General features: G+C 44.6%; 2 protein-coding genes across 8 annotated transcripts; one reads left to right on the top strand and one right to left on the bottom strand.

The window, feature by feature from the left end:
* Nucleotides 1-14,041: 14,041 nt before the first annotated feature.
* ANGEL2 (angel homolog 2) lies at nt 14,042-30,803 on the top strand. 5 transcript variants are annotated; one of them, XM_036825463.1, is made up of 9 exons: nt 14,042-14,301; nt 16,471-16,796; nt 21,338-21,594; nt 22,839-22,908; nt 24,120-24,541; nt 25,433-25,559; nt 25,976-26,033; nt 28,143-28,306; nt 29,707-30,803. In XM_036825463.1, exons 1-9 carry the CDS (start codon nt 14,243-14,245, stop codon nt 29,856-29,858), a joined length of 1,635 nt encoding a protein of 544 aa, XP_036681358.1. In that variant the 5' UTR covers nt 14,042-14,242; the 3' UTR covers nt 29,859-30,803. The 5 variants fall into 5 exon arrangements, with proteins under 5 accessions (XP_036681358.1, XP_036681395.1, XP_036681374.1 ...); XM_036825479.1 differs by lacking the exon at nt 14,042-14,301 and adding an exon at nt 14,390-14,467; XM_036825473.1 differs by lacking the exon at nt 14,042-14,301 and adding an exon at nt 14,449-14,574.
* A 2,056-nt stretch (nt 30,804-32,859) lies between these two features.
* Nucleotides 32,860-68,742, bottom strand: VASH2 (vasohibin 2). 3 transcript variants are annotated; one of them, XM_036872005.1, is made up of 7 exons: nt 68,439-68,742; nt 60,777-60,865; nt 56,825-56,881; nt 56,239-56,313; nt 49,485-49,866; nt 48,140-48,255; nt 32,860-35,724 (listed from the first exon to the last, which is right to left on the bottom strand). In XM_036872005.1, exons 1-7 carry the CDS (start codon nt 68,712-68,714, stop codon nt 35,652-35,654), a joined length of 1,068 nt encoding a protein of 355 aa, XP_036727900.1. In that variant the 5' UTR covers nt 68,715-68,742; the 3' UTR covers nt 32,860-35,651. The 3 variants fall into 3 exon arrangements, with proteins under 3 accessions (XP_036727900.1, XP_036727917.1, XP_036727909.1); XM_036872022.1 differs by having other exon boundaries at nt 60,777-62,177; nt 68,439-68,574; XM_036872014.1 differs by lacking the exons at nt 56,239-56,313; nt 56,825-56,881.
* Nucleotides 68,743-105,897: the final 37,155 nt, after the last annotated feature.

Raw genomic sequence — 105,897 nt, forward strand, 5'->3', positions numbered from 1 at the left:
TCAATCTCCTTTATACTTTTTTTTTCAATTCTCTGGAATCTGTCAGGCTTAGATAACCTTATGGCCAGCTACAAACTTGCTAACTGATTTCCTAGTTAAACTCTGTGTTGCTTATTAATTTTCATCTAGAATAAGAACTTCTGTTCAGGATTGGAAAATTCTCTTGTAGAATTCCATTGAGTCTTTAGTTAAAGGAGACACAGATATGAAAGAACCATTAGAGTGTTTTTTGGTTGTTTCATCATGCTAAGTTTATAAAATTCTCATAATGTAATATAGATTTCTCAACAATATTAAATGAACGGTAATTCTTGCCTGTATTCTTTCCATGAATATAGAAAGAAAAAGGTATGCTTTTATTTTTAAAAGACAGTGTTGCCTTATGACTTTATGTTGTTTATATTGAGACATAATTTATATACAGCAAAATTCACCAATTTTAAGTGTATAGTTTGTTTAGTTTTGACAAATGTCTATAATTGTGTAACCACCACCACAGACATCACTGCAGGAGTTCCCTCATGCTCCTTAAAGGCAGGGGCTGTTCTTCCTTTGTATTGTATTTGTACCCGGGTATTTGTTGCAGTGGCTAGAAGATAAGAGCTTCAGAGTTAAGCTAGAAGATAAGAGCTTCTGAGTGCTTTAACTCCTGGGCTCTAAAGATTTTTTCCTGCCAATCCAATTAAATATATTAAGTTATAATTACTTATCTTCTTGCCAAAATCATCGACTTATACTGATCTGAGCATCTGACCAGAATGTAATAAGAAATGTACCCATAGGAGCACCTCAATACATAAGGCAAATGCTAACAGCCACGAAAGGAGAAATCGACAGTAACACAATAATAGTAGGGGACTTTAACACCCCACTTACACCAATGGACAGATCATCCAAACAGAAAATAAATAAGGAAACACAAGCTTTAAATGACACAATAGACCAGATAGATTTAATTGAGATTTATAGAACATTCCACCTAAAAGTGGCAGAATACACTTTCTTCTCAAGTGCCCATGGAACATTCTCCAGGATAGATCACATCTTGGGTCACAAATCAAGCCTCGGAAAATTTAAGAAAATTGAAATCATATCAAGCATCTTTTCTGACCAGAACGCTATGAGATTGGAAATCAATTACAGGAAAAAAAACTGTAAAAAACACAAATACATGGAGGCTAAACAGTGCACTACTAAATAACCAAGAGATCACTGAAGAAATCAAAGAAGAAATAAAAAATTACATAGAAACAAATGACTATGAGAACACGACGACCCAAAACCTATGGTATGCAGCAAAAGGAGTTCTAAGAGGGAGGTTTATAGCAATTCAATCTCACCTCAAGAAACAAGAAAAATCTCAAATAAACAATCTAACCTTACACTTAAAACAACCAGAGAGGGCTTCTCTGGTGGCACAGTGGTTAAGAATCTTCCTGCCAATGCAGGGGACATGGGTTCAAGCCCTGGTCCAGGAAGATCCCACACGCCACAGAGTAACTAAGCCCGTGTGCCACAACTACTGAGCCTGCGCTCTAGAGCCCACATGCTACAACTACTGAACCTTGCGTGCCTAGAGCCCATGTTCCGCAACAAGAGAAGCCACCACAATGAGAAGCCGGCACACCGCAAGGAAGAGTAGCCCCCGCTCACTGAAACTAGAGAAAGCCCGCATGCAGCAACGAAGACCCAATGCAGCCAAAAATAAATAAATTAAATAAATACATTTTAAAAAAAAGAAAAATCAACTAGAGAAAGAAGAACAAAGAAAACCAGAAGTCAGTAGTAGGAAAGAACTCATAAAGATCAGAGCAGAAATAAATGAAATAGAAACAAAGAAAACAGTAGCAAAGATCAATAAAACTAAAAGCTGGTTCTTTGAGAAGATAAACAAAATTGATAAACCCTTAGCCAGACTCACCAAGAAAAAAAGGGAGAGGATGCAAAACAATAAAATCAGAAATGAAAAAGCAGAAATCACAACTGACACTGCAGAAATACGAAGGATTATAAGAGACTACTATGAAAAACTATATGCTAATAAAATGGACAACCACGAAGAAATGGACAAATTCTTGGAAAGGTACAATTTTCCAAGCATGAACCAGGAAGAAGCAGAAAATATAAACAGACCAATCACAAGCACTGAAGTTGGAACTGTGATTAAAAATCTTCCAACAAACAAAAGCCCAGGACCAGATGGCTTCATAGGCGAATTCTGTCAAACATTTAGAGAAGAGCTAACACTTATCCTTCTCAAACTCTTCCAAAAAATTGCAGAGGGAGAAACACTCCCAAATTCATTCTACGAAGCCACCATCACCCTGATACCAAAACCAGAAATGGATAACACAAAAAAAGAAAATGACAGACCAATATCACTGATGAACATAGATGCAAAAACCCTGAACAAAATACTAGCAAACAGAATCCAACAGCACGCTAAAAGGCTCATACACCATGATCAAGTGGGATTCATATCAGGGATGCAAGGATTCCTCAATATATGCAAATCAATCAATGTGAGACACCACATAAACAAACTAAGGAATAAAAACCATATGATCATCTCAATAGATGCAGAAAAAGCTTTTGACAAAATTCAACACCCATTTATGATAAAAACTCTCCAGAAAGTGGTCATAGAGGGAACCTACCTCAACATAATAAAGGCCATATATGACAAACCCACAGCAAGCATCATACTCAATGGTGAAAAACTGAAAGCATTTCCTCTAAGATCAGGAACAAGACAAGGATGTCCACTCTTGCCACTCTTATTCAACATAGTTTTGGAAGTCCTAGCCATGGTAATCAGATAAGAAAAAGAAATAAAGGAATACAAATTGGAAAAGAAGAAGTCAAACTGTCACTGTTTGCAGATGACATGATACTATACATAGAAAATCCTAAAGATGCCACCAGAAAACTACTAGAACTAATCAATGAATTTGGTAAGGTTGCAGGATACAAAATTAATGCACAGAAATCGCTGGCATTCCTATACACCAACAATGAAAAATCAGAAAGAGAAATTAAGGAAACACTCGCATTTACCACTGCAACAAAAAGAATAAAATACCTAGGAATAAACCTACTTAAGGAGACAAAAGACCTGTATGCAGAAAACTATAAGACACTGATGAAAGAAATTAAAGATGATACCAACAGATGGAGAGATATACCATGTTCTTGGATTGGAAGAATCAACATTGTGAAAATGACTCTACTACCCAAAGCAATCTACAGATTCAGTGCAATCCCTATCAAATTACCAATGGCATTTTTCACAGAACTAGAACAAAAAAATTTACAATTTGTATGGAAACACAAAAGACCCCGAATAACCAAAGAAATCTTCAGAAAGAAAAACGGAGTTAGAGGAATCAGTCTCCCTGACTTCAAACTATACCACAAAGCTACAGTAATCAAGGCAGTATGGTTCTGGCACAAAAACAGAAATATAGATCAATGGTACCAGATAGAATGCCCAGAGATAAATCCACACATTTATGGGCACCTAATTCATGACAAAGGAGGCAAGAACATACAATGGAGAAAAGACAGCCTCTCCTATAAATGGTGCTGGGAAAACTGGACAGCTACACGTAAAGGAATGAAATTAGAACACTACCTAACACCATACACAAAAATAAACTCAAAATGGACTAAAGACTTAAATGTAAGACCAGACACTATAAAACTCTTAGAGGAAAACATAGGAGAAACACTCTTTGACATAAACCACAGCAAGATCTTTTTTGACCCACCTCCTAGAGTAACAGAAATAAAAACAAAAACAAATGGGACCTAATGAAATTTAAAAGATTTTGCACAGCAAAGGAAACCATAAATAAGACAAAAAGACAACCCTCAGAATGGGAGAAAATATTTGCAAATGAAACAACAGACAAAGGATTAATCTCCAAAATATACAAACAGCTCATGGAGCTCAATATAAAAAACAAACAAACAATCCAGTTAAAAAATGGGCAGAAGACCTAAATAAACATTTCACCAAGGAAGACATACAGATGGCCAAGAGGTACATGGAAAGATGCTCAACATCACTACTTATTAGAGAAATGCAAATCAAAACTACAATGAGTTATCACCTCACGCCAGTCAGAATGGCCATTATCAAAAAATCTAGAAGCAATAAATGCTGGAAAGGGTGTAGTGAAAAGGGAACCCTCCTGCACTGTTGGTGGGAATGTAAATGGATACAACCACTATGGAAAACAGTATGGAGGTTCCTTAAAAAACTAAAAATAGAACTACCATATGACCCAGCAATCCCACTACTGGGCTTATACCCTGAGAAAACCATAATTCAAAAAGAGACATGTACCACAATGTTCATTGCAGCACTATTTATAATAGCCAGGACATGGAACCAACCTAAATGGCCATTGACAGATGAATGGATAAAGAAGATGTGGCACATATATACAATGGAATATTACTCAGCCATAAAAAGAAATGAAACTGAGTTATTTGTAGTGAGGTGGATGGACCTAAAGTCTGTCATACAGAGTGAAGTAAGTCAGAAAGAGAAAAACAAATACCATATGCTAACGCATATATATGGAATCTAAAAAAAAAAAAAAAAAATGGTACTGATGAACCTAGTTGCAGGGCAGGAATAAAGACGTAGACAGAGAGAATGGACTTGAGGACACGGTGGGGGAGGGGGAAGCTGGGGAGAAGTGAGAGTAGCATCGACATATATACTCTACCGAATGTAAAAAAGATAGCTAGTGGGAAGCAGCAGCATAGCACAGGGAGATCACCCCAGTGCTTTGCGATGACATAGAGGGGTGGGATAGGGAGGATTGGAGGGAGGCTCAAGAGGGAGGGGATATGGGGACATGTGTATGCATATGGCTGATTCAGTTTTTTGTACAGCAGAAACTAACACTAACACTAAAAGAAACTTGACGTTTTGTCAAAGCTTTGCTACCTTGTAGACTTTTCTTCAGTTTCTATTAGATTTTTCAAAATATTGTAATAACTCAAAGATTCTCTTAAATATTTTTGACCTCTAGGATCCCAAACCTCCCAAGTTTAGATAACTATTTATGAACTAAAGATTAATTAAAGAGAATAATGTGAAACAACTTACACCTTGACGTTAGCCTTCATTAAAGGCACATACTGCTTTCAGCTAAATATCTAGTTTGGGCATGGCAGAGTCAAAATACTTGGCAAAATACCATAAAATATCCATGTATTTACTCATTATTTAGACAAACAAAAGACACGGTTTCTGTCCTCAAATGGGTATCAGACAACCACAAAGAGCATTTTTGCTTTTTCTTACATGTAGCTTCCTCATGCTGTCTTCTGCTGTTCCATTTCTCAGCCTCTTCCTTCTTCTCTGTGTCCAAGGAACCCCTGCTGAGATCCGTCCTTGCTCTTTCATAGCTTCCCAGAAAGATAGCTGTAGGAGCCCAAAAGCAGACCAAGCCAGGCAGCAAGGTCATCTGTCAGAGCTGAGTTCAGTTCCATAACATTCACAAGCATCTGCACTACAGGGACTCACAAACCTGCAAAGGCCTCATTCTGGGACTGAGGGATCAGAATAGGAAAGGGTTTGGGGGTCGAGGGAAAAGATGAGCTAACATGAGTTTTATATCCTGACTACCAAATTACTATCATTGTACCTCTGTTTTGAAAGCCTGAACATCAAGAGTTCTTAATTTAATCTGCCCATTTACAGGTTAGGAAAGAAATGAGAAGTTCTAGCAAGGGCTGAATGCTGTAAAGTTTTCATCAAGGACCACTGCAGAACATATCGTTATGGAGAATTCCATCAGCTTTCCAGTCCAACTTACTGGATATTGTGAGACCATTTGTGAAATCTGGCCTGCTCCAAATTAAATCTTTAATAAGCCACCACTCTGGCAGGTCAGATATAACTTAGGCTGGAAAAAATTAGAAACAGCATGAAAAAAAAGAAAGGTAAGATTTCATAACCATAAAGAGTTAGGAAGCCACTGTACCAGACTATAAGCTTCTGCAGGGGAGAGAATTATGTCACCATGACAACACGAGATATTTTTATTAAGAGAGTTGGTAGGCTATACTGAAACATGTTCCAGAATTTGGAGGTTGAGAGTGAAGTATAAGAACATGTGTGGGAGTTGAAAGACAAATTTTAACTTTATTTGGAATTTCATCTTTATTTTTTAGCTTTTCCTTGCAATCCACATATTGCCAAATCTTGTTTTTTAAGCACAAAAGGGCAAAAATAATTTTTGTACCCCATATTAATATATGTTATGTACATGTATGTATGACTATGTAACTTCACGAATTGGGAGGGGTATTTTTAACAAAGCATACAAGGTTTCTTGAAGAATTGGACACATTTATATCATCAATAGTTCAAAATAGGTTATTATACAAAATTTTTTATAATTAATTTATTTTTATTATTTATTTATTTATTTTTGGCTGTGTTGGGTCTTCATTGCTGTGCGCAGGCTTTCTCTAGTTGTGGAGAGTAGGGGCTACCCTTCTTTGTGGTGCGAGGGCTTCTCGTTGCAGTGGCTTCTCTTGTTGCAGAGCTCGGGTTCGAGGTGCGCGGGCTTCAGTAGTTGTGGCATGCGGGCGCAGTAGTTGTGGCACGTGGGCTCAGTAGTTGTGGCTCGCAGGCTCTAGAGCCCTGGCTCAGTAGTTGTGGTGCAAGGGCTTGGTTGCTCCATGGCATGTGGGATCTTCCCGGACCAGGGGTCGAACCCGTGTCCCCTGCATTGGCAGGTGGATTCTTAACCACTGCACCACCAGGGAAGTCCCAAAATAGGTTATTATACATTAGTATACCCATCCTTGTCTTAAAAAACCTGAGAGTATCAGGTGGATACCTTATGTATTGAATTTATACTATATTACTTTTCATTTGATTTTATAACAGTTTAATCTTCTGTGTTTAATTTCCTCTGTACTGTTTCCCAAACTGCCTGCATAAAGCTCTGTTACATGTGTATTATCTACTCAGTATATGTAGTTTATTTAACCAAGTTTATGTTCCAGTTTGTTTTGCATACAAAGTTGATGCAAAATAAACATTTCTGCCTGTGTCTTACAACACATACTTCACAGCTATCATTTTATTTAATCCTCACAATATTTCATAAGTATTATTATCCCCTTTTAGAGATGAGCTAACTGTAATCAAAGAGGTGATATATTTGCCCCACGCCACATCTGGAAGTGTCAGGTCTGTTAAATCCCAGGTTTATTTGACACTTACAAGTCTTTCCATTTCCTGTGCTACACTGATTACCAATGTCCTCATGATTCTGGAGGCATATACTTTGAGCTTATAAAGAAATTGTTTCTGATATTACATAAAACAATATGTTTGTACTTCCAGCTAAGATATAAGTTCTTGCATTGAAATGTCCTCTGCTCCAACACATAGCAATGAAAGATAAAATATAAAAACAGAAATTAACAAACAAAACAAAGCCAAGAAACAAACAAACTACCATGCTTGGAACCAATATAAACCTCTCTGAGGCCCAGAAACACCAAAGTTGAGGCCTGCAGCGTTCTCCATTTAAGAATTTTGCTCCTGCTTGTTAACATGGACCAAAAGTCCTCCCATGAAAGACAAGAGATGGATGCAGTCTCACTGCTGAAACTAGGGGCTTCTGCACCTATGAAAAAAAACATTGAAAAGCGCTGCAATGACTGCTTCCAGAGCCATGACAGTGGCTAGGAGGCAGGCAGGAGAAAGGTGACTGTTTCATATCCCGGACCTGGTCAAGTGGTCCACTAGCTCAAAGCCTGGATCTGCAGTGTTTCTTAATAGCATAGCTAGATAAGCTTAAACCACCAATGTAAGACCTGATTCTGGTCTGGGATTACTTGGGGGGAAATGGAGGCAAATAAAACACAGTTTGGTAACAAAGTGTCACTCACAGAGAAACCAAAATTGAAGATATTATCAGTGACACAAAAACAAAAAGATTTTATCACCCACAGACATTTGCTAAAAAGAGAAACAATGTTTAAAAAAAGACACAACGGGCCCAAAATGGATTCGCTTGTGTTAAGCCCCACATCAGCAAATCAAGACTTAATACCTAACCTAATTACAGTTTCAGCCTCTCCCAGGAATGTAAACTTTAACCAGTCAATCTGAAATTACCTGGTCAGCACTAGCAAGGTAGTCTGCTCAATAGAACCCTTCTGTCCCCCAAAGGCAGGTGACCTTGCCTGAAACAACCCACTTTTTGCCAGAAACTTCCTTTTCTCATTCCTTTCTGCCTCCAAAAGGCTTCCATTTCGTACAGCTCCTCAGAGCTCCTTTCTGTCTGTTTGATGGAATGCTGCCTGATTCATGAATCCTCGAATAAAGCCAGTTAGATCTTCAAATTTCCTCAGGTGAATTTTGATTTTGAACAATAACAAAGAGGCAAAGAAGTTGTTATAAATATGTTGGTGTTACTATTAAAAAACTAGTGTTGAGGGAACAAAAAAAAAATCAAGAAATATGGGCAGCAATGTTTAATGAAAAAGTTTGCTTAAGTTCTTGTCTTAATCATGAAAAGGATAGAGATAACAAAATTCTTATTAGAAATTTTGTTAGGAATACAAATGAAATTAGTATTTGGAGCAATAGAAATTTTTATACATGCCAAGTGAAAGTACAACCACTTTGGAGAGCAATTTGTCAATATGTAGTGAAGATGAGGATGTATTTCCTACCATCAGCACAATTCCACCCCTGGGAACATGTAAAGAAACATCACAGATGTGAACAGGGAGACATATAAGAACATTTATTAGTAATTATAGCATTAGTAATAATAGCAAAAACAGTAAACAGCATAAATGTATATCAACAGAATAAAAGATTAATAAATTGTGACTCGTAGTTGGAATAATGTACAGTATTGCAAAATGAATGAACCAGAATTAGAGGGATAAACATGGGTAAATCTTAAAATATAATGTTGAGTTTTAAAAGCAAGTTGCAGAAAGATACAGAGTGTGCCATTTAGATATAGTTTTAAAATATGTTACATAAAACATTATATAATGTTTGGAATACTTATTATACAGAAAAATATAACAGCATATATGGGAATGGAAATCAGGACAGTAGTTATATATGGGGAGATGAAGGACTTGTGGGTGAAGTGCCAAGAGGCTTCAACCACATTTTTAATGCTTTATTTCTTAAGCTGGGTGTTGGGATAAATGAAAAAACGAAAGAGTGAATGAACTTTAACTGCAAATGTCATTGGAGTCCACCTGGTATAGGGATATAACAATAATAATATCTGGAAAGATTATTTAAATTGGAACTTAACAAACTACAAGTGCTACACTCTTGTTATGGCGTTAACTTGAGGTATGATTAACAAATAAAAATTGTACATATTAAGGTGCGCAACATGTTTTGATATATATAAACATTTTGAAACGATTATCACAAGTTAATTAACATATCCTATCCATCTCCTCACTTAGTTACCATTCTGTGTGTGTGTAGGGTGAGAATACTTATCTTAGGAAATTTCAGGTATACATTTTTATTAACTATAGTCACTATGCTATACTTTACGCCTCAGAATTTATTCATCTTATAACCGAAAGTTTGTACCTTTTGACCAATATGGTATAAATTTCTGATTCCTCCTGTCCTCTAGTAACTAGTGAAGGTCTTCTCCAGATGTGTAATGTTTCTCTTTCAGTCTGTTCTGGATTTTTCTTCTCTCATAATCCTGGCTCTACCTTGTTTGCTGATCCAGTCTGGACATCCCAGACTAGACAGCTGAAACGGTCAAGCCCCTGCTCAGGGATTTGAAAACAATTTTCAGATAATTCTAAGTCTCTTTGCTATTGTTCAAAACTCATATTTTTAAAAACATTTTTATTAGCATATAGATTTACAATGTTGTGTTAGTTTCTGTACAGCAAAGTGAATCAGTTATATATATATCTCCACTCTTTTTCAGATTCTTCTCCCATATAGGTCATTACAGAGTATTGAATAGAGTTCCCTGTGCTATACAGTAGGGCCTTATTAGTTATCTATTTTATATATAGTAGTGTGTATATATCAATCCCAATCTCCCAATTTATCCCCTCCCCCCTGGTAACCATAAGATTGTTTTCTACAGCTCTGACTCTGTTTCTGTTTTGTAAATAAGTTCATTTGTACCATTTTTTTAGATTCCACACATAAGTGATATCATATGATATTTGTCTTTGTCTGACTTACTTCACTTAGTGTGACAATCTCTAGGTCCATCCATATTGCTGCAAATGGCATTACAAAATTCATATATTTGAGTATTATTTTATCTTCTGCCACATTTCCATAGCTCTAGTCATCTCTATGTCTAGTTGTAGAGCCCTTAATTCCTTAATGAGGTTCTCTGTACCTCTGTCACACTCTGAAAAGTGCCTCCACTAGTGACTTATTCCTTGAGAGGAGAGACAGTCTCTGACTTCATGCCACTGCACCTCTCCATCCTCCTCTCTGCTCCATAATCAGCCCTGGCAGCTCTATGGAAGGGAGAGGGAGTCTTACCTACTTTAGTTTTTGGCAGCAAGAACAAATTCCATGGTTCAAGAGTAAACACAGAAACACAGAAACTCACCCGTCCAGTTATTAAACAGCTGTTCTCCTTCCCAGTGGGCAATGAATTCTTGAGAGTCCTCATATCATAGAATGTGGACTCTGAAGCACTTCCCTTTTCTTTCAAACATCAGAGGCTCTGGGAGAGGTTTAACTCACACTTATTGCCTATTATCTACTCACACCTCTGCCCAACTGATTCAAGTTCCTAAGCTTTTAAGCAGTCCCCTTAGCAGCAGATGAATCTCTGTATGCTTGCCCGAAATATTCAGTTTCCCTTTAGTAGAGACCTTGAATGCTGAGGCATTCCTGACCATTCTTCTTCATTGCCTCAGCCCCTGGCTATCTATGCAATTATGATGGAATGGTATTTTGAGATATCAATCAGTGTCTCACCCCACCCATTTCTTACTACCATTAAACTATTTCAAAAAAGAAATCACCTGTTCACTAGAGATTGACCTTAATTATTTGAACTTGGATTCTTAAAACATTTCTGAGTTAGTTTCTGTAAGACTAATATATTTTTCTTTTAAGCATATCACATTAAAGTATTTCTATGTCTTTGTTTTCAGATAATTTTAGAAGCTAAATTTATATGTGTTTATTTACCTTTATAAACCAATCAGAACAGAGCTCCTTTAATAAACTTTATAATTTAATTTATTAGTACCATCCAGATGTAAGACATCTCATACTCACAAAATGAGAGGTAAAGTCCTTTGGAAATAACAGACACATAGACACACAGGCATATGGAGAGTTTATGGCTTTGATTTTACAATTTCGGCCATGGGTCAAGAGTAAACATAGAAACGTAAAACATAAAAATTCACTAGTCTAGATATCAAAAAGTTATTCTTCCCAGTAGACACAGAATTCTTGAACTGAAAATAGACAAATAGAAGAACAAACAAAACCAACAAACCAGATTCTCTGTTGTCTCTCACTCAACAGAAAATAGATCTCTATAAATCATTAATCCTTTTACAGAGCCCACCAATGGTCAGACCATACAACCAAATTCCTGATCCTTGCTGCCATGAAGGGGAAATAATTTATTGGCCACATATAAGTCCCCAAAAATTAGTGGAGGAGAAAATTTACGTGAGGAAAACAAAGACCTAAAGAATTCTATTGTGTTTCAGATTCACCTCTGGGAGCAAGAAAAGAAGAGAAGTACCTGGATTTAGCAATCCATGAGGTGTACTTCTCTGGTGGTGAAGTTCAACTGTTTGTCAGATGAATACATTGGGCATCTCAGTGGGAACTGCAAAACTGTTATAGGATAATTCTCAAAAAACAAAGTAAAATCATACTGTTACCCACCAGGGTTTTTCTAATCAATAGAAATTGATAAGAGGCCAGACAAGAAATTCAAGGCAAGGCTTTATTGGGGCTCCTGCTGCAGCACGAGGGAAAAACAAGCAAAACAAGCAAAAACAAGTAACAGGTTCCCTTGCTTGTTCCCTGAGTAGGGGGGGCAAGCTGGTTCCTTACACAGGGTAAGAGTAGGGGTGGGTCCAGGGCTCGGGCCGGAGGGGTGGCTTAGGTGGTCTGTCCACCCCCTTAGTGGTGGACAATCATTTGTCCACCATCAATATTTGCAGTGCTTTTGCAGTCATTCATGGACATGTGCAGAGTGGCAAAAAATTTGGTTGCCTAACGTGCATGTTCCCAGGAGAGGTCTAGGGAAGCAAAGTGCTGCCTTCTTGTTTCAGCTCTCACATCATAAACAAGTGTCCTCTTCACGGTCTATTTAGTGCCACACTTTTCACATTTTTGTGCCTTTTTTCTTAGAGATTTTCTTGTTTAAAATGGCCCCCAGGTAATTCCCTGGCGGTACAGTAGTTAGGACTCCACATTTTCACTGCCAGGGCCTGGGTTCAATCCCTGGTTCAGGAACTAAGATCCCACAGCTGTGGGGTGCAGCCAAGAAAATGAAATGAAATGAAATAAAATAAAAGAAATAAAATAAAATATTTTTTAAATGGCCCCCAAAGGTAGTGCTGAAATGCTGTCTATTGTTCCTAGAGTCCTTGATGTGCCTTATGGAGAAAATACATGCATTATATATGCTTCACTCAGGTATGAATTAGTGCTATTGGTCATGAATTCAATGTTACTGAATCAAAAATATATAGTAAATAAAGTGTCTTTAAACAAACACATATAAAACAAGGTTATGTATTGATTCAGTGACTAAAATGTTACCAGTGGCTTGGGGGAACCTAACTGTATTTACCTTAGGAGCAATGGTTCAGTAGTTATTAATTCAGTGTTGGCAGTAACTTTGAGACAGGCTGGGACCTGGGACACTTTGCTGCCGTGCTTGCACCTGGACAAACATCTCCTTGAGCAACAAAATACAAAGAAACTCTAAAGGACTAATAATAACTGCGTGCGTGCTTGAGCAGTTGGGGCAAATTATGGACATGATACAAAAAGACCGAAAAAACCCAACCACCACTTCTGAAGAACGGGGAGCAAAAAAGGTGTACTGCACATGCATGCTGCACTCAACACCACCAAAGGGGTGGGCAAACAACCTAAGCCCCTCCAGCCCGACCACTGCACAGACTCCTACCCTCACCCCACAAAAGGAATCAGGTCACCACCGACCTTGGGGAGCAAACAAGGGAAACTGTTACTTGTTTTCGCTCCCCCTTACTGCAGCAGGGGCCCCAATAAAGCCTTGCCTGAATTCCTTATCTGGCCTCTTATCAATTTCTATTGATTGGGGGAAGGCCAAGAAACCCTGGCTGGTATCAACCTTATAGAATATAACTACCACAAATAACGGAAATCAACTATATGTATACGGAGGGAAAAAGTGTTTTTCAAATGCATCTGATTTTCTTATTAACACAAGTGGGGGAAAAAAAAAGCCTTCCCAAGAAATCGCTCCACTACTCTCCCAAACAGCCTATAAAAGCGGTCATCAGGCTTTCCACTATTCCTTTCCCCCCTCCACTTTATTCTTCCTCAGTTCTCTCTCTCTCTCTGTGTCTCTTGAAGGGGCTCTCCACTTAAGTAATGTTTTCCAAGAATCTAGAGTCCTATAGTAAATTTGATAGCGATGGACACAGACGACGCACACGTACGTTCAAAAGTGAGCTCTTCGGCCGTGTTCCCACAAAATTAATTGAAAAAAAACCCGTGGTACCACAGTACTATCAGAACTCAGAGAAGGGCATTTCCCCACTTTGGGCATCCACCTTTGGAAATTCCCAAGGACATTATATAAATACACTAAATTTTTTTTTTCTTTTTAACAGTAACTGCAGTGAACCCTCCCACAAGCCTTTATAAAGCTGCTCAGCTCTTAGTTTATTTCCTCTGTTTCTTTAAGACGTAAGTCGGGTGTTTTGCCCTGTTCAGAAATGGCTGCCCCTGCTTCACACGCTCTGCGCATGCTTCTTGAACAGAATTTGGCGTAGAGGCAACTCAGTGACTTACGCGGCGCAAGATGGGGACTTGGCGGCCGGCAAGACTGAACCTCCCAGCATGCTTTGCAGCCCGGCCGAGAGGCCCGACGTCTAGTGATGGGGAACCTTTGGTGCTCTACGCCGCCAAATCGGCTGTAGCGGTTGAGGTTGAGCCCGGGGCCTGGGAATTGGACGCTCGCAGAGGGGGAAAATGGAAGCGTGGCGCTGTGTGAGGAGGGGCTACGGCCGCTGTGCGGTGGGGAGAGGCAGGTCAGTAGGGCTGGGTGGCGGGAGGGAGGAGGGAGGGGCGGGCGGCCTGGGGGCGGGCGGCCAGGGTTAACCGGGGCGGGGCGGGGTGGGGAGTGGGGGTTGGACGAGGAAGAGGGCCCGGGCCGCGGTACCGTCAGGACGGACCTCTGGAGACCCTGAGGGATAGGTAAACCCGGCGCGCAGCCGGAGGGCGCTCGGCCCACGGGGTCCGGGGTCCGGGGCCCGGGCGCGGAGCGCGTCGGCCATGGGCCGTGTTCGTGCTTTCCGGACCAGGTTGGCCTCAGAGTCCCGGCCCTTTTCCCCCAACCCAAATCTCCGAGCCAGCCTGAGCCTCCGGGTCCCCGGCCTCCTTCCCAAACCCTGCAGCCCTTTCCGGGAGCTGCCGGTCTGCAGGGAGGGGCTGGTTTGTTGCTGTGTTGGTGCCTGTCGAACTTTAGTCACTGGGATCCCAACCTTTACGATTATTACCAAATTCTCGTTCCACATCTATATTACTTACTGGATATTTTTCTTGAAATTGACTCACTTTTTAAAAAAGCACTCCAATAGGTGCTGCACACGTTACCGTCTCCCTAAGCAGTATCCGTGAGATCTTGGGTTTGGTATACTGATTTTTTTTCCTAATACATTTTGAAATGGATACTTAGATATAAAAAATTTTTAAGTTTAAATGTGTACCACGCGAAACCGACTGGTGTACCACACGTGGGAAACACAGCACTCTTGTTAGTTTTTACCTAAGTTGTGGGGATCTGGTTTTAACTCCTGTAGTCTTGGGACTTGACAGTTTAGTTCAACAGTGTTTCCTGAGTACCAGCTGTGTGTCAGGCACTGTGCTAGGCACTTGGGAAGAGACCCAGATTAAAATGAATAAGAAGGCTCTGGCCGTGAAGGAGCTCATCATTCTAAGAGGAAAAAAAAGTCTGCATAAGTAACTACAGATACAGAGAATGTTTTGTAGTACAAGTATTATATTTCAATACGGTAGCTTATTGGGATAGAAAATGTACGGGCAAGCCCCAAATCTCTATGGCTTTCAGAGTTGTCACAAAGCAGGATACACTACCCTTGTCATGCCTTTAAAGATTTACAATTACATTGAGTTTAGAGAACAGTTTGAAAATGTGTAAACTGCTCGATAAATTTATGTAACAGTTAAAAATTTAAATGCTGTTAAAATGAAACAAATGTAACATATAAAAGTCAAATAACAGTTAAATACAATTTAAGCAAAATTCTTTTGGTGATAAAAGTGGACATTATTGACACTATCTTGGAAATGTACCTTTAATGAATTCTGGAGGAAAGGATAGAAGTTTTTCTCAGAATCCTAGCATTTTGCCAGAATAGTGTAGTAGAAAGAAGGTGGTGCTTGAGTTGCGTTGTTTCTTAAGAGAGCCTGAGAGCGATATATCTATTCAAAATAATAATAACACTACTTTGGAGACATTTTTCACGCTATAACCTATCATATAATTGGTATCAGATAATTGATGCTGTTGGGTTTGGAGTGTTGGTGAATTTCTAGTAAGTAATTCTCTTTCATTTCCCTCAAGGAGAAGCGTGCTTTAAATTAAAAGAAAAAAAAAGGGAGTAGCATGGAACAATAAATTATCTATCTACTGATTAGCAAGAGAGGTACTTTTAGTGATAGGCTTTTGTTTTGTTAGCTATAAAGATGTTTGGAAAATATAACCTTGGTATAAAAAACATGTTTCTGAACATGTTTTTACTCTAAACCCAGGTTGGAGAGATTCACTTTAATTGTAGTCACCTTATGTGTTCTATATTTGATTTAAGTATTATGTTTGCTGTGGATTTTATTTGTCCATTGAGTTTTATTAGATGCTAGAAAGCTACTCTGAATACAGTTTGGTGATTGATTCAACACAGTTGAATTGTGTGGACTTTTAGAAGTGTATCTGGTGTTTTGGGAGGTTGGTGGATTCTATGTTAAGTGTTTAGAATACCATTCATAGTTGTTTAGGGAGAGTATTGAGATATTGCCACTAGTAGTTAAGTAATGGCTGCTTTTCCCCCCATCCTTCACAGATTTAGAAGTCAGATTTCAAATATTAGACATTGCCTTCCCTTGAGGAAACATTTAGATTTTGTGTTCTACAGCTGAACAAAAAGTGGTGCCTCAAGGAGTGTATTTATTTCTTTTAGATACCCCATGTTACCCTATCACCAGAAGAGTCTGGGCAGAGACTGGACTGCACCGTGGGAGAATCTGCAAAGGTGTTGCTGGAACAGACATATTTCTAGTTGTATGAGGTGGCCTGGACATTATTCTCGTGCTCCTTACCCATACTTCAGTAGTAGGCATTTTTCACTAAATTGGAGACCACCTTGTTTGTTTGAGTCTAGAACTCAGTTTCAGTACTGGAACTGGAGACCTGACAACCTGAGCCAGACATCTTTGATTCATCTCTCTAGTTACATCATGAACTCTGAGGGAGATGAGCCTTCATCAAAACGAAGAAAACACCAAGGTAAAGGTGACATTTATCCTGGTGCAGAAATAGACATAAGCCATAGAGTAATTGAAACTTTCATATTTAATCCTTAGAAAACCTGCAGGTTTTAGAGGTGTTGGTGTTTATTTTTAGCCTGTAGTTTTCTGTTATGAAAAAGGAAATTCTTTTTTAAAATTAAGACTTTTAAAAAGAAATCTTCAATTAATTGTGTATTTCTGGCAGTAAAAATAGAAGTGACTCTACATATAGACTAAAGTTGGAAAACAATGGAGGACTAGATTAAAACATTAAGTTTAATTTAAGAATAATTTTCATATTCAGTGTTTTTGAAACAAAGGTCCTTAGACTTCTTAGAAATTGGTGGATGTATGCTTGGGAGTCCACAGAGCTATTAAAAAAAAATCATGTTTTCATTTTAATGTTAGCTTTATTATATAAGACAAAAGAATTTCCTTAAATAGAAACAATCATAAATGAAAGCTATTTTCTTACAGAATCAGATTTTAGCTTATTAAATTTATATTTCTCATACTGGGGTCTGTAGACATCTCGAGAGTCTGTGGGAAGTTTTATCTTTTAACCACATCTTATTCAACTTTGAGACAATTTTTTCTAGATATCTTGATTATTTCTATTTTTCTCATATTCTTTTTACTCTAAACAATTCACTAGGCTCTCTGTGCTGCCAGCCCAGCCCTACCTCCAAAGTATACATGAGTTGTCTAAATAAATTTGGAATTGTCTTTCTTACTGAGCTGTGGTTTTCAGTGCAGATCATTCCTCTGAAGAAATGAAAATAGGCTGTGTGAGTGTTAATGTGTAGGAAGCTGACCTAAGTTTGTCAAAGGATGGCATTCACAGTGTCTCACCTGGAAGTCAGAGCTAGATTAGTTAGTGCTCTTTCAAGTTGAACTTCTACTACACATTTAAGTAGAAATTCTAAGCACTCAAAAGTGAAAATCTATTTGTATAGCAAAGACTGCCTATAATTGCACATGTGTTTATAAACAAAGCTTTGTTTGAATGATTAAAAGGTGTATTTAGAGACATTAAAATTAGGTTCCTAAGGACAACGCATACTTTATAAATCTAGGGCTGTATGATGACGAGATAGCTTCTCGTTCACGCATTCATTGTTCATCACGACGGCACACTCCTCTTCTGTTTAGCCTTTTGTGATAAAGCAGGTGTGCTCTCAAATGGAGCGGTGGTGTAGTGACACAAGCATGGGCTTAGGAACCGCTCCCTGCTCTCATTCTGCTGCACCACTAATTGTGTGGGTTTGGACAGGTCACTGAACCTCTCTGCTCCTTGGTTTCCTAGTGTAAAATAATGCCTACTTTGAAAGCCTGTGGAGGCATGAAGTGAGATATGTCAAAGTGCCTAACACACTGTTGGCTTCATAGTAGGTACTCAGAAAATCCTGGTTGTTGTTGTTTTCCCTTTAATGGATGGGGAATTACATTGACAGACTGATAAACTTTGCAACCTGACTCTTTATATGTCCGTTCTTCCTAGGTATTGTGACTAAGGAAAATGCTCTTCGTTAAGCCATATTTGTGACTTCTGATATTTCACTAATACTACTTTTCAATCAAGAGAACAGCATTGCTAACTTGCCTATCACTTTAAAGTGGTATTTGAAGGATTTGTGTGACACAATTATGACCTTTTAATTAGGCGCCCTAAAAACCCGATCAGGCCTATTGCTTACTTTCTTTGATTCATCTGTCTTCTCTGCTGTGATCACCTTGTTGCTCCTGACATGGAAGGTATATAAGCTTTTGTAGTGTGAATTTATGTTGTGAAGTATGTGAAGGCCAAAGACTATCCACTCTCTCAGTAGTTTTCAAATTGTCTTCCAGGGAGCCCTAGCATTCAAACACATTTCTGTATGTTTATTAAAAGCAAATGTGGTCAGGATAAAATGTGTTTACCCCATCATCCCAGCACCTGTCCCAACGTACCAGGGACTGATGGTCATGACATGAAAAGTAATGCCAAAGGGTTATACAAGCTGTAGAAGTCTGAAAGCCACTGTATTAATTTGATAATCTGATGGTCTCAGTTGTTTAAAAAATGGAATTGCAAAAAGGCTTGGTTACAAACTCTTAATTGCCAGGACTATACAAATCTTAATGCTTTTATATGCCTTTATATATATACGTATTCTACAAGAAAGTATGAATGATTTTTTTAGACTTTCATCTTTCATGTTTTAATGCAGTGGTGCCATCAGGGTAGTGCTGTAAGTTTGTGATGGTAGCTTACATTTTGTTTGTATGACTAGAGCCCTTTCCATCTCGTATACATATAAAGACTTAATGATTTGTGGCTAAAACCATAGACAGACCCAAGTTTATAAATGAATTGTGTTCTAGATAATCAGTTCTTAAGAATCAGTTCTGTTTTCCTCATATAAGCTATGTTATAAAATCTCAGGGTAGTTGTGTGGAGTCAGTATAATTTGCTTTAGTTCTGGCCTTTAGGTGTAGGATTCTCCATTTTCAGTGAAGGATAAGGAAGGGGATAGTTTCCTTCTCTTTCCTGGGCATAGGACAAGCTCTAGGCTAAATTATGTAATAGTTGAACGCTTTTGTTTAGTTTGGTTTTCTTTCCTTCCACCATTTTTCCTTAACCTTTCTCCTCAGGCTCCTAGTACCTTCATGGTATCATAATTCCAACTCCCCTGTTCCACCCAGACCTCACTATTCATAAAAATTACCTTCCTCTTCTGTCCTCTCGTCAAAATTCCTATTCCCTCAGTGCAGCAGATATCAGCATTTAGATTTTGAGGGAAGAAACCTGATTAAAGTCAGTTTACCAGAGTGTATTTTAAAATTTTTACTTCATTGGCATTTTTATAGAGTGTACTGACACTTTTTTTCTTCCAGTTTTATTGAGATATAATTGACATACCAGCCCTGTATAAGCTTAAGGTGTACAGCATAATGATTTGACTTACATACATCATGAAATGATTATCACAATAAGTTTTGTGAACATCTGTCATTACACAGAGGCACAAAAGTAAAGAAATATTCTTCCCTGTGATGAGGACGCTTAGGATTTACTCTCTTAACAGTTTTCCTATAGAACACACTGCAGTGCTCATACATTGATTATGTTGTACATCACATCCCTAGTATTTATTCATCTTATAACTGGAGGCTTGTACCTTTTGACTGCCCTCAACCAGTTCCCCCTCCCCACTAGAGTGTGTTGATATTCTGACTGTAAATATACCGTCATTGTAGAAGATTTGGAAAAATCTACCACAGTCCTTCCTCTCAGAGACAATTACTCTTAAAAACAGGGGTATGTTTCCCTTTAGTCTTTTTTCCCCCATATATAAAATATTTTTCTTCAATTTAATTTTTAATTGGTGAAATTTTAGGGATTGTCATCCAGTGAAGTGAAAACCTTCTTGCAGGAAAAGGGAGATATTCTAGGGCTCAGATTTTTTTCATATCATCTAATCATGCTCAAAAGTCCATCTTCAAATCTTTTTTGTTTCCCAAGTTCATCCCATTTCTTGTTTTCCCCTTCTTTTGAGCTTATAGATTCTCTAAAATGTTCCACATTTTTTTTTTCATGGCTTCCATGGCAGTAAGAGTATCCTCTTTAATGGTGGGGTGAGGAAGACAAGATCAAAGGGGGTGTGTGTGTGTCTCTGTATATATACATATATATAAACATATATACTTAGTGGTGTGTGTCTGTATCTATAGTGATACACATATATATATATTTATTTTTAGTCCTCATTTCTAAGTCAAAGACTGCCTATAATTGCAAAATCTCATGCTATTTGATCCTCTTCTTGTCACTTTATCAGGGTACTTGGTGTCTTTGCAGAATATAAACTATCACACATTCCTGGTTGCTGCATGCTAGGTTTGTCAGTCAGGCATTATCATTTACTAGCATTCTGTAGCTGTGTTACATTTAACTTTTGCTTTGGTGTGCATTAAAAATATTTCTTTTGCTTATTTTGTTTGCATTCTTCCAGTAAATACTGCTTCCATTTATTGTCATTATATACCCTTCATTCATGTCTAAACCAGATTTCTCAGATGAATTGTTTCTGGAACTTAGTTAAGCATTTGATGATCTTATCATCCTAATAGGTGATAAAATACAATGTGAAATCACCTTATTGAAAGGCCAGCTGTGACATACAAATATATTATCATGGTTATGAAGTTGCTGAGCATGTCTGTGGCAGAGCCACTTCGTAACCATGGGGAAGTGAGAAACCGTGACCCCAATATTGTCAGTTTTATTAACACACACTCTCAGCCTCCAAAATGACTTGCTAGACCCTTTTAAACTGTTTTGTACCTCTTGGTCAGTCAGTGTATCATTTTACTGCCTTTGTAATCAACTTGATGACAACTTCTAGTTATTAAGTACTACATTGCCATTGCCTAGGGGAAAACATTCTGTTCATTGCCTATAGGAATGTTTAAAAGGCAAGAAAATACTTATATACAGGAAAAATATGATCCCATTTTTTATTAATTCTTTGTATTTTATCTAATATATTTTAACAGGCACAATAAAACGGCATTGGGAAGACGTATGTAACCATAACAAAGAAGAAACGAAGATCCTAGGAGACAAAAATGATGACCCCATGTGTGAAGGCAGTGAGAACAAGTTTGACTTTTCAGTGATGTCCTATAATATACTTTCTCAAGATTTATTGGAAGACAATTCACACCTTTATAAACACTGCCGGCGGCCAGTATTACACTGGAGTTTTAGGTTTCCCAATATTCTGAAAGAAATTAAACACTTTGATGCAGACGTAAGTACAAAATATCATCAAAATTCTTCACATAAGGAAGAGTTGGATTCATTTCTGAACTAAATGGTTTTATCCCTTTTGTTTGTAGGGTAAGAAGGGAAGACATTAAATATAGTGATGAGGGAATACCCTGGCGGTCCAGTGGTTAGGACTCTGCACTTTCACTGCCGAGCGCCTGGTCGGGGAACTAAGATCCCACAAGCCACAGCGTGGCCCAAAAATAAATAAATAAATAATAAATAAATATAGTGATGGAACAGTTTTTAACAAGGTATCATAACTTTGGAGGAATAACTTGCTAATGGTTGTTGATATAAATAATTATATAATGTTTCAAATAAGATCCAAAAAGTTTTAAGTGTCGATCAGTTTTGAGACAGGGACTGGCACCATATTAAGTATTCAGTAAATATTTCCTTTGATTCAAAATTTAAATAATTCATGCAAAAATTTATTTAGATGATAGCGTTCAAAAAATTATCTCTTAAGAAAGTCCTAGGGGCTTCCCTGGTGGCGAATCTGCCTGCCAATGGATTAAGAATCTGCCTGCCAATGCAGGAGACACGGGTTCGAGCCCTGGTCCGGGAAGATCCCACATGCCGCGGAGCAACTTAAGTCCGTGGCCACAACTACTGAGCCTGTGCTCTAGAGCCCGTGCGCCACAACTGCTGAGCCTGCGCTCTAGAGCCTGCGAGCCACAACTACTGAGACCACATGCCACAACTACTGAGCCCATGTGCCACAACTACAGAAGCCTGCACACCTAGAGCCCATGCTCCACAACAAAAGAAGCCACAGCAATAAGCCCGTGCACCACAACGAAGAGTAGCCCCTACTCGCCACAATTAGAGAAAAGCCTGCATGCAGCAATGAAGACCCAGTGCAGCCAAAAATAAATAAAATGAAATAAATTTAAAAAAAAAAGGACTAGAAGGATTTAGTACTAATGAACATGTAAATTCAGGAAAAATATTCCAACATATAAATTATAAATATTTCCTTTGGTAAATACCAGTTTTCGATAATAAGAGGGCTTCATGTGATTAAAGGTCAGGGTTTTGGGGACTGATCAAATTTGGAGACATTAATTTGTTAGATCTATACATTACAAGAAAAACAACTTTTTTATTTCAGCTTTCATCAGGTTTTTAGAATTTTAGAAACCTATTTTTAAAGACAAAAGCACCAGAAAATTCATATTTGCATTTTTTTGTTTTAATTCAAGCCATTTTTTTTCTTTTAAGGTACTTTGTTTGCAAGAAGTGCAAGAAGATCATTATGGAACAGAGATCAGGCCAAGTTTGGAATCATTGGGTACAGTGTAACTTTTACTTTAGCCAGATTTACTTAATGGGTTGTTAAAGTATAACTTGCTAATAACAAAGATGTGTGGTGTATTTGGACCAAAAATCTTAATTTTGAAAAAACTAAATATGCATTTCAAAAGGTCAGGAAAAGATTGAGGTATATCAAATGGGACCTTTTGTGTTAATACATAATTTTAATTTGGATGGAAAGGTATGCAAGAATCTCTTAATAGCTTCGTTTCCAGGAGTTGCTTTGCCTACTACCAGAGCCCTAAGATTCTGAGTTCCGTGAGATCAGGGACCGTCGTGTCTAGTTCATCATCATATAATACCAGTGTCCACCGTGTGTAATGGATAGAAGCTGAAAATCTGTTTAGTGAGTGAATACCTCTAGAAACAGGTTGTCTGTTTGAGAAATGCTGCCTACTTTGCATTCATTCAAGCAGCAAATATTGATATTTTTTGAGTGCCTACTATACACCATGCACTGTTCTAGGCAGTGGGGATACAGCGGTGAGCAAAACAGGCAACAGTCTCTGCCCTTGGGGAGCATACATTCTAGTGTATATCTAGAATATCTCAAGAATAAACTGAACAAACAAGTAAATAGTGCCTTAGGTAATGGTAGTTTTCTGGAGAAAAGCAAATGGGTCAGGTTTCAGTTTTAAACAAAATGATCAGAGAAGGTAACGTTTGAGTAAAGATGAAGAAGATGAAGGAACAAGCCATGGCTAGAGCTTTCCAGGTAGTGGAGATAGCAAAGGAAAGGCTCTGAGGTTGGAGTGCCTTAAGGCAAGTAAAGCTGCTGTGTGTGGAGTGGAGCAAGCGGGGAAGAATTAGAGGCCAAAAGGTGAGAGATATGGGGTTGGGGGGTGAGGGGGCAGATTACTATAAGGCCTCACTGTCTTTGTCATGACTCTGACTTTTGTTAGGATGGAAATGAGAATGTGATAATGTACACGTATGTAACCCTGAAGTCTGCCAGTAAAAAAATCTATTTGACCCAGTCTCAGACTTTTTTGATTCTAACACTTATTAACATCCTACATTACTAATGTTTTGCAGAATACACTTTGGTAAACATTGTTCAAAAAATTAGGAGAACTGTGTTTTGCCATATATATAATTTTTTTTGTGTGTGGCAAAACACAGTTCTTCTAATACTTATATATATAAAAAACCAGCCATCTTCGTTTAAAAGTTTTTTCTTTCCTCTAGGTTATCACTGTGAATACAAGATGCGGACAGGAAGGAAACCTGATGGCTGTGCCATTTGCTTCAAACATTCCAAATTTTCCCTCTTATCAGTGAACCCAGTGGAATTCTACCGCCGTGATGTTCCTCTACTGGACAGAGACAATGTTGGATTAGTGTTACTCTTGCAGCCCAAAATCCCAAGTGCTGCCTCCCCTGCGATCTGTGTGGCTAACACACATCTGTTGTATAACCCAAGGCGAGGTGATATTAAACTGACCCAGTTGGCAATGCTTCTGGCAGAGATTTCCAGTGTTGCCCATCAGAAAGATGGCAGCTTCTGCCCCATTGTTATGTGTGGTGACTTTAATTCTGTTCCTGGTTCTCCACTCTATAGTTTTATAAAGGAAGGGAAATTGAATTATGAAGGACTTGCCATAGGAAAGGTACGTGCTCGCTTCCTCATTATTAGGAGGTGGACTTAGTCTCTCTCTTCATTGTAAAGGGAGGATAGTCATCACAGGGCTGTTTGAAAACCTTGATGAGTCAGTACCCTCACTTTACCAACCTGTGATGATGATCTACAGCTACAGATAAGTAGTTACTTGATTGAATTTCACCTTTTCCATCTATTTGTGGCAACATTCTGCTTGGAGGAATTGACAGGCAGTAAAAAATTCAGAATGGGGGAGGAGAAGAAAAATAAAAGCATTGACAGACATGAGTACTGCGTAAATAAGGAACTACTTTACAAGGTGGCAGAATAGAATTTTGAATGCTGGATGTGGGCAATATAGTTGGCAAAACAGTAATTTAGTATTTATTTATTATATAAGTTTCCCTTTACACAATGATAAATATTTTAATTCTTTAGCTGAGTGTAATTTAGCCCATGTTTTTATTTTCATTGTACTTTCTTTTGCTTACTTTAGATCATTTCATCTTTGGTATATTTAACCAAAATAAACTCTCCACCACTGAGTTTTGAATGATAGGTTAAAATTTTGTAAGAGTTGATCGATCTCAGTATTTTATGTAACAGGAAATATATTGCAGGTAGTAAAAAAGGAGGAGCAGTATTAGTCCAAAACTATAGATCGTTTAGATTTCCAAATTAGACAAAAACATACATAGGAAAAGATTGCCATTTACATGTAAATAATAAGTGCTTTCTGAACTGTATTTGAACAAGATTTTAAAAGCACAAATAATCAATGTAATGAATAAAGGGTAATATTTACCATTCTTGGATTCCCTTTTATCTAAGAAATAAACTTTTCAGTACACAAACTATTTAAAATCTATTCACCTAAGATACCTGTTGAAATTTTGTTTAGGTATCTGGCCAGGAACAATCTTCACGGGGACAAAGAATTTTATCTATTCCAATTTGGCCCCCAAACCTAGGTATCTCACAGAACTGTGTGTATGAGGTACAGCAGGTACCAAAAGTAGAAAAGACAGGTAAGTGTTTGCAATACATTTTGGCAGTCTTCTTGATAATAGTGTTCCATTTGAAGACATAGAACTAAATTTTTAAAGGGATAACATCTCAGGGATGAATATTCATATATAAAAGCATATAGTTGTTTGCTTATTCTTTTTTTTTTAAGAGCTCTAAATTTACCTTTTTAAAATTCAGCTTCCAGAATTATCTTTGCATGAATTACTTGCATGTTGCTTTGGAAATGTTTGTGTTTTATTTTTGCTAATTCTGGAGATCATCAAAACATAGATACCAGAATGAACCATTTAACTGGGCATCTATCTAAATTAGATATGTCTTAAATATTGTTCCTAGAGTAAAAGGACTATACTAAGGCAAGCTAGAACAAAACAATACATTGATAGTATTAATATATTTCTCTTTGTTCTTACAGACAGTGATCTGACACAAACACAGCTGGACAAAACAGAGGTCCTAGTAACAGCTGAAAAGTGAGTTTTGGAAAGCAACAATAGACATTTGCTGACTTTAGTTGAGTAAAGAAATCATGTCTCAAAAATCACTTGGATGAAAAATGAAGTTGATGATATTTTATGCTGGTGAAGAATGCTGGCTCTTAAGTCAAATAGACCTGAGTTCCAACCTTGACTTTGCTCCTTTTTAGCTGTGTGATTTTTGAGCAAGAAATTTAACATCTCTAAGGTTCAGTTTCTTTATCTATAATTTGGGTTGTTGTGAAGATTAGATGAGACAAAGCATGTAAAACTCAGTGTTTGACATATAGTAAGTGCTTAAGCAGTGCTGTTTATAGAAGCAGCTTGTCCATGGACCTGAACAGGCTAGTAAATTTATTATCTTTGAAATTTATTGCTATTACATATTTAAACAAAGGTCAAGATCACAGAAAAATATCTTTCAGATTTCAAGAGGACCTTTAGCCTCCTTTGACTTACTGGATCTTGAAACAAATCTATAGGAGAATTGATCCAAAAAAAGAATATGTCTGTAGAAAAGACAATTATTTATACGTAACTCTTAAACTACAGGAAAAGGTCATCAAAGGTAGCTGGGTGAAGATGCCTGGATTTCTTTTTATTAAAGAATCATGAATGTTTAGGGCTGTGGTTGAGAAACAGATGTATATTAATACAACAGGATGGAGACTTAAATCTTGTCTCTTGGGAGATTCTTGAAATGTCTTGATTGTTTCATATTGTGGCTCTTTTATAGCTTTGACTTTCGTTTAACATTTAAGTTTCGGGACCACCTCTCATTCTTTTTATCTGCTTTCTCCTCAGTCTTATTTTATTTTGTATATCTTGTTTTGGGAAAATATCTCATATATAAGAATTAGTAAGAAAGCAATTTTTTTGAATTTTTGAAACAGAATATATAAAAATCTGTGATTAAAACTTTCAGAGTAAAAACTTCCCTGAGTAAGATTAATAAAAAGGCTATTCTTACTAACAAATACTTAGTTTTGAGTAATTCTAAAATCTTTTTATAACAAAATGGGGTATAAGAAAAGATATTTTTAAGTATCTATATAAATACAGTGTGTTTATATGCATAGCTTATATCTGTAAACTGAAATGTTGGTAGTAAGATAACAATTTGCAGGAGACCTATTTTACATTTAAAAATATTGTAAATGTAAGTCTTTAGACATAAAAAGTTGCTAAAACTTGGAAGTAGAGCATCTTGAAGCAATTACCTTTGCTTATTGACATATGAGCTCTTTAAAAGCAGAGCAACATCTTTATTTGTGTATTCTCAGCACATAAGATGAGATAGTGCCTGGGACTTAGTACATGCTTGGTAAATGTTTGTTGGGTGAATTAAAAAAAAAGGTTTTTTAAAACTTTGTTTTCTTTTGTGACATAAAAGATCCTTAAAATTCATGATGTGTTAATAGGAAATGATTTTTAAACATTTTACCCATAACATTATGTGTATTTGTAGTGTGGGGTAAATGTAAACCATTATAGAAGCTGTTTTAAGATACAGAATGAGGTAATTGCCTTGCGGTCCAGTGGTTAGGACTCCACGCTCTCAGAGGGCCCAGGTTCAATCCCTGGTCAGGGAACTAAGATCCCACAAGCCGTGCAGTGCAGCCAAAAAAAAAAAAAAAAAACAGATGCAGTACAAAATTATCTCATATACCATACCAAGAACAGTCATGGTAAAATATAACCCCTCTGACATCAGAAGTCTGTTAGTTCTGAATAGCATTCCTAAAGGCCACTTTAATTTTCCTTCTTAAAAACAACAAAAAACTTATAAATTGTTTAAGAATATGTGTTCATTCACAAGTGAAGGCTCTCAAATATGTTATAATTAATTTTAAAAGTCACATTAGTCGGTTAAGTATTGAGCTCCCCACTCCCACCCCACCCCATGTATCACAGCTCTGTTAATGGGTTTTGGATATCACTGCATGAATAAAGGAATGCAAAATTGTGATATGGTCTATTTAAATAAAGATTGTCCTAATGTCTGGTTTTGTCTGGAAATTAAGTGAAAAAGTGGTTTAAATAGGAGGAATTATAAAAATCATGAAGAACTTGATGGATGCGAAATACTTTTTCTTTTCAATTTAGATTATCTTCAAAGTTACAGCACCATTTCAGCTTGTCATCTGTTTATTCACATTATTTTCCTGACACTGGAATTCCAGAAGTGACCACCTGTCATTCCCGAAGTGCCATAACTGTGGATTATATTTTCTATTCTGCTGAAAAGGAAGGCGTTGCTGGGCAGCCAGGTAAAGAATGCACGTAATCTTAAATTCTGCTTGAGAACACAGTAACTAAAACTTCAGGGCTGAAGTTGAGAAAGCTCGCTAAACATCTAGATGTTTAGATTTAGAAATTAGAAATATTTTTAAATTGGTAATATATTTGGCAGATTGGTGATATATCTGAGTAAATCAGTTTATCACCTGCAAAAGTTGGAGGCAGTGGAACACCTCAAAGCAAATTACTACCCAAGAATTACATCCTCAGCTCTACCCTCCCGTCCCAGTCAGCTTCTGAGGTAGAGCACAGATCTTTCATAGTGCCCTTTGGTTTTACTCTCCATACATTTATGTTCTTCTTGTGACAGCAACATCATACAGTTTTGTACTTAAATTTTACTGAAGTATGCTGCCTTCATTGTAGGGCCTTGCTTGTACTGCCAACAATTGACAGTTGTGTCCTGTTGAGCCTGGAATATTGGTTCTTCCTGGAAAGAGAAGTCTATAATACATGTGTTTTCAAAAAGCAAAGGTGATAACACACTCTTCCTTGTATGAGTCAATGAAAACAGGATTTTAAATGCTAATCAAAGGACTTAACATGGAGAAGAAAGTGCCATTTAAAGTAACTGGAAGTCAAAAATATATTCAGAAAACTGAAAATCCTAAATGTGGGCAGCTATTTTGTTTTTCCTGATTTTCCCCTTTTTTCTTTTCCTTTTTCTTTTTTCAGTGCTACTTTTCTTTTCCCATCTCTTTGTTTGTTTTCTCCTTCACAAGGATAACCTTACTAGTAACATTCAGGAGGTGGTTTACTCCTCTCTGCTAGATCAACTCTGCAAAATAAGCTTGCTTTGAATTTGTAATAAGGTTCTGGTAGTTGTCATACTGAAGAACACTCACTAGGTGGCGGAAGTGTGCCATGAACCAGCATCGCTAATGTTAACATTAAGAGCACATCCTCTTTTACTCTACTTCCATGGGTACTGAGTCTCTGGGACCAAACTATACTAATTTATTCTGCAGTCACCTCATAAACGTCCTACTCAGATGTGGCTTGGTCTGTCTGATTTTATACAACTACAGAAAGGTTGATGGGTGAATTTCTTAGGTAGTTGTCAATCTCAAATTATTCTTAACATCTTATGTGTTGCATTGATATTTTCTTCTAAAGATTATTTGCAGAAGTTGAAATAGAAAAAAAAAATCTGAAATAGAAAAAACAAGGATCTGAAACTTCTGTTTGTTAGAGAATTATAATTAGGTTATATCGCAATAAAAATTTAACCATATTCTAAAAACTGTTTCATATTAGACTTCCAGAAGGGTGTCAAGCTATATATCGTTGTTTTAAAGGAAAAAAAATATTTGTATGATTTACAGTAACCTGTTGTTTCACTAAATATGTATATGTTTCTTTAATGTAGGAGCCGAAGTTGCTTTGGTTGGTGGCTTGAAACTTCTAGCTAGACTGTCACTTCTTACAGAACAAGACTTATGGACTGTTAATGGACTTCCAAACGAAAATAACTCTTCGGATCATCTGCCTTTATTGGCTAAATTCAGACTTGAGCTCTGACTCTTCTTTGATTACATAAATACTGTGCTTTCCCATTTATGTTCTTTTTCAAAGAATGTAAAGTTGTACTTAAGAGTTTGCATGTTACTTATTTTTACGCTATGGAATTTCTGAAGAGGTTATGTTAAATGCTTGAAACAGGTAGCAGAAGAAACAAGTTTACAACAATTTTTTTTGATAATGAAAAAATATTTTCCTGACAAGTGAGATCTAAACGCTCTTTATTGTAAAAGAGTTGTAAATATTTATTCTAAATTCCAGTAAAATTGACAGTGATTTTTAAATATAGTGCAGTTTCTTTAGTCCTCTTAGTAAAGAATTTCATGTTTTTGGCAAGCTTTACAGTGGATCCAAAATATCTTTGAGTTCTTACAAACCACAACTCATTTCCCTTGCAGAGGCCCGATTTCATCATGAGGATCATGTTTGTTGAGTCCTAAGTAGTTCATCTCAGAAATCATCGGGTTCACAAGTGTCCAACCAACCCTTGTAGTTTGTTTTTGAGGGGGCTCAGTAATGCTTTTTAAAATTGTACAAATTGCTTAATCCATCTTATTACTATCCTGAGCCATGTAATATGCCTGCATTTTATTGGGGAAATATAGGTCACCATAACTAGTAGGATGAAGGGCTTTACACAAGCCCGCTTTCCATCCTGTCATAGACCATTGCAGGATACCTAGGTGAGGCAGAGATTGGGATTATGCCTTGTGTTTCCCTAGTAATTTTTTTTTTTCTATTCAGTTTCAAGAAAAGATCCCTGGATTGGGAAAGATATTTTATTTTACTTAACTAATCCTGTAGAAATTTATTTTATTAGGAAACTTATATTTGGAACAAAGTGGCAGCTATAAGGTTATTTTTATTTTGCCTTAGAAATAAGAGGAAGCCAGCAAAACTCTAGAGAGATATCAACTTGGAGACCTAATGCTTGTAAGTAGTAACTTTAACTGTTTTGTTTTGTTGTGGTTTAACTGTTGGGGTTTTGTTTCTAAAATGTTTTATCATGATGCAGCAGTGTGAGATGATGCTGATTTTTTTTATAAAGTGGTGAAGAGCAGGCCTAAAAAATCCTGTAGTTGGCTCTGTGTGTTTGAATCAAAAATTTTTAAATATAAGTGAAAATTTCCTCTTTTTTAGACATTGGGATCAAAGAATTATGTACATTTTTACTAAGTAGTAATTTTATATTATACTGAATTATACAAGTTTTTACAGTGGGTTTTCTTAATAGAATACTTCATCTTAAATTGGAAAGCAGCAGCTACTTTATAGTCTTGGACTTTAAATGTTTTCCTACTAAAGTATTTACTACAATTTTTAAGAAATAAACCAGATAAATACCCCCAAAAGGCATGTGGGTTACAAGGATTTGCCTAGTAAAAATTATAGCGATAAGCAAGTACTTTTAACTGTTTAATATCTCACTTTCTCTTACAGTATTAACTATAGTTCTAGGATTTTTCATTTCATAGTAACAGTTTTCAGAAAATTGTATGTTCTAATTAGCAGATATTGTCATCATTAAATAATAACAGCACATAGTATATTTATCCCCTTTTAGTATTGGGGAAAGAAAAATGAAGATTCATTGATTACTACTTTGTGTTGTGTGAATTTATTAGCTAACTTTATATATAGGTATTGTTGATAAACATCCCTGAAAACCTCTATGAAAACTTAATTTTTTGTATCCTGATTAATATATTGTGATTTTAGGCCCTTTTCATGCAATTCACTTCAATAGAGTTAATCCATAAAATTGCTTTCTACTTTAGCTTATAGAATGAAGTATTATTTTGTGTACAGGAGGCCAAAGGGTCCATGTAACATCATAGCTTTTTAAAGCTCCACTAGGGACTTCTCTGGTAGTGCAGTGGTTAAGAATCCACCTGCCAGTGCAGGGGACATGGGTTCAGTCCCTGGTCCGGGAAGATCCCACATGCCGCGGAGCACCTAAGCCCATGTGCCACAACTACTGAGCGTGCGAGCCACAACTACTGAAGCCTGTGCGCCTAGAGCCCGTGCTCCACAACGAGAAGCCACTGCAATGAGAAGCCTGCACACTGCAACGAAGAGTAGCCCCCACTTGCTGCAACTAGAGACAGCCTGTGCGCAGCAACGAAGACCCAGTGCAGCCAAAAATAAATTAAATTTATTAAAAAAAAAAAAAGCTCCACTAAAATTAACGTCCATTTGTCTTTACTTTTTTTGGTCAGAAGAGTTAATAACTCTGTTGGATCCTTGTATTTATCTGCCAAAATTAAATTAATTTAAATTTGGTTAACTGCTGAAACCAAATCTCCCAGTCTCAAGTGCTATGCTGTCCAAGTGTGTGTGTGTGTGTGTGTGTGGTTTTTTGTTTTTGTTTTTTTTTTTAGTTCCCTGACCAGGGATTGAACCCTGACTAGGGATTGAACCTGGGCCATGGCAGTGAAAGCACTGAGTCCTAACCCCTGGACCTCCAGGGAATTCCCTATGCTATTTAAGTTTTAAATAGAAAGGGATATTTTGTGGAGTAATGAAATTTTGGCTTTACTGTAGCTTTTGCTATCAGTATGTGTGTTTGAAGTCATCTTTTTTGGAATTTAGCAGCTGTCTGCTTTTAACCCTTTGCTTTCATAAAAAAACTAAGATCCAGAGTTCAAGGGGTTGGAGAAACATTCACGTCAAGTCATTTGCACTTTTTCCCTACGAGTTACCTAATAAATTATTGTACTAATACATCTGTGCCTGAAGATTTTGTGGTAGATGTACTAAGCTGTGTAACTGACTTGTTGCCTCTTCTAAACTGTTTCATTACCCTTTTCAGCCTTTATTACTTAGGGTGATACCAAAATATAAGTGAATTAAGATAACACCAAAATAGAGTGATGTTTAACACAGAGTCTGAAAATTGTGGACGACAACAAGGGTGAGAGAGTGATAAATTAGTTTACTAGGACAAGTATGTAATAAGAGGAATAAGAAAAAAAATCACAACACACCATTTATATTTTTAGAGGAAAACAATCCTTGAGTTTTCCAGGATGGTTTATATTAAGTCCCATGCTGTGTATAAACATACAAGTGATGAGAAAAACATTAACTTGAAACATGCACTTATCTGGCATTCTCTAAAATACCATTATACAAGTTTTCATTTACTTAGAAAAATACCCACTAAAACAATCACAGTTTCTTAAAAGATTTAAAAAAAATGTGTCGGCCAAACAAAGTCCAAAGAATAAACAAGATTCTGAATTGCATGTCAAAAAATCTGTACAAGGTTGTACATAAAACTATAGCTTACAAAAGCCTCGGGTATAGTAGAATACTGAATTAAGATTTCCAAAGTTCTATTACCAATATCTATTAATAAAATCCTTATGAAATAATTGACTTAGAAAAAAGTGAAATGCTCATGATTTCAGAGTGTATAGAAAATACTAAATTCACTTTCTGAAATAAAGTGTACTCAAAACAGCACAACATGTAGTCTAGAATCAAAATTTCTGTCATTCATTTAACTTTGCATGTATTGCCATAATGGCTTAAGCATAAAATTTCTCTTGCATTGATAACTTTAAAAACTAGATTTCAGAATCACTTCATAGTTTTGTTTTTTATCTTTGAATTATAGCCAGTTTTAAAATCAGTTCTAGGGGGTAAATCATGTCTTTTTTTTTTTCTTTGCCTTATCAATTAGATTACTTTCACTAGAATGTAGGAGTTGGTGCCTTTCTCATATCTTTTAGAAATCAACATACTCCTATAGGCAATAAAATAGAATAACAACCAAGAACATTTTATTTTCATGTTTCTGTGACTAACTCTTGCTTTGGGGAAATGAATCTTAAAATCAAGAAATGAGTGTGGAATAATCAGGTTACTAATTGAATCATCAAGCCAGTTGCAGTTTAAGGCTTATACATCAGCATATTAGAAACAGGTTGTATTCCTATTCCTTTCCCCTTTTCTGTGGGAAACAAGAGGCTATGCAACTACTGGCATTCCATATTTTAGATTGGACAGTACTTAATACTTGGAAAATCCTATTCCAAGCTCTTAGAATGATTGCAATGTTATAAGTAGTCTACTTATTGGATATAATATTTTCAGATTGATAAACAGATGATGGTATTTCATCTAGAGAGAGCTAAGTCAGTATTGTTTTAGAATGAGAATGAAATGATTCACTGGCGACTGCAAACATCTAAATACATGTGGCCATGAGGCTGCAAATGGGCTCATCTTGTGAAGATTAAAGATAACTCATTTAAAACTCTGCTAACTGATAGTACTATTCTTGAGGAAAGTGGTTAAGTTCCGAATGTTTAACTTATGCTGTATTTTAATCTAATTGAGATGTACACTTCAGTCAAAGAAAACCAGAGGGGGAAGCACTGAGACTGAAATAACACTTTTGTTGACTAGCAGACTTCACTTAAATATGCCTTTTGGTCTCATGAGTTGGCATGGTTGCTAAGATCAAACAAATGAAACGTAAGCTGTACTCTTGATAACATAGAGACTTGGTATGCTGTTAGAGTTATTCTGTGTGGTCTGCAGCCAGAAGTTACACTGTAACTACCATATGCAGGCCGGATATTCCTACTGTGCTCTGTGGACTAAATCACACTGTAAGGTGTAACACTGTACCTGAAGACTTTTCCATTAAAAAAAAGGTTCTGCTTCTCTAATTCATTGTATTTTCCAATACCAGTTCCTAAGCATCATGAAGTGGTACCTAAAAGCAAGGTACTGGAAAATAATCACATCGTGTTGTATTTGGTCTTAATATAAGACATCAGAACACATCTCTAACAACAGTGGGTCCTTCAGAATCGAGGCCTGACTTAGAGTTTCGAAATCAGGTGAAATGGGATCAGCAAGTTTAGCTGGTTCTCAAGACCTACTCATCTACTCCTGGCCTGTGTCTTTCTGAGTGTGTTACTGTCAGAGGTAATTGCAATACTGCTAAATTTGTGTAACAGTTCATGACCCTGTGTGCTTTTTGCTGGACTCTGCAAAGTTTAAATGTTAGTGACAGAACATAGACTAGCTTCTGAACGTGCTTTTCTTGTTTTGTTTTGAAAGAACAAAAACTGTTGTCAGTGAATGCTTTAAGAAAGATTTAAGAAAGAAGTAACTCCAAGGTCCTGAAAGTGGTTTCCCGTATTGCCAGAAGAATTTCAGTGCTTTTTTAGTAAAACACTTGCATATAATACCTTAAATTTCATCGCATGTGTGCACCAGGAAAAAAATTCCAAACCTTGTGGAGATCCCCATGGAAAATATTGGGGAAACAATACAAATAGAATATAAAAAAACAAAACACCATTAAATTTGCATATCTGATGTCAAGATGCTGAGGTAATATTGACTGCTTAAAAAAAAAACACCAATCTTTGCCGCTGTTATTGCTGAAAAAGATATTAATACTGATTGAGTTACCTTACTATATCAAAAGTGGGAGAGAGGGTTTCATGAACATTTACTACTGCTGTTTAAAACAAAAGAATGTAGGTAAATGGGAAAATATAAAACTACAGTTATGGTCTTATCCTTTCTATCTGGAGTGAGGGAGACAGTCTGACCCCAGTGGGGTTTATTACTTAGCCTTTTCGTGGTTGTCCCTTCGTGAATTTTTTTAAAGTAAATTGTTACCACCCACTCAGAGTCTATTCCAAGTGAACCCTTACAAATAAAATTCACAAGTTCTTAATAAATAGTTGCAGTTCCTCCTGAAGATGCTGGGTAAAGTGCAGACAGAAGCACCACAGAAGCCCTGTTGCCGGCTGTACGGCTGGCCTAAATTCGGATTTGATAGCCCACTTCATTCAGAGTGCTGAGATCAGCCACCTTCTTTTCAGGCAGTGCAGGCCTAAGGGTAAAAGACGGTAGGCGAGAGGGGAAGGGATACAGAAAGATCATTTAGTATTGTCAGGGACCTCTACCCTTTTGGTATTTGCCCCTCCCCCCTTACACGCACACACCAGCCTTCGCTCCCAACTCCACCTCTTGTTTCTGAAGTCCACCTTTATAGGTTTTAAGGAACCTTTTAATAGGCTTTCAATGTAGAGTTCAAAAAAAATTTACAGGTTGCTGAATGAGTTTGTTCAACTTTAAGCCTGAATTTGGTCACACTGTAACTTCTGAAACCTAGTTTCTGTAAACCCTGCAAGTGTCTAAAAAAGTTTGACTACAGTAGAACTGAACATCTGAACCAAATTCTCCTAGAAACCTTGGCCGCCTCGTGTCGGTGCCCTGGGGAAGCCCAGCACCTACAAGATGTCTCAGGTGACTCAGGTTCTTGTGGAGATTCTCAGTCACTATTCCAGGCTTGAGGGTATAAAATCAGGATGAATCTTTTAGAATTCATCTGTAAAAGCAGGTCAATGTGGAAAATCATTCAGTGGCAAATCACCTCTCTTCCCTAAATACATTTTCTCAAGCACTTTCCAATATGACAGTACACCCAAGCATTTATAGGAAGTTGTAAGAAAGTACTTCAAGGTGGGGAAAGAAATCATTCAGTAGCACATCATCTGTCTTCATTAAAGATACTTCCTAGGTGACGTCCCAGTATAAAATCATACCTAAGTGTTCTCATGATTTATCTCACAATTTTTTCCATTTTTAAAATGAGCCTCCTCCTCACCTTCTCTGGTAAGACATAACCCAGATTGTAAGCCAGTATGTCTGAGTTCTAATTGAAAAGTTTCACGTTTTTACAAGAAGGTCAAAGACATTTTTAGGTTACACTTGAACCTTGTCTTAAGTGTTAAAAAAAAGAAGAGAGAGACCAAAATGAAAATATAATTGTTAAAAAGTTTCTTGGTTTATACCTTTGAAAGATTTCCTAGCAGTAAATTTGTTTTTCCCCTGGCATGAATGTGGTCCAATTCATTCAGTGTTTCTAGAACGAGAAATCAACAGCTAGCTTCTACATAGGGTGCTGCTCGATAAAGGACACCAGGCTTAGTTTCGGCAACAAATTCTACCACCCCTCACATTCTCATTCTCATTCTCTCTCTCTTTGGCCCTCCTTCTCCCCTCTTCCTCCCTCTCTCCCTTCCTTTCTTGTTTTCAGAGATGTCCCATTTCTGAATAGTCATTAACAGTCTATGATCATCCCCTCTGAAACTAGATTATCCAAAGTGGTCCAGAAACCTTCCCTGACCTGCTACTTGGCACTACTAAAATAACTTGTAACCTTTCTTGTCTCGGTTTCACGGGGCTTACTTCTCAGCTGGACCACGTGCCCTGCTTTATTGGTCAGGAATCATGCCTCTCATTCCTTTGTGTATCTTCTTATGGTGCCCAGGATACACAGATGATGCTGATAAATATGGTCGACTGTGGGTAGAAATCCCAATACTTCCTTGCCTACACCCCTCATTGTATCAAAGAGCCTAAGGCTTCTGACCTTCAGGGCAATGGTGTCCTCCAGCGCATACATGCCCTAGAGATTAGCCATTCCCTATAAACAGAGCCACTGCCTCAGGCCTGGTAGAGTGGCTCCCAGGGACCACTGCAAGAGCCATTCTTGAGTTGACGGCTAAAGGGAGCACGCTTTTGCTTGAGGATTCAAACTTAAACTTATATTTCTGCCCTAGTCCTTGGCCAACTAATGTGGGGAGAACTAGGGTTTTTGCAGACAAGCCAGGTCCACAGTCCGTATGTATCAATATCTTGTTCATTTTGTCATAAAGCCTGAAAGAAGTTTGTTTTGTCTCCTTGCCTGGTGTGGTGCTGTCTTTACAAATAGCTAATATGGGACTTTCTCCCTCAAGTTGACTCCCCTTAAGTTAGCATCAGCCTAAGGCAAATGTGGTTAGAAAGGTAAATTACTCCCCCCTCCGCAGTGTGCCCCACTTTTAGAAAATTCAGTAGTCAGAAATCCACTGGCCGGGCTTCCCTGGTGGCGCAGTGGTTAAGAATCCGCCTGCGAATGCGGGGGACCACGGGTTCGAACCCTGGTCCGGGAAGATCCCGTATGCTGCGGAGCAGCTAAGCCCATGCGCCACAACTGCTGAGCCTGCGCTCTAGAGCCCACGAGCCACAACTACTGAGCCCACGTGCTGCAACTACTGAAGTCCACACGCCTAGAGCCCGTGCTCCGCAACAAGAGAAGCCAGTGCAGTGAGAAGCCTGCGCACTGCAATGAAGAGTAGCCCCCGCTCGCCGCAACTAGAGAAAAGCCCATGCGCAGCAACGAAGACCCAATGCAGCTAAAAATAAATAAAATAAATTTATTTTTTAAAAAAATCCACTGGCCAAAGGATAAGCTTGAAGTACCCATGTGCATTCCTTGCTTTAGAAAAGGATTCAATAGGGATCATTTCCTATAGCAATTGAAATAATTTTCCACCATGGCAGCTCTTTAGACCTCCCATTGCCTCTGAAAGTTTAGCAATCCCTTGTGCTTAACAAGAGAATCCCTTGCTCCATGGTCCTTGCAGCACCTACCAATTAGCTCACCCCAGTTTCCGAACCTTTCTCGCACATGCTTTCTTCCTGGCCTGGCATCTTCCTCAACACTAAGTCACACCTCTCCTCCTTCTAAGATTCTAAAGGTGCTGCCCTTCATATATGAGAATGATGCTAGTAAGACCCTAGCTTCGTATCATTTCTCAGGTGTTGGGATAAATCTGCACTGACCTATTTTCTCTCCCTCGGTCCCCTGACCAACAGCATCTGCTGGAAAGTCAGTGGCAGGACAGGTGACAGGGTAGGTCAAGGAGAGAACAAACCCCACCCACTCAGCCCTGTAACGAGGGCTTCCCTGGGGTCACTGCAGCGACAGGCCACAGGCACAAACCACACGCTTGCCACCTCCTCAGAAGCCACTTTTTGGCCACTCTCCTGGCTTCCTCGTTTTGGAGCCCCTCAGCCCTGAGGAACAGAATTTTCATATTTTTTGAACTTTCTGTGCCCTGAAAATTTCTCCCTTCACCTTTCCCATGTTCTGCTCTCAGCACCCTTGAAAACAGATGCACTTTAATGAGGGGCTCTTATGGGAATTCCCTGGCATCCCAGGGGTTAGGACTCAGCGCTCTCACTGCCAGGGGCCCGGGTTTGATCCCTGGTCAGGGAACTAAGATCCCATGAGCCGTGCGGTGTGACCAAAAATAAATAAATAAATAAATAATTTGGGGCTCTTTGGCCTCCTTTTTCTAAACCTTTCCTTATCACTTCCACCAGTTCCCCACACCTTCCAGGTGCTGAGAAATCACCGTTATAAATAGCTTTTATTTATTAGGCACTTACTCTGTGCCAGGCATTGTTCTAAGCAGTTTACATGGGTGAATTCATTCTCACCATAATGTTACGGCGCTGATACCCTTACGACCCATTTTACAAAGAAAGAAAGGGAGGCACTAAAAGTTAGGAAGCTTGCTCAAAGCAAAGTCGTGTGGTTAGCAAGTGGTGGAAACCAGAGTTCTTCCCCAGAATCTAGAGCCCATGCGCTTGACCAAGATGCAAAGTGGCCCCCATCCTCCCGCTCCCCACGCAAAGTATCCTCCCAAGCATCTGAAGATGACATCAGACCACTCCTGCATCTGCACCTTGGCTTTTGGAATGCCTCCCACATGTCTTCTTGTCATCCTTTCAAGAACCAACCCGGATGCCACTTCTCCCCTGCAGTATTTTCTGACTTCCTCTCCCCACAGCACACTGCTCCTTGCTCTGTATGTGCTGGTGTTTCCTTTTGTACATCTGCTAAAGAATCTCGAAGGTTCATAATCCTTGTGCCTGCCTCAGAGACTGCAAACAACTTCAGAGCGGGGATCAAGTAAATTCATCTGTAAATCCCCACTGTTGCGCACCTGTACCTCTCGATAAATTTTGGTCTAGTTCTGACTAACGTGTAAACGGCTGATAGGACTTCATTCTGTTACGTTTGTCATGGGATATTTTTATTTTAACAAAGTCCTAAGCCAGGAATTCAAGCCACCATGACACCATTTGAAGAATTAACAAGTAGGAAGAATTTTTTTTTTCTGTGTAAGAGAGGCTTTACCTTATCTCCGAAAGCTATTTGGGGAACCTGCCTACTTGTACAGCTGAATGTGGTTCTGCAACGACAGACAGCTTGGGGGCTTCCAATGGAAAGCGACTAAGCTGTCTCCTTCCTCTGTATCTCCACCCCTCCCACCTTCCCCCAAGAGCCCAGAACCCAGAAGAGGAAAAAAAAAAAAGGTTAACACTGGCAGAAAATGAGTTAAACTGAGATTCCTGGTGACCTATCCGTAAGGTGAAACCCTTTTCTTTCTCAGCAACAGTGGCTACAATTTCCTGGCCTGGCGAAGGGCAGAAGTGAGTTATCACAGCATGCCACCTGCCCGTGGACCTAGCCAGAAATACTGTTCAGTCCTTGCCAGCTCGTCTCAGGGCCAGAGCTGGGGGAGCTATTCTGTGTGGAGAGGCCTCTTCCAAGTGCTCCCCTGGCTATAATTAGAATATTGCAAGGGGGTTTATTTTTAAGAAACACAAGCACCAGGATGATGATTCAGCCGGGTCTGCACTTGCCCAGAACCTCGCATCAGATCCAGGGTTATTATTTTAGAACAATATATTTCTCCAAACCCCTCCCCAGTCCAAACAAGGAAAAGAAATCAAAGATTCTCCTTTGGAAAGCTCTCGGGCACCTTCTATTTTAGGGGAAGCGGGGTAGGGACTTCAGGTTTCCTTTGATGCACTTTGTGGATGGAAAAGGGGGCGCTCCTCTCCGAGCACAAATGGAAAATCCCAGCCTCACCTGTATCCAGGGTGAACCAGGGTGACGGCTGGATGGCCTGGTCCCAGGTCCACCCTCAGCCCCACCCTCAGGCCTGCATCCCAGGAGTCAGCCGCAGCGGAGCTATGCAGAGGGGGAGGTGGGCGGCGGAGGACAGGGCAACTGTTCCACGGAGAAGGTATTCTGCGAGACGTGCCACTGCTATTCACCACACCCCCTCGTGTTCGCTAACTACACCTTGACAGTTCGGGGAGAGTGAACCATCTCCAGGTGGCACATCGTGTCTTTCACAAACCCTGAGGCAGCCTCAGGGAGGAGGAAGAGCTCGGCTAGATTGGATGTTGAAGCCGCAAGAAGCATCAGAACCAGAAAGTGATGGCAGCATGCTGGGGACAGAAGCGGGGACAACATCATATCCTGGGGCTGAACAACGAGTTGGCGTGTAGTCTGTGTGACACTGGCTCTCGGGAAAGAGGCAGTAAGCGGAGGAAAAGCCTACAGGGTTTTCCCTAAAACCACGCAGTGCCCTTTCTGTCCCTCTGACTAAGGGCTGTGTCTGGGGCATCTCCTCTCCTCACGTCTCAACTCCCCAGCCCCCAAGCCGTCACTGGGCAGGATGGGTCAGAGGGCCTGAGTGGCAGCCGGACAGCAGGCCTCCTGAAACTTGCTTGCTACTTATTCATTCACAACAATTTATTAAGCAGCACTTTGTGCCAAGCACCTTGCAAGTCTCGGGGTTACCAAGACAAACGGCAGCTCAGTGGAGCCAGAATCCGTTCCCCTTTCTTCCAGTGGAAATTTACCTCTTGCTTCTCCCCTACGAGTGTGAGATACTGATTCAGGGACAGGGCCCAGCTCTGTCCAGTTCAGGGCCGCCTGATGGGGACGCACAGACCATCAGTCAGGCTGCTCACGCTTCTTGCTCCTGTTTCCCCTGAGGTCACAACCCCTCAGGGTGCGGGGTGCACGTGCCCGTGTTCACACGCACCGTCCCCACACACCACACACTCGCAAGGACCAGTTTAGCTGTGATCCTTGTGGTCTCTGGATTTGAGAAAGGGATATATGGTAAAGGAGCAATGTTAATCTCTCGGTCCTCAGTGCTAAGGGTGTGGAACGGACTAAATCAGGGATGGTGTTGGCCCAGCATTCACAAGTTCAGGGAGACCCCAGGCCCTCCTCTCTGGTCTAGTCTGGCAGCAGTCAGGTCAGGCCAGGCCCTGATTTAGGACTCACGGCCTATGTGGGTACGCCTCAGGGACGAACACTGGGATGGCGGGGTGGTTCCCTCCCACCTGTCACCTTCATTCAAAGCCAGTCCTGCGCCTCGCTCACATTCCTTACTTCCCAGGACCGCAGGCACCACTGCTAGCAGCTGACAGGGCAGACAGCTGAGGCTGCTATGTGAACAGACAGGCTTGAGCCAAAAGAGATGTGGCTCTGAAGAGATCCTCCAGCCTTTTGCCCTTTCTTTCAAGCCCTCCCCAGGCAGGAGCTCTGGCCAGAGACCAAGAGCCATGGGCCACTGAGATTCCAGGGCACAGCTTCCAGGCTCTGATCTCACCTCCCCTTTCCATGGCAGAGAAGCCCTGTAGGAACCCCAACCCGGCATGACTGTTTCAATCGTCAGCTCTGGAGGCTCTTGGCTCACTCTGCCAGAGGCAGTCTTTCCTGATAAGGCCCATCACTCCATCTTGGTTTCTTCAAGCATCCCCGGGGACCCTGGACCATATGAAATCCCCTGGGGAACGAAGCAGGGCGGGCCGCTGAGTTGGAGACTACCTTCTCTGGGCTCCTGGAAAGAAACCCCACATCATCGTGGAGGTTTTACTTCTCCCTCCATAACCTTCCTAGCTTTCTCTCCCTCTTTGTGCCCCTGCTACGTTCCATGTGAAGGCAATTTTCCCCTTTCCTCCCTTGGGGAGATTTTCTCATTTGGGGTCTATAGAGAATGACTTCTTGGGCCCCATTCAAAATATGTTCGATGTGATTAGATCATGGAACCAAACTGCTTCTCCTATGACTACATCATGACTTCATTTATTAATGACTTGAGGGTCTCGCTCAACCAGCTGCCTGGAGTCATCTTCATGAGCCTGGTGATGGAACGGCGCAGGAATTCCCTCAACCAGCTGCGGCCCAGCAGTGACAGGAGACCGCTCACCGGGCTGAGTAACCTCTGCGACCCTGAGGGTCTCCAGCAGGGTGAGTAAAGCCCACTGGAGGCACGAAGTACCCTCGAGATAGATGACAAAGAAGGGAAATCAAAGAGAAGGAAAAAAAAAAAAATCGTGAACAGCAAAGAAGAGAGCAGAGACAGAGGGGGAAAAAAGGAGGCAGACAGGGAGAGAAGACAAAGATGGTCTCGTGGGTCCCGAGGGACTCTCGCCCCAGTTCAGAAGAATGCTCCTCGGGGTCACTCCAGTTGGTAGGAGCTGCTTTCATGCGAACACAGGCAGCCCAGCCAGAAAACCACTGTCCACTCACCCCCACTCCCCCGGGTTCAGGCTACAGTCAGCAGGCCAAGAGCTGTGGACTGTCAGAGACGGAAAGGACCCCAGGGAGCATCTGGGGGTTCTCAGTGGAAGCATTTTAGGTGGAATGGTTCTTTACGGGGGAGGATGGTCGTCCATAGCTTTGCAGGGCATTTACCATCTTGGCTCCCAGGACTGTGATACGCAAAACCCTCCCCTCCCACTGCACTTCTAACCCTTCTCCCCCAGGGGGCGCCCTGGCTCCTGTTGAGAACCTCTGTGAACACCCCCCAGTGAACAGCTAAGCGGAGACTGAGGCCCAGAGTTGTAAAGGAGTTGGTTCAAGTTCGGTAAAGGCCTTTTACACCTAGATCTCAACCTCCATCTCCATGACTCTGTAAGAACTTCAGGAAACAGCCTGACTGTTCTGTGCGGACGGTTCTCTAAACACTCCTAGAGGAGCAGCGAGTACGAGAAAGGACTCGTGGGTGGAAGGGTGGAGTCCCTGTTTCTCTCTCGAAACTTTGTCTCAGCTGACACTAACGTAGTCACTGCTACTTGCCCTCCTCCCACTCAGCTGACTCTCCGGCAACCCAGTGACACCGATCCTCCTTCCTAGAAGGATTATTCAGACATGTGCAAAAATGGAGAGGAATGCAGGGCTGGAAGTAGCTCCAGCTGCAGGGAGGTGGTGGCTGGGGATATAAAGCCACTAAAATTATCCACACACAGACAAGGGCTGGGGCCCCACAGCTGATGGGCCTCTTGCCTGTTATGGTAATTTTCCACCCTTTGGGCCACTCCCCGGCTTCCCTGTGGCACCCAACACATTTAGAAATGACTTGATGGCCTTAGGTCATGCTGAAATAATAACACAGTGAGAATCACCAAACCCTTCCTAGTCCCGACCATGCCCAGAGTTTGATGGAGTTATTGGGTCATAGTCAAATCTGTCACTTTCTCGTTTCCTAGCCAAAGCAAGATTACTTGGAGGAAAGCCTGCTTGGTGAAGGCCATGGGTAGAAGCTGAGAAGCTGCTTTTCTCCAGACACACCTCTAGGAACCAGGCTGTCCTGGATTCTAGTCTGTTGCAATGGCGGAGGCTGGGAGCTGGAGAGGGATGGAGGGGCTTGGTGCTCAGTTCTTCCCGTGGTCCCCACCTCTCACAGCCTTCCTTTTACTCTCACCTCCTGCATCTCTCTTCCCTCTCTTCCTACGTGGTGGCCCCTGCCATCCCTCACCCAGCCCTGCAACCCAGAAGTCAGGGTTTAGGAGGAGCCGGGGAGAGACCCTTCCCTCCTTGTAACTCCTCCATCCACTGTGAAACTTCAGCCAAGATATTTGCCCTCTAGATTCCTCTCCTGACCTCCAGGCACTAGGAGAAAAGAAGCGGCAGGGGCTTCCACCACCAAGAATAACCGCGGTCTTACTGGATTTGCTCACATCAAATTGTCCATAAGCACCCACAAGCCACCTGGGTTCCCTTGATGGGCAAACAACCAAGGCCACCTGGCCCTAATTGTGAAAAAACAAATCCCCATATTCTGACCCTTGGGAGGAGTTTATGAAGGAAGACTCCTGGGAACCAGGGCTCTGCCCAGAAGAAGGGGCTGCGGAGAAGGGTCATGAGTCCAAGGGATTCAGAGGCTGGCTGCAGCCACTCTTCACCGTTTCGGAAAAGTTTACATTTTCACGGAACCATGAGCCGCCACCTGTGTGCTCCTGGGGCCTGCTCGGCTACAGCTGGGACCAATTCAGGGCACGAAGGAGGCTGATGGAATTGAATCTCGTCTCCCTGCACGTCTTCCTTCCTGACCCCTCGGGGACGACCGCCCTCTCCGGAGTCTTTCTCCCCCTTCCCAGGCCCACTCCCACGCCTCGGGAGGGTGGGCCCTGACACTAGAGAGGGGCTTTGCACTCACATCCTAGGCAGTCTAACAGCCGTCCTCTGCAGGCCCCGGCGCGCTTCCGTGCCTTGGCTGCACGACAAAGTAGCTGCAGAGTAGAGCAGGGGCATGGCCTGGGGGATGACTGAGAACAGGACTTCTCTATCTGGCCCACAGGAGAAAGGCCAGTTGGGTTCCTCCCAGAGTGACTTCAGAGGGGCCCAACCACGGTCGCACCCTCTAACCTCACCCCAGCACCCTCATTACCCAGAGGCCCAGGCAGGACCAGGCAGGGCTGAGCCCCTGAACCACACCCAATGGCCTCACCCGCCCCTCTCAGCAGACGTAGGACCTTCCTCTTGACGTTCCGTTTTTTTTTTTAAAGTCACGCCCCAAATCAGTTCCCCCACATTGACTGATCAAACGGTGGCTCTCCAGGTGTGGTCCCTGGGCCGGCAGCATCACCAGGGAACGTGTGAGAAGGGCACCTTCTCAGGCCCCACCCAGATCTGCTGAATCAGGAAGGCTGGGGGCAGGGCCCGGAAACCTGTTTGAACAAGCCCTCCGGGGGGGTTCTAGGTTTGCTCAAGCTTGAGAACAGGGTTATAGGATCCTTCCGTCTCTCCTCAGATGGGCCCTGTGTGCAGCCCTTTTTTTCACCCTGTACTGATAACCCACCTCCTCCACTCCCACCAGATGACCAGGCCTCCTTCCCCAGCAGGATCAAAGCCGTCTGATGTACGGTCGTCAACTTCTACCTCCTCATCCCCCTTAAACCCTCCCTCTTCCCCACCGTTTTCTGCGGGCACAGGCGTACGCCTCCACACCCCTGATCCTTTCTCTCGCCCTCTGTTTCTTCCACATCTACTACGCTGGGTCTTCTTCCTCTGGCCCACTCAGGACCTTAACATCACTTCTTTTTCTCTTTTCTCTCCCTTCTTTCCTTGCAAATTGATCCAGCTGTTGTTTCAAATGTCACTTCTGAGGAGATGGCTCTAAAAGCATGATCTCTTATTTCCCAACATACTCCAACTCCAGATCTGCATTTTCAGCTACAACAAACACCCCGCTCCCTGGGTGCCTAAGAAGCACCTCAGAGTCCACAGTCCAAACTCAAATTCACCTTCTTACCCCACTCAAACCACCACCAATACCACCACCATCACCAGCAGCTTGTCATCCTGACTTTTGTCTCTACAACCAGTTTCTAAGATCTTATTGGCTTTACCATCCCTGGGCAATCACAGTAACTTTTTCTGGTTCAAAACTTAGTATATTTTGGACTGCAAAGTTCCTGTGGATCCAAGTAAAATGACTCGGACAGGAATCGCCTTAAAAACCAACGGCTGCCATTCTGTGCATAAATCCGTCAGGTAGAATGCCTAGGGTTTCATGTACCCTGGACGCCAGAGTCTCAAGGGGAGAGAAAGACTTTATGGACTGCTCAACGTTTGCTTAAGAGTGGGAGCCCCTCAGGAAAGGACTCAGGCTTCCACGGGCAGAAAGGATGATCAATCAGATTAAAGGGCCCCCTCCCCTGCTTCAGAAGCCACCAGATTCCCATTTCTGGGTCACTCACTCTATGCCAAATGACCCTCTGGGAAGGGCTGACATGTCCATAGTCCTGTGAGACAACTGCTACTTTGTTCAGGGACAGCAATGAATGGATGTTAGAATCAGAGAGGAGGAGAGACAGGGTTAGGGTCAAGGTCAAGGGTGCTCGTCAGCATCAGGGGCAGGAACAGCATCAGAGGCCATGTATGAAAGGCTTGAAGCCATCCTGCTCCCCAGAAAGACACACCTATGTTGAAACCACCCTGACTGACCTTCAGCTACAGGAGCACCTGACCCTCCTGCTTCGTCATTCCTCCCCTTTCAAACCCTGGGTTCCAGTCATTTTGCCCAAGGCCTTCCTGGCTGTAGAGGTTGAAGCCTGGGATTGGCAGTGGGAGGTGGAGGGGCGATGAACAGGAAACCTTACCTTCCTCAGAACTGACAATACTTGGTCCTGTCCTATTCTTCCAAAAACAGAACCAATGCTCCCCTCCCCCGCCACCTTCCCAGAGTCAAGAGACCTGGGTTCTGGCCCCAGTGCCATCACTGGCCAGCTACACGACACAGCAAAAGATGACAAACCTTTTTTGTGCTCTGCTTTCTTCATCTAAAAAGGAAAACCGTACAACTCTCCCTTCTCCCTCTACAGAACTGATGTGACAATGATATGCTTGCGTACAGCAGTTCACCATTAACAAATCGCTCTCATTACGTCTTCTAACTTGATCCTCACAGTACCCTGTGATATAGGCAAGGAAAGCATTTTTATCCTCTTTGACGGATGAGGAAACTAAGGCTCCCGAGGGATTTGCCCAGGCTGCAAGGTTAACAGGCAGCAGAGCCGGGGCCCAAGCTTGACTTCTGTGCCCTGTACCACTCGGTCCCCTGCACGGTGAGAACCCATGTGACAGACACAGCATGCTGCTGGTATTAGTCAAAGTAGTAGTTTTTCCCAGTGTAATTATGACCCACATATTTGCCAGTGGATTATCACTGGTTACTTTGGGTAGCCTCAGCATCTCCAATCCATCATTTCTTAAGTGGGTCATTTTGAACTAAGATGCAGGTGTGAAATCACTAGCTTCAGGGCTAAAACAGGGGAGGATACAGTCAACCAGGGAAGAGGATGAGCCTAGTGGTATTTCTGACGCCACCATCCATGGAGGGCGATTGCACTTTCTGCTGGGCACAGAAGGCTAAGGTTTTAGGCAAGTTCATCATTTCTAACAATCTCATTTTTGGGGTGAGAGAACTTGAGCCCGGAAAGGTTGCATGACATGCCTAAGACCCCATAGCTCCTTAAGCAGCTGAGCTGGCTCCAGACATGGGTTTCCTAACTCTAAGGCCAATGCTCCTTCCATGATGTCAGGACTTCGCACTGTTCTCCGTCTCACACTATCTGGGGCTTATCCCTCCAACTGTGTCTACAGCTGACAGTCAGAAGGGTAAGAGCACTGGGGGTGATGTGCATGGTGGATCCTTTTGCATAAGAGATATCCACCGAATGAGGGGCAGATCTCTTGGAGATCACCATTTGGTTCAAATGCCGAGCCCAGGACACAACTTCATCCCCAAGGGCCAGGACAACCTCACAAACATGTGTGCTAGGCCTTAATTTGGGGAAGAGGAAATACTACTCACGACTTGTCTCGCCTGCCGAGCCGTCTTGGGGGGCTTGCCTGCCTCCTTCGTGGGGACAGTGATTTTCCCCGGCTTCTCACTTGGGTTGGAGAGTGGGCACTTGCAGGTTTCAGGATCTGGAGGAGATACAAGGAGTTACCACGCTGGTTCCTAACAGACCCGCCCTCGTGCCTTCCTACAGCCCAGCATCTCAACCCCTGCCCGTTCATGATCCCGGGGTTTAGAAGGCCCTGAGTTGGAGACCTCCTCCTGACACACTGATGTGCTTCTCTCATGCTGCACTGACAAGAAGCAGAGGTACCACTTCCCAGAGGATGACAGGATTACATTGTGCCCCTTGCCCCACGGCAGAGAGAGGAGCAGAGCCCAATGTCTCAGCCTCCTGGGGCTGTTTGGTTGCTCAGAAAATTCCCCTCTCGCGAAGGCCAAGTCCCATCCACGTTGCCCCAGAAGCCAACTTGTTCCTTTTCTGACCCTCCCACCCCACACGCATGCGCAGAGTGGGTCCAGCTGATCCAGAATCTCCATTACAGGTGCTGCCGAGTGAAGTCCCCAGGTGCTAAACACAACCAAGCCTGAATTCGGCATAATCCCCTGCCCCTGCGGGTCTCAGCATACACACAGGCTTTCTCTCTCAGTGACTCCACGAGCTCTGGAGGAGCAGGGACAAACAGGCATCCTGTCACCTTGGAAGTGACATGGTAGAAGGAAGAAGTGCTTATGAGTGTAGTTTATATAAAGCCAGCAGAGCGCATGCTCCTTCGTTTGCTTTTGTGACTCCAGGTCAGAATTTTATGCCAAAGGGCTTTGCAACTTACAAAGCAAAGCAGAGATAAAACACGACTCTGAAATATATTATAACAGCAGGGTGACCCACTCATGCTGGCTTGCCTGAGACTTTCTTGGCTTTAAGTAATGAAAATCTCATGTCCTCAGAAACCCCTCAGCTTCAGGGAAACTGAGATGACTGGCCACTCCTACCATAAAGACAAAACAGAATAAAACAAAACTAGAGGCTTAGTATAAAATGACTAACATTTTAGATTGACTCATAGAAGGAACTGCAGGCCAAGACTCTGCTTCAGCTACAACACCTATATTGAGCTTAGCTCTAGTTTTTAAAGTAGTAAATGCAAAGAGACTGAAACTGTCCGTGTCAAAAATTGAATGATTTTTTTTTTTTTAACAGGGTGCCTACTAAGCAAGATAACCTCAAGAAACTTTTGACCATCTCAGAAACACAGGGCACATGGCAATAGAGAAAGAGAGAGAGGGAGGGAGAGAGAGAGAGAGAGAACGAGGAAAGAACTCTCTTTCATTGCTCATTTGCCTCCCCTGCACCTACCTTCATTCTCATGTCCCTGGCATATTTCTCCAGCTCCTTCCTTATGTCAGCCCTCAACATCTTTGAGACATTGAGGACCAGCTGCTTCCACTCGATGGGCTGGAAGCTATGAGGCTCATGGGGGACATACAACCCAATCTTGACCTTCTTGACTGTGTGCAGGTATTTCTTGTAGGAGTCTTCAAAGTCAAAGATGAGGTCACTCAGAGTCCGAAAGGTCAATGGCTTGTCCATCAGCTCAGCCCTTCGGCTCATGCCCAGTGAGCCATAGCGGCCGTTGCAGTAAATCCCCAGCACAACATGGTGAAAGTAGTTTCCTGAGAAGTAGGTTTTAAAGCTGATGGGGAATCGCTCGATGGAAGGCTGTCCATTGGTTAAGTATCTTAGAGAATCTGAGTCAAGGAAGAGAAAGGAGGCCTTGAAGATACCAGAACTTGGACTCCCAGGAAAGGAAAGTAGCCCATACGGTCAGTGGGTCCACCCCTCTGCCTCTGAGCAGGCCCAGACCTAACCTTTCCAGACCGATCCTCTTATAAAGGATTCACTGGATATGTTTGAGTACCTGCTACATGGTGCGTACCAAACCAAATTAATATGGGACAAAGAGGGAAGATCTGCCAACTTCTTTAGTAAATAAATAAATGTAAACAAAACCGTAACAACGTACTTTATCCTCCCTCGGTGCTCTACAGGGGATGGTAAGCTATTAAAAGTTGGTTTCTGCCATTGGAATGATGTTCTCAGTCGTTAATTCTGGCTGGAGTATGTGGGACAGACCAGGAATTGAAGGTCTCTGCAATGGTGCAGGGAGAAATGACAACCAGAGCCAAGGCAAGGCAGTGGAGATGTAAAAGACACAGACCAACTGATAGGATGGGAAGGGACAGAATGGTGTCAGAATGGGTCATATCCGCGCCTTGTCTGCTCCTCTCATTGGCCCCAGCACACCCATGCCAGTAGCCTTGGGTACCACAGAGAGCTGCCTGCAGCATCCGAACCTCAGGCTCCCTTCAGTCCCCAACCCAGCTGGTGTCACAGCTCAGCTCTCTCCACGTGTTGGCCCGTCTGGATTGAGCCACCCAGCCTCTTACCATTAACTCGGTTTGGGCCCAGCAACCCCACATGGTGCAGCTTCAAGTAACTACGCCCACTGACTCCACACGCTGCAACGACGGACAAGAGGCACCACATCCTCAAGTCCACCTCAAAGTCTCTGGACAGCCCTGGCGTGGCCGTGGAGACTCAAAGACCCAACTCTTCTGGAGAGGGATACTGGAAATTCAAATACACTCTGCTGAAGACCGTTGGTGTCTCCAGACCTTTTCTAAGGGAGATAACAATCCAGGCTCTTAACATGGTGGCTTGTGCACGGTGAGTGCTCAGTAAGTGGGTACCATTCTCCGCTCTCTGAGAACTTGTCTTCACCATTTCTTGCCCCTGCTCCAATTTACCTTCCACACAGTGGCCAGAATGATCTATTGAAGCCAAAATTTGGTACATGTCCCTCTTCTGCTTAAGTTTTCAGTGTCTCTCATCTTCTCCAGGACTTGGTCCACATCCCTCAGCAAAGTCCTGCCATGATTCAGCCCCTGCTCATCATTCCTTGTACCGTCTCATTTCCCCCGCACTCTGGGCTCAGACACTGACCTACAGTTGACCCATGACTTTTTTTTTTTTTTTTTTGCCTGCAGTGCAGCTTGCAGGATCTTAGTTCCCCAACCAGGAATTGAACCCGCACCCTCAGCAGTGAAAGCGCAGAGTCCTAACCACTAGACCTCCAGGGAACTCCCGACCTGTGACATTTTTGAAGGATACACCCTGAGACCATAAAGAACCCAAAGGTCTGTGCCCATTGCCCTCAGCACATACTCCCCCAGAATATGAAGTCAAATATAACTGAAAATTTTAAATGACCTTTACATTACAAAGCCATGAGACCAAAGTGACCTATGAAACTTTCAAAAATAAGCTACTAAAACCCACTGTACAGGACCTCATGTCTGCATCGTAGTATAACTTCTTTTATGGCTTCACTCACACATCAGTCTTATATTGTGGGGGATTTAAACCTGGCAGAGATCTTTGGGGTCTCCTAAGAATCATGAGAGATAAGGATGCTATTGGGGGTTTCCCTGGTGGTGCAGTGGTTAAGAATCCGCCTGCCAATGCAGGGGACACGGGTTCAAGCCCTGGTCCGGGAAGATCCCACATGCCGCAGAGCAACTAAACCCATGCGTCACAACTACTGAGCCTGTGTGTCACAACTACTGAAGTCCACGTGCCTAGAGCCCGTGCTCCGCAGCAAGAGAAGCCACCACAATGAGAAGCCCGCTCGCCGCAACTAGAGAAAGCCCGTGCACAGCAACAAAGACCCAACGCAGCCAAAAATAAATAAATTAATTTATTTTTTAAAAAAGGATGTTATTGGGCTTTCTCTCTTTACACAGGCTGCACCCTGACTGGAACAGCCTCACTTCCTGGGTGTGATACCTTCCCTGACCTTCCTCAGTGTGGGGTAAGTCTCCCACACCCCCTGCAAGAACTCCCACAGCACTTGGTGCTTATTCATCCTGCTTTGTGTGTGTGTGTATGCGCACGCACGTGTGTGCGTTTGTATCTTGTAATGGCAGGAATTGTGCTTTGCATCCTTGTGTCCCCAGGCACCGCACAGGCCTGGCACACAGAAGTACCTGGTTAGTGCTTGCTGAAAGGATGAATCTTAGATTGTGAGGATACATTTCCTTGCGCTTAAAAAGACTGTACTCGACAGAGAAAGACAAACACTGTATGATATCACTTACATGTAGAATCTAAAAAAATACAACAAACTAGTGAATATAACAAAAAAGAAGCAGACTCACAGATATAGAGAAGAAACTAGTGGTTACGAGTGGGGGGAAGGGGCAACATAGGGATGGGGGAGTGGGAGGTACAAACTGTTGGGTGTAAGATAGGCTCAAGGATATCCTGTACAACATGGGGAATATAGCCAATATTTTGTAATAACTGTAAATGGAAAGTAACCTTTAAAAATTATATTAAAATTTCTTTTAAGTAAAAATAAATTTTTTTAAAAAAGGTCTGCACTGGGTGTGGGGCTAATCCAGTACCCTTAAGAGAAAGAAGCCTTGTCCTCTACCCTCAATTAAATCACAGATGGCTCCTCTCTATAAAAATAGTTACCTGCTTTCTCTTCACTTTATCATGTGAGATAAACTGGCAGTAAGGGAGTGAAATCACAACCTTCTGAGTCCTCTTACATAAATTCTTACTTGCTTTCTGGGGCGAGTTCTCTGGGGCTGGAACAAGGGCATTCCTCAGTTAAGTCAGTGTAACAAACACTGGGTGAGTGTTTCCTGTGCCAGACAGACTGCTAGGTAGGGCTGCAGAGCCAAAGATGAAGACTCCCTGGAAGTCTGATAGGGAGACAGACTCAAAGTGGACACAATACCATCAGTATGGAGGTTCCTCAAGCAAACTAAACATAGAATTTCCATATGACCCAGCAATTGTACTTCAGGCACTTCAGGTATATACCCAAGAGAAGTGAAAGCAAAGACACACCAATGTTCACAGCAGCATTATTCACAATTGCCAAAAGGTGGAAATAACCAAAGCGTCCATCAAGGGATGAATGGATAAACAATGTGTGGTATATACATACAATGGAATATTATTCAGTCTTAAAAAGGAAGGAAATTCTGCAATATGTTACAACATGAATAAACCTTGAGGATATTACGCTAAGTGAAATGAGCCAGTCACAAAAGGACAAAAACTGTTATGATTCAACTTTATGAGGTACCTGGAGTGGTCGAATTCATAGAAACATAAAGTAGAATGGTAGTTGCCAGGGACTGGGGACCCTGTGTTTAATGGGCTTAGCATTTCAGTTGGGGAGGAGGAAGTTTAGAGATGAATGGTGGTGATGGTTGCACAACTGCGTGAATGTCCTCAATGCCACTCAATCGTACACTTAAAAATAGTTAAAATGGTAAATTTGTGTTATGAATATTTTACTGCAATTCTTAGAAACCCCGCATTCGCAATGTATGTGTCAAGTCATTATGCTGTACACCTTAAACTTACATGGTGCCCTAAGTCAATTTTATCTCAAACTGAAAAAAACCCACCCCAACGTGACGTGTTGTGAGACAGGCATCCCTGCCATCTCAGGAAGAGCAGAGAAGAGGCCTCGGGACCAGAATGAGTCCCACAGGACAGTAGAGTCAGCCAAGGGGAGAAGAGTGAGTGGGGAGGGGAGTGGAGGGGCCTCCAGTCGATCCTGTGACAAGTCACCAATCACTCGGATTTGCTCCATCACTACAGCAATCAGTAAAGCCTTGGGACCTGGAGCCTCTGTGAACACAGAGGGAGGGGACTAACGGGTACGGATGAGGGCTGGGAAGTAGCCTGAGCTTTTCTAGGGAAAAGGAAGCAGCAGTGCCCCAAGCTTGGGGAAGATCTGCCCAGTACCCAGCCTGCTGGGGCTATGCCTCCCCTGCCTCTGATTACACACCTGTTATTGAATAAACCATAGCACTTCAGCACCATGATTAAGCCCCACCAGGGCCAGTGAGGCCCCCTAAAGAGCTGCCATGATTCAGAAAACAATTGGGAACCAAAAGTCTCTCTCTCCAGCATGATCAAAAAAGCAAGATCAAAAGAAGTGGCCCTTCGCGAATGAATCCTGAACTCGGAGCTCACGTCAAACAAGAGTAAACAAGGACAAGCCCATGGACGCAAGCTTCCAAGCAGCAGCCAAACCGACCTGTTTCAGAGTTGTCAACACACCGCTTGTCCCCTAGGACCTGTGGAAGGGCCCATGGGAGGCCGACCGATGACCCAAGTCCGTCCTTCACTGTGCCTGGGAGCAAAGCAGGCCACAGGGCTGCTGACACAGAGCAAAGACAAAGAGGCCGTAACTTTTAAAATTCAGCTGTGTTTCTTGTCTGTGCAAGAGTCACATTTCCCTGAGTTCAGCTGTATTTCTCCACCCTCCCTCCACTTTTCTGAAATGACACACCGGTTAGAACAAAGGAGAACCCAGAGCACACTACCCTCTGATTCGGACAGGCCCAGAGGCTGGCCACAGGTCCATCCCCCCAACCCCAAAGAGTTTTATAGGTAACTCCAGTAACCTAAGCTAATTTCTGCTTGGATTGATATAATTGCTCGGGGACAAGACAACTGTGTACGGGACTGCCGTGTGAAGCAAGATGACCTCCATCCAGGGGCCCTGCGACCTCTGTCAGCACAGGGTCTGAAGGCAGCTGGTGCCCGTGGTGATGGGCTCCCTCACCCATCACCAGCAAATCCCCGACAATTGTTCCCCCCATTAAACTTGCAGGAGGCTCTGCCCAACAGCTGTGCTGACTCCTGCCTCCAAAGGGTGGGGCCCGGAGCCATCTGCTGCCCCCCCACCCCGCCCCCATCCTGCCCTCCTGCTGGGCTCCCAGACGCGGTCCATCTCCTTGGTGGGGAACAGGGAGGAGGTATGATTGGAGGGCTGGGCAAAGGCCTCCACAAAGCTCAAGTTTCCATTTTTCAGACGTCAGCCTGGGCACCTGCGGACAGTCCTGTTTCAGATCCGGCCAGCCAGCGCTCTGCAGACTAGAGAGGCAGAAATTCCCCTCCCCACGAAGACGTCCAGGGGGCCGGGAGAACAGACCAGACCCAGCCTACTGTCCCCAGCCCGATTCTGAGTCACCAGTCCTCCCACTGACTTCTGTATCTGCTCTCTCTCCTGGTTTTCCTTCTACCTCTCTGGCCTCCAAGTCCTGTAAATTCTATCTCCTCGGGATCTCTTGAAACGGTCCCCTCAAATCCATTCCCATTGCCAAAACCATGGTTCAAGCATCACCGTTGCCCTCATGTAGCAGCTCCTAACTGGCCTTGCAGATGCAGCCCCACCTTCTCCGGTTGCCCTGCAATTGGCCCCAAGAAGTACCTCTCTAAAGTGCACACCTCATCATGTCCTGTCTCCGTTCCAGAGATTTCGGCTGGGCTGCCCATTGCCTTTGGAAAAAGTTACCCTTCTCAGAATGGCATTCAAGGACCTACCTGTCCTAACCTGGGATCACCTCTCGAGCTCATGTCTTACTGTGTTCCCTTGGCCGGTTCACCCCAGCCATCCGCCCCAGGACTGGGAGTTTCTTTGCTATTCTACCAGATCATATTCTACTGCCACCACCACTAATAAGTCAGTGCCATCACAGTTATTCTGGACCATATTCCCCCTCAAGGCTGAGGATCCAGGAGTCTGGTGGAAAACGGAGCAGGAAGTGTGGAGAGACCAGACCCTTGTTTCAGCTTTATGTCCCGTAGGGTCAGGACACTAAGCCATTGGTCTCCTCTGCAATCCACTCATAGAACCTTCCCTGGAGATGGCTTTGGATAATCCCATTTTCCTTGGAGTGTCTTTACTGTTGCAATGCCAGATTAATGCAAAAAATAATGATACACACTCTCTCGCTAGTCCCTTGAAGCGAGAATTCTCCTCGTGACTAATGCGTCTGGCCTGGGAGCTGACCTTGATGCAGGCCTCAGCTCACAGGTTACACTGATGACGGTCCAAGCTCTGATTTGGTTCAACTCCAGACGGTGAAAGTTCAAGAGAAGCACCAGGAGGGCTTGACACTTTCCTCCAAGGAGACAACAGGCATCACCTCTGTGGATCTAGGATCCACAAACAGCCCCACAGTGAAGCCATCATCTATGGAGTAAATTTAAGCTTACATCACTTAAAGGATACATGCCCAGGATGACAGCTTCAAGGCATTTGATAGGCAAGGACTCCCGAGTCATTTCTTTCGCTGTTTCCATTAACCTGTAGGGTAGAGCACAGCAAAGGATCTCAGACTTATTTAATTACGCAGTCGGTCTGTGTGCCAATCCACCAGCATGCCCATCGCCACACTAGGCAGCGTGCAGGAGTACAGAGAGAAAGGGCAGAACTTGCCTTACAGGAGGCTCGCAAAGCGCCTCGCACCTGGTGGAACTAAATTCCTAAATTCTCCACTCCTCTCTGCAAGACGTAGTTCTGGGAGATTAGTTTTTGTACTACCCAGCACCCTCCCACTAACCCAGGACACGGGTGTTACAATGCAGCAAGTGAAAAAGGCCACATAAAACAAATTTCACAGGTCTGCCCCGCCCCTGAGTTAGTCTCCACCACTGAGCTTAGCTCAGCCCCACCTCCAACCTGGCCCGGGGCACCCCTAACCCCTTACAGACCAGAATATTTGAGCACTGGGATGAAGGAGAGAGAGTGGGAGAGAAAGACGGCGGCTCTCAGATAGGAGCATGGTCACCTGGCCCACAGATCATGCACCACTTACCCACTCAGCGGTCTCATTTTCCTAATTTCAAAGAACTGGGTCCCTGTATGATTGTATCTGTGTGAAGTATGTAAAGGGAAAGTGACAGAAAACTCCAAAGGTCCCAGTAATCCAGCAGAGGGATTTCTCAAAGGGATGAGGAAGTGGGGGCTTTCCAGAAGGTGGCCTGTAGCCAGAAGATTGCCCACAGTATCTTCCCTCCTCTCTCTCCTGCCCTAGAAATCTACTTTCTAACTTAGGCCCCAAAGCACCTTGGATCTATACAATAGCTATTTTCAATCTGCTCTGTATTTTGTTTAGTTGACTACGTCTTAATTCATCTACTAGACTACCAGCCCTTTGAGAGTTGGGACCATTTATCATCTTTTGTGTCACCCATAAAGCCTGGCACAACCCCAACATATTCCATTTAGCAAGTATTATTAAATAAATGAGGAATAAGTGAATGGATGGGTGGATGGAAGGAAGGAAGGACGGAATTGATAGAAGAGTGGATGGATGGATTAATGGACAGATAGAAAGGTAGGTTGATGGATGGGTGAAAGGAAGGATGGAAGGGTTATGGATGGAAGGTGGATAGGTGGTAGTAGGGTTTCTCAAGAGCGCAGACTCTGCAGCAGAGCTTACTGTGGCGACAGCACTTTCATTTCATGCCTGGACTGATATTTGACATTGATTACTAGATCTGAGAAGACGACAGCATTATCCACAAACTGGGATTTAGCTGGTTGCCCACCAGGTCTCAGGGACTGGCAAGCCTGCACCAGCTCATTCTGAAGGAGACTGGAGATTCTCAGACACCGGGCTCTCTGAGACTGGATCTTGATTTTTTTCTGAGCCTGAAGAAAAGTTGTTTTACATGTTTCTCTTTCCTGCCTCAAACAAAATCCTATAGAAAAAGTGCATATTGGGAAGGTGCTAATGAAGCATGAACCTGTAGCCCAGGCAGGAAGTATGAGGTTCGACGTGTGCCCCTACAGTGGTATGAGCAGCTGCAGAAAGTTGCAATGATCACCTCAAGGCACTGCACACCCTCCCAACAAGGGTTGGGATTCCTCTCCGGGCAAAGATGTGCTTGGCCGCTAAGACACAAACATATGTAACGATCACCTGGAGAGTTTGTTATAAGCAGATTCTGGGCTCCATCCTTAAGAGATTCTGATTTCAGGCCATGGTCTTAGCCCCTGATGTCAGAGTCGCCCCACCTGGGACTGTCGAATTGGAAGTTCTAGGGTGAGGGCCAGGGGATGATTTTAACAAGCTCACCGTTTGGAAATTACCAGCATGAGCCGTAAGAATAACCAATAACAATACAGGCTTGCCCAGATTTTAAAAAATACAATATACAAAACCCTAGAGATACGAGAGAAAAATGAAGGGCTACGTAGCCTCATTGTGAAATGATTTTTCACTTTACCAAAGATTTCATTCAAATAGTGAGATTCCTTGTATATTTAAAGTAGCACGCAATTGGCAAAAGTTCTATTTATATGCCCAATTTTCCCCCTGTTCATACGTCTAGTTTATACATCTAGTGCATGGAGTGAGACAAACCTCTAATAAAATAATAAAAAACTACCTGACCATTCTTTCTCCGTTCCTTACAGTTATGGGCCTGGGGAGGAGAGCCTCCTGTAAACGCTGCCTGGAGAGAGAGACTTCACCCTCTGCTCGCTACACAGCAGAGCTCGGGGGTGGGGACTTCTCTTTCCAGAACCCAGTGCAAGGTCAGCACTCCTGCTGGCCAACGCTGTGAGGCTGTCAGAAGGGAAGGCAGGATTTGTCCTTTCCCGTCCCCAGCTGAGGACATCTGTGGTCAGGGCTGGCCCCAATCGGTCCCCATACCCTAGCATCAGTCACTGCATCCAGGACAAAGCAGTAGGAAGGCCCAAGGAACTAAATAAAAGGCTGGTCAGGAGGTAGAACAAAGAGGTTACTCCAATGGCCAGATGACCTGGAGCCTGATCCCAGCAGCATGGTGGTGCTTTCCCTTCTCCAGCCCTCTCTGCAGTCGGTGAACCAGCTCAGTGACCATCACAATGGGTCAGTGAAGGGAAAAATGAAAAAGCAGATCCTTCAGGACTGAGAATGGGCTGCAGCCTTTACGGGAGAATGAGCCAATGATATGTAAAGCACATGCAAATTTGCCCCATCAGTGCATTCCCAGCGGCCAGGCTTGTCCTCTTTTAATCTCCAGCCAGATGATCCTTGTGAAGACCATGTCCTAAATAGAAGGGGGGAGCCATGCTAATTTCTGTCACCTTCTGAAACGTTCTGTGAGGAGTCGATCACATCCAGGAAGGCTCAGCTTTTGGGGTCCAGGTCGACTCCGGCAGGAGTTTATGCTTCTGGGCCACATGGAATTCCCCACGTGGGGTCCCAGTTCAGCGATCAGCACCGACATCAGCCTTCCGTGGGCTAGAACTGTCCGCCTGACCCCTGGAGGCTGGTGTTATCTTCTCTAATATCGCTTCAGGATTCTACGAGGAAGATGCCATGCAGGGGAGTTCACAGTCCGTGAAGTGGGAACTGAGAGGCTAATCAAGTAATCTGCCCACCCAAACGAGCGGCAGTTCTCATCTGGTAGGACCCTTACCTTCAGGGAAAACACAAAAGTCCACAGGAAAGCTTCTTGCCTATAGCACAGAGAGGGGAGGCCTCTTCCCAGGCATGTGGGACATGTGTGCAGCGTCCCGTGAAATCCTTTCTGCTAAGTTCTATGCCTTTAGGGAGGAAGGACAGAGGTCAGCAGACCTCCTGAACAATGTGCTGGGGGCTAGGATGGTGGCAGCTGCCTCGGCAGGGGGTCCGATGCTGGCTTAGCTGAGATGCTCACTGACTCGCTTGGGCAAACGGCCTGTCCCACTCACATACACCTCCTCTGTTGGCCCGGCTCCCGTCTGACTCCCATCCCTGATAAACCACCAGCCGTGGCGAGGGGACCATCTGACCCTGCCCCTTGGTTCTTACAACGTAGCTCATATGGGCGCTCAGAACAGATGTAATCCTGACTGCGAACACTTGAGGAGAAAAGGGGCCACAGGCTGCCTGGTCTGCACACAGCCTGGACCCACAGGACTTCTCAGCTCTTCTTCAAACTCACATGAGGGGAGAGGGCCCCCAGCCCAGGGCCCCATTCACTCATGCAGAATGGACCAAGGGCACCAGGCGCCAAAGGCAACGCCAGGTGGGCCTCTTGTAGATGATGAGCGGTCAGGATCAGGCCAAAAAGTGAAAGGAAAGAAAAGGAACAGAAGACTAGGAGGGGGGCTTCCCTGGCGGTCCAGTGGTTGAGAATCCGCCTTCCAGCGCAGGGGACTCGGGTTCGACCCCTGGTCTGGGAACTAAGACCCCACGTGCCGCGGAGCAACTAAGCCTGCGGGCCGCAACTACTGAGCCCACGCGCCCTGGAGCCCATGCACCACAACTAGAGAGGGAAAACCTGCCACGCCACAACAAAGAGCACATGCTGCAACGAAAGATCCCGCACGCCTCAACGAAGACCCCGTGTGCCGCAACTAAGACCCGACGCAGCCATAAATAAATAAACAGATATACTAAAAAAAAAAAAAAAAAAAAAGACTAGGAAGGAAGAGGGAGAAAGCAAGCTGGTACAGGAAGAGAGATGGAGGGAGCCGAGGATAACCAAGGAGGAGGAGGTGGAGAAAGAGGAGTAGATGGAAGGAAGAGGGGCGTGTGCTGCCCACCGCCGCTTCACTGCCCTTTGCCGTCCCGGCCCACACCCTGCTTAAACGGACAGGGTCTGATCACTGCGATGACGTCCTCCAGTGTCACTTCTTCTAGACTCTCACATCGAGGCATCCCTCCGTGCCCGGCCTCGCCAACCTCAGACAGCACTTGCTGACCAGATGGGGACAGAGCCGCCACCAGGCGTGCGATCATCACGCCTGTCCCCGGGCTGGGCCTGCTCAGACCCTGGTCGGAAGGATACTGTAGTGTCTTCATGTAGTTCTGGATTGCCTGGAGCCAGTCTGGGATCGTCATCGACAGCCTGTAGTTGGGAACCTGGGGTACTGAAGGCTGCAGGGAAGTAGAGAGAGATCATTTTATCAAGGAGACGCAGAGCTACTCCTGAGGGCAGATGGCCACGCTGGCCTGGGCACCCGTTCAACTGGTGCCTCCTGGACAAGGTCTCCCAAGACCGGCCAGTCCTCTCTCTGCGTTCCCTTGGTACACACTCCGCCCTGGGTCGCAGCGGCTCTCTATGGCCCTTTGTGTGTTGCGGTGTGAACACCGCCTGCCTCCCCATGAGAGCCTCAGCCCTTCTTGAGGCCAAGGACCATGTCCTATAGTGTCCCCCCCCTCCCCAGGCCTGGTCCAGGAGGGTTCAGAGGTGCTCCATTAACCCTCACACTTCTACTGCACGACTACACTTTTGCTGCGTATCTGGTGTCACCATTGTATGTGCCCACTCCAGGGCACCACTGAACACAAGATGTATGGCGCCCCGAAGGAATGCAACATGGTGCCACACATGCCATTTCTCTTCACCACCACCCCCTGCAATGCCCATCACATCCATTCCCTGAGTCCAGCCCCAAGTGCATTAGGAAAGATTCCCTTCTTGCCTCGAATCTTCCCAGGTAAGTGCAGCTCCTCTCACTCGTGAGCCATCTTACCCTCTGACCCCATCCGGCTGCCCAGTCTGCCTGGGCATCTCCTAGTCTGCCTCTTGGTCAACATTCACCAGCGGAGGGTATGACGTCCTAACCCCCGCTGGGAAGGGAAGGGAGCAATGGCGGGCCAGGACTGAAAAGGGGGACGTAAGTCCCTCTTCTCGGGAATTTAGAGCTGAGACACCACCCAGCTCTGAGCAACCCTGCCGACCAGGCCAAGAGCGAGAACAAGCAGGGGCTTCCAATCCAGTCACTCCTGGGAAGCAAGGCGGCAGTTTCTGCTTTATTTCTTCTCTATGTTACCCAGTCCCTTAACCTCAGCCTCTCCGATGGGTGGAGGGAGGGGCGCTGGTGACAGAGACACTCAGCCCATGTGGGTCTGTAGCTCCGGCAGGAAGGAGAGGAGGACTAAGCCGCTTAGGGAGGGACACAAGGGGCCACAGGACAGATTAGTTCCACCCTCTAAGAAAACAGGGAAAGGAAGGCCCTGGGGATTTAGTACTTAGCTGATGGAAGGTAAAGCCACTGGTGAACAGACTTAGCGACAGCACGGGGCAGTCTGGCTGGGCACCAGCGCCGGACGCTGCCCACGGACGGTCCCCAGTTCTGTCCCCAGCTCTGCAAGCTCAGGCCCCACAGCCAAGCTGGCGGGCGAGGGGGTCCCCCGGGCCTGAAGCAGGAGGCTCTTCATACTTCTGCATCTTCCACTGCTTTTACTTAAAATAGAAGGGAACTAGTCACACATCCTATTTCACAGCCAAGGTGCAGAGCGTGTGTGTGTGTGTGCATGACTGCATGTGTGAAAGACAGAGAGAGAATGTGAGACTGTGTGCACACACTCACAGCTGTTCTGCAAACATTTTGTTTACAACATATCAACTCAAATCACATTCCTGTCTCGGAGAGTCATTTTTGGGAGCAAAACGTTCCCATCTGAACATCTGCTTATAGGGCCATTCCCACAACACCCCCGCCCAGCCCAGAGTCAAAATACGACGCGCGTCCTGGTGTTTCCGACCTAGCAAACGTGAGGACGCTTGTCCCTGCTTTTGGCAGTAACATCCACTGATCTACCCACACCTGGAATTCTGCATAAGAATGTGCCAGAGCTTTCACAGAGAAGTGAGGAAGCAGGGGAGACGAGAACAACCATTTCTTTCGCACCTCCAGTGGTCCAAGCTCTAGGCCAGGTACAAGAGGGAGGTGGCAAACGACAGAGTTTATGAAGGCAGGAGCATACCTCTACCCAGGCAAGCATGGGACAACGCCCCGGAGAATCACCAGCCACCCGAGGGATCCCCAGAGGGATGTCCCTTGGCCAAAGCCCTGAGGAAGCCGGAGTGACCTTGCTCTGAGTCGGCTTTGGGGGCCAACCACCAAGTTATTTCAACTCCCCCAAGTCCAGCGGAGCCCACAAGAGCCAGATGATGGGGGGAGTCAGGGAGCAGCCGGTCCTCAGAATAGCAGCCCAGTGGCGCCCAAGGGCTTTTAAAAACAGCTGTCTGGTTACCTCAGCCCCAGCTAAGAGTGAGTGCAGGAGCTGCAGTCACGTTCCCCAGACCCCAGCTGGGGAGCTGGGCTGTGGTGGGAGAGAAGCCGAGACTGCTCAGGGGATGATGTCATCTGGCTACAGCCCACCCTGCCGTCTGGGACAGCTGGAGGGGGCTCAGGCTGGGGCTCAGGCTGGGGCAGCTCCCAAGCAGCACTTCGGGCTGCCAAGGCCCCACAGGATGATGGACTATAAACCAGGCAGGCTCCTTGGGGTGTAATCATGAGTCCTTGCTTTGTCACCTACTCCTGTGGACCCTGGGCAAGCTGCACGGCCTCTCTAAGCCTCCGGTTCCTTCCTGATAAAATAGGAGAGGATATCACCTACTTCAAACCTTCTGAGCTGGTTGTGAGGATTATATGACCTAATGTATAAAGCAGACAACTTGGGGCTTGGCACTCGGTGTTTTTAAGTGTTAGCTGTGTTATCATTATTCATCAACAGTGTGCCTTCAGAGGTCTAGATGGGGGAGCCTGAATGGTCTCCGCTTTTCAGTAACTGGAAAACAGAATCAGCAGGGCCTGAGCCCCCAGACACTCAACTCAGGAGCGTCACCAAGATGCCTTCTCAGCCTGATGGAAGAGGATGGAAACACCCACTTCCCCTGTGGACACGTGGTGACCATGAGTTAATATCCTTAATTCATGAAGAGTTCATACAAAGTGATAAGAAAACTCTCTAGGCCTCAACGAAAAGAAAATGGCCCCAGAAGGTGGAAGCAACCCAAGTGTCCATCAACAGATAAATGGATAAACAAAATGTAGCATATATGCAATGGGATATTATTCAGCCTTAAAAAGAAGGGGCATTCTGACACATGCTATACATGCCAGAACGTTGAAGACCTTATGCTAAGTGAAATAATCCAGTCACAAAAGGACAAATATTGGACGATTTCTCTTATGTGAGATTCCTATAGCAGTCAAATTCATAGAGACAGAAAGTAAAAGGGTGGTTGCCAGGGGCTGAGGGGAGGGAGAAATGGGAACTCAGTGTTTAATGGGTACAAAGTTTTAGTCAGGGAAGAAGAAACATTTCTGGAGATGGAAGGTGGTGATGGTTGCACAACAATGTGAATGTATTTAATTCACAGAACTGTACACTTCAAGTGGTTAAAATGGTAAATTATACGTTACCACAATTTTTTAAATGGCCATGAAAAGACAATTCACAAAAGAAGAAATGCAAATAGTGAATAAATATTTTTTAAAAACGTTCCAGCACACTAACAATTTAAGAACTGCAAATTAAAGCCACTGCAAAATGTCATTTTTTGCCTCTCCAATTAGCAGAGATATTCTGAAATGTGGATACTCAGTGCTGGGGACGATGCTCTCATACGGCATGATGGGAAAATTAATTGGTACAAACTTTTATGAAAAGACCAGGGCACACTCCTTTTTTTCTCCTCCTCCCTGACTGGGGTCCTGAGAGTCTCTCCTGTTATTTTCCTGCCCCGTTTCAGCTGAGACTCCAACCTAGAATTCCCCTGGCCCTGTCCCTCTAGATTCCCTCCTGCCACCTGCATCCAGCCATCTCAAGCCACAGCCCAGCTGATGAAGGCAGAATCTAGAGGGCACAGATCAAAACCACCCTCTCCACACAGGCACTGTGCCTACAGTTAGGGGGTGGGGTCCCTGAGGGTAGGGAATAGGGGGAAGGAGGGGAGTGGACAGGAATATGGTTGTTCAAGAAGAAAAATGAAACAAACCACAGGCAAGCTTTTGTGGACAGGCTCTCTTTCACTCCATTCTTGCCAAATGCAATGCCCTGTCAGAAGAATGCAAGAAGGGATGTGGAAGGACACGAGTGTGTATCATCACCATGCATCACCATGTGGAAAGAAGGGAGAAGCCAGGAAAGGAGCCAGGGAGGCATCGAGAGCCCCAGGCACCAAGAGTCTTTAACAAGAAAGTACAAGGAGAAAGTGAAGCCTTTTGCCTTCCCAGCTCTGAATATGTATTATATACACTGTGCAGGTGCCAGGCAGAAGAATTTTCTCTGGCAACCTTGGGCGGCGGCGGGGAGGGAGCATGGAACATCACTCTTGGGCCAAGGATGGGCCCCAGGCCCCTGCATCAGGAGCAGCCAGGAATCTGTTGATGGTGACCTGGTCCAGCGGTCACAACCTTGGGCTGAGCAGGAAGGTAGGATGGATGGATGGTTTTGAACGCGGGACAAGGGAGAAAGTGCACTGCCTGTGTGAGCCAGCAGGGGGCAGGAGTGGAGCCCTGACCGCAGCAAAGTCTGGCCCCAAAGCCCTCACACTTCTTCACTGACGCAAAGCTGAGTCCTCTAAATGTGAATTATTTCCCAATTTGGGATCAGCGTGAGAATGAGGCACAAAAACGTGGTGTCTGCAAGAAACGGCTTGGTGTTTCCTGCTGAATCCATCTGGCTGTCTGCCCCAGGACAGTCGGGCTCCAGCCAGTCGAGAAGCAGGAGGTGTTGTTTCCTAGTCGGCCCAGCTGTTTTTTCTGGGCCAGCCATCCTCCCTGCCCCTCCCTTCCCAACCTCTACTATCCTCCAACTGACCCGTGCTGCTTTCTTGCACTATCCCTGAAAAACCCTGGCTTTCACCTAGTCAATTGTTAACTTCAGACCCAGTCACCACCAGGGGAGAGGCCTGCAGTCACAAAATTAGGATTGCAGAGCAGGTGACCCCTGTCCCCCTTTCCCCAGTGGGGGCACCTGGATCTTTGGGCAGAAATTACCACGGCTGCTAACAAAATGTCCTGTGGTCAAACAAAGTGTCATTCAGTCCTCGTCTCACGCCTTTGACACCTTCCCCTGGCCACTTCTTTTGCTTCTCAGTCCACAATTCAATTGCCAAAAAAAGATTCACCTCCCTGAAACTCTCCAACCCTTCCACCACCACTCCACCACCACCCGCCTTCTGTACAGATTCCTCAGCAAGACATTGATCTGATTAAAGGAGAAAAGGACTTGGCCCCAGAGGAAAAAGTCTGCTGAGCTGAGTGCAGGAACAGCCCTCAAATCAGAGAGGAGTGGCTCCTGGAAACAGGAACTTTCAAAGCTGTTCCCATCCCAGGGCCTGCACAGGGGTCAGGGTTTGGGGAATGCCAGGACCAGGGAGAGAGGGGATGCTGTGATGGGCATTGAGGATGGAGAACCAAGCATTATGATGCAGTGTAAGAGAGAGAAATGTGAAGCTCTTTATTTAGGTTCAAAAAGCCGATGCCCATGTTCAGCCTGGGGTTGCCCTGGCTTGGCAGTTCTCATGCGACCTTCCGGTTACTATGAAAGTACAATATGATATGGCCACTATATTAAAAAAAAAGAAAGAAAGAAAGCTCATTTCTTAAGAACGCAAAATTCAGCCACAATAACGGAAGTATCAAGTACAGGTCTCAGGAAGTAGTAATTTATGTTCTAAGCTGCTCAGACAACATTTAGAATATTGTGTTTCTTACTGTGCTCATGTTTTCGGGGACTGACTGATGACAAACTAGCAATTGTCCTAGAAAGAGGAGGAGGAAAGTGAGCTGATCTGGGAACTATGACACATAGGAAAAGGTGAAAGGAACTACCTGTAAAGGAAGACGCAGAATAATCCAGTGCACCTCTAGTGTCACACAGATGACTAGAAACCTGAAGACTAATGGGTCATAACACCATGGGATTTGAGAGTTGGAAAGAACTTTACATGAAATCTGATCTACTCACATTTTATAGGTCAGAAAACTAAGGCCGGAGATTTTAAGTGAGTGACCTAGGCCACAAAGCTAGAGGTAGCACAACCAGATCCAGAATTCAGTCCCTTGATTTTTTCGCTCCAAGTCCTTTCCTTACTCCAAGAGAACCATCTCGTAACATTCGAGGGAGCTATGAGTAGCACAGGAACTCGACGTGTGCCGCCCTTTGGTTCTTGAGCACAAGAATCAGTGGTGACATGTGACCGAGGAGGGGAGGAGGAGGAGCTCTGTTCAGTGTCAGAGAAGAGCTTCCCAGTGACCAAATCTGGCCAGGCCTGGGAGCTGCCCTGTGAGGCGACAAGCCCCCCATTCCCAGGAGGCCTTCAGAAAGAGGAAGGGATTCTGCTGAAAGGTACAGGATTGGTCTCTACCAACACTGACATTGTCTGATTCCCACAGAGAAAGGGGGTCCCCACCCACAATGTTGGGAGAAAGATGAAGCCACAATCAGAAGCCACAATCAGGTGCTAAGGGTGCTAAATGAGAAAGGCTCACTTAAGGGAGGACAGACTCCGAAGTCAGAACTGCACTCCAGTATCAGGGTTGTTCTCAGGCTCTGAGTCCTCAAGGAGGACTCAGCAAGGGTAATTATAGCTGACACAAAAGCAGGCAAGATTCTCACTGGGCATAATGAAGATCTCATTGACCAGCAGGGTAATAAAACACCATAACCAACTACAGCAGGCAGCTTACAGGCTCTGTTACTTTTCCCAAGGGCACACACAGCTTTCTGGCCTGCAGGCTCAGATGCTCAGGTCACCAGATGCTCCAGGTTGGGGGCTCGACCAGATGGCCTTCCAGGTCTCAGGTCTGGCATTCCTAGACCTGTCCAGGAATCTTCTTGGCCATACCAGTGTCCCCAGGATGGATGGGAAACCATCTGCCATGCTACAAACCCCAGGCTCTGCAGCATTTCTCCTCCAGTTTGCATTTTCGTGCTTCATACAGCGACCACTGCACATCTTCCTCCATCTTACTAACATTATCTTTGGCCACCAAACCCAATTGGCTCACTGGCTTCTCTCCAAGGTAGAAAGAGTTTCACTCCTGAGCCTCTTTCTCTATCCAGTGAGATTCATTCATCATGTGCACTGGAAAGTCCCTTTTAAGCCATAGTTAAAACTCTTTTTTCTCAGAGCCCAGATAAGCTGGGAAAAGAGAGAGCTGACTGCTTTGCAAGTTTCAGAGGTGAAAGTCACTGTCATAAAAAAAAAAAAATTTGGCAAAAAGTCTAGGAATGATTCACGCTGAGAAGTCTGACTGGTTGATTGTAAAATCATTCATAGCCTAATAAATCATTTACCAGGAGGGGACAGAGGAGGACCAAGAAACTCCAAAGAGGATAAGCGGGGTGGGATCCCCAGGGGGCCCATGCATTCTTGGCATCACTGGTGCTACTTGGTGGCTACAGTCTTCGTTGAAGCAGGATGTACACGGAGCTAAGTAAATGATAGAATTTGGCTCCAGATTCAAAGAAACCGTGGCACAAGCCGACCACACAGTCCCAGGACAACAAGCTCCCTTTCTCTCCCTTCCCCATTTCTAAGACGTCCAAGGCAAACATCTCAATTAAGCAAAGGGGGTGGAGGCTGTTGGGAAAAATGAGGAGGGGAAGGGAGTTTGCAGCAGGACCAGGAAAATGGAAATTGCTACGTACAGGCAAAATGGTCCCATCACTGCCCACACCACCCCCTTCCTTCGGAGTCACTAACCTTTGCTAAGAAGGTGGCGTTCCTGATGGCGCCCACCATTTCTCCACCTTTGGGGTGCACTTTGGCCACGTGCATCCACATGCGCTCCCAGGTGTGGCTGTCGATGGGGAAGCCGCTCTTGTTAACGTGAAACAGCACCCCGCCGTCTTTGTCCTCCTCCTCCGAGCCCCCGCTAGTAGCGAGGCTCACGGGCCGCGCGTGGCTGCTCCGGGACCGGGTGCCTTTGGCGCCTTTGGGGTGGGGGCAGCGGTGAGTGTCGGCCGCCGAGCCGGTCATGGTGGGGCAGGGGCGGGGAGGGCGGCAGGGGGCGTGTGAGCGCGGGCGCGGCGCGGGGATCAGCGCCCCGCGGAGGCGGCCTTCTCCATGCTTCTGGCTGCAGCAGGACGCGCGAAGGGGGAGCGGCGGCTGGAACTCCGCTCACGGGCCGTGCCTGAAATCAGTGAGACCCAGCACATACCAAGGGTAAGTGGACACCCGGAGGAACCAAGGAGGGGGCCGTGGCCAAGACGTGGGGGGGGGGGGCTTCGAAGTGTCCCCACTTCCCTATCCGCTCCCCCCGCGCGCGGACAGGACGCCCACCCACCCACCAGGGAATTGCACACGAGCTTCCAGCCCTGCAATTACCTAGAAAGGCGACTTGAATTTTGCCACAAAGCTTCACACCCACCTAAACCGCGGGAGGGAAAGACAAGGAGCGTGAAGGCTGCGGAGTGGACGGGGTAGGGAGAAGAAAGACAGCTCGTGCAGCGGGATGGAACAGGAGGTCCCCGCAAGGCTCCACACGTCCCTTGGTCGCCAGATGTGGCCGAGCGCCGAGCCGAGCCAGAACGTGCCGGCACGTGAGCGCCCGGGGCTGCCGCGAGAGCCCAGCGACATCCTCGGCTTGCAAAAGCGGCCGCGTTTCTTACAAGAAGCCCTCCCGAGGCTGGGCGGACGAGGGGCGGCCCCGGCCCCCAGGCTCCTGTGGCAGTGGCTCCACCCGCCCCCTTCCCTGAGTTCCAGCGCCAGGCACCCCGGGGAAATGGCTGCAGGCGGGGCGCAGGAAGGGCGCACCGCAGCTCCCGGACCCTACCTCTGGACGGTCGGCCTCATGGCTGCACGGCTTCTCCGGGCGGCGGGGGTGGCGGGAGCTGCTGGGGCTGCTGTGGCCGTCGCCTCATTCCATGTCCCATCCTCTAATGTTATTCTGTGACATATAACCGAGTCACCCGGGCAGCCGCCGATGTTCCGACTGCGTCCATTGGCCACCGCAACAAAGAGGGGCGGGTCCCGGGCGCGGGACTCTACAACCCGGAGCTCCGCGACGCTCTGATTGGCTCCCGGGGTTCCCGGGCGGGAGGGGTGAGGAGTAGGGGAAGCTGGGCCGCCGCGCGAAATCCGATCGCTGTCGTGTCCTGCGAGCGCCGCGGGGCTGGAGCGTTTATCCCTGGGACTTAAGACAGAGTTTCCCCAGGGATCGTGGCACTGCGGGGGAAGCAACTATGGGAAGCAGAGGAGAATTAAAGCCACCCAAGAAGTGGCCCTGAAGTAGAGGAGGGCTTGTCATAGGACAGCATTCCCTGAAGAAGGCTGGGCACACAGTCACCTGCCGCTACCGGGCAGTGATGGATGGTTCAGGCAGGCATGTAAACATGACGGCACCATATTAAATCTTTTTTTTTTTTTTTAATTCTACATTACAAATTCCCCAAAACTAACAAGGGGACACAGCCATATACCCTCTGACATTAGTCATGATTAATAAAGTCCCTTTAAACCCAAGCTGATATGCGACACTAAAACCGGGGACGTCAGCCAGGTCCCCACTGTTCTGTCACAGCTACTGAGTTCGGAGAGGGTGGAGAGATGCTTCAGAGACACGGTGAAGTGGAGACCCTCCCACACTCTCCAGGGAAACACCTTTTCCTTAAAGGCATCTTCTTCTTCTTCTTCTTTTTATTTCTTAAAAGAAGAGCAAGGTGAGGAGGAGCCCCAGACTACTGACCTGAGGTCTGGCCCTAAGTCCAGGTTTATCACTTGGCAAAGCTGTGTGATCCAGGACAAGCCATTTGCCTGTTCTGGGCCTCAGCCTCTTTATGAAAAGAGGAGAGCAGACCCTTCACTCTCCAAGGCCTGTTCTGGCTCTAAGATTCTGTGATCCTCTGACTTCCTCTTTTATGGACACTTGGGAACCTGGCCATAATATGCTTTCCCTTTAAACTCCAGGCCAGCCTGCCAGCTTTGAGGAGAGTGAAGCAGCTGTGACAGCAATGCTAAGTTAACCTCGAATTAAGAATGCAGTCATCAAAGACCACTGATGACAGATCTCTATCTGGATGCTTAACCCTGGAACTTCTCTTTCAGAGGAGGGCGTGGTGAGGGGCGGGTGCTGGAGGGTAGCTGAGAGCCAGGTGTTGGGTGAGGAGACCTGGATTCTGGACCAGTCCTGCACAGCTGCAGACAGAGCCCATGCCCAGGACTTTATAGATTCCATAAGGAGACAAACTTAGGTCTGGATAGACAGAGGAAATGGACCTAATAATAATATTCAGGAAATTATCTGAATAATTCAAGTGGAACAAGGACACTTGAAGAAAAAATTAGGGAATTGAAAGAGAATTATCCTCTCAATATATAATTGCCTCAGTTTTCATTTCCTGATTAGGAGAAAACATGCCTCAGAGGGTGAGCTGTTTTCTCATCTCGAACATTCTTCCTCCCTTCTTTTCTCACTCATCTCTCAAATCTGTCCCCTTCTCCTCGCTTCCCCAGGGGTTTCAAGTCCCAGGAGACTAGGATTTCAGGATGCAGATCTCTATGCAGAGGATGAGAATATGGCCTAACCACCCCTCAGGAGAAAACTGAGCTCTCAAAGCTCAAGTGATCAGACCAGTTGGTGAACATCGAAGAATGTCTGGCATGTGTCACTGTCCTTGGCATCGATTCCCAGTGTCCCGACTCAGGCCAAATCCAAACAACTACAATGTCCCTGTCAAACCAGGGCCTGGTTCCTGCTTTACCTGAATCAAAATCCTAGGGACCGGAGAGCATTATCGGTTCATCTTCCCGCCCCAGGCACCTCAGGACTCCCTGACAGTTGAGGGAAACGCTTTTGTTTTTCATCTCCAGTATCCAACTATCTGTTCTCTTTTCCCCAGGAGATGGGGTGCAGTGGGGAGGCAAGTGAAATGGTCTATGAAGAGAGCTGTGAGATTTGGCTAATTCTCCAAAGAGGTGGTAAGAAGGCTTCTGAAGTGAGCTGCAGTGTCCCATTGAAAGGACTGGAAAGCAGAAGGACCCTTTTGTTCAGAATTCTTTTGCATTTGAGAATTGTGCTAATTGTGAGGGCCAGCCAACTCTGTTCTTCAATTCTTTGTGTATTTTGTGTTATGTGACACTCAAGTGGACACAGGCCAGACAGATTATGGGTTTTGGGGTTTTGCTGTTGTTGTTTTCTGCTTGTTTTTAATTTTTTTAATTGAACTATAGTTGATTTACAATGTTGTGTTAGTTTCAGGTGTACAGCAAAGTGATTCAGTTATATATATATACATATATATTCTTTTATGTATACAAATATATATATGTTCTTTTTCAGATTCTTTTCCCTTATAGATCATTACAAAATATTGAGTATAGGTCCTTGTTGGTTACCTATTTTATATATAGTGGTATATATATGTTAATCCCAAACTCCTAATTTATCCCCCCACCCTTTCCCTTTGGTAACCATAGCTCAGATGGTTAGTAAGAATGACATAGCACACAGTGGGGCAGGGCCTACTTGCAACTTGAACAGGGACACGTGATGACTAGCTGCCCAACCTCTGAGGGCATGGTCATGTCCATTCAATGGCATAACAACTGGAATAGCAGAGACATGTAGTGGGAAGGTTTGGAACAAGAAAAACTGGGTTCAGATGCTATCTTATTATTCAAGTGCCAGTCGCTGGGGTCTCAAAGATAAATAAGACAAAATCCTAACCCGATGATCATATTTCTAGGTCTACCACCTGTTGATGTTAATAGCCTATTGATGGATGTATCAGACGCACCTTAAGAGCCTAATCGCACCGGCTAGACCTTGCCTTTCTCCTGCCTCCGCAGCTCCCTGCACAGCCAACCAAATCTGTGTAGTTCAGCCACCTAGGACTGACAGTCACTTGCCCAGTCAGGTCCCTCTAGGCTGCTGCTGCACAGCCAAGCTGGCTGACCACATGTCCGGAGCCCGTGACTCTTCCACTACTTCTGGATCAGAAGAAATGCCACACTGCAGGATGCGGCTTCTAAGCAGCCGTCATAGGGGAATCCGAGGGAATTAATTCCCTCTAGGGAACATTTTGACCAATGAGAAACAAGAGATGAGAGGGAGCTGGGCAAATAGACTCTCCTTCCTTCCTGCCTCCTGTGGACTGTTCCGAGTCATGATTTTCTAACACAGCCTGTCTGGAGATGTCCTGCATGGCTGAGCAGATATACCTCCTGAGTAACCTGCCGGGGCTCTTTGCGGTGGGTGGTGAAGCAGTTACCTGCGTGATAACACACTGTCTTGCACCGCTTCTCATCCTAGCCCACCTCATTCCCCTTTTCGCTCGCTCGCTCTTACTGCCTTCTCAGTCAGATTTAGTCTTTGCTTCAGATCCGTTTTCTAGAGAAACAGAGCTGAGACAGTTGGTTCCACAAGTGGTTCAAGAAAGCAAGTCCTCAGGATGGATTCTGGGGTTGTATCTCCTAGCTGTCTGAAATCAATAGAGTCCTTTGCTGGTGATAAGAGAGATGGCAATAGCTTCGATATGCGATCGCACCCAAGCTTTCACTTGGTTAACTGGGGTGAACTGGGTGGAGAGCGAGACACTGGGAGAGCAAGCGGCTGTGGTAGTCAGTTTGGAAACAGTGCTAACGACAGGTACCAGAGACCTTGGAAACAGAAAATGACAGGCTCAGAGCAGTTAATTACCAACTCATGGAACGCTCTGAAAGCCAGAGAGCCGCTATGGCTTTAAGGGAAAGTCTTATTTCCTGAAACTGTGGGAGAGACTCATAAAATCAAGCCCAAGATCTGATCACAGGGTAGCAGAACTGCAAAAAAAAGACTAAATGCATGGCCTTGATCGGCATCCATGTCAAAGCAGAGCCCTGATAGGGAAAGACTGGAACCCTGAGAGCTGGGATGGGCATATCTCGGTGGATGAGCATCTTGACCCTTCAGATCCCCTGAATGTTCCTGCCCAAACCAGGTCCCATTCTCCATGGCTGCTTCGTCTCAAGACCTGGACCCACCGCTTACTGCCTCTGCCAAAACCCAGAGTCAAGTTGCAGCACAGCCCACACTGGCATGAAAAAGTCCTCTTCCAGGGAGAAAAAGCATACCTGCCAAAGATCTTGCGGGACTTGGCTAACATGTACTGGCAGGAACTGTAGAAATATGTGTGGGAGTGGATCTCGAAGATGTTATATTTGGGGGTGAAACAGGAAGCTCAGTTGGGAGGATCCACTAATTCGGGGATACTCACACAGAACGCGAGATTTAATGTTTTCCCAAGGATGCTCGGAGTTTGTCCCGATAGTCTCCTGGGATGGCTCTTTGAAGCCTGGTCTCAACGATGGCCTATAGTAAGCAAAGTGGAGAAGCCAGGCTTCCTCGTGTCGTGTCGAGGAAGGGGTCAGAAGACTCAGGAAGGAAGGAATATTAGAAGCATTTATTATACGTGGCTCAAGAACTCACCACCTGACTAGTTCCCTGGGCCAGCCCAGAGGACACTCCCTTCACTAAAGCAATAAAGAGTGTACTAGCAAGGAGGTTTTTTGTTTTTTTTAAAAAAACACTTTTATTATTTATTTATTTATTTATTTATTTATTTATTTATTTATTGGCTGTGTTGGGTCTTCGTTTCTGTGCGAGGGCTTTCTCTAGTTGTGGCAAGCGGGGGCCACTCTCTTCATCGCAGTGCGCGGGTCTCTCACTATCGCGGCCTCTCTTGTTGCGGAGCACAGGCTCCAGTCGCGCAGGCTCAGTAGTTGTGGCTCACGGGCCTAGTTGCTCCGCGGCATGTGGGATCTTCCCAGACCAGGGCTCGAACCCGTGTCCCCTGCATTGGCAGGCAGATTCTCAACCACTGCGCCACCAGGGAAGCCCGCAAGGAGGTTTTTTGAGCACCTGGTAGTGGCTATCCTTGTAGTCCAGGGTCGATGGGAGGGAGAAAGCGTCTGTGGAACTGAGCTCCATACTTTCAGTGGAGATGATAAAAATCACAGAATTGCAAAGCACTTAATCATAAAGGACAAGGTGGAATGCTTACCACAATGGACAGCAAGGAGGAGGGAAGATCAGGGTGACTAGATCTGCAGGGACTCCTGGTGTTTGGATAATAAGTCTTGGTGTTCCTCAGGGGAGGGTATTCATAGAATTTGTTGTCTAAATTGAGCCACTTTTAAGAGTGAAAAGGGTCCTCGTAATAATTACATGGGGAACATAGGTATACACCAGAACCATCCCAGTCAAACTGATACCCATGGTCACCCTACCAGGGGTGAGATAGGTGAGCAGCCAATTCGAGTGTTGCATGATTTGTATCATCAGACAGAACAGAGAGCTGTGAGCAGGAGGCCAACTTCAGTCACCATAGTGAAAAATCATAGGGGCTTCCCTGGTGGCGCAGTGGTTGAGAATCTGCCTGCCAATGCAGGGGACACGGGTTCGAGCCCTGGTCTGGGAAGATCCCACATGCCGCGGAGCGACTGGGCCCGTGAGCCACAATTACTGAGCCTGCGCGTCTGGAGCCTGTGCTCCGCAACAAGAGAGGCCGCGATAGTGAGAGGCCCGCGCACCGCGATGAAGAGTGGCCCCCGCTTGCCACAACTAGAGAAAGCCCTCACACAGAAACGAAGACCCAACACAGCCATGAATAAAGTAAATAAATAAATTAAAAAATTAAAAACAAACAAACAAAGAAAAACATTGTTAAAAAAAATCATAGACCCTTCTTCATTTCCAAATCTAAACCAGATCTGGCCCAAAGCGATTGCTCTTGCTGAGGAGCCCAACTGGCCAACAGAAAACACTGATGCTGAGCCCTCAATATAGCAGCATTCCTCAGCGGAGCCATATAGCCACCTGGTGGCAGGTAAATTTATATTGGACCTTCCACCTTGGAAGCTGGCTTGAAGGGGCTCCCATTAGTCAAATCTGGGACAGTCTGAGCACAAAATAATTAACTACAGTAATGAAATAGAAACCACTGGAAAAATAGGAATCCATGAGTCTATATTGATTATAAATAGATAAATAAATAAGTGGGGAAGAAGGGAAGACTTGCTTAGAGAAGAATATAAATGTGAAAGGAGTACTAGAGTTAGAAAATCATCATTCTGCAATCATCACAGTAAAGATTATTTCTGGCGAGAGTCATAAATGCATGCTAGGGGGACATCTTGATGAGGAGCAGCATATCTGCGTGGTCTTAGGTGTCTTACTCCAGATTGCTCATAAGTTTCAAGAGAAAGAATGGTAATTATCCGGTGGAGTAATGACACAGCACCTTGACCAGGGGATCAATGTTAATATCACCAATTATGGGCAGATGGACATCACGGGTGTCCAGATGTGATATCCAGAGGACACAATATCCCCTTTACACTATTCTGGCTAGAATCCTTAACATGAATCTAGTCATGAAGAAACATCATACCAATACAAAATAAGAAAAGTTCCATTCAAAAAACTATATTTTTAAAACTGTCTATGTGGGAGGATTAACCAAGATGGCGGAGTAGAAGGACGTGCTCTCACTCCCTCTTGCGAGAGCACCAGAATCACAACTGGCTGCTGGACAATCATCGATAGGAAGACACTGGAACTCACCAAGGAGGACACCCCACATCCAAGGACAGAGGAGAAGCCACAGTGAGACGGTAGGAGGGGCGCAATCAGAGTAAAATCAAATCCCATGACTGCTGGGTGGGTGACTCACAGACTGGTGAACACTTATACCACAGAAGTCCACCCACTGGAGTGAAGCTTCTGAGCCCCACGTCAGGCTTCCCAACCTGGGGGTCCGGCAACGGGAGGAGGAATTCCTAGAGAATCAGACTTTGAAGCCTAGTGGGAATTGATTGCAGGACTTTGACAGGACTGAGGGAAACAGAGACCCCACTCTTGGAGGGCACACACAAAGTAGTGTGTGCATCGGGACCCAGGGGAAGGAGCAGTGACCCTGGGGGAGACTGAACCAGACCTACCTGCTGGTGTTGGGGGGGTCTCCTGCAGAGGCGGGGGGTGGCTCTGTTTCACCATGGGGACAAGGACACTGGCAGCAGAGGTTCTGGGAAGTGCTCCTTGGCGTGAGCCCTCCCAGAGTCTGCCATTAACCCCATCAAAGAGCCCAGGTAGGCTCCAGTGTTGGGTTGCCTCAGGCAAAACAACCAACAGGGAGGGAACCCAGCTCCACCCATCAACAGTCAAGTGGATTAAAGTGTTACGGAGCTCTGTCCGCCACAGCAACAGTCAGCTCTACCCACCACCAGAGCCTCCCATCAAGCCTCTTAGATAGCCTAAACCACCAGAGGACAGACAGCAGAAGCAAGAAAAACTACAATCCTGCAGCCTGTGGACCAAAACCCACAGTTACAGAAAGATAGACAAGATGAAAAGGCAGAGGGCTATATACCAGATGAAGGAACAAGAAAAAACCCCAGAAAAACAACTAAATGAAGTGGAGATAGGCAACCTTCCAGAAAAAGAATTCAGAATAATGATAGTGAAGATGATCCAGGACCTCGGAATAAGAATGGATAAGCCATTAGCAAAGATTGAGAAGATGCAAGAAATGATTAACAAAGACCTAGAAGAATTAAAGAACAAACAAACAGAGATGACCAATACAATAACTGAAATGAAAACTACACTAGAAGGAATCAATAGTAGAATAACTGAGGCAGAAGAACGGATAAGTGACCTGGAAGACAGAATGGTGGAATTCACTGCTGCGGAACAGACTAAAGAAAAAAGAATGAAAAGAAATGAAGACAGCCTAAGAGACCTCTGGGACAACATTAAATGCAACAACATTCGCATTATAGGGGTCCCAGAAGGAGAAGAGAGAGAGAAAGGGCCAGAGAAAATATTTGAAGAGATTATAGTCGAAAACTTCCCTAACATGGGAAAGGAAATAGCCACCCAAGTCCAGGAAGCGCAGAGAGTCCCATACAGGATAAACCCAAGGAGAAACACGCCGAGACACATAGTAATCAAAATGGCAAAAATTAAAGACAAAGAAAAATTATTGAAAGCAGCAAGGGAAAAACGACAAATAACATACAAGGGAACTCCCATAAGGTTAACAGCTGATTTCTCAGCAGAAACTCTACAAGCCAGAAGGGAGTGGCATGATATACTTAAAGTGATGAAAGGGAAGAATCTACAACCAAGATTACTCTACCCGGAAAGGATCTCATTTAGATTTGATGGAGAAATCAAAAGCTTTACAGACAAGGAAAAGCTCAGAGAATTCAGCACCACCAAACCAGCTCTACAACAAATGCTAAAGGAACTTCTCTAAGTGGGAAACACAAGAGAAGAAAAGGACCTACAAAAACAAACCCAAAACAATTAAGAAAATGGTCATAGGAACATACATATCGATAATTACCTTAAACGTGAATGGATTAAATGCTCCAACCAAAAGACACAGGCTTGCTGAATGGATACAAAAACAAGACCCATATATATGCTGTCTACAAGAGACCCACTTTAGACCTAGGGACACATACAGACTGAAAGTGAGGGGATGGAAAAAGATATTCCATGCAAATGGAAATCAAAAGAAAGCTGGAGGAGCTATACTCATATCAGATAAAATAGACTTTAAAGTAAAGAATGTTACAAGAGACAAGGAAGGACACTACATAATGATCAAGGGATCAATCCAAGAAGAAGATATAACAATTATAAATATATATGCACCCAACATAGGAGCACCTCAATACATAAGGCAACTGCTAACAGCCATAAAAGAGGAAATTGACAGTAACACAATAATAGTGGGGGACTTTAACACCTCACTTACACCAATGGACAGATCATCCAAAATGAAAATAAATAAGGAAACAGAAGCTTTAAATGACACAATAGACCAGATAGATTTAATTGACATTTATAGGACATTCCATCCAAAAACAGCAGATTACACGTTCTTCTCAAGTGCGCACGGAACATTCTCCAGGATAGATCACATCTTGGGTCACAAATCAAGCCTCAGTAAATTTAAGAAAATTGAAATCATATCAAGCATCTTTTCTGACCACAACACTATGAGATTAGAAATGAATTACAGGGAAAAAAGCGTAAAAAAGACAAACACATGGAGGCTAAAAATACGTTACTAAATAACCAAGAGATCACTGAAGAAATCAAAGAGGAAATCAAAAAATACCTAGAGACAAATGACAATGAAAACACGACGACCCAAAACCTATGGGATGCAGCAAAAGCAGTTCTAAGAGGGAAGTTTATAGCTATACAAGCCTACCTAAAGAAACAAGAAAAATCTCAAGTAAACAATCTAACCTTACACCTAAAGAAACTAGAGAAAGAAGAACAAACAAAACCCAAAGTTAGCAGAAGGAAAGAAACCATAAAGATCAGAGCGGAAAGAAATGAAATAGAAACAAAGAAAACAATAGCAAAGATCAATAAAACTAAAAGCTGGTTCTTTGAGAAGATAAACAAAATTGATAAGCCATTAGCCAGACTCATCAAGAAAAAGAGGGAGAGGACTCAAATCAATAAAATCAGAAATGAAAAAGGAGAAGTTACAACAGACACTGCAGAAATACAAAGCATCCTAAGAGACTACTACAAGCAACTTTATGCCAGTAAAATGGACAACCTGGAAGAAATGGACAAATTCTTAGATAGGTATAACCTTCCAAGACTGAACCAGGAAGAAACAGAAAATATGAACAGACCAATCACAAGCAATGAAATTGAAACTGTGATTAAAAATCTTCCAACAAACAAAAGTCCAGGACCAGATGGCTTCACACGTGAATTCTATCAAACATTTAGAGAAGAGCTAACACCTATCCTCTCAAACTCTTCCAAAAAATTGCAGAGGAAGGCACACTCCCAAACTCATTCTATGAGGCCACCATCACCCTGATACCAAAACCAGACAAAGACACTACAAAGAAAGAAAATTACAGACCGATATCATTGATGAATATAGATGCAAAAATCCTCAACAAAATACTAGCAAACAGAATCCAACAACACATTAAAAGGATCATACACCACGATCAAGTGGGATTTATCCCAGGGATGCAAGGATTCTTCAATATACGCAAATCAATCAATGTGATACACCATATTAACAAATTGAAGAAGAAAAACCATATGATCATCTCAATAGATGCAGAAAAAGCTTTTGACAAAATTCAACACCCATTTCTGATAAAAACTCTCCAGAAAGTGGGCGTAGAGGGAACCTACCTCAACATAATAAAGGCCATATATGACAAACCCACAGCAAACATCATTCTCAATGGTGAAAAACTGAAAGCATTTCCTCTAAGATCAGGAACGAGACAAGGATGTCCACTCTCACCACTATTATTCAACATAGTTCTGGAAGTCTTAGCCACGGCAATCAGAGAAGAAAAAGAAATAAAAGGATTACAAATTGGAAAAGAAGAAGTAACACTGTCACTGTTTGCGGATGACATGATATTATACATAGAGAATCCTAAAACTGCCACCAGAAAACTGCTAGAGCTAATTAATGAATATGGTAAAGTTGCAGGATACAAAATTAATGCACAGAAATCTCTTGCATTCCTATACAATAATGATGAAAAATCTGAAAGAGAAATTATGGAAACACTCCCATTTACCATTGCAACAAAAAGAATAAAATACCTAGGAATAAACCTACCTAGGGAGACAAAGGACCTGTATGCAGAAAACTATAAGACACTGATGAAAGAAATTAAAGATGATACCAACAGATGGAGAGATATACCATGTTCTTGGACTGGAAGAATCAACATTGTGAAAATGACTATACTACCCAAAGCAATCTACAGATTCAATGCAATCCCTATCAAATTACCAATGGCATTTTTTACAGAGCTAGAACAAATCATCTTAAAATTTGTATGGAGACACAAAAGACCCCGAATAGCCAAAGCAGTCTTGAGGGAAAAAAACGGAGCTGGAGGAATCAGACTCCCTGACTTCAGACTATACTACAAAGCTACAGTAATCAAGACAATATGGTACTGGCACAAAAACAGAAACATAGATCAATGGAACAAGATAGAAAGCCCAGAGATAAACCCATGCACCTATGGTCAACTAATCTATGACAAAGGAGGCAAAGATAGACAATGGAGAAAAGACAGTCTCTTCAATAAGTGGTGCTGGGAAAACTGGACAGCTACATGTAGAAGAATGAGATTAGAATACTCCCTAACACCATACACAAAAATAAACTCAAAATGGATTAGAGACCTAAATGTAAGACTGGACACTATAAAACTCTTAGAGGAAAACATAGGAAGAACACTCTTTGACATAAATCACAGCAAGATCTTTTTTGATCCACCTCCTAGAGTAATGGAAATAAAAACAAAAATAAACAAATGGGACCTAATGAAACTTCAAAGCTTTTGCACAGCAAAGGAAACCATAAACAAGACGAAAAGACAACCCTCAGAATGGGAGAAAATATTTGCAAACGAATCAACGGACAAAGGATTAATCTCCAAAATATATAAACAGCTCATTCAGCTCAATATTAAAGAAACAAACACCCCAATCCAAAAATGGGCAGAAGACCTAAATAGACATTTCTCCAAAGAAGACATACAGACGGCCACGAAGCACATGAAAAGATGCTCAACATCACTAATTATTAGAGAAATGCAAATCACAACTACAATGAGGTATCACCTCACTCCTGTTAGAATGGGCATCATCAGAAAATCTACAAACAACAAATTCTGGAGAGGGTGTGGAGAAAAGGGAACCCTCTTGCACTGTTGGTGGGAATGTAAATTGATACAGCCACTATGGAGAACAATATGGAGGTTCCTTAAAAAACTAAAAATAGAATTACCATATGACCCAGCAATCCCACTACTGGGCATATACCCAGAGAAAACCGTAATTCAAAAAGACACATGCACCCCAATGTTCATTGCAGCACTATTTACAATAGCCAGGTCATGGAAGCAACCTAAATGCCCATCAACAGACGAACGGATAAAGAAGATGTGGTACATATATACAATGGAATATTACTCAGCCATAAAAAGGAACGAAATTGAGTCATTTGTTGAGAAGTGGATGGATCTAGAGACTGTCATACAGAGTGAAGTAAGTCAGAAAGAGAAAAACAAATATCGTATATTAATGCATGTATGTGGAACCTAGAAAAATGGTACAGATGAGCCAGTTTGCAGGGCAGAGGTTGAGACACAGATGTAGAGAACAGACATATGGACACCAAGGGGGGAAAACTGCGGTGGGGTGGGGATGGTGTTGTGCTGAATTGGGCGATTGGGATTGACATGTATACACTGATGTGTATAAAATTGATGCCTAATAAGAACCTGCAATATAAAAAAACAAACAAACAAAACAACTAATACTAAACTTTCACTGGGTTATTTGTATGGAAATATGTTAATATAAATGTTTCAGACATTAAAAAAAAAAAAGAAAAAAAAAACTGTCAATGTAATAAAAGACAAAGAAAATCTGTGGAAATGTTCCAGATTAAGGAAGACTAAAAAAAAAACATGATGATTGGGACTTCCCCAGTGGTCTAGTGGTTAAGTCTCCACGCTTCCACTTCAAGGGGCACGGGTTCGATCCCTGGTCGGGGAATTAACATCCCGCATGCTGCACGGCCAAAAAAAAGAAAAAAGAAAAAAAAAACATGATGACTAAATGTGATATCTGATTATAAACTAGATCTTGACCTATAGGGGACAAAATGGTGTAAATGATATTATTGGGTCAATTGACAAAATTGGAATCTAGGTGTTCAATGAGGTAAAAGTATTGTGTCTATGTTAACTTCACGGAAGTTAATAACTGTACTATCGTGATGTGAGAGAATATCCTGATTCCTTTTCTTAGAAAATATACATTGAGGTATACAGGGCAAAGGGCCATTATATGTATAACTTACTCTCAAGTTGTTCAGAAAAAACCCCACTCTGTGTGTGTGTGTGTGTGTGTGTGTGTGTGTGTGTGTGTATACAGAGAGAGAAAATGATAAAAGAAATAAGGTAAAATGTTAACAGTTGATAAATCTGGGTAAAAGAGTATGTGGACATTTTTTGCACTATTCTTATTCTTGCCACTTTTCTGTGAGTTTGAAATTATTTCAAAGTAAAAGGTTAAAAAAGGGGGGAGACTGAATAATCCCTGTAAACATAATAACTGTCTATCATACTAGCCCTGTGAGGCAGGTATTATTATTTTCATTTTACAAAGGAAGTAACTGAGGTTTAATAGGTTAGGTAACTTGCATAAGATGATACAATTAGTGAGTCTCAGAACTAGAAATTAAGGACTTCCCTGGTGGTCCAGTGGTAAAGAATCCGACTTCCAATGCAGGGAACGCAGGTTCGATCCCTGGTCGGGGAACTAAGATCCCACATGCTGCTGGGCAACTGAGGCCACGCACCACAACTAGAGAGCCTGGGTGCTGCAAACTGCAGAGCCCACGTGCTCTGGAGCCCGCGCCCTGGAGCCCACATGCCACAACTAGAGAGAGAAAACCCGCACGCCACAACTAGAGAGAAGCCCGCGTGCCACGACAAAAGATCCCGCAGGCACAACTAAGGCCCGATGCAGCCAAAATAAATAAATAAATAAAAGAACTAGATTCTCTTAATCCAACTCTTTTCTTTTTTTTCTTTTTTTTAAATAGTAGGAGGAACATGGATGTAAATGCTTATCACAGATAAGTCCCAGGCGTCTTTATGATCAAAAAGTTTTACTGTCCTGATGCTTCAAACTTTTGCCTCCTAGGGAAGTCCCTTGAATTTCAGGTTCATTAAGTTTTCTAACCTATCCCCTGGAGAGGGGACGCCAGAGAAGGGGGAGCAGAGAGGAGAATTAGAAACAAAATTACTAAGACCAGGGGAGCCGCCAGGGAAAGAACCACACTGGAATGATCCACTGGCAGCAATGGGCCCTGGACAGTGGTCCTCCCTGCCAGGTTTAGAGTGCTAAGGTGCTTTGAGGACATTTGGCTAGAGGGAGCAGAAATTTAAGACTTTCTTGGATTACAGCTACTTTTTGCCCAGAGAGGAAGAGGATCATCTGCTGTAAATTTACAGTGGCAGCCTTCAGAGGAGAAACCTGTTGTCACTTCTGGACACTGCAGTCAGAGGCTCTGTGCTCGCCCCTTCACAAAAAGACCATAGACTGCATGACATAAACAATGAACATTAATTTCTCACAGTTCCAGAGGCTGGGAAGTCCAAGATCAAGGTGCTGGCAGATTCAAGGCTCTGGTGAGGACCCACTTCCTGGTTCATACACAGCTGGCTTCTCACTGTGTCCTCACTTGGTGGAAGGGACAAGGGAGCTCTCCAGGGCCTCTTTTACAAGGACACTAATCCCATTCATGAAGTCTCCATCCTTTTGACCTAATCACTGCCCAAAGTTCCCATCTCCTAATACCACTGCATTGGGGATTAGGATTTAACATATGAATTTTGGAGGGACACAAAAATTCAGTCTCTAATAGCAACCATCTTGCAAAAACTTGTATTTGGCCTTTGTGGGCTTCCTGAGATTCACACGGAACGGATGCCTTGGGACAGCTGGGGTTATGTGAGGAAGCTCCCCTTTTGGCTCTCTGGCACTTTAGGAAGACTAAAATATGAAGCAAGTTAACAAGATAGCATCTGTTTCCCAAAGGAAAATGGGAACACAGTGACCCAGGCCTGCCCCATCTGATGAATGAGACCTAAGGCAGTTGCTATGGAGACACATGATTGGGGTACATACAGGAGCTACAGTTGAGAGTTTCTGAAGGTGCAGGAACCCATGTGATATGAAGGGCACTCCATCTACCAATCTTAGCTCTGCCTGCAACATCCCGGCTGAGGCAGGTAGCCATCTCTAGGTATTTGGTGAATGCCACAGGATGTGTATTTGGAATATTCATGGAAATTGGAGTAGGACAGTCATCCCTGAGCAGGATGAGTGCGTGACCCATCATCCCAGCCACTGAGCAGTTTTTCTGGGTTCAGATCTCTCTACTGTCCCCTGAAAATCTATGTACAGATCAGGTTCCTCCTATATGAGTCAGGGGTCAAGCGCAAAACAGGTGGGACTCTCAAAAAAGGTTTAAGTGAAAGATATTTTTTGAAGGCCTTGTTGACAGAGGCATAGGCGGGATGAAGGGGACCACCAGGGATTGTGTGGAACCCAGATGCTGTTACCTGCCTGAGGCCTGAGCAGGTGAGGGCAGGAGACGGGAGCCCAGGCCACCGAGGGTGGCCTCCTGCGCAGAGAGCAGGGCAGAAAGTGGGCTGGGGGGCAAACAAAGATGACTAGTACACCTTGATCTTCAGGGCATGGGCGCAGGCCCAGTGCCTTCCGGGGACTCTCACACACCTGGAGATGAAAGGGAAAGACAGATAAGATGGAACGAGGACTTAACACAGGAGGGAAAACAAGGCATTCGTGTATCCAGACCACGAGCTAAGCACATTCAGAGGCTGACTGTCTTCCGGGGGATACTGAATAGGGAATGTGAGCCCAAGTTACGTAAGGAGGTGTTCAACCTTCCCTGAGGAGAGGACCAAGGGGCCTCTTGTTGACAGTCTCCCTGGATACTCCCTGACTGTCCAATTTGAGGAAAGAGTCAGCATTAGAAATGTGCCAACATTTTTAATTTTTTTTATTTTAACATTTTCCTCGACCTTATCAAAAACAACAGCTGTTTGGGGAGCAGGTGGGTGCCCATGACAAACATCTCTTTCGGTAGAGGAAGTGCTACTGAAAGCGAAAGAGGAAGTCCACACCCTGAATGTTATTATCACGTTACTGCTACCATTTACTGAGAACATACGATGTGCCAGACACTGAGTGCTCTTCCTGCATGGACTCAGTCCAACCTCACACAGCAACCCTAGGAAATGGGCACCATTATGGACTGAATTGCGTCCCCCTGCCCCGATTTGTATGTTGAAGCCCTAACCCCACAGTGTGACTGTATTTGGAGATGGGGACCCTAAGGAAAGAATTCAGGTTAAATGAGGTCATAGGGTAGGGCCCTGACCCCATAGGGTTAGTGTCCTTATAAGAAGAGACACCAGATAGCTTGCCCTTCCCCCGAGCACATGCAGTGAGGAAAGGCCACATGAGGACATACCAAGAAGGTGGCCGTCTACAAGCCAGGAAGAGAGCTCTCACCAGAAACCAAATTTACCGGCGCCTTGATCATGGACTTTCCAGACTCCAGATCTGTAAGCAAATAAATGTCCGTTGTTTAAGCTATCCAGTCTGTGGTATTTTGTTACATCAGCCCTAGCCAAGACAAGCACTATCAATATTTCCATCTTATAGATGAGGAAACTGCAGCATAGGGAAGGTGAGTGGTTTTCTCAGGTCACCCCGTTTGCCTGTGACTTTGATCTTGTCACCTCGCAGGGTCCTGCATTTCTTATAGGAAGGGGGTAGGAGGAAATAAGTCAGGGACCATAAACTCAGTTGTCGACAGAGGTCATGCAGGTAACAGAAACAGGTGAAGCTGGCTGAGTGGGGACCCTGGCACACTGGAGACCACTGCCCTCTCTAAAGAGGAGGGAAGCCCTAGTCTGCTTCCACCAATGGTTGGCCAAGTGGTTACAGTTTTTCAAGACAAACTTAGAAGTCTGGATCTTTTGGGGAAATGTTCTGGTTTTTCAAATATTGGCAACAAATTACATCATAAAAGAGTGTGCAGGCCAATGAAAACATGTCTGCAGGCCATGTCTGGTGTACAATGTCCCCTCTGGACTTGGTGATTTTTTTACCCTCCCTTCTCTTCCTTCCTCTCCACTTGGCCATGACTCTCTGCCTTCTGAGATATTCCTGTGGTGTCTCTAAGTCCCTTGTCTTCAGGAAAATGATCACCATCATGATCCAGAAGTGTTTCCAAGCAGAGTGCATGCAAAGAACGATGTGCAGACTTGGCTGAGCCATGTAACCCTGAGCCCATTTCCTCTTCTGAAAACCGGTCCAATGACACCCACCTGGCAGGAGTTCTGGAAGGATTAAATAAGACGGTGCAGGAGGAAGCAACTGGCAGCTGATGAGTTAGCTGCGTGCGGAGCCCCTGCTGGGTTCAGAGGCACTGTGCTCAGCCTTCCCATACATCATCAGGCGTCTCAGAGTTAGGTGTGTGAGCTCCTTACCCACAGGGTACTGTTGGCTGTAACATGCTCGAAAGAGAAACGATCCGCCAAGTTCTACAACTCAGCAGAGGGTGATCTGGAGAGCCCAGGGGCCTGGCTGGGAGGTGGAGAAATTGTCAGGAATGAGAGAGCAGTGATTTCACCCCCGGAAGACAGGAACCAAGCAGCCTCCTCTGCCCGGGAGGGCTTGGGAGAATTAGTAACAGTGTTTGCAATAATGCACTGAAAGTTCTACTTGTGCTTAATAGCTGCCTGTAAAAATTCCAGTGGGTCCATTTTGAGTTGGGGCTAATGAGGGTTAAAAACTCTCCAGGCTGCTCAAAATAGTCTCAGAAAGGCTCCCCTAGGAAGGGAGTATTTTACTGAGCTGCTGATTAAGGAACAGTTTATCTACTTTGTATCATCTTTCAGCAAAGCCTTTGTCAGTGTGTGTTTTTGTCTGCTGGTGGGGGGTTTTTTGTTTGTTTGTTTTATTTTTTGGGTTTTTTTTTTAACAAGTGAGAGCCATTATGTGTGTTCCAAGGCCATGACTCAAGTTAGCTGTTTGCCAGCTGGGAGGGAGACAAGAGTTGGTTTTCTGGGGCCATCTCACCCTTTGCAGAGCCAGAGGGGAGTCACCAAGGAGGAGAAATGCAAAAGAAGGAGGCAAAACTCACTTTCTGCCAGGTTTTGCTGGGGACAGCTTGGGACTGGGGGTGGGGGAATGCTTTAGCGAGGACTTCGACCTGGAAAAGAATGAGTGGGTTAAAGGCAGGTGAGGTGGAGGAAAGAAGGCCAGAACGGAGCTGGGCAGCGGAGGCTTGTGGAGGAGACGCTCCCGGAGAGGCATGCAGGGAGACCTCCCCCAGAAATGGAAGAACCTGCAAGTGGTCGTAAAGGGAGGACCTCACAGAGCAGGAAGGAGGACCTAGGTGAAGCTGCATTGGGGGCTGCACTGAAACTCTGGATTAAAGCTAAATCCACTCTGGGCAGATCAAGGAAAGGCTTAAAGTTCCTCACCTTGGGAAGAACTTTCGGCCACAAAAGCCAGGAGATCGAAAAATGCATTTTCAGAAGAGATGATGGGGAGGCCTTTGAAGTAGAGAAGAGAGCTCACTGGATTTGGGGCTCATCCCTGCCACGAACTGGCTGAGTAATCCTGGGCACCCCCCCTCCCCTCTCTGACGCTTGGTCTATAAAAAGAAGGGATTGGATTAGATCCCTAGTTCTAAACCTCAGCTACACATTAGAAGTACCCAGGGAACTACTAAAAATTCTGATACCTGGCGACAGCCCAGACCAACTAAATCAGAATCTTTCAAAGAGCAGGTCCAGGCATCAGTATCCCATAAACTAGAATACCGTACGGACCCAAGTTTGAGATCCACAGGGCTACGTGGTCTCTAAAGGTCTCAATCAGCCCTGCTGCTGTATATTAAGTCTTTAAGGAAAGGAGAGAGGGGATGATTGGCAGGCAGTCCTCAGTGGAAGCAAGGCATGGACCAGATGGCCTCTTGAGAGTTCCACTGCCCATAACATTCAATGATTTGAGGCTCCAAGTGGACAGGCTCTTGCTGCCAATTTCCAGCCAGCTGTTTCTCCTCATCAATTCATTCCACAAATACTTATTGAGCACCTACTCTATGCCTAGCACCATTCTAGGGGCTGGAACGAGACAGACCCTCTTCTGTGTTCAACTCTTGGGACAGACCTGAAATCACAAAGCTAAAGAGGAGGGTGTAGGATGGTGCAGAGAGAGGGAAGGGAATTTTGGGAATGTGTTGATTCACACAGAGTTCCCAAACTTACACATTATTTCATCAAACTCCTAAGGTTATCAGGGGTCTGTCCCTGTTGTATTAATCCCATCTTCCTTTACTCCCTACGTCCTCCTTCAACTGTGGGATCATCACATCTGCAGTTAGCAAGCAATCTTAGGGCCAGAAAAATTCTTTTCCGTGAGCCCAAATCCATACTCCCAAGTACACACCATGTCTTCCCAACTCAGCTCAAGCCCCTCACAGCCGAGGACCGGGGCTTGAGTCTTCGGGGAGCACTTGGTGTAGTTTGGAGTGTGTGGGCTACAGACAGGCAGTCTGGGTTCAGGTCTTGCCTCTGCCCTCCCACCAGAGGTTATCACTACATGACCTTGGGCACGTACTTAGCATCCCAACCACCCACCTCAGATCTGCATCTGCAGAACGGGTGTTATCATAGCACCGCCTTTCGCATTGTTACGAGGGACAAATGAATTCACGAAGGGAAAGCAGCGTTTGGCCCATGCGCACACTCACTAGGTGGTGACTGTTATTATCCTAGAGCAGGAGATGTTAAATGTGCTTGTTCCGATCAGACTGATGGAGCGACCAGCAAGGTTGTAGGTTGTAGGTGGTGGCATCTGCTGTCTTTCTCCCTTCCCATGTCTGACACATTGGTTGGGGAATGCTACATCCTGTTGCAGGTAGAGCCTGAGATCTCAGCAGCTTAATTCCGTGGGAGTTCATTCTTCTCTCATAAAGTCTAATGGTTGTGGGGGAGGGGGTGCTCTGCTCCGTGTAGTCATTAAGGATGTCAGAGGCTCCATCATCCTCAAGCTGTGGCCCCCAAGGCAGCCCAGGGCTTTGACAACCACATGGCACACAAGCTGAGAGAGAGAGAGAGAGAAAGACTGTCTTGGGACCTTCTGTGGGCCACGTGGGAATGGCGTCACTTCCACGGGCATTCCACTGGCCAGAACCCCGTCACACTCCACAGGGAGCCTGGGAAAGGTGCTGTGAAGAAGGGCCGGAGGGAGCCAATAGCCTTGTCTCCCATCTCAAGCCCTAGCACTGGTTATCCCGTCTGGGGCGGCACTGGGACCACTGCGCATGTGCGGTGCTCGTCTTCTGTCTCTTTTCTCTCTGACCTTCTCCAGTTACTTTCCTCCAATTCCTGTTCTCTCTCCAATGGCGCCTACCCTCTGTTGGGGTTCTGTGGTTGCAGAAAGGTTGATTGTTTGGCCACTGAGGGCTTCAGTGGAGACATGCTCTAGGGACAATGATAAAGGATGTTGGGAGGGGGATAGGGCGAGAAATGCCGGCACAGGAGCCTTACAGGAAGGACAGCCGTGGCCACCTCCACCCACCTCCTGTGAAATCAGAGCGTTTGATCCCACGGGGATCAAAGGCGCTGGGCTCTCAGGGGCCTGGAAGGGGCTCTTAGCCCCTGACACTGTCCCCTGACTAGCAGCTGCCGTATCACCTGGGAACTTGGTAGAAATGCAAATTCTCAGCCCCACCTCAGACCTGATGAGTCAGAAAGATTAGTAACCTGCCAAAGTCACACAGCTAGTAAGAGGCAGGACAGAAGCAATTGAACAAGCCCTTGGGTGATTCTGGGGCACACAAGTCTGAGAATCCCTGCTGTAGTGGTGGAGCCCCAGGTGGAGGGCGCCAGGACAGTGCTTCACTCTGCCGCCCAGTGGCCGCAGCGTGAACAACAACCCAGCTTCCAGTGCAGGACAAACTTGGAGCTGAGGAGGCAGCACCGCTAATACACAGATTAGGAAGCAAGTTCTGGAAAGCACTGGGGAATCCACAGGCCCCGCAGGGGATTCACCCAAGCCTGCCTCGCAGACACTTTTTAAGACTTAGAGTCCAGCCCAGAGACAAACCCAAAGTCTGTTTCTAGAAGGGCAAACCCCCCTGGGGCTTTCATGGGGACCAGGCACAGCTGGCTGGAAGAGGCCTTTATGTTCACACTGATGACCCCATTAGGGGTCAGGATCCAAAAGTTGCTGTCAAGTTCAGGGGGTGCCAGGAGAAGCAGAGCCCCTTCTTCCCTGGGAGAGCACGCAACTTCAGCCGGATCCTGTGAATTAGGCCCCCAAGATCCCAGGGCTCACCTGGTTTGGCCCTCCCTGGGTCTCTGCCAGGAGCCTGGGGGGAAGAGAACAAGAGATGATCCCTCAGGCCACAGCCCCCTCCAGCCTCTGTGACCAGCACTGCAGACATGGGGTTTGCCACCTGAGCTCAACCAGGAGGAAATGTCCAGAGACAAAGGCCTCTTGCTGTTTCCCTTGCCCCCTGACCTCAGACTCAGCAGGGCAGGAGGCTTAGTGCTTGGGGGACTGGCTCTGACTTTGCATTTTTATGGAAGGAGCTGGCAGCTGTGGGGTTCTGGGGGGAGGTGCCCAGCTTGCTGAGTAGGCTGTTCATTTGGTCCTGACACATCTGGCTTGTCCTGACTGTGCTCTGGAGACTCTGAGGGAGGGGGAAGGGCACGAGAACCAGTGTCTGTAGGGCATCCTGTGCTGTGTAGGGAACCCGTGATCTCCGTCTCATTTAACCCACTCACACCGAATTCCCAGCAAGACTCAGCTCAGAGAGGTTAGTAACCTGCCCAAAGTCACACAGCTAGTAAGCCCCCAGCTAGTAAGCTAATAAGGTTGAACACCAAAGCCTTTGTATTCTCTGTCCATCTCTCCCTGCTGCCCACTTCCCCACCGCAGAACCCTTCTGGGCTGGCTATCATGCCAGGCAGTTCTCACACCCAGAAACCTGTGGGATCCAACAGCAAGAGAGTATCCTTGCTTAGCTGCCCTGCCCTCGGCTCCCAGGGCCCTCTTTGGTGGCTCAACAGCAGCTCTGACAAGGGAAGATGCTCCAGCCAACTCAGAAACCAGGAACACTGGCCTGTGTTCCCAGGTCAGAGGGAAAGCCTTCTCGCCAGGGCAAAGCTGCATGCAGAGGGTGCCCGTCTCCACCCTCAGGGCTCCAAGCGGGGGGTGCAGAGCAGAGCCCAAGTTGGGGAGGGTGGAGAAGGAGGAAAAGCAATAGCTCAGCTCTTCCAGAGGAGGGACAGATGGGGCCCCTGGTGCAGCACAGAGCAGCCTGGCCACCATGAGCCCCAGGTGCAGGTGCCCAGCCAAGCCGAGCTGAGCCTGGGATGGTGATGTGATGCCCACATGCTCCACTGTTCTCCTGGGTCCATCACGTGGGCCACAGCCACCTCATGCTACAGGTCACTTGAAACCAAGGTAGCTTTTTAAGATACATTTTCTGCTGCAGACTCCAAACTACATAACCATCACTAAAATAAACACATGAAAGAACACAGGAAAAGCATGAATGGATTTATACTTTAAGCTTTATTCAACATATGGATGTCATCAAAGAGCCTACCGTCAAAGAGCCTAACATATATGAACTTCCTGCTCCCTCAGGGTGTCTGACTCAGGAGCAGGTGGGCGTGGCTTGTTGGACTTTTTGCCAAAAGATCCCCAGGATCCCCAAGGGACTCACCAGTGTGGCTTACAATCACTGACATAATTCGCAGCCCAGAGTGTCCACTGCCATATGCCTGACTTCGAGGCCCAGAGGATGGAGTGGGCGTAGAAAGGGGACTGCCTTGAGGGCGCCAGCAGTGGCTGCCCCAGACAGGTCGGGTGTGGGAGACCTTTCTAGAGAGTCTGCACAGGATCCATGCCGGGGAGCAATCCAGGCAGCTGTCCCGTGGGTGTTGGAAGGCAGAAGTGCCAGCAGCAGATTCGTTCCAGGGCTAAGAAAGCCAGCCCCTGATGCCCCTCAAGGCTGGTAATCAGCGCTGACTTCTCCTTAGAGACATGCATCCCTCTGGGTCACCAGGGTGGGCTGGTGCCTGCCTGAGGCTGGGGCAGCTGCCAGCATCTCCCAGCTTGAGTTTTCTGACCCTTCTTTTCCCAAGGAGGCAGCATGGAGCAAGGGAAAGGCCTGCCTTGCAAAGCTTTCCTAGTCCCAGCTCCATTCTTTTCTAGCCCTGCAAACTTTTGGCAAGGCTGAGTCTGAGTTTACTCTTCTGCAAAATGGTTGTAATCAGTGAGCCTCCAGAGTTTTTTATAGGAGGCACTTAGGGGCCCTAAGGAAGGAGGTGCTGGGAAATTGTCCACAAGCACATATACAACATTTTGCTTAGCTTACAGGCTTGTTGGGGGTGGGTTGGGGAACGGGGAGCCAGGGCGATGCTGAAGCCTCTGCCAGCCATCTTTTAGTGCTGCCATGGTTACAGGAATCAAAACCTGCCTCCCACACGTGGTGATTGTGATGGTCAAATGAGATCATGCAGTGAAGCCCTCTGGGAATTGTAATGCTCTCAACAGATGGAGCATGTTAGTGTCTCCTCCTAAAGAAGGACCTTAGCCCTTCAGCCAGGAGCCTGACCAGCATCGCTCGCTAATGGGTCAGTGATGTTCCTGTGGACCCTTCTGCAGCGAGGCCTCCAGTGAGCACTTTTCCCGGCCGTGGACGATGCCCCAAGTGGTTATCTGCCTCCTTCTTACGCCAGGGACTTGGTTGGATCCTCCCAACCCCCCCCCCAAAGCATTGTTTTCTGGAGGAATCTCCCTACTCATCAGCAGCCCAAGTAGTCCTCCAAACAGGTGGTAAGAACCTTCAGAGGCAAAGGTGGCCAATCGCTTCCGAAACCGGTGGGATGCTTGTGAAAAATTCCACAGCCGCACCCTCAGTCTAAGGAATTAATTTCTGGGAGTGGGCTGGAACAATCTGTGAGGTTTTTTTGTTTGGTTTGGTTTGGTTTTTCATCACAAGCATCCCTGGTTATTGTTGTACAAACTGAATTTGAGTTTTGGAAAGGGTTTTGCATGGGATCTGGTGCCCTGCCCAGACAGAGTTCCTGCAAACCGTTCAAATTCGGGAGAATCTTTCCCAATTTTAAAGTACTCGCTTAGTCCCTGGGAGGTGATGAAGTGACAGGAACACACCACATATACCAGCCACGTATTCCTTTTGGAAAAGTCAGTTGAAATAGTGCAGAAGGAAACTCGAGAATAAAAACAGAACTGGGGAGATCGGGTTTTAAATGCATCAGGAACTTTTGCTAAGGGCAGAAGCTCCTGTCTGGAAAAGACAGAAAACGAGGGGAGGTCTCACAGGGGGCTAGCGGATGCTCCTGGCAGACTCAACTCGAACAGCAGCTCTACCCCGAAGCCTTCCCTCCCCAACTCCCTGCCCACCTCACCGGCACCTCCACCCACAGAGTTCATCCTTGCTAATGTGCTTCGGCACGCGGCACAGATCCCCTCCTTAGCGCTTTCTCACCATTAAAATTCTCCATATGTCTGTCCTCACCAGACTATGAGAACTGGCATCAGGTCTTGCTTGGCTCTGCAGCCCATCCACTGGTCCAAAGTACTGCTTAATGTTTGTTGCACGAATAAACAAACAAATCCCATAATTAACCTGTGAGACAGAAACCCAGAGAAGGTCTTGAATTTTAAGAGAGAATTTAAAGAAGAAGAAAACAATGGAAGTCCTAATCATACAATTCATTATCCTTATAAGTACTAGAGGGAAAACATAAACAGGCAGAGGAAGGGTTAGGCAAACCCATACTTGAGAGTTCTAGAAGTGAATATGTAATTCAGGGAAGTGGTTGTCTTGTGTGGGTCTGACCCAGTGTGGCCATCCTGGATCACTAGGTGACTCCTAGACATTAAAAATCAAGACCACAAGCATCACTTTCCCTCCTCTACTCTCTCGGAAAGAGGCCGTAGCATCAAGCCTAGGAGGTTGCCCTGTTGAGAGTGGTGGATTTTGCGCCCAGTTTCTGGGGCAGAGCCTCTTCTCTCCTTTGCTACCTTTTCTCCAAACCAGGTAAGGGTGTTTCTTTTCTTTTTTAAAATTTATTTATATTTGGCTGCGCCAGGTCTTCGTTGCGGCATTCGGGATCTTTAGTTGCGGCATGCAGACTTCTTGGTTGCGGCATGCATGCGGATCTATTTCCCCGACCAGGGATTGAACCCCGGCCCCCTGCATTGGGAGCGCAGAGTCTTACCCACTTGACCACCAGGAAAGTCCCGGTAAGGGGGTTTCTTGCCTTCCTCGCTTAGTGGCTACGGGAACAGGGTGTGTGTTAGTGCTGTCTTCACCAGGGAGAAAGCAGCTTTCCTGGAAGCTGGTTTTTCCAACCCTCCTTCCCTTGAAGCAGAGTCCTTCGCTCCCATCTCAAATCCACCCTGTTCTCTGAATTGGTCCAAAAGCAAGGGGAGGGGAGGAAGATAAACGTCTGATTGGGAAGAGCGCCAGCCGACACTCTCCAGGGACCAGCCTGGCCCTCCCCGTGTCTCCCGTGGGTGCTCGGCTTGTTTCTGCACAGAAGCAGGTGCCTGGTGGTGGCGTGTGTCCCGGGCAGGCTGGAGACGGGCCCCCTGCGCCGTCTGCGTGCCTTCCCTCCGCAGCCACAGATGCACCCGCCCGGCTCGGAACTGTCCAGGTGGCTAAGAAACCCAGTCTCTACCTTGTTCCTCTTCACTGGGGGAAAGACAAAGCCTCCCATCCGGATCATGAAAGAAATAGCCGGGGCCTGTTTCCAGTGAGGCTGGAGGAAGCATTTCTGGGGCAACCAGGGGGCGCATGCGTGGGGAGGGAGGGCTGAGCCCGGGGAGACCCCCCTGAAGAGGCGGCCTGCGCTCAGCCCACCCAGGGACACGAGGCCAGAGGCAGCTACTGTAGGGTGGGAGTTCTCAAAGAGTGGTCCCCAGTCCTGGAACCAGCGTCTACATAACCTGGAACTTCTTAGGAACACCAGTTCTTGGGCCCCACCACAGACGGGCAGAGTCACAACCTCTGCAGTGGGGTGCAGCACGCTGTGATTTAACAAGCCTTCCAGGGGATTCTGAGGCAGGGCCTCTGGGTAAGGTCTGCCAGGATAGGGAGCCCTGAGCCCTGGTGAGGGAGGCAGGGCTCAGGGGCCGGGGGTCCCCCCAGGGGGCCTCCAGTCAGAGCAGCCTCATCCATCTGTCCCAGTGTGTTGTACAAAGAGTATCCTTGGGGCTTCCCTGGTGGCGCAGTGGTTAAGAATCCGCCTGCCAATGCAGGGGACACGGGTTTGAGCCCTGGTCTGGGAAGATCCCACATGCCGCGGAGCAACTAAGCCTGTGCACAACTACTGAGCCTGCGCTCTAGAGCCCGCGAGCCACAACTACTGTAGCCCGCGCGCCTAGAGCCCGTGCTCTGCAACAAGAGAAGCCACCACAATGAGAAGCCCGTGCACCCCAACGAAGAGTAGCCCCCACTCTCTGCAACTAGAGAAAGCCCGTGTGCAGCAATGAAGACCCAGCGCAGCCAAAAATAAATAAATAAATTCATTAATTAAAAAAAAAAAAAAAAAAAAAGAGTATCCTTTTCTAGGTGTGCTGGCAGGTGAAAAGCGTTTGAGAGCCAGCTGAGAAGCACATGACAGGGAGAAATGCTGAGGAAAGTCACCTACTGAAGGATGCCTTCTCTCTTCCAGGTGCAGATGACCGTTTATCCCAACTTGGAGAATGTGTTTCCACAGATTCCCTGGTAACCTGGCTTGGAGACTAACATAGTGTGCAGATCCTTTTGCCCAACATAAAACTGTCGTGTTTCATTCAGCACAGGCCTGCTACTTCTTTCTTTCTTCTTTTTTTTTTTTTTTAATTTATTTTATTTATTTTTTTATGGCTGTGTTGGGTCTTCGTTTCTGTGCAAGGGCTTTCTCCAGTTGCGGCAAGTGGGGGCCACTCTTCATCGCGGTGCACGGGCCTCTCATTACCACGGCCTCTCTTGTTGCAGAGCACAGGCTCCAGACGCGCAGGCTCAGTAACTGTGGCTCACGGGCCTAGTTGCTCTGCGGCATGTGGGATCTTCCCAGACCAGGGCTCGAACCCGTATCCCCTGCATTGGCAGGCAGACTCTCAACCACTGCGCCACCAGGGAAGCCCAGGCCCGCTACTTCTTGATATTTGGTCAGCAGGTGTGGAGAAGGGAGAAAGCCCACGGCCAAGCTGAGGGGTGTCAGTGGAAGGAAGCCCTCCATTGGGCTACCGGGCTGGGTCTGGAGCAGTGTGGCCAGAGGTACGCCGAGGGCCACAGGAGCAGCCTCCAGTGAGAAAACACTGTGGTCTTCCCAGTCTTACAGAAATTGTGCAGGACAGTTAAGAGAAGTCAGCACGTTCACCAAGCATCCCATTATTTGGCTTGGAAGCGTCACTAGAAGTATGAGAGATTGTTGTTGCCCCGTGATGTGGTGTGTGTGTGTGTGTGTGTGTGTGTGTGTGTGTGTTTGGGTTAAGTGACTCCTGCTGGCCTGGATATGGTTGAAATGAACCAGCACATCCTATCCCCCACTCCCCAACAGTGAGATTTCTGCCTTGTCTGAAACGGTTTGTGAGACCACCCAGTAGAGGGCGCGCTCGCCCCAGTTTGGGGCGGAACCGGCTCTCCGGGCCCTGAGCCCGCTATGGGTCTAGCAGGCTGGCTTTCAGTGCTAAGGAAAACCCAGATTGACTCAGAGGTCAAAGAGGCACTAGCCTAATGCAGAGTGACTTCAGGGACACAGGGAGGTACAAAGGCTCGAATAGTCTGTCCTCCCAGACAATTGAGACTGTCTGAGGTTTATCCATTTAAAATGCAAATATAATCCAGGATTCCACTTCAGGCCTTCCTGTCTCCTTGAGATGGAGGGAGCTGAGAGGGTTTTGACAAACTAGAAGGTGAGGGTGAGTGAGTGCTGGGGTGGGCGGAGAGGCATTCGGGGCATAAAACAATGAGATTGAGGCCTCGCAAGTATCGCAAGTATCGCAATCCTCCTCTGTTCCAGAGAAAAGAAAAGACTTGAGTGATTCCCAGGGTGAGAGCTGAGTCTGCCTGAGTGTCTGTGTCCCTCGGGAGGGACGCCGCCTCTTGGGGGTCCGTTATTATTTGCACGTGGACAGTCTCTGATCAAGTGCTGTGGACCCTGATGATTTATTTTCTTGCCTTTGAGCATTCTGAGAGCGGGATACTGCTTTGTATTTCTAGCTCCTGTCATAAACCCTGACACAATTGTAAATGTTCAATAACAGTTGACTAAATGAACAAATGAATGGCCACGAGTTGGGAACCATTAAGTAAATTATGGTGTATCAGCTTTATTGGAATATTATGCAGTGATTTAAAATAATGGTTATTTCAGGGACTTCCCTGGTGGCCCAGCGGTTAAGACTCCGCGCTCCCAATGCAGGGGGCCGGAGTTCGATCCCTGGTCAGGGAACTAGATCCCCCATGCCGCAACTAAAGAGCCCACATGCCTCAACTAAAAGATCCTGCATGCTGCAACTAAGACAGGCGCAGACAAATAAATAAATAAATATTTAAATAAATAAATAAAATAATGGTTATTTGAGAATTGCTAAAAGAGTAGCTCTTACAAGAAAAAAAAAAATTGTAACCATGTGAGGTGATGGCTATTAACCAAACTTACTGTGGTGATCATTTCACTATATATATAAATCAAATCATTATGTTGTATACCTTAAACTAATACAGTGTTATATGTCAATTATATCTCAATAAAACTGGAAAAAAATAAAAATAAAATAAAATATTGGTTACAAAGGCCATGTAGCAACATGGGAAATGCTTATGATATTATGTTGAGTATACAAGTTGCTTTATATCTACAGAAGATTGCGCATTCATGTGAACAAAAAGGGAACAAGGAGAAATGAAGAGTTGTGGCAGGGCAGTGGACTTGTGGGTAGCTTCCTTCCTAGCTTGTGATTTAATCTCCTTCGTTGTGGGTTGTGCAATAAACATAAAAACCTTTTTTTCCTGCTCACAAGAGCGTCTCAGTTTTGTTCGTTGGTGCCAAAGTACCTTGACTCCCATCCTGTTTGCTCAGATCTCTGTCTCTTCAGAATTCATTTGTTCCGTGTGCTGGTCACAATGCCCGGGGCTGCACCCACATGCACACAGAAGTATCTAAATCCTTTGGATATTAATGATTTTATGGCAGCTGCTGTGAATAACATCAAGTTCAAACACTTAAACTGAAGTTCTCCCAAATCAGTTAACTGCTTCTCACTTAAGTTCTCCCAAATCAGTCAACTGCTTCTCAAGTGTTATCTGTAGCAAGTCCCTATATGTACCCTTTCTCAATGAGAATAATAATGGATCTGATTTTTTCAGCAGCTACTGTGTGGCTTCTACGTAAATTTAATCCTCACCACAAACCTGCAAGCAAGGAAATATTATCCCATTTCGTAAAGGAAGAAACAGAAATTCAGAGGGTTTCAATTACTTCCCCAAGACCATAGGCAGTTGGGTTTCATACCTCAGACTAGGCTCCCAAAGGCCGTGCGTGTTTTACCCACCATACCATGACGGATGCTTTCAAAGGGCTCACAATGCAGCAGAGGCAATAAAATAACGCACATGAATAATACAGCCTAACTATACAAGAAAACTGTCATGAATAATAGTACCGAGCACTGCATAGGTTTGGAGACAATGAGTCTATGCCTATGTGTAATGTCTCCAGGGACCCCTTCTCTAATACTGAGCTGCTGATTGTGTAACGGGAAGCTCCGTCCACCCATAAATCGCGCCCTAGCTGATGATCTGGAGCTTACCTCTCTTGGTTTTGGGTCAAAATATGTTTTGAAGGATTAGGCTTTTCACTGAAAAAGAAATCACTGTCACTCTTTTTATTTATTTATTTATTTATTTATTTATTTATTTATTTATTTTTGGCTGTATTGGGTCTTTGTTGCTGTGTGGGCTTTCTCTAGTTGTGGTGAGCGGGGGCTACTCTTCGTTGTGGTGCGCGGGCTTCTCATTGCGGTGGCTTCTCTTGTTGCGGAGCGGAGCATGGGCTCTAAGCACACGGGCTTCAGTAGTTGTGGCATTCGGGCTCAGTAGCTGTGGCTCGCGGGCTCTAGAGCACAGGCTCAGTAGTTGTGGCTCACGGGCTTAGTTGCTCTGTGGCATGTGGGATCTTCCTGGACCAGGGCTTGAACCCATGTCCCCTGCATTGGCAGGCAGATTCTTAACCACTGCGCCACCAGAGAAGTGCCCATTGTTACTCTTATTTCAGCTTCACTCTTTTGCATTCTGAAGCTTTATGAAAATTTATTCTATCCATTAATCTCAGGGAGTTAGGGGCCATTTCAATCCCTGGAGGAATCAGATGTTTCCCTGAGAAAGGTGTACTCAAGCAGCATGTGTCAACCAAAACCTGGAGGCTGCAACCAGAAATGAAGGGTCTACTGGTTTCTGACACTTCTCTTTAGAGTGACCATTTCACCATGGGCTTAAAATGATAGGAATGAAGGGAAAAGTGCAAATGAATACATGGAACAGGAGTAGGCAGAAGCCTGATCTGTCGTTTGTCTAAATAGGAAATGAAGCTCATATACGTTACCTTATGAGTCGTTTTTCCCTCTCTCCTGAATCCCATTCTCCTCTTTTCTCAAGGTTTTAGGGCCTCCAGACCCATGTCCTCCTTCCTCCAATTCAAACCTGCTCACAGGACATCTATAGATCTTAGTACAGATTTAAGATAAGGTATTCTTCCTTGATGGTCAGTGCACTTTGAAACCTTATCTCTCTTTAGGAACCCAAAGGTATTTTATCTCCTGTGAGATATTAAGAATCTGCCTTCCAATGCAGGGGATGCGGGTTTGATCCCTGGTCGGGGAACTAAGATCCCACATGCTGCAGGGCAATTAAGCCCGCATGCCGCAACTACTGAGCCACAACTAGAGAGAGGCCCGTGCACCGCAACGAAAGATCCCGCATGCCGCAACTAAGACCCGACGCAGCCAAAAATAAATACATAAATTAAAAAATTTTAATTCTAAAAAAATATTAGTTTTTAATTGGCCTTGGCCTGTTTCAGCTCCGCAACGCTGGGTAGGGACGGAGGTGACGGGACAGAAGAGGTGCGAGAGGAGGGACTGTCCCTGTGGCATAGAGGCAGGCCTGAGGTTCGGCGACGCAGCTCGGGGTGCCCCGCGCCAGGCCCGGGAGAGCGACCGCCGTGTCCGCGTCCCGCCTCCTCTCCCGCCGCTACCGGCCCCGCTCCGCCCACAGAGTCCGATGGCGGCGGCGGCGCTGAGGGACCCGCCTGAGGGCAGTGTGACTTTTGAAGATGTGGCCGTGAACTTTTCCTTGGAGGAATGCGGTCTCCTTGACGAGGCTCAGAGATGCCTGTACCATGATGTGATGCTGGAGAACTTGGCACTTACAACTTCCCTGGGTTGTTGGCATGCAGAAGAGGATGAGGAGGCACTTTTTGGGCAGAGTATCTCTGATCAAGGGAGCTCACAGATCAGAGTTGTTAAGGCAGGTCTGTCTCCCCAGAAGGCCAACCTTGATGAGAGGTGTGGCCCGATCTTGAGTGACAGTTTTCACTTGGCTGAGTACCAGGCAGCACGCTGTGGGCAGAAACTACACGCGTGGGGCGTGTGAGAAACCATTCTATTTCAGAGCAAACCTCCATCACCAAAAGCAGCACACTGGAGACAAACCATTGAGAAGTGATGTGAGGAGAGCATTGTTTGTGAACAGCTGCAAATTCTATGTATCCAGGAAGCCCTTTACCTTTGGGGATGTCGGGAAGGACTTCCTGGCAACTCAGGATTTCTTCACCAACAGGCCACACGCACCTGGGAGAAGTCAAATAGTGGATCTGAGCGTGAGGCTCCCTTTCCAAGGGGAAAAAATCATTATAAATGGGGAGACTGCCCAGAAACTTTCAGCGGCAAACACACTTGTTCAGCACCAGAGAGTCCTCACTAGAGGAAGATGTTACACGTGCAGGGCATGTGGGAAATCATTTAGCAAAAGCTCCCATCTCATTAGACATGAGAGAGTTCACACTGGAGAAAGGACTTATGAGTGCAGTGAATGTGGGAAATCCTTTAGCCAGAGCTCTAACCTCATCACACGTCGGAGAGTTCACACTGAGAAAAGGCCTTTCAATTTGGGGAATATGCTGAATTATTTACCTACAGCTCCAGTCTCTTCAAACACTAGACTGTTTACACTGGATCAAGGCCTTGTTAATGCAACGAATATGATAAGGCCATTAGCCCAAGGTTTTGACTCTGGAACCACAGATTTCAGAAGGAAAAAAAACATCTTACATGTGCAGGGATGTACAATTTCCTTTTTCAGTAGGTCAACACTTGAGATCCCTCCTCGTGGTACCATCTGAATTGAACCTCATACATCCAAACATCTGCAAACATCCCAGGCATGTGGGAGCTGCATTGTACTTTTTAACCTGCCCAGGTCCCTTGCCAGATTTCTGTCACTGACAGTTTCTGTGGCCAAAGCCATTTCACCTCTCCCACCTGGCAGGTACTCACAGTGTACAGCATTCACCCACCACAGTGTGTTCAGGGAAAGAAACCTTGGTTTTTCCCATTCACAGGAGGGATTGTGAGAAGCCTGAGCACTCACTCCTTTCTCATTTCTTTGATGAGCTAAGTCACTGACCTGACCCATTTTTGGCCCAAAGGACTCTGCTTATGACTTGCAAAAATGGACGACCTTATTCAGGGATATTGTTGGCCTCACATAACTCCTATGATAGGATTTTCTAGCCATCAAGTCACCAATCCAGGAGTCGCTTCCCTCCCATTGCTCTGGTTTGTGCAATTATAAAGGTCTCACTGTTTAAGCCACATTAAATCTTGAGGTTCCATTCACTGTATGGGATGATTTGAAAACAGTTGGGTTCTGCTAACATAAAGGAGTGATCAGCTTTTGTTGGGAATCCCACGCTTTGTGTGCCTTAAGGGCACAGTATGATAGCAGATATACCTCTCTCCATTTTGGCCTTGTTTGCATTATTGCCCAAGGCTTCCAAGGAAAGACTACAGAGCTTTCTGGTCCTAATTTGTGGCCTGAGTGCCATATTTTCTTGGTTCAGAGGTCAGCCTGGGGAAGGAGAAATTGTGACAACCTTCCTTGCTTCTGAGAGTAACATGAAATTGTTGTCTTGTTCACAGGGGATATTGCCTTGAGCTCAGCATTAGTGAGGAAAATATTCTCCCAGGTCCTGCGGTAGAGCCATGTGCCCTCATGTGCAGAATTCTGTAGCGAAGCATCACTGGTTGTAAGATTATAGGGGGAATGATAATTGTTACAGAAAACATTGGATTAATAGTGGGAGGAGGACACTATTACAAGCTGGCTGGAATGTGCCTCATTTAAAGGGGCACCACAATGACAATGTTCCAGTCATTGTGGCTGTGAAGGATGAGAATGTACAGAAATTCTCAGATCTCCTGAATTGTGAAGCTTGTAGAGCAGAGGTCATTACAAGAGAAAATAATCTGAAGGTTTGGTGGATTTCTGTAGCCTCTGTGGGCTATCCTCCTCAAGGCCATTTCTGTGCAGACAGAAAAATGAGAATAGGGAGAAGGGATATCTTTTCATCAAGTCACGGACTTTGTGACCCAGACAATATTCCTGTTGAATCAGGTGGGAACAGTCTTCATTGCTTACTTATATTTTTGACCACTGAGGCAAGGTGACCCTCCCAGGGCATGAGGCAGAAAGTGGTGAAGTCGATATAGGGGATTTTACAAAAACAGTAAGAAATCCAGATTTTTATTTTGGATAATATTTTTAAGCTTTAGTAAGGTATAAATACATGCAATAAAATGCACATGGTTAAAATAAAAAAAGATATTAAAAGAGAAAAAAAAAAGAAATGTGCTACTTACCTATATATCTTTGCCTGCTGTGGAAAATGAGAATGGTACTTTTTTTCTGAAAGGGAGTCTTTTTTTCCACTGAAAATCTAAATGTAATTTTAGCGCTTTTCAATAGGATCTAAGAAAGGACTTAGATTTTGAAGTCCCTGTTTATTATAGGATAACTAATAAAACTACCCAGTTCTGCCTTTCTTTCTCACAGACTCTTCTGTCTCCAATGATTCTCCTTTCTTCTGTCTCCTTATTAGACACCTTTGATCCTTGACCTCCTCTTATTCTCCACTCTTCCTTTTTTCTCACACTGTCAATCGTTGATTGAAAGCCAATCTCTTTTCTAGAACAGTGGTTCTCAAAGTGCGGTTGGCAGAACCTTGGGAGTCCCCAAGACCCTTTACAGGGAATCCATGTAAAAATTCTTGTAATAATAATAATACAAAGAAGTTACTTGCATTTTTTTACTGGGTGACATTTGCAAAAAGCAGTGACTGGTAAAACTGCTGGCATCTTAGCCCGAATAGGGCTGTGGCACCAAACTATACTACTGGTGGTCACTGGATTCTTCACCACCACGCATTTGCAGTTTTAAAAAAGTCAGTTTCACCTAAGAATATCCTCAGTGAAGGAGTAAGAGCTATTGAACCCCGATCCTTGGGTATATGACTTTTTAATATTTTGTGATGACATGGGAGGTATGCATAACCCACCCTGCCACACACCAAAGTATGAGGGTTGTTTAGAAGAAAAGCACTTGTACAATTATTTGAGTTGCAAGCTGAACTAGAGCCTTATTTTCACAGAAAATCATTTTCACTTGAAAGAACGACTGACACAAGTTACGGTTACCTAGACTTGGGCATTTAGTAGGTATTTTCTCAAGAGACAATGAAGTGAGTCACTTCAAGAAACAATGAAGTGAGTCACTTCAAGAAACAACTGACAGAATTTTTTTTCCAATGATAAGAATCAAGTTTTCAAACTAAAATTAGCGTTTTGGAAATCCTGCATCTGCCAAAACAAGATTTAGAATACTTGTATGAGCTTGACTGCTTCCCAATACTTAAAAGACTTTCTGATGAGATCAGAGGTGATTTGTCTGGCATCATATAATGAAATATATCAATATTTGGAAGAGCTGCATAATTCAGTGAAATCCTATTTTCCAAATGCCAATGCATAATATTACAAAATCATGCATGGTTACAGATCTATTTAAACAAGAAGACAGACCATTAGATTTTAATGTAACAAAGTTTCAGATTCCGCATAGCAACTAACTTTTAAGACACTACCAGTTCGAATTTTGGTATAGTATTAAAGAATATCCACAATTACCTGAAAAGACTAGTACAATACGTTTCCCTTTCCAGCTCCATATACCTGCAAAGCTTTCCTTCAAACATGTCAAAATAGCGTATCTTTACAGATTGAACACAGAATCTAAGAATCCAGCTGTCTTCTATAAAGCCAGACATTAAAGAGTTTTGCATTCTTTAAACATTAAAAAGAGTCACTCTTCTCACTACCTTTGTTTTATTTTGGGAAATAGTTATTTTCATAAAGATGTAATTTACCTTAAGATATAATGAAGTTATTTTTAAATGAATCAAGTAGTTTTGTTTTAGTTTCTAATATGATACATATTGATTTTTAAGTGTAAAAGAATTTTGAGATCAAAACCTTTGGGAGTCACTGCCCTAGACCAGTCTTTCATCTGGCCTCCAGTCTCTATTACAGTTTCCTTAATAGACACTAACCCATTTATTAGTACACAAGACTAGCTTCCGGAGGATTTGGAGTGGGCAGCCCCCTGCCCAGTTTGATTTGAATAGTGCAGGCCACCACTTCCCTTCTCCCCAAATATCTTCTGTTGACCCTCCACAGGACTTCAGATTTTCCTCATTGGTATTCTTTTTGACATGTCACTTGAACGTCTCTCTTCAAATTTAAATACATGTAAGTGGTAGTCGTTGCTAGTTACCAGTCATTAATGTATTAAAATAATGCCCCTTTTTTTTTTTTTTTTTTTTTAAATCTTTTGGCTGCACTGCATGGCATGTGGGATCTTATTCCCCGACCAGGGGTCAAAACCACACCCCCTGCATTGGAAGTGCGGAGTCTTAACCACTGGACTGCCAGGGAGGTCCAAATACCCAGCTTTTGAGTGTTGACTATGTCAAGCTCAATTCTAAACACTTTTCATGTATTATCTCATTTAATCTTATGAAGAATGAACATTTATCCTACCCTATTTTCAATGAAGAAACTTGTGGATTGATATTATTACGTTAATCAGCAAGGCCTTGAGGAACAGTGACACATACTCGAGGATATAAGGTCCCACACAGGCACATGCTACCAGGAGAAAAAGGCAGAGAACAGTCTGGAGCTTAGATGTAGTGTCCATGATGGCTCATGGCGGGCCGCCCATCTGGCCAATGAGAGGCAGGCACCAAAGTAAGGGGAAGAGATTGAGCCCTGGCTACTTTGCTGGTTCAGCCCTGACCCTGATCTGTACCCTGACCCTGGTGGGCTTTGTTACCTTGTACAGTAAGTCCCCTCCATACGAACCTTCAAGTTGCGAACTTT

Source organism: Balaenoptera musculus, chromosome 1 (genome assembly GCF_009873245.2).
Source record: "Balaenoptera musculus isolate JJ_BM4_2016_0621 chromosome 1, mBalMus1.pri.v3, whole genome shotgun sequence".
Lineage (NCBI taxonomy): Eukaryota > Metazoa > Chordata > Mammalia > Artiodactyla > Balaenopteridae > Balaenoptera > Balaenoptera musculus.

Excerpts from the sequence above, each read along its gene's own strand:
- ANGEL2 (XM_036825463.1), top strand. The coding sequence starts at position 14,243 with ATGGAAGCGTGGCGCTGTGTGAGGAGGGGCTACGGCCGCTGTGCGGTG. Across the intron at positions 14,302-16,470 it reads TGTGCGGTGGGGAGAGGCAG|ATACCCCATGTTACCCTATC; the intron begins GTCAGTAGGGCT and ends TATTTCTTTTAG. Across the intron at positions 21,595-22,838 it reads TTAAACACTTTGATGCAGAC|GTACTTTGTTTGCAAGAAGT; the intron begins GTAAGTACAAAA and ends TTTTCTTTTAAG.
- VASH2 (XM_036872005.1), bottom strand. The coding sequence starts at position 68,714 with ATGACCGGCTCGGCGGCCGACACTCACCGCTGCCCCCACCCCAAAGGC. Across the intron at positions 56,314-56,824 it reads AAAATGAGACCGCTGAGTGG|GTTAATGGAAACAGCGAAAG; the intron begins GTAAGTGGTGCA and ends TCTACCCTACAG. Across the intron at positions 35,725-48,139 it reads CTCGGCAGGCGAGACAAGTC|GCCTGCACTGCCTGAAAAGA; the intron begins GTGAGTAGTATT and ends TTTTACCCTTAG.